Source organism: Pectinophora gossypiella, chromosome 22 (assembly GCF_024362695.1).
Source record: "Pectinophora gossypiella chromosome 22, ilPecGoss1.1, whole genome shotgun sequence".
NCBI lineage: Eukaryota > Metazoa > Arthropoda > Insecta > Lepidoptera > Gelechiidae > Pectinophora > Pectinophora gossypiella.
Genome location: NC_065425.1, coordinates 2,634,698 through 2,778,876, shown reverse-complemented (window position 1 = coordinate 2,778,876; position 144,179 = coordinate 2,634,698). Strand labels below are relative to the sequence as shown.

Genomic DNA, 144,179 nt, shown 5'->3' with positions numbered 1-144,179 from the left:
TCTCTACTAACTGTTCTCATCATGCAGTTCTCCATACTATGTCCTACTCTATTGCATTTCGTACAATTCAAAATAGGTTTGGGGCACTTGACAAACGGATGTCCCTTCTCTTTACAATTGAAACAAAATAATTGATCATTGAATTTACTCACTACTTTTCCCATTAGATTCGAATTATTAGATTTTATGGAGTTATAATCAACTGTTCTGTTTCTCGTGTAATTTAACCTATCTCCATGCGGAACCTCCTTAACGCTCATTAGAAATTGTAGCAATTGGTCCGGATGTGTACACCGTAACGCATTTGCGCTTGACCTCATAGTTTTATCACCTAGTCCATGAATTATGCAATCGACCGCACGTTTTCCGTCAATGTCACACTGGTTTAACAGGGCCAACTTCTCATAATAATATTTTTCGAGAGGTTCGTTGTACCTACTTTTCCTATTCAGCATTTCCTCCAGGGATTGACCATAATTTTGCTCATAAGGGAATGCGCTTAACAATTTATCTTGCCATTCCGGCCAAGTAAATAATATAGTATTCAAACTCTCAAACCAAGTTTTGGCCAACCCCTGTAGTTTTTGCGTCGCAAAATATACAGTTGTTTTATCGTCCCAACCGTAAACGGTGGCACACTCATTCACCTTCTTCAACCATATATCTATCTTCTGATTTCTTGTCGAGGGATCGAACTCGGGCAAAATATTCTTATTATTTATATTTTGAGCAGAGTGAACGAAAGTGCCTGACGTTGACGGCTGAGGTTTTATAGAATTGAGTGAGTTAATAAGTTTTGCCACATCGCTAGAAGTAAACATTGGACTTTCTGACCTATTGTTATCCAATGGGGTCGATGTCTTGAGATCCTTGGTTAACATTTCGTCTTTACGCCTACGAGATGTGTAGTTGCGTCCATTGCTACTGCTCCTGTCACGTTGCTGATGCACACCTTCCTCCCGTGACGACTGCTGCCGCGGAGAATACAAGTCGCTCGTCCTCAATCGGCTGCACTCCCTCCGTAGCTCGTCTTCACGAATCCGCACCCTTTCCTTCTCGCGATGAAGCTTCCATTCTTGGTCCAAAAGAGCTAATTCAGGAACACATTCACGATCAGTACTACGTAGTCGGCTCCTACTACGTATTATTCCTCTATTTTCGCGACGACTTGAACTGCGACTCTGCCGGACCTCGTCTACGGTGCGATAGCTACTGGTTCTCAGTACGCTGCGTTCTGTTCGCAAATGCCCTTCTCGAAGCCTATCCCGTACACGTTCGAGCTCCCTTCCGCGATCACGAAACAATGAACTATGACTTTGCTCACGAATAGAACCTCGCGAGCGGCTTCGACTGCGAATTTCTTTGCCTTCCCGCCTGGTAATACTACGGCTTCGCCGGTCCAGGTCATGGCTGCGTCGCTGATCACTTCTTTCTGGCGTAACCAAACGTCGTGGCCCAAACACCTCAACATCGTGTGGCATGATCTGGAACTCGAAATACAAAGGTATGTATCACGTCTTAAAACTATATATCCTATATCTTTAAAAATGTGCTCTTGTAGTGCCTTTTCCCTTATTTATAAACAAAACAATAAGTAATCGTTGTAACAGTTCATGCACTCGTTAGAATTCCACCAGTAAAATGTATATCAAGCGGTTTTAATAGCTAGTGAGCTTACCCATCCCACTTCTGAAATATAATAAAACTCACCTTCTATATATATCAACATATATTTATTCATTCCTCTTCTTTAAACATAATACTCTTAAGCCTCTTATCCAATTTTATAAACATCCATGACAAAACCCAAAAAAACAATTCCCCGTCTACAACATTTTACTTTTAAACCGTATTTCCAATTCCGGCCAGTGTTGCAATCTCACGTAAACATTTTACTCCTGAGATTTTACTCGATTAGAATTGACCTTACATATATAATTTCCTTACATGACTTGAGCTATGAATATTTCATATTATGAGAAGTTAATAGAGTCATAACTAACATATCTACAATTTCAGCATTTATATACCGTCTATTTCTCCAAACGTCATAAAAAGTTTCTTCTGCCCACAAAACAAAAGCCTGTCACAGAACACGGAATGACACATTTTGACATAACAAACAATGTCCTTAAACAGAATGTGAAACTATAAACCCTTTTGATTTCCGAACAAACATACCAGGACCGAATCCATGAGAAAATGACCAACGTCGGGAACGGTTGACGACCCCACGTAAGGCCTGACAGTGTATCTACCTCCTACAATGGGTAAGAGGAAGCGTAGAATCTTCCCAAAGAAGAAGCGGTCGGTATTCAGTAGACCGCATCCGATGAGGCGAAAGATGATGCTTCGACATCGAAGGGTTAAGGCCTTCTTTCACAAGCACAATCCGAAGATGTACATAGAGAGGGGTGTCAGGAAGATGGTCGGTGGTATCTATAACGTTTCTGACAAAGTGAGGGATAAGATTGCTGAGAGCACCCTAGCCTTGGACAACCCGTTCAGTGTTCAGTTCTACGAGGATAGATGTACCATACAATGAAGTCACGCATTAGCCAGTCACAACCAGATGTCCATAACTGCTACAGAATAAATAGTAACTATGTCATTTGGGTTTTATTTTTTGTTGTATTCTTAAGCGTGTTCAATCAATAGAATAGAATAGAATAGAATAGAATAGAAATAAGTAGACCTTTATTCTTCTTCTATCGTGTGGATTGTGAGGTGAATTACCAACCCCATCAACCTTGGTCAGAGGTATTACTGAGCCGCCATAGGCCCCTGACATGACTCATGTAACGACTACGTACTTACATCACTAAGTAATAACCGGGACCAACGGCTTAACGTGCCTTCCGAAGCACAGATCGTCTTACTTTCGAACAACATCAGCTGATCAGGAGATCAGCCTGTAATGTCCTAACCAAACTAAGGATCACAAAGTGATTTTTGTGATATGTCCCCACCGGGATTCGAACCCGGGACCTCCGGATCGTGAGCCCAACGCTCAACCACTGGACCACGGAGGCCGTTATTCGCGACTCCAATTTGGGTAAACAGCGGCACTAAGTACCCGCGTGTCACCGAGGTTTATTACACCAACGCTAAAACTAAAATTAATTATTCGATACAAACGAATCAAGCTCCCGACCCGGAAGCCCCGGGTTCGATTCCCGGGTAGGTACTCAAACATCACTTCGTGAGAACATAGCAGGCTTTACACCTGATTGTTCGAAAGTAGTAGCCTGACACAAGGGTTGATGTGGTTGGTAATTCACCTCACAACCCACACGATAGAAGAAGGAGTGGCGAGTTTTTTAAACATACATAAACTCACGTCTGTAATCCTTAATGGGGTGGGCAGAGCCACAGCTAATCAAAGATCGCAGCCACTGTTGATATATTAAGTCTTAAGGTGGATATGATGAATATTATGGTGACAAGGTATCATCACAATCCCTTTGTTGTATTTTACTACAAATTTATATATTTCAATATCAATAATATTTTGTCGGGAGTTTTATATATGTAAGTATATTTTTAGCTTTTGAGAAGCGTAAAGTTGGTATTAATATTACACACACAAAACTTACGCTTTCATCCCACCGGGATACGCAGAGACTATGGAATTCCATTTGCTTCGATCCTGACACACTTCTCTTGTTTCCTCCACATTCATCAATCGTTTTTTACACGCACGTCGGTTCAGAGTTGATCGTACAGAACCTCCTTGTCGTTCCAAGGACATCTCCTTCTAGGTCTTCCTCTGCCAGCCCTACCACCAATCTTCGCTTTATATACTGCTTTCGTTTATCATAATAATATTATCCATCAAAATTTTAATATTTTACTTGGTAAGTTCATCATCATCATCATCAGCCGTACGACGCCCACTGCTGGGCATAGGCCTCCCCCAAGGATCTCCACGACGATCGGTCCTGCGCTGCCCGCATCCAGCGGCTTCCCGCGACCTTCACCAGATCGTCGGTCCACCTTGTAGCGGGCCTACCCACTGAGCGTCGTCCGACATGTGGTCGCCATTCTAGAACCTTTCCGCCCCAGCGGCCATCGGTTCTCCTCGCTATGTGTCCTGTCCACTGCCACTTCAGTTTTGCAATTCTCCGAGCTATGTCGGTGACTTTAGTAAGTTAGTTGTTGGTAATTAGTGACTGTCACTAGATTATTATTAGTAAAGATTGTTAAATAAGAAAATAATGTGAAATATATAAAGTTGCTTATAATTTATTGGTATGTTTTCATGGCCTCAGGTGTCTGAATTCTTCCTCGCGATGCTCAGATGTCCAAGGAGATTTCTTAAAAAAATATTCTGGTAACTGTAAAGTGCAAAAATATTTGTGATATTAATACTGAGGTATTGTCAGGTAAATAAAACGAGAAGAATTGACAAACCTATTGAATCTTTAATAAATAACTTTCTAAATGCATTTGGAATCTTTGGTTACATTGCTCTGTGTAATGACTACATATAATATTGAATAATTACTTGAATAAATACTTAGTATCATAGTTAAAACATAGTACACATAATCTCATGACTATATCTCAATTAGACAGATATACACTCAGAGCAAAAGTGCAGTCAGTGAGCCCAGCGAATTATTTGTTAACAATGGTGAAATTATGAACCCTAGTTGTCATAATTATAAAATTTATGTTTTCGTGTGTGTTTTTGGTGTATTACAGAAACGACAAGTAACCAGACGGGTCCGCACGACAACCGCGCCGCGCCCGGTGCGAATTATATTGAACGCTTCGATCAATAAACGATACGAATGCTATCTACGTAGATGGACGTCAAACGGGTATTGGTCGAAGGCCTCGATATAATTCGCGGCGCGCTCAGTGCGGTTGCCGTGCAGAGCCTACTGGAGGTCTAAATTTATTAGTTTGCAAGAAACTGATTGGACTTTTGCACCTTATCGTACCAAGATTAAACAAGTACCCACACTTCAACGAGCTTTCTGTTAGACCAACGCGATAGGTGATATTAGCGGGATACACACTGACTTGCTTTTGGTAACGAACTTGCACCAATGAGTCATTAATTTATTTTAAGTGTAGTTTTCACTAACACAGTTGCCTCGACCATTATAGACGGCGATACGGCTCACCGTCACACCTCACTTAGTTCATCTTGCGATTGATGTACATCTGACTACTCGAATTGAGGTATAGACGTGAGTTTATGTTAATGTAAGTTACCTATATAGGTACAGTCAGAAGCAAATAGTTAGTGACGGTCAAGGTATACATATAGTCAGCAACATCCAGAATGTCCAATAATTAGGGACGTCCAAGGTGATTGTATAGATAGTGGCCCCGATTCCTGCAGACACCGCGTAATTTTATTTAAAGTTATATCCGTCATTTTCATATCCGTCGAAAAGGAAAGGGACGGATGATTCACAGCTCTTAATTTTAGGAAGAATGAGTGAATGAATGAATAACCCGGGCGAATCAAAAGGTACGTCGCTGGTATGCAATCCGTTTGACGTGATGTCTACTTTTTTAACTGTGTCGGATTATTGACGGATGTAAAATTTTTAGACGGTTGGTTTAGATTTGTGCTTAAAATTGACGTGTGTTCCATAAATTTTATGCTTGTCGATTACCCGTCCCTTTCCTTTTCGGCGGATAAGAAAATGACAGATATAACTTAAAATAAAATTAGATGGTATTTACAGGAATTAGCACCAGTAACACTCTAAGTGGCCAAAAACATCGGCACAACCTGCGTGTTCAAAAAGTTGGCAACAACCTAATCGTCCAGGTTTGCGAGACGCTTACAATGTTAAATAGTTCAGGAGAACTATGTCGTCGTAAATATGACAACACTCACTGCGCCAATGGTATGCAAGCAATCAAGATGTTCAAAAATATGTGGACGATTAGATTTTTGACAACTTTTTGAACATGCAGGTTGTGTCGATGTTTTGGTCACTTAGAGTGTTACTATCTATACGGCCACCTTGAACGTCCCTAATTATTGGACATTCTGGATGTTGCTAACTATATGTGAACCTAGACTGTCACTAACTATTTGCTGCTGACTGTACAAATCCGTATTTAGTGAATACTAAACATGTCTAAAAGAAAATTAGCGCGACATTTTATGCGGAATCCTATTTGCTTTCTCACCACTAAAATTCTTATTGGTAATCTCATGACGTAATTGCTTATGGTTCTCTTGCCAGTTGGACTTTTTGGACAAGATGACGTCATTTGGCGCGGGGGCATAGTCGCCTCTTCTATAATGCTCGTCGTAGTAAACATGATCTTCACTCTTTGTTGGTACTTGTATGATTTCCACTTGGGTCTTAGCGTCATCCTTTCTGTTGTGGTATTCGTGGGGATGGTTGAACATACCTTTCAGGCTTATCACTGATGCCATGACTGTTGAGAAGAACCCCATCATGAGACCTGAAAGAAAAGTTAGGTAAGCATTTGCTTATATGCTTCTTCTATCGTGTGGCTTGAGAGGTGGATTACCAACCTCATCGACTCTGGTGTCAGGGTTATTATTGAGCCGCCACACACCCCTGACATGGCTCATTATTACAACTACGTACTTATGTCAGTAAGTAGCAACCAGAACCAACGGCTTAACGTGCATTCTGAAGCATGGATCATCTTTCTTTCGGACAATCAGATCACCAGCTTGTAGTATCCTTACGAAAACTCGGCATCATAAAATGATTTATTCGATATTTCCCCACCGGGGTTCGAACTCGGGACATCCGACTGGTGAGCTTAACGCTCAAGTACTGGACTACAGAGGTCGTTGCTTTTATGTTGAACTTAGAAGTTCGTGTCAAAAGGTGCTGTAAATTGTCTTCTCTGATTAAATTAGCTCTACTCAATCCTTTAAGAATTACAGGTGTGAGTTTGCTAAAGTGAGTTTATCACGATCTTACCTTTAGCAGACATAAAAGCAAGAGCTTTCAAAGCAATTGGGATGAGTATGCTCTTCGCTGCCAACAACCCAAGTATTACAGGCATCATGTACTTCTTCTGCATCTTCTGCAGTTTACTTCCTCTTCTTCTTCTTCTCTTCTTGCCACTGTAACTCTCTTGACTCCCGCTCCCTTGCTGTTGCTGTCCTTTCTTCAAGAACTTTATTATGCATTTATTTACTTTCTTGCTTTTTCTTTTTAAACTCTTCTTTTTGTTCTTTTTACTCTTCTTTGATGTGACCTGGATTTTTACCGTCGGGATTTTTCTTGGTGTTTCTTCTGTAATTATGATGAAAGTACTTTTATATATTTTTGATATTCGTACAATTTTCGGTAAGTTATCACTTTAGTATCACGTGATATTCAATGAATGTTTACAAGCTTAAGACTTACGATGATGTACACGTTTATATAATATTTAACTTTCAATACATAAATGGAAAGTAAGAAAAAATAAACATGTCAATTTAAAAAAACAATCGTACAAGTGAAAGAAAATTCAAATTACAGGGCCTGCGAGATTCGAATTTGTGACCTCAGAACACAAATTATGTGTTTTTACCACTTAAGAACATTATTATTTTACCACTAAACCAAAAAAAGTAATCTAATACACTTACCTGCCAGAGACCTTTTTTGAAAGTTCCCATTTGTAAAAATCCATTCCAATGGTTGTGAAGTATTGAAATTTTCGTTCACATAGTTATTCTGCTGTGTCGGACCAAACCCGAAAACCGCTTCGGTTTTCATTATGCCATAATTATGGGTGTTGTCCAAAATCAAACCGCGCGAATAGGGCAACATTTTCGAGAAAAAATAAATCAATACTGGCCACTTTGATAATGAAAACGCTATTTGTTTTTTGAAATTTGGAATGTGGAAGTGTTCTATTTATAAATGGGTCAATTTTTTTAGTCACTTTATGGTGTTTAGACACTCGTGTGTACCAGTGCTGAGTGTATATGACCACATGGACCGCGTTCGTACTTTTATAAGGTAAAAATGAGTACAAACTTTTCGAGCGTTAAGCTTTAATGTGTGAGGTTAGTGCGTTAATTACCAATTGCGGGTAGTTAGAAAGCTAATGAGCAGTGACTTCGATGACATTTCTAATGTCAATGTCAAAATGGAGATATTGTGTGTCTTTGTAAGTGTCACAATGTGTAGAGATAAAATTTATTCCTGTAATCGAGGTAGAAGGATCTCCACGCGGTTTTTCAAAGTGACATCGTAATGAAAACTTTGAAGGATGATTCAGACCATGATTCTGTGTGATTTTTTTTTCTGTTGTGAATTTTTCGTCGCAAAATTAATTATTTTTTTTAGTTCTTTTTAATTATTTTCAATTCTATACTTTCGCGATCGAAAATTCCACTTAATATTAACTCAGAATAATGAGCCGAATCATGCCTCTTAGTATTCGTTACGATGTCACTTACACGCCGTACAAGTACATACAAGTAGGTATGGTTGTTAGTGACACCTTATACTTACTGAAGAGGAGATGGTTCAGTGCATGATTCTGAGTTGATATCAAGTGTAATTTCCTGTCGGAGAATTCCTGAAAACTTGTGTTTTTTTTTTCATTATTTTCAGTTCCATACGTTTGCGACGGAAAGTTTCACTTGATATCAACTGAGAATAATATGGTTTGAATATCCCTTAAGTTTTCGTTACGACGTCACTAAAACCCTGTATATTGAACTTGCTAGTTCTCTTGAAGATATTAAAACTTGATCCATAAAGCATGTGTGGATGGTGAGCTCAAGACGTCCCATCACCTTGATGTCAGGGTTACTATTGAGCCGCCGAAGGCCCCTGACATGGCTTATGTTACGACTACATTCTTAGTTAAGTAAATAGTGGCCAGGACAAACTGATGTCATGACCCCACCGGGAATCGAACCCGTAACCTTCAGATCGAGAGACCAACGCTCTTACCACTAAACCTAAGCTGTTGGTAAGATAAATGTAATCATGAAAGTAATTGATATAAGCCTAGCCACAAAGATAGATCGAAATTGACAATCGCATTTTAGTAGAGCGTAAACAATAAAACTATGGAGTAGCCAGCAATAATAGTATTCGTAAGTACCGTTTTGTTGACAAGTTTTTAACCACAGAATAGGAACCTTAGCTAAATTGCAATAAATTATGACAATCAACAGTTTTTCTTTTTAACTTACTTGGCCGGGCAAATGACAGTGACAGTGATAAAAATGTATGGAATTGACACAATAAAACTATGGAGTAGGGAGAAATATTATTATTTATAAGTACCGTTTTCGTAAGTTTTTAACCACAGAACAGGAACCTTAGCTAAATTGCAATAAATTATGACAATCAACAGTTTTTCTTTTTAACTTACTTGGCCGGGCAAATAACAGTGACAGTGATAAAAATGAATGGAATTGATACAGAAAAACTATGGAGTAGGGAGCAATATTATTCGTAAGTACCGTTTTCGTAAGTTTTTAACCACAGAACAGGAACCTTAGCCAAATTGCAAAAAAGATATGACAGACAGTCAACCGTTTTTCTTTTTAACCTACTTGGCCGAACAATTGACAGCGACAGTGATAAAAATGTATGGAATTGACATAGGTAAGATGACATGTCAATCCCATAATATATATATTTTTGACAGTGATTATATTATTTTCATCACTGTCACTGTAAAAATATATTACCTATAGGACTCACTTGTCACCTTACGTCAATCCCCACTGACATCCATAAACAAATTGACTCACATTCGCTAAGGAGTTCTTCTAAAAAAGCGTCTGAACTGTGTTGTAAATGTGTATATATTAAGTTATGTAGATAGTATAAGTTCGTTCCCTTAAATTAAGATGTTATGACGGTTCAAATAAAGTGCAATATTAGTTGTACGGCGGCCGCTTGTGACAAGATGCACGACGGACATTTTTTGAAGAGATTGGTTGTCTATATTTTATACGAAATCTATGTGATTCCGATACATTTTTAACACTGTCACTGTTGATTGTCATAATCGTTTGCAACTTAGCTTTGGCCCCAGATAAGGTTACAAGTAAGTAGTTACAACTGACTGCAAAAGCATGAGGTCCAATTAAATACTTGACGGCCTCTCTGGTCCTGTAGTTGAGCGTAGGACTCACGATCCGGAGGCCCCGGGTTCGAATCCCGGTGGGGACATATCACAAAAATCACTTTGTGATCCCTAGTTTGGCTAGGACATTACAGGCTGAAGGCACGTTAAGCCGTTGGTCCCGGTTACTATTTACTGATGTATGTGAGTAATCGTTACATGTGTTGTGCCATGTCAGGGGCCTTTGGCGGCTCAATCATAACCCTGACACCAGGGTTGATGAGGCTGGTATTCCACCTCACAACCCACACGATAAGAAAATAATTAAATATTTTTATTTTTTTGAAATGTCCGGTTATGGATTGGAGGAGAAAAAGTAGGTTAAGAGATATGATGCCATTTTGTGGTTGTAAGGATTTCGTATTCGTAAAGTTCGGCAAGATGTTATTTGATTACTTGTGGCTCTGCCTACCTCATTAGGGATTACGGGCATGAGTTTGTGTACGTTTGTTGAGTTCAAACGTGATGTAAAAGAAAAGACATAAACACTCAAAGCATTTGTGTATAATTCCATAACACCTTCAATCGTCATCGGTTTTACATGTCCTGTGTACGTTATTCAATGGTAACTACATATTTCTATTATCATAGTCGTTCATTCGATCTATTAATTAAATTGTAAAATAAATTATTCAATAAATAACTTACAATTACAATTAAACTATTTAATACAACATAACTAACATAAATTAATTATACAAGAAAATATTTACAACAGCGCGAGTAAATTATAAAATTAAGTTTGTCAGGATCACTTATTCAATCACAAGTCTAACTTATGATAACATAAGTATGAAAATTGATCAAAATGATGGTGTTGAACAAGTAGAACGTAATTCTGCCCTTGAAGAGTTCGGTGGTGAAGCATTGGCTAGAAATTTACTTGAGCAAACGAAAGATCTTCGCTAACTTAGTTCGGATGGCAACTGCGAGTTTATCGACTTTATTTAATACTTTTAATATCCTCCCTTCTGTAGTCCCATTACTGCTGCGAACAGTGCAAAGAAGAACCCTGCCAGGCCCGTCGCACCAACCAGCAGCACAAGACCTCCAATCAGTAACGGGACCAGTGCAAAATACTTCAATTTGTAGGCCAGTAGAAGTGGTAGCATGTACTTGGTTAGTTGTTTCTTCCCCTTCTTTAATCCTTTCCTCTTGTTTTTAATGCCGTGGGGTCCTTTGTGTCCCTTCACAGCTTCTTCATCGTCGTCTTCTTCTTCTTCAACTTCGGTCTGATAATCCTCGTCCTCATCGACGCCTAAGATATCTGGAAAGAGAAAATGTCATGTGAAATGTAAGTAGTCTTTTTCAAAAAAATATTTTATAGATTTCTTGATTAGTTAATTTGATTTATAATCATATGCAAATACCCCTTTACGATGATGCTGATAATCTTTCACTATGCTATAAATTTGACATTTGTGGTAGCTTGTTAAATAGCATTTAATTACTTTTAAGATTAATTACTTTGTAAATATGGCCCTATTAAAATAAAATAAAATTAATTACACACAGTAGCAGTGGCAGTATGTTTTGTTAATGTGTGTGCAATAAAGTGATTTACTATTATTATTATTAATAACAAGAAAGGGTAAAAAATGACATCATCACAAGTTAGTAGGTATATTGTTGAGATGTATTGTAGTATTATATAAACTGAAGTCTATAGTTTATTGTCACTACGTTTCAATTTGAAACGGAACACAAAATGTAATAAAGATTTTATTTGTAGAACAAAGTATAAAAAGGTGGTGTTCATATTTATAGTACACGTCCACACGATGACACGACAGACAGAGAACACGTCTGATAGGGTGAAGTGGAAGACAAATGGGAGGAAGGCAGACCCCACCATTAGATGGGAATAATAACGTAAATGCCAAGGAGAGAGAGAGAAAGCATCAAAGGTGGAAAGACTATAATAATTTGAATTCGTTATTCCTAAATCAAGTACTCAGGTTGAGTTATTTAGAAAACTATGAAAATTCTGGCATTACTTAACACAGGTTATCTAATTAATGCCCATGATTACGACAAGAATAGACAATACGACCAATTACCAACTTTTCTTACTCAGTTATCTAAAAATCACGAGTCTCAATTAAAAAGTGAAATACTAACAATTTAATAGAATGACTGCGTGGCACGTGTGATCGTTTTACCCGAGATGATCACATAATTGAATGTAGTAATTTAAAAAACAAGTTGCGTTATCTCTGTCATACTGCTTACACGCAATGCGTTGGCTGAAAGTTGGGTGCAAATATACATTATCTCATATCAGAAATTATCTTTACAAAGTTGCATTAGCAAGAACTGCTATACCGTTTAAAGATGTGAACACATTTGAGAAGACAATAAATCTAAACAACAATTTAAAAGAGGAATTATTATTAAAGAACATAGATTGTTCTATGTATAACGTTACGATGTATAAAGAGCTTGTAGTTTAAATAAAAAAAGTGATGCTAGTAAGAGTAATTAAAAAAATGAAATCTTATATTTGCAGATAAATATGACGATAAAGATATGCAAAACATAGCGAGGAGTAATACAAGAAAATTATTTAAAATAAAATGGTTGTTTAAAGATGAACTCAATGAAAAGTCATTTAAATTTTACTACATTTAAGGATATTATGAGAATAATGAAGTACATAATGCATAAACATAAATAATAAGTAGGAAAAGATTCTATAATCATATCTTTAGCGTTATCTCGTTTCTTATAGGTCCGCTTAACTAACCCGAAGAATTGACAGGTCCAGTTTTCTACAAAAGCGATTGTCTGTCTGACCTTCCACCCAGTGGAATAGATAATGATTGTATAACAGATGTAAATAATAACAATAATGATAAGAATTATTGTAATTAAAAATTCGCTTTCATTATTAGTGAAAAAGCTAAATATGTCAATGAGTCCAAAGCAACAGCTAATGAACAAATTAAAAACGAAACCAGTAGTGTCAAAACTAATAAAGATGTACTTTACAACCCGACTTTATTTCTGCGTGTTACTCGAGCATGAAGGTATGTATGAGGAAGACATGTTGACTAGTGACTCGCACGCACTTTGCAATTAAAAATAATACAGTTCGCTAATAGTGCAATCAGTGAAAAGTCTGTTGCACTGTGGCGTGACGACCAAGTTCGATCGGTTCTTGACAGGGACGTATTTAGATGCTTTATGAACATTCACTGATGGGACATAATCACAAAAACCACTGGACTGAACTGGTTAGCACATTGCAGGCTGATCACCCAATTGTCCCAAATAATATGATTCGTGCTTCAGAGTAAGTATGTAGTCGTTACATGAGCCATCTTGACACTAGGCTTAATGAGGTTGATTGATCTCATAACCTACACAAGAGAAGTCCAAAGCGAGGTTTTTATAAGTTTTCTTTCTATAAGGAGCTCTAAACTTTTTTGAGAACTAAGTATACGGCAGATAAGCTAACAGACGGAAAGCTAGCAAGTGATGAAACTCTTCCTTAATGACCCTAAATGAGAATGACCTGAGTATACCTAAATTGTAACAATTTTTGCATGCTATTGTTGATAGCTGATGAGAGGAACTTTTATGTGCATCGATCTAAGTATGTACTTTTCAAAGCGGCGTAAATCAGCGTAAATGTTATTGAAAATATGTGAGCTTTCAGTAACCTTTATTTTTTGCGTTTTTATATCATTTTTATTTGTTTTTTAAGGTGTGACGTTTTATATAAACGTTGAAATAGAGACGTTAGGTACCTACAATCTTTTGAAAGATTTGTTTAAACATACTACAGCTTCTACCACGGTACTCACGGCCAAATACGGACCAGGCAGATGTACTGTTCGTGGTACCAACTCAACCGCGCAATACTGTTATAATAGATATTTTCATTTACAGACTGCAAGCGGAAATGATTGATGGTATTGATGAAATTTAGGGGTCCGAAGCGAGTGGAGACAGGGGGGCGGGCAACGGTGGAAAATCTATGATTATTATAACGACGTTTTCAAAATTTGAGAACAACTTTCTTTTCTGGAACTGCATGCTTGGTTGGAGCAACTTATGAGGCCCCAGATTGTTATTTACAGGAGATATTGAACTCTCTTGATAGATTTCGAAAGGCTAATGGGGCGAAGTGATTTCTAGACGTACATTAATAACCTTAAAATTATAATTTTATCGACTTGAATGATCCTTATAATGAAGTGTGGTTAGAGTATGGAAGTAATAAACCTAAATTAGTAGTATTTTGTGTTCCTTTATATCATTTATTAGCATTTTTATAGCTACATTGCTCAGTTACAATGTGTGTTACTTTCATGTTAACCTATTATGTGACATATAGCATAATAAAAGTAAATTAATCGTTGGAATATCGGTAGCTATATCTATATAGCCTATCTAATCTGATATATAATCTATTGTGTCTTGTTTCTCAACAATCATTTTGATATAACACTAACAAATCAAATCTAATATTTATTATTTACTTACCCGAAATAGACCTCCTCGATGCAACGGCCTCCGAGAACCCTTCAGGTTTTTCGATTATTGGTTCCTCATCGTCGTCCAGTGACCTCTTCTCAAACATCTGCCCTCTCATCAGTGGTATGGACTTGGGGTGGAACGGACCTCCCTCCAAAGGGTTATAAGAATCCCTGGTGAGATTCTCATTGCTTTTCTCTTTGGCAATTGGGAAATAATTACCAGGGAAAAGCACTTCAGATTTGTACTTGTTCACATTGTCCTGTGAATAATAGACAGTTTTTTCTTCCTGAGGTTCGCTTCTTAATGGTATCGCTCTTGGCCGAAACGCGTACTTTTTGTACGAATACGGGAGTTTTGATTCCCTCGATGTCCTCGCTGGGATCGGTTCGTTGCTGTAGCTTGTTGGCTGGATCAGGATCGAAGCACTGGTCACATTCACAACAGCTGATCCGTCGCTCGTCGACGCACTTGACAGGGACCATAATTTTGTTAATTTGTTCTCGTAATCATCTTCGGCCGACGACAGTCCAATGAAACTTAACACCAACACGACCTGACACCGCAACCTCATTTGGATCTTCATCTTGTTTGTTACAATTAATATGTTATTTCACTGATTGCACAACTGTCATTCACTTTCCGTCTAGTACACTGCGCCCGTTCGCACCACCATTTTGTTGCAAGTGATCGCGTAAAACTGAATCACTATCGTTGGAAGACGTTATATTTATACATGTGTAAGTATAAACTTGCGTTCTGGACTATTCACGGTCGGATGGTTCACGGAACCTTCTTCGGGCATTGCGATTCCGATATGAGCGAAATAATAAAAGTAACCGAAATAAAAAAGGCTCGTGTCGTATTGTGCACGCGCCGCTTCTTCCGTTAATGCGCCCTAACAATTTCTCCTAAGGGTAATTTGTCGTATACTTATCATTTTCTCATTATTTACCATTTTCGTGTCTCCGAAACGTATGTAGTCGTCGACATGCACCAAATTGTTCTTGATAGACAAGTGAATTTGTCGTAATTTTTAAATTGTCATGACAAATTGTCAGTTTTAATTTAAGTGCTTTTCCTTTCATGTGTTTCGGTTTATAAGCTAATTTTCTAAATGAATGAGATGGATTTCGGAGATCTGTCAACAAATGATGATGAAATGGTGATGTGTTTCGGTGTCTGTCTGTGATCAATGAAGGTAGGTTTGATTCACATTAGTAGCATTGCAACTTACAGAAATACACGAAGAATAAAGAATGTAGATATATTATTTATTATTTTATTATTATTAGGTATTTAGTTATGTTGGTATCATTATATGTTATTGCACCAGTCCATGCTCCAATGCATAAACTTCTTTCACTCTAAGGTTGCCTGGCAGAAATTGCTGTTTAGCAATAAGGCCGTCTATTGTGCTTATGTTTTATTCGTATGTTTTATGTCCTTTGTACGTATATGCCGTTGTGCAATAAAGTATTATTGATTGAGGAGCTCGGTGGCGCAACGGTTAACGCGCTCGGTCTGCGATTGTTGAAGTTAAGCAACTTTCGCAAAGGCCGGTCATAGGATGGGTGACCACAAAAAAAGTTTTCATCTCGAGCTCTTTTGGTGCTTCGGAAGGCACGTGAAGCCGTTGGTCCCGGCTGCATTAGCGGTCGTTAATAACCACCAATCCGCACTGGGCCCGCGTGGTGGTTTAAGGCCCGATCTCCCTATCCATCCATAGGGAAGGCCCGTGCCCCAGCAGTGGGGACGTTAATGGGCTGGTGATGATGATGATGATTGATAGACACGATTCACGCCCATAATGCCTACTGGGCTACGTAGAGTGACTAGTCACAGTAGAAGACTTGTAGAAGTGTCGATTAAGATATTGAAACCCTAAGATGGATATCATGACCATAATATTGTGGTGACAGGTTACCAGCTAATTAGTTCATAACTGCCTCCGTGGTCCAGTGGTTGAACGTTAGGCTTATGATCCGGAGGTTTCGGTTTCGAATCCCGGTGGCGACATATTTTTTTTTTTTAAATTAAGATGGGTTTGCTCTTGACTTCATATCATATACGAAAATCAGTTTGTGATCCCCAGTTTGGTTGGCTGATCACCTTTTGTACGCAGTTACATTTGTATCATAAATCTTTAAAAATTATATATGTTTAAACTATAACATACCTTCACGCTTGTTTCCCCGAAGGGGTAGGTTGTTTAAGTCCCATTTAGTAGGGGGCCTGTTGCCATTAACCGGGCACAAATCCTCAAATCTCTTTGTTTAGAGATAAGCTTGCCTGTACTATCTGTTTTCTTTGTATGTTTCTTGTGTCTGTTTTATTGTGTACAAATAAATAAATAAATAATAATAAATAAATAAATCCTGGAAACCATGTAATATCGATTATCTATGATCGAATCAAAAATTCAAATTCAAAGTCAAATTCAGTGGTTTAGAATCCGAGCCGGGATTCAAACCCGTGACACTATGATGATTCACGCGTTTTTTCGAACAGAGCTATCACGGATATTAAAATATATAAATTATTGATTAATAAAACCGTTTAAAAATACTAAAATAACGACCTTTGTGGTTCAGTGGTTGAGCGCTAGGCTCACGATCCGGAGGTCCCAGGTTCGAATCCCAGTGGGGAAATATCACAAAAATTACTTTGTGATCCCAAGTTAGTTAAGGACATTACTGGCTGATCACCAGATTGTCTGAAAGTGAGATGATCCGTGCTTCGGAAGGCACGTTAAGACGTTGGTCCCGGTTACTACTTACTTATGTGAGTAAGTAGTCGTTACATGAGTCATGTCAGGGGCCTTTGGCGGCTCGATAGTAATCCTGACACCAGGGTTGATGCGGTTGGTAATCCACCCTCACAACCCACACGAAAGAAGAAGAATAATAACTTATTGGGGTTATAGAAAATATTTCGTGTGTGCGTTGACTTCTGATGTGATGTCATTATTTATAATGTATATATATGTAATCCGTGTTTGTGGTGTCCTAAATAATAAATGTTTCTTTCTTTCTTTCTATTGGAAACCATGGTTGCGCCACCAAGGTCATCATCATCCCCCTAGCATTATCCCATTTTTCACAGGGTCCGCTTACCTAACGTGAAGATTTGACAGGGCCAGTTTTTTAAAGAAGCCACTGCCTGTCTGACCTTCCAACCTGCGAAAGGAAAACTAGCCCAATACAGGTTAAGTCACATACCTTGGAAAATGCATTTCTTGGGGATGTGGGTTTCCTACAATATTTTTCTTTATCGCTGAGCTCGTGATAATCATTTATGATCCAAACACGAATTCGATAACAAATTCAAAATCGTTGGTTTAGGCCTGTGCTGAACTCGAACCTGCGACCTCAAAGTGAGATGCAAGCGGTTTACCACGGCTCCATAAGTTGTCTTGTATCTCTGCTCAATCCGTTAGGGATTACGGGCGTGAATCATGCATGTGTGTAGGTATGAATAGTTGATAACGACGTTGATAGATTTTACGCCTTTTAAACAGTTAAGCCGGTGTAAATTATAATCTAAATAGTTAATTATGACAGTAAAAGTCAACATTAACTGTGGCATAGAAGTGTGACAAGATTGTTATCTTATCTATGTATATCAGTATAATATACACACACACATATACGTAATCGATATAAGGGTAGGCAGACGCAAATGATACTTCCAGCGATTTTAGTAGATCCAACATCGACAGCTTATACAGGATGTTAGTGGACATCGTAACGAAAACTTTGAGGTTCTGTTGCTAAAGTATGCAACTGAAAAAGAAGCACCAAAATTTTCATAAATTTTCCGACAAGAAATTCCACTTGATATCAACTCAGAATCATGGTCTGAATCCTCCCCCTGAGTGTTTGTTACGCTGTCACTAACACCCATATGCACTTGTATGGCTACTTGTAAGTACTTGTACGGGGTATAAGTGACGTCGTAACGAATATTGAAGGGGATGATTCAGCTTATTATTCTGAGTTAATATCAAATGGAATTTTCTATCGCAAAGGTATAGAATTAAAAAAATAAATAAAAAAAAAACAAAAAAAAAAATATCGCGGCGGAAAATTCCACTTCGCGGAGCTCCGTGCGACTTAAAGCTCTTCTTCTTATCGTGTCGATGGCAAACTAAATAGTATCGGCCCAAAACTTGGCAACAAGTGCGTGCAGGTTGTAAAGCTTGGAGTGCAAGTACGGATGAGTGGATTAGCTCATACTTGTATGGCTCGCGTTTTACGCTCACTTGGCCCTTCCAAATTCTTTATTCCATCCCGTATTCGCCAATTGAACACTCATGTGTTATGTTATTTTACATTTACTTGTATCGAGCGAGACATTTACTTGTGTTGTAGTAGGCTGAGCTTTAGGCCATCTACGGGGTCCACAAGTGGCGGATAGTGGAACGGCCATCAGATATGATGGTTAGCTGCGAATATAAAGATAAGCAGTCCCCGACCAAACAGCGACAGGATTAGCAGAACGCAGTGGGTGGTAGCTCACTGGGACGGGCTAACCTATAAAATGCTACTTAGGTTCTATGACGATGTTGTTACGTAGCGAGTAGGCGCCGCTACTTCAAAAGCACACCCTTGATGCCAGGTTGCAGCGGTATCAGTACTGGTTGTAGGCCGAGGAAATGGATTCTGGTAGGGCTCTGGCTAGAACTTCACCGATTGAGAAATTGGTCGATGTACTGCGGAACGGAAGGCGATTGGGGCAACCACCGTTCTACACGCCCTATCTATGGAGTAATGGCGATTACTCCACCGACATACAAGAAGACTTGTATCGAGTTCGCTAACGTTGTGAGTTGAACCGTAGTGTTACTCTTGACCGAATCCTTGTTAAATGGAGTGTACTGACTGGTAAGCATATGAATTAACACTTGGGTATTATAATCGCAGGCAGGTTAATGTAAACACAGGGTAATTTAAGACGTAAAGAACATTTCACATTGATTTGTTTTTCGTATGATTTTTCAGGTCGTTGGCTTTTGATTTTGACGTGACTTATTGTAGATTTACTTGAGTGTCCGAAAAAGTAAGATGATTCTGTGCTGTGGAGGCAGTTGGTCCCGGCGGAGGCAGTTAGCCGTGAAACAGCTCCACCAACCGCAACCGCAGTGGAGCAGCGTGGTGGAGTATTCTCTATATCACCTCCTGTTGATTGAGACATACGCCAAACAGTGGGACGTATACAGGTTGTTTATAATGAAGATTCGTCTTGACATTTACTTGGTCAATGATACTTAAATGGTGAATGAGTTTAAGTGTAAGTATGCTGTTATTAAAAAAAAGTAAGTATGTACCTTTATTCTGAGCATTGTGCTCCGAGTTTGATTCTCGATAGAAACTGTCAAAATTACGTTGTTAGACTGTCCTTTCTTAGGCTAGGATATTAAAGGCTTCAATCACCTGATTTTCCGGAAAAGTAAGATGATTCCGTGCTTCGGAAGGCACGTATAGTTGTTGGTCCCGTTTACTAGAACACCTCCGCCATCTCGCAGGAAAGCGACGCGGTGGAGCTTGTTTCATATTTCCTCCGATTGATTGAGGGGAGACCTGTGCCCAGCTATTTTTTTGACGTGACTTAAATGCGAAGAAGTGACTTAAACGTGAAGGCTCTCACCCGGTACAACATTTAAGAAAAAAGGCCTAAGGTTGTCCAGTTGGGCGCGAACCTCGGCTCAGGGCGTCGTCTGAGAGGAAAAATATTTGAAAGAATTAATCGACCCTAGTGGGTCGATAACGATAAGCGCTGATTGAGGGAACCTGTGCCCACCAGGTGATATATATGCTGTCTAAATTAGCTGGGGTTGCATTGGTAACATCCAGCTTTGGCTGCATCCTTAATAATGTCCTTACATAACCCTCCACAGTTCATTTGCGTAAATAAATATCGTGAGGAAGCGAAAACGGAAAAGGCGGCAATTTATAATGTACGGAAGCTGCGCGCGGTGGTAGCGCACGCGAGCAACGGCGCAGGCGCGGAAACACGTCCTCACGATAATCGAACTCGCTTGCAATTAGTCGCAAGGAATTTTGGTATAATCAATTCTGCAAACTAAGTATCACACTTTAAAAATTATAAGAACTTTTTAACTAAGTACATATTTAAGATAAACTTTCTAAATAAAACACACATAAACATAAATAGCCTATATACGTCCCACTGCTGGGCACAGGCCTCCCTTCAATCAACCGGAGGGGGTATGGAGCATACTCCACTGCGGATTGCTGGTGGCTAATTAAAAAGGACTCGAAAAAGAGTTTAACTTTGTTTACAGTGTGTTAGTGATATCGTAGGTAACGAAAATTTTGAAGGGTGATTCAGACCATAATTATGAGTTGATATCAAGTGAGATTTTCCGTCGCAAAAGTCTGAATCTGAGTATAATTTAAATAAACACTAAAAATATCATTAATTTTCCGACAGGACCCGCATGGCAACCTGTACGTACGGGTGCGGGGGGGAATACTAAGGGGGATAATTCAGCTCATTATTCTGATTTAATATCAAGTAGAATTTTCCATCGCAAAAGTATTTATAATTAAATATAATTACAAAAAAAACACAGTATTAATAATTATATATTTCAAGAATAGAATAGAATAGAAATTGTTTATTATAAAAGGACGCCACAGACAAAGACAAGACAATAATATCACTTAAAATTTTTCACAAAACAATTACTTTTATTTTATCAGTGGAAACCTGTAATTAGTTTTCAACTGTTATGATTTTTGTCTACTTTCTGTATTTTATAACTGTTGGTTTTTCTTAAATAAAATAAATAAATAAATTACAAAAAGCATAGGAGGATGTTCTTCGTCCAACCTCTTTCTTCGATTCAGTGGTTAAGTATAATAATACAGCTATTACATTTATTGAAATTTTATTATAACTATTTATTACACTTTTATTGCGTCTCAGTATACAATGTGTCACGCAATTCTACGAACACGAATGCTAAACATTTCTTCACATGATAAAACCTATTAAGTTTGTCACGTGTCAAATAAGCATCACGCAAAGTTGTACTGTTGTTGCCACTATTGAGGAGCTCGGTGGCGTAGCAGTAAACGTGCTCGGTCTGCGATTGTTGAAGTTAAGCAACTTTCGCAAAGGCCGGTCATAGGATGGGTGACCACAAAAAAAAAGTTTTCATCTCGAGCTCCTCCGTGCTTCGGAAGGCACGTTAAGCCGTTGGTCCCGGCTGCATTAGCAGTCGTTAATAACCACCAATCCGCACTGAGCCCGCGTGATGGGTTAAGGCCCGATCTCCCTATCCATCCATAGGGAAGGCCCGTGCCCGAGCAGTGGGGACGTTTATATGGGCTGATGATGATAATGTGTCAAATAAGTATCACGCAAAGTTGTACTGTTGTTCACATAGAGGCAGTAGGCGGTACCGGGAAGCACACACACAGCGCACAGCGGGACGCTTTTTTGTAAAAAAATCAACTCATTGGTGCAATTTCGGTACCGGGGTTTGAACTGGCTTTTCCAGTTTGAGAAGCTAGTTGGTGAACCATAGTAACTATTAAGAAAAATATTAAATATAATAAATACTATACAATTCCCCTGCATTCCTAAGCCAACAGAGTTGGATATAGGCGTAGAATAAATAATGCTAACTACGTATAGAACGGCAACTCTCCGCTCCCCACCAGCGGCTGAGCTAAGTTTACATCACCCCGTCTTAGGTCACTATTTAATAAGGTACATTACCGTATTGTATAAATATAAATACGACTACCTTTCGTGCAATAAATCTTTATTATTATTGTTTTATTATCAGTATAAGTACTTTATTTGTCCCCGTTAACTACTCTACTTCACTAGAAATAGTAAAATAGTAAACTTCTCTTCTATCGTGTGGATTGAGAGGTGAATTACCAACCTCATCAACCCTGGTGTCAGGGTTATTATTGAGCCAAAATAAATAAAAAAAATATAGTAATAGTTGTAGTAAAATAGAAGCATTAATTAAAGACGGAACACTGTCATTTGCTTGCAAAATAATGTTGTATGATATATGATTTTTGTGGATTTTTGTGATATATCCCCACAGGGATTCGAACTCGGGGCCTCTGGATCATAGGCCAAACGCTCAACTACTGCACCACAGAGGCCGTTGATGTACTTATGCTTGTATAGGAACAGAGTACTGAAACAAACGCTTTGTGGTTCGTATCTAAGCAAGGTTCTAACATGATTATAGCTTGTACAAGTTCTGGGGAGTTCGCATAGATGGCGCTGTTACCAATATTGTTTGTTTGAAAGAACCTGAAAGTAGATCATTAGATATAGGTACGGTCACGAGCATTAATATGTATACACTTTGGTACCATGTCACATTAACTTTTTTGACAAATTGAACTGTAAGTCTCACTAAATGTCAAATATGTTAGTGCGACAGAGTCCTAAAGTGGGTACATTATATTGCTCATGACTGTACCTACCCATATAGCCACCAGCAAACTGCCCTGGCTTCGCGCTGGTTGTGTTTATTTGAGTCCACGATAGCGTCAAAAATAAAATATAATCCCTATAAACTTATATACCATATTACACACTTCTAATGTTCGTGACAACACTGGCTTTTGTTTTTTGAGAGTTCTGAGTCGTACAGCGCAGCTCATTAAAGCGATTATGTAAAAAAAATATCATCATCACCAGCCCATTACCGTGCCCACTGCTGGAGCACGGGCCTACCCTATGGATGGATAGGGGTATCGGGCCTTAAACCACCACGCGGGCCCAGTGCAGATTGGTGGTAAAAAAATATATTGATATACATATTATAATCACTGATTGTACTGAATTAGACTTTTTGTTTAATAATACATAAGTAGCGGTTAAACATTATAATTCTCCTTTCGGGGCTTTTTTGACGTGACTTATTGTAGATTTGCCGCAAATGGAATTAACAACTTGGCCGGACAAATGGGGAGCGCTGAGGGCTCTCACCCGGTACAAAATGTATTTTATAGTGAATTAGATATTTTGTTAAAAATAGTGTTTGTTTAAAGTACTTACGTACTAAGTAATATTATCACGATAGTCGTTTCAAATACAACATAGCAAATTCCTATTACGATAAAAACTTAGGTGCTTAACTTTCGTGTCTTTTATATTATTTTCGGACGACGCTCAGTGGGTAGGCCCGCTACAAGGTGGACCGACGATCTGGTGAAGGTCGCGGGAAGCCGTTGGATGCGGGCAGCGCAGGACCGATCGTTGTGAAGATCCTTGGGGGAGGCCTATGCCCAGCAGTGGCCGTCATACGGCTGTTGATGATGACGATTTTCAACATTACATATCGCAAAGACATTCTGTTAGAAGGTTCGGGTATAACTCAAGCCGTTACAATTTGCATTATCCTAACAATAGTTTTGTTAGACATTGGCCCCGATTCCCGCAAACACTTCCTAATTTTATTTTATGTTATACCTGTCATTTTCTTATCCGCCGAAAACGAAAGGGACGGATGATTGACAACTGTAAATTTTTAAATGATTGAGTGAAATAATGATTAATCCGGGCAAATAAAATAGCCATCGCGCTGGTTAGCAACCCGTTTGACGTGTGCTGTAACTTAATTCCGTCGGGTTATAGACCAATTAAAATTTTGGGAGGATTTTTAAATTTCTGTCTAAAATTTACGTGTGTTCCATTTTTATGCCTGTCGATTGTCCATCCCTTTCCTTTTCGGCGGATAACAAAATGACAGGTTTAATTAAAAATAGATGGTGTATACTGGAATTGAAAACGCCTCCACCAACCCGCATTGAAGCAGCGTGGTGGAGTATGCTCCATTCCCCCTCCGGTTGATTGAGGGCTGTGCCCAGCAGTGGGACGTATATAGGCTGTTTATGTTATGTTATGTTGTGTACTGGAATTATACCCATTGTTATTATTTTCTTATGTTATTTGTATTCGTACTTATTTACTTTACGTTCCTACAGTGCATTGAAGTGTTTCATTCATTATTATGCAAAGAAAACTTTACTTGGGGGTGGGGACATATCACAAAAATCACTTTGTGATCCCTAGTTTGGTAAGGACATTACAGGCTGATCACCTGATTGTCTAAAAGTAAGATGATCCGTGCTTCGGAAGGAACGTTAAGTCGTTGATCTCGGTTACTACTTACTGATGTAGGTACGTTATCGTATCGTACAGGCCAGACCAGGGTTGATGAGGTTGGTAATTCACCTAGTCTTAAAATTCTTAAAATAAAACATAAATATTTTATATCAAGTCTTTATTCAATCATTTCTTTACAAAGTAAATAATTATAAATCTAGAGAGCGATAATTATAAAGTAAGACTTAAAAAAATGCAATGTTCTGAGCATTGAAATCATGTACTGAAAAACTACTATGCCACAAGATTATAAAAGCTACTCTTCAAAGAAAAACAAACAATAAACGAAAAAATAAATAAAATAAAAACTAAAATAAAAATCTGAGTAACTTTTCGCTCTTATGGATATTATTTTTTCAATAATTAATAGAAATAATGAGTATTCCGGCACATAATACTAAATTATGAAATAAATTAGTATAACACTTATTTCTATAATAAATAAGACCTTTTAATAAAAAGTACTTCACATCGTCTCGCTCGAGACAATAAATTAGGTATTAAACTCCACTAATAAAAATTTAAATAAATAATTTAAATTAAATAGCACATACATTATAATAGAAACGAGACAAACGTTCCAAAAAGGTGGGAAAAAAATGAAAAATCTAAAAACATAATTATCACTGGCAGCTTTTAAACAAATATAAATTAAAATAAAATAAAACAAAAATTAAAATGGAACATGTGTCTCGGAAAAACTAGAAATGACACAACTTTGCGAGTTGCGAAGTCGGTCAAGTTTTAGAACCTTGTCTAATTAAAGCTGTTACGAAAACTGACCCTGATTAGTTCATTATCGACATAGCCACTCTGTTAAGAAAAACAAAATTCATACAAAATATCAGATCCATTCAAACACATGAACATGAATATACTTAATCAGAAAAAAAAACATAAAAACTCAGTCACACTATGACTGAGACCTATGATTTTCAAACTACCACCAAAATCTACAAACAACAAGAAAACCATTTTAAAAATCAAACATTTAACATTCTCAACAAGGCCCTAGTCGCAACGAACTCGATTGAACTCGACAGGTCATGAGTTCGTAACTCGATTGAACTCGATGACTTAAATAGACATAGTTCTTCGTTGTGATCGTTTATTGTTTTTTGTAGGCGGAGTATGCGAGGTCTGAGACGTCGTTGTAGCCTTCATAGGACCGTCTGTCCCATCCGCCGCTGCTGCCGCCAGAAGACCAACCGTGGCTCTCGTGACCACCGCCGCCACCTCCCTTCTGGGACATGATCTTCTTCAAGACCATGATTCCGGCCAGAAGAAGGGCGATCTGGAATTTAGAGAAAAAAAACGTGAGTATAATTATGTAGTCACAGTGATCATGGAATGCATGGACTTGCATCAATGAAGAAAGAAAGAAAGAAGAAAGAAGTGCAGTTTTCACTAAGACGGTTAGCTCGACCTTTATAGACGTCGATAAGGCTCACCTATCACGTTGGTCTAACAAAGCGCTCGGTGAGGTATGGGTACATAGTTCATCTTGCGATGGATGTACCTCTGACTACCCCAATTGGAAAATAGTCGTGAGCTAATGTCATGTTATTAATGTAAAATACAACAGTTTCTATGCTGAGGAGTATATAAAGACCATGGTTGTTCAGCTGTTTATCTTTTCGGGTACGTCGTCAAATAAATTAACGCGTAAACATATCATGCGTTCCACAAATTAAGTCTTGTAATAGTAAGTAACCATATGAACGATCTCCGTGGTCAGTGGTTGAGCGTTGGGCTCACGATCATGAGGTCCCGGTTTCGATTCCCGGTGGGGACATAGCACAAAAAATACTTTGTGGTCCCTAGTTTAGTTAGGACATTACAGGCTGATCACCTGATTGACCGAAAGTAAGATGATCCGTGCTTCGGAAGGCACGCTTAGCCGTTGGTCCCGGTTACTACTTACAGATGTAAGTACCTAGTCGTTACATGGGTCATGTCAGGGGCCTTTGGCGGCTCAATAGTAACCCCTGACACCAGGGTTGATGAGGTTGGTACTCCACCTCGCAATCCACACGATTGAAGATGATAGTTGTTTTTTTTTAAATACCCTCTCCGCCTGTTCAACAGCAAATTAATTACAACAAATTAACCTATGTTTGTTAAAATATTTAGTTCTCATGTGACTATGTATAGTTTTTTTTATGAGAATAAAGTACTTTAAACTGAAACTGAATAAAAATTGACAAAGTCTGTGTCCTTCCTAACATGAATGACCATGAAATGCTGCTAACCTGTCACTTTACGATTCAACATATGCATCTTAGGAGTTTGTATCGAAAGTGATATTTTGTCCATCATTGGAAACAGCCAAGGTCTGGTACTAGGCTAATAAATCAACAAATTTAAAAGGAAGACTGTCCTCTTTTTGGTCTAATGTCGAACACGGCCGAATGAATTAACATGTGTTTTTTCCTGTTACAATCTGGACTTCTCCAAGAAGTTAATAAGGAAAAAGTTTCTCTAGCCAAAGGCGTCGAGTCATAGCAATAAATATTTAACAAATTTAGCAAAAAAACAATAAAAATAATAATAAAAAAAATAATTATAAAAGCATACCACGTGTCTTCAAAACTAAATCAAATATCGAATGTGATGCTTATTTCACCATCAATAAAAGTAAATCTCGAACGACTCGATGTAAATACGAGCCGCACGAGATTTACTTAAAATGACAGCAAAATTATTTTTAGTCCCAACTAATTTGAACTAACTAAACTAAAATATAGAATTGGAACTAAACTAAATACTGAACTGACTTAGAGCACTGTACAAATAAAACTGGCAGTTACATTGATGTTGCCAGGAGTAGATTTTATTTTTGCCCAATTTTTTTTTTTTTCTTTTTTCGTCATGCGATGGTTGTGCCTCTTACCGTTATATCAGGAGAGCTTAGGTTTCTTAGGTGGTTATTTGTCATTTTATTTTTCGGTAACTTAATAAAATGTATGTTATTTTAATATTCAATTAGAAAATCGTTGAATATCTAAATAAAATTATGAATTATGAAAGTATATTGGTTAATAAATGAAAATTAGAGAATTGTATGTAATTTTGTGTTTTACTGAACTTTTCTAACAGCTGAAACGTATCTATATTAAATGACAACATAATATTGAATTTATACACAGTGACAATTAAGTATAAGGAGGAAGAAGAAGAATAAAATTTTATTAATTAGTCAGAAAGTGGGAGTCTCATATCCCCATTTAAACGCGGTAAGAACCCGTTATTATGTGTTTTAATTAGTCAGAAAGACCTGCAGTGCAGCCTCTATTCTTAAATCTCATTTTATGAATTATATAATTTACATTATATTATATTTATATATTTTTTTATTATGAAGGAAAAAGGTATGTTTCTCCAAAACTGTACTGATTTTCTTAACATGGCAACATTAAAAGTATATTACAATGCACTGTCGAAATGAGGAATGTTGCGATGAAGGCCGTATTACCAAACTTATTGGAATTTCTTATGAGGCTGCCGCATAAAACTCGCTTCTTATTCTTAAAGTATTAAGGTTGATAATGTTATCCGTTTGTTGTTTTTTTTATGACACAATACTGTTTGTTTATTTTTTAAACAAAGCAAAATATTTTTATGATGGCAATTAAAGCATTTGACTGTCAAACATCCAAGCACTAAATGAATACAAGTTTAAAACCAATCATTAAACATTTTCTTTTAATCATTATTTTCTTTTATTTTTAATTTTTCGTTCGTGATCACCTGATTGTCCGAAAGTAAGATGATCCGTGCTTCGGAAGGCATGTTAAGCCGTTGGTCCCGGTTACTACTTACTGATGTAAGTAAGTAGTCGTTACATGAGCCATGTTAGAGGCCTTTGGCGCCTCAATAGTAACCCTGACACCAGGGTTGATGACGTTGGTACTACACCTCACAACTCGCACGATAGATTTTCGTTTTTTGGCAAATTCCCGTTGATGTATAAATGTTACTGTAGTAAAAATTTCATTACATCTTTTTATTTTGATTCCACTCGCATACGTGATCAGTCACATATATAATGTATGTTTGTGTGTATGTACGGTCACGAGTACTCAAAATTCAAAAATATCTTTATTCAGTAGGTAACATAGTTACACTTTGAATCGTCAATTTTTACATAACGAACGTCTCATCCGCCTAAAACTACTGCAGCTTCTCACAACCTGTATAGCCGGGGAAAAGAAGCTGCAAGAAAAACCTCGGCACAGGGCCCTAGACGTTCTTTAAAAAAAATAAAAATAAACATAAAGTATTGATATACAATTGACTAATTTAGCTGCCTAATATCAGTTCTCAGACAGTTAATCCCATGCATTCATATCTTCTAAATAATCACTAACTTTATAATAACCTTTTTTGTAAAGTTTTTGTTTAACTACTGTCTTAAAGCAGTTGAAAGGCAAATTCTGAATGTCAATGGGAATCTTATTGTAAAAACGTATACATTGCCCCTTAAAAGATTTAGTAATCTTATGTAATCGACTGACTTGTAAAGCAAGTTTATTTTTATTCCGGGTATTAACAATGTGCCGATCGCTATTTTTTGCAAATAATCCTATATGTTTTTTTACATATATTAAGTTTTCAAAGATATATTGTGATGCCAAAGTTAAAATATTAATTTCTTTAAATTTATTTCTAAGTGACTAATATGTATACACTTTGAAACCATGTCACATTAACTTTTATGTAAGTCTCATTAAATGTCAAATATGTTAGTGCGACAGAGTCCTAAAGTGGGTACATTATATTGCTCATGACTGTACTGTGGCTTTGTACTACTAGGCCATCATAACACACAGATCACACATTCCCGAACGCGTCTCAAATTACAAATAATAGCTGCATCTTAGTAACAACCTTTAGAAAATTACCTTGAAGGTACCTGCTATGATAGCCGTATGGATTTCACTTTCCCCTATACCTCTGACCTTGCGCTTTCTAGGAATACTATCTGCGTTCTTAGTTGCAAAGGTTGAAAGGAAATTGTTTTTAATGAATTTTAAAGATATACTCTTTGAATTTTCTCGTATTAACATGTAACTATAAAGCCATTAAATCAGAAATCAAAATCAGAATCATTTATTCAACGTTATTATCATGGATAAACTTATTGAATTGTACTGTATTCATGTGTTTTGTCTGATTGTTGAAATTTTAGTTCTGTGCAATAAAGTATATTTGATTTGATTTGATTTGAAGGTCAATTTAACATTTTTGAATCTACGTCATTTCGCAAGGTGCCATGGCTGAGGAGAAGAAATGACAAGAAACTTCAACAGCAACACATCTTTTAAATCAATGTAGGTAAACATTACAAGCTATTTAATAACTAGAGTTATATCTCACTAGGACAGTAGTTTTTTTTGTCGTGACTTATTTATTATAAATTTGCCGCAGATGGTATTAACTACTTGGCCGGACAAATGGGGAGCGCTAAAGGCTCCCACCCGGTACAAAATTTCAAATAACAGGCCTGAGGATGCCCAGTTGGGGACTAAGTTGGGGTTTAAGGACGTAAATATTTGTATGTATGTTTGTTCATTTGTTTGTTTGAGCCGTGGTAGCCTAGTCGGTATCTTGCCTCTCCTTTTGAGGTCGCAGATTCGAATCCAGCATAAGCCTAAGCCAATGATTGTCGAATTTGTTTTCGAATTCATGTTTGGATCATAAATGATTATCACGTGCTCAGCGGTGAAGGAAAACGTCGTTAGGAAACCGTATGTGACCTAACCTGTATTGGGCTGGTTTTCCTTTCGCTGGTTGGAAGGTCAGACAGGCAGTCGATTCTGTAAGAAATCGGACCTGTCAAATCTTCAGGTTAGGTAAGCGGACCCTGTTCAAAAACGGGATAATGCTAGGGAGATGATGAAGGTTGTTAATTTGTATGTCAGTCAAACGAATGCTTTTAGCATTTGGTCGCTTTGGCATACCTTTCCATTTCCCGTGGGCAAAACGTGTCTTAAGAACAAGAGAAGTTATCATGACAATCACTTATATGCTATCATGTCCCTACTTATCGCAAACCTAATCAGTAGAAACTAGAAAGCAAGCGAGTAGAATGGAATGATGCTTATAACGATTCTGACCTGGTTAAAACCTGGGTACATGTTTAGGGTTTACGGGAACGTTTGAGGTCTCGAAGAGTCAATGTGACATTCATATATTCCCAGTTGTCTTACCGAGTAGTTTTACCAGTCGAACTACTGGGAATTTCCTTCCCAATAGACTTACTGAATGGTAAGACTTCGCTTTTCCCATTAGTTTAACACATCATATCTGTTGGAAGAATGAACCGAAAAAGACAAATCTTATTCCTTGTAACAGGGCACCTTCAAACCTATTGTCTTAAAATTTGTTCCAGATGTGAGCCTCAGCGTTCTCCAGAAAAGAGTGGTCCACAAATCTGTCGATGTGAAACTTTTATCTCAAATTAAATGAATAGTACAATAAAAATACCAACTTATCAAATGCAATAAGTAAGGTATTTCATTCAATTCTCTTTATCGTCATCTTTTATCATCAACCGTTGACAGCCATAAACAAAATGGTTGACGTTGATAAATTTGAACGTAACAGAAGAGAACAATACGTAATCGTGCGCAGATCAGACAATAGGGGAAATAATGAACAAAATAATATTTGGGAACAACTTTCACTTCTAATTGTAAGGTGAAAAGGTCTTCAGATATTTTTCAATTAAAGTGAGCAGATTTTCGTGAGATATCGTCTTGTGTGACATACTGTCGTAATGGTCTGTGAATATGTTATAGAATGTTCTCGAACATTCTGAAGCCGAAAGTTGATCGTTTGACAAGATTTCTTCTCAAAAAACCAAATTATTTTAGCTGTTTATTCAAAGACGCATAATACTATTCCTTTTTTTGACGCTGTAGAATAGAATGGATAACTAATCACGTGATATTTTATCAACTTAAGTATGTCAATCTTATAAATTTTTTATAAGCCTTTAAGCCACCCAAAAAATCGGCTTAGCGAAAAAATTACAACAAATGGCCTTTTGCCTTTGATGGGTTTGCACTTGCCCCCAAACTTGCCTGAAGGCATTGACAAGGCCTAAGATGGAGCGAGCTCGCCCAGAATATGCCTGTTCACTCTGGCCTTGAAAGGACCCGGGTTATATGCATTCGGAAATACAGAAGACGGAAAAGAATTCCACTACCAAGCAGCGCGTATAATTTAGGACGTGCGAAGCACTTTGTGCGAATAGTTGGGATATCCACCAAATAGGAATGAAACCCGGCCGTACGTCTGGAAGGCTTTAATGTTACTAAGTAAGTATATTGTAAATACTTAAACTATTTTCAGACAAAAAAATATAATTAGATAACTTGTGATTGACTGAATGAGTGTATCTATTGTCCAAACTTGATGATGAATCGGTCAGGTACGCAGGATATATTATGGTGCGCAGACGTTCGTTCGCGCAAATCGCAGGCGCATACACTAGTCTTACCTCTTGCTTCAATGGAACGGAGCAACTGTATGTAACCACGCAATTAATATAACAAAGTCTAAAGCATTAGGCGTTAAAACGTCCGCGTGTCACAGAATAAATATTGTTGATCCTGATGGTAATTGTTATTTGTGTTACAACTGTTCTTATATACGAACGTGTCTTTTGATGAATAGTAGAGACACAGTCACGGCTTTAATGCGAAGAGAGAAACCCATAATAATAATACGATGTTCGAGAAAGATGACATGAATTAAACATAATATACTTAGGTATCAAAGATTACACGTGAGAGAAAGATAGTAAGTACTGTCACGAGCATTAATATGTATACACTTTGGTACCATGTCACATTAACTTTTTTGACAAATTGAACTGTAAGTCTCACTAAATGTCAAATATGTTAGTGCGACAGAGTCCTAAAGTGAGTATGCTCATGACTGTACACAAACAAACACCTTTTGACACACACCCACACCACCATTTGATATAAAAGACGTTCCATTTAAACAAAGTTAAAGTGAAGTTTAGTAATTTTGGTGGCGTATTATTTTTTTATTTAAAGAGTTGGCAACAAATTCGAGTTACATAGAAAATTCGCGTTCGTTAAAAAGTTAACAAGTGTGTCTTCAATGCAATTTTACCATTCAAGAAATAATTACGCCACCTAAATTACCACCATTTCGGTTACAAAGTTCATCCTATGTATTTTCTAAGATATGACTTATTATACCGTAGAAATCGATCGAGAGATCACGACGCTTATCGAGTCTTCGGGACTTGTCATTGACCTGCACAGTTCATCAATATTCATTTGTCAATTCTGCGATTCTAGACTTAAGAGCTTATGTAGTATCCTCCCTTCATTAAGTTGTTTTAATAAAAGTCTTGATATTTTTTTAATTCTCGTGATCCAAGCAAGTATATGGTCATCATCATCATCAACATCTCCCTAGCGTTATTTCGTTTCTTCAATTTCTTCAGGGTCCGCTTACCTACTCTGAAGATTTGACAGGTCGGGTATTTTACAGAAGCGACTGCCTGTCTGACCTTCCAAACCGCGAAGGGAAATTCAGCCCAATACAGGTTAGGTGTAATGGTGATTACTCCACCGACAAGAGCGCAGCTTTTAAATAAAGAGAGAGAGATAGGTTGGTCACAAACCTCCTATCAAGCAAGTATATTGTATTGTAAGTGTAAGTACGTTCTAATAAAGTGTTTTTACTTTTGTTTATCATTTTATCTGAGCTCGGTTCGTCGGCCTCTAATTTCTAATTCCCATATATTGTTCATCTTGTGTAAACTGGCACATGACTTCGTCATTCAGCGCAAGCGCATCGTCAGTAGCTATTCCATTGGGAGCGTTTTCATCATTTACATCTTATGTGGGTTTGTATGACGATGTGTTCGCAATGTCATTAAACCTCGCTCCATTAGTGTGATGAAGATGTTGACTTTCATCTATGATCTATGCTATTCCGGTATCGATTTAGGTTGCTGTGTTTCTTGGTATTTTGATATGGAAATAATTTAACTCTTTAATAAGTAATGAGTTACAGTTTTGTTTTTATCATCATCATGAGTGAATTGAAGAGCCCGGTCGATTTTCGAACAGCAAGGTCCTAAACCAATGATTTTTGAATTTGTTTTCGAATTCATATTTGGATCATAAATTACGCGCTGAGCGGTGAACGAAAACATCGTGAGGAAACTTACATACCTAAGAAATGCGTTTCGGAAGTATGTGACCTAACTTGTATTGGGCTGGTTTTTCCTTCGCGAATTGGAAGGTTAGGCAGATGCTTCTGTAAAAAACCGGACCGGAACCGGTAAGTGAATCCTGTGAAAAACAAGCTGGAGAGATGATGATCACGACTGAACTTATTTTTCTCGTATGGGTTGATGTTTTTTGGCGTGATTTATTTTAGCTCGTCAGTTTTAAAATTTAAGACAACAATTTGGTTACGGAAAAAAATAGCATCCATGCATGACCCAACATGACAAATAAATATTCTCATTTTTTTATTGTTATTATTATTTGTAAAATTGTTGTTATTTCAGTTGTATGATTTGTTTTTTGTCATGTAAGTGAACAGTATAACACCTATATATTTATCTATGCTAGATCTATGCAATGTTCACATTTTTGTATTTTTTATTACCAGTGATAATGGATCGTAGTCACAATAAAACTAAAACAGAATAAGTTGTATACAAAACGAACTAAAGCCTTTTCCATTAAGGCAACTATCGTTGCGGTTGCAGAAGTAATTGCGGTTTAAATCATTGTGCCAACTAGGAAAAGACTTGGTATGAATAACCGTATGTGCGCATGTTAAATCCGTTAATCATTATACATTTGAAATGCTCGCTTGGCATCCCACTCGATACATAGTGAATGCGCGGGAGCGGACGCGGAATGATCAAGTCTTTAGGTTAGTTTGGAATAGTACAAAATGAACGCACACACACACACACACACACACACACACAGTTACACAATACACAAAGTACAGTCATGAGCAATATAATGTACCCACTTTAGGACTCCGTCGCACTAACATATTTGTCATTTAGTGAGACTTACAGTTCAATTTGTCAAAAAAGTTAATGTGACATGGTACCAAAGTGTATACATATTTATTAATGCTAGTGACCGTACACAGTTATAGTTAGTTGAGTTATAGTTGACATACATAAACAGCCTATATACGTCCCAATCGTCTCAATCAACCGGAGGGGATATGGAGCATACTCCACCACGTTGCTCCAATGCGGGTTAGTGGAAATGTTTTTACGGCTAATAGCCGGGACCACCGGCTTAACGTGCCCTCCGAAGCACGGAATCATCTTATTTTTTCAGACAATCAGGTGATTCACGCCTGAAAAGTCCTTACCAAACAAAGGGCAGTCTCACAAAGTGATTTCGACAATGTCACCATCGGGAATCGAACCCGGGCCTCCAGATCGTGAGCCTAACGCTCTAACCACTAGACCACGGAGGCTGTTAAAATCTTATCTTAACGGGCAATTGCAGTCGAAATCTGGAAAAATAGTGAAGTGAAATAACATAAGCTCATGGCCATATCCCAATTGAACTAAGTACCCGCGCCTCACCAAGCTTTTTGTTACACCAACGTGATAGGTGGTGAACCGTATCGCAGTCTATAATGGTCGAGCCAACTGTGTTAGTGGAGTCTGCACTTAAGATAAATTACTCATTGGTGCGGTAAACGCTCTCAGTCTGCGATTGTTGAAGTTAAGCAACTTTCGCAAAGGCCGGTCATAGGATGGGTGACCACAAAAAAGTTTCCATCTCGAGCTCCTCCGTGCTTCGGAAGGCATGTTAAGCCGTTGGTCCCGGCTGCATTAGCAGTCGTTAATAACCATCAATCCGCACTGGGCCCGCGTGATGGTTTAAGGCCCGATCTCCCTATCCATCCATAGGGAAGGCCCGTGCCCCAGCAGTGGGGACGTTAATGGGTTGATGATGATGATGTGATGACTCATTGGTGCAAGCTTGGCACCGAAAAAAATTGAAAAAATAACAGAGGAATATTAATTGAAAGAATATCGACCCGCTAGGGTCGATAGCGATAAGCGCTGATTGAGGAAAATCGTCAGCCACGCCGGGGGGTCGGTAGCGAGGTCCTGAAGTGTTTGGTGTCGCGAGCTGATTGGCCACTTATATGGACATGAATTTGAGCCACTTTGAAAAAAGTATAAATAAATGACGCTCCCGCGTGTCACTGTGACAGGGTCGTAACTCTTGATACGCACGTTAATATGTTGTGCCTTCTGCCTTTTTGTGTTAATGTCACCAATTTGACATTTGCAATTTGATATTTGTTACTTTTTATCTTTATTTTTTACTCTGAGCAGGTTAGATGACAAGTTAGTCAAATGAGATACTTTTTAACAACTTTATTTATTTTTTGTTTTGTTAAACAGACAACAGAAATGAAAAAGAATAATAACAAGTAAGAACTGTTAAAACGGTACCCATCGTTGTTTCCACCACAGGCGTCATACCTAAAACACTCCACACTAGTCTCCAAACTCTCAACATGCATCCATCCACACTCACACTTCTTCAAAAAGCAGTAATTCTAAATACATGCCGCATCGTCAGGAAGTTTTTATCTCTGAAACAATAAAAGCACTTGGCTACGGCCCGTGCGACTTGAACCTCTTAGGAGAGAATTATAAATATATAAAGATAAATAATAATAATAAATAATAATAATAATTTTTAATAAATATTTTTAATAAATATCGTTCGTCTCGTTACATGTTACGTATTTTTTTCATTATGATACTGGCAGAATTGTGATCACACAAAAGACATTAATTAAAAATTGAATTGAATTAGAAACTTTTTTCAAATTTAAATTTTATTTGGAATATTTAGTTGCCAAAATTATCATCCATAACTTAGTCCTTTTTTTTAAATTACTAAATAATTCGAAAAGCAAAATGTCATTTTTTATCATTGCATACAGTTTTTATTATCAAATTAGCATTTTACAGTTTATCTTTGATCCAATCGTTTACTTACTCAATTATACCTACTTATACGAGTAGCTGTAAGGAAAATTTTCCTTCGCTTTGAACAAGTGAAAACGAAACTCGAACCTTGGTCGTGACGTTGGCGTACTAGATATAAAATAGAACAGTGTTTCTGTGTACTTAATAATGGGATAGAGAGATGTAACGTTGGAAAGGCAAGACGCGAGATATGAGACGATTTACAACACTGAGATACGAATAGGATTTGTGTTAGACACGATTTGTTTCAAGCTGGGTAAAGGCTCGTTACTGTCTTAAAGTTTTTTATCTTAGTCCCTTCTTCTTCTATCGTGTGGGTTGTGAGGCTGATTACCAACCCAACAGCCCTGGTGTCAAGGATACTATTGAGCCGCCAAAGGCCCCTGACATGGCTCATGTGATGACTACTAACTTACATCAGTACGGCTTAACGTGCCTTCCGAAGCACGGATCATCTTTCATTCGGACTATCAGGTGATCAGCCTGTAATATCCTATAAGCAAACTAGGGATCACAAAGTGATTTTCGTGATGGGTCCCCACCGGGATTTGAACCTGGGACCTCCGGATCGTGAGTCCAACGCTCAAACCACTGGACCACGGAGGCCGTTATCTGAGTCCCTTACAGTCTCACGATTCTTTGTCAATTTTCTGTGTGATGTTATTTTATCGTTATTTCACGTCTTTTTATCTTTCGGCACGTGAAAAGCAATAAAATGTATTTAAAAATTAAAATGTAATTTGATTTGGTTTTATTTATTATTTTAATTTATTTGAATTTTATTATGTAAATTATGGATCATTTTTATTTGAAATAAAGCAATTTTTATTATTAATTTTATTTATAATTTTTTTGTTAGAAAAATGACAGTATTCGAAGATTATAAGCGAATATTTTGCAGACAGTACACAACATTGATACTAACCACAGTCTACAACTATCCCGCGGCACAGCAGAGTTATTTTCCAACTATGTCATTTTGTTTGAGAGCTGCATTTTAGCTACCATTTAACTCTTGAGAAAGATGTTAGAGGATGAGCGTCTTCATTTTAATTTAATTTAATTGTAATGTGACATATTCTGTTATGGTTTCTCTTAGTCCATACTATGCGTAGTAGGGATGGAAATAATTGCGTAGAATTTTCTAGAAAATGTACAAGTAAATACTGCGTTCTAATTATGAACAGCGACATCTAGTGATGAATCGATGGAACTAACATCTTTAAACGAAACAAGTCAAAACGCACAATCGCATTATAAATGGCGAATTCTTAAGCCGCATTCTCATTAGGCCCCTATTATATTTTTGTAAGGTACGCATGTTTCAAAACGTCACCTGTCAATGCGCAAGATAGGAAATAAAAGAAATGAAAGTTCTTTCTAGTGTTATCAAAACATTCGTTTGTTATTTTGAAAATGTAGGTTAAAGGTACTTGCGTTAAAATATTTTCAAGATGGCGTAGGTATAGCCAACAAAAGCGGCACGTTACGCGGATGTTTCAAACATACCTACTGCGATGTATCGTCGATGCCAATTTAAAATCTATTATGTGCAATCGGGTCAATTTTACAGAAAAAAAAAACTTCAAACAGATTTTTTTGTATGACTGTGTGTTAAAAATATTAAAAGATAATTGATATTTCCGTACATAAGAGTTTGTACTGAAAGTTTTAGGAACAAAATACTATTCGATCCTGACAAAAAAATTGGTGAGGGTGACACATAAGAGCTTTTAAATTGGCAACGACGATATGGAACTTGGTACTTATATCTCCGTAGCGTTATTCCGTGTTCACGGGGTCCACTTATCTAACCTGAAGTTTTGACAGGTTTTTTTATACAGAAGCGACTGCCTGTCTGACCTTCCAACCCGCGACGGGAAAACCAGCCCAATATAGGTTAGGTCATTTACCTCCAAAACGATGGAACATGCTAGTTACGAAGATAATAAAACTCGACCCTTAAAACACGTTTAAAAGATCGACCGCATCATCCCTAGTATCAGGGTTACCATTGATTCGCCAAAGACCCCTCACCAGTTATACTAGCCAGGACTGACTACTTATATGCCCTACGAAGTACGGATCATCTTACTTTCGCACAATCAGGTGATCAGTCTGCAATGTCCTAACCATACTAGTGATCACAAAATGGTTTTTGTGATATTGTCCTCAATAAATCCGAACCTTGGACGTCCTGATTGTGAACCCAACGTTCAACCACTGGATTACAGAGACCGTTATGTGTTTATTAAGATTTGATGTAAAAAGAGAAAAAAAATAAAAGGCAAATATTGACAGTTATTGAGGACAGAAGAGGCAAGATGTTTGGACATTTAATATACGACGAATTTATTAAAAACATCATAGAAGGGAAGCTACAAGGAAAGAGAGGAAGGGAAAGACCAAGAAGAGCTTACAGGAACAGATTAAAAAGAAGGCGAACGTCGTGTCTTATAAGGAAGTGAAGGAATTGGTCTTTGATAGACACGAATGGAGAATACTACACCGACCAGAGCGTGGCTCTTAAATTAGTGATGATGATGAAAAGAGATTGCTTTCTAATGGTGATTTCAAAAGTCAAGTCACCTTAAATTTGCGTCATTCCGTTTCCATCTAGACAGAGATAACAAAGAGAGCAACTTACAATTCTAGGTCCGAAGTCGTAACTAATCTAGATCTTAAAGTGTTCCTAAGGCATTTTATCTGACACTCAATGCAAGGTGGTTTAATCTTGGCACAAATCAAAAGTGAAGTGCTAATGGCGGTTCGCAGACTGAGATTTTAGAGAAAACGCGGTCTTAGCTGAAGTTCCAAATATGTGGTAGAATAGAGTAGTTTCCAACTAGTCAAATCAGATACTTTTTAACGTTAAACCACGAAATTATCATGGTATTCGTGTAAAAACGCAAACTACGACATTATAGAAAAACGTAACAAAATTTCGCAATTATTTTTACATTGTTCCTTATTAAAATTGATAAATAATTTACTTAAATAGAAACAATAATACGTTTTTTGTCACCCTGGTGTCAGGGTTATTATTGAGCCGCCAAAAGCCCCTGACATGGCTCATGTAACGACTACTTACTTAAGTACATCAGTAAGTAGTAACCGAGACCAACGGCTTAACGTGCCTTCCGAGGCACGGATCGTCTTACTTTCGGACAATCAGGTGATCAGCCTGTAATGTCCTATCCAAACTAGGGATCACAAAGTAATTTTTGTGATATTTCCCCACCGGGATTCGAGCCCGGGACCTCCGGATCGTGAGCCTAACTCTCAACCACTGGACTACAGAGCCCGTAAATTACACACTCATTCATTTTGTTAGTGGCACAACATGGTGTTACAGTGAGGCCCTAAGGAGGTTATCTCGTTTCTTAGTTCGTCATAATATGTGTCGTGGTAATGATCACGGTCCCACGTCTGTGAAATTGACTTAAACAATAAGAGAGGTGATGGGAAAGAGCTCGTATGAAATTAGAGTTAATTACATTTTTCTTTTAATAACTAGGTTTCTCTGATGATTCTGTGTCGTTTTAACTGGATTGTGGGTTGTAGTAAAGTTATTAAGAAAAGATTTATGAGCACAATAAATAATAAATATTAATTATAATTGTGTTATTTTGTTTTCATAGAGCTTTTTTAATGAATAATGGTGCTGATTCCCGTAGACACTATCAATCCATCAATAATACTTTATTGCACAACAACGTACACAAAGGACATAGACATACGATACATAAGCACAATAGTCGGCCTTATTATACCATCTAATTTTATTTTAAATTATACCTGTCATTTTCTTATCCGCCGAAAAGGAAAGGGATGGTTATTCGGCAGGCATAAAATTTATGGAACACACCTCAAGTTTAAGCAGAAATTTAAAAAACCCTCCCAAAATTTTATACTGGCCAAGAACCCGACAGAACCATCCAACCATCCATCCATCCATCCATCCATCCATCCAACCATCCATCCATCCATCCATCCATCCATCCAACCATCCATCCATCCATCCATCCATCCATCCATCCATCCATCCATCCATCCATCCATCCATCCATCCATCCATCCATCCATCCATCCATCCATCCATCCATCCATCCATCCATCCAACCATCCATCCACGTATCCATCTTCGTATCAACAGTGGCTGCAAGTTGTCTTTGATTACTTGTGGCTCTGCCCACCCCATTTGGGATTACGGGCGTGAGTTTATGTATGTATGTATGTATGTAACCCGACAGAATTAAGTTACAGTCCTGGCGAGGATTATGTCTGCGTTTCCATAATTTATACACTTCTGTCTACCCCTTTGGAAATACAGACGTGATGATGTGTTATGTTATGTTACTACTGACTAAGTCAGGCTTCGTTTTATTGATCATTCGATCAATGGTGTTCGGTGAAATAAAAATACGTCACCTATCGAATATTCTCGTGTATTATCTCGTGTATTATTTGGAATTTTCCAACAACTTTTAAACGCTCCGGTTATTCAACACATACAGTACCGTGTCTACCTATTAATCTCCTGAATCACAATGCCAATAACATAGTTTTTTACCAGTTTATCAACAAATCATCTTTACGCGATGAAAAATACGATAAAAACATGTCGACGTCTGTTTTTTTGTTCTAAAGATTATCACAGTATTTGGTCATGGGAACTCATGCTTCAAGTAATCTCGAGAAAGCCTCATAATGATAGAGTTAAGAATGGTTTTCGAGATGAATGTCAATTATGTGTCACTCTTGTTCACAGAAATCGCTGGATTGTTCAAAATAACTGACTGATAATGTTTTTGAGCGCTTCTTTGTTTTCACCGTAGGTTTATCTTTTGTTTTTATTTAGAACAAACTCGAATTCAAACTTCGAAATCAAATTATTTAACATAAAAATATTTATTTAAAAAATAAGTATACCTGATAGTGGTTATTTAGTTTGAATTTTTTATTAATTATTATATTTATATAATATCTTTAATCATAAGTTAAGACTTGTAATTAATATAATTTTGTGAGTTACGTCGCTTTAACAGGCTGAAGAAAAGTAATACAAATCTGTACAGAAGCACATCTCTCAAAAATAAAAAAAAAATGTATTATGAAACGACAAAGCAAATGTATTTGTGTCTGGTCTTACTTTTAGATTTTTATAATATGAAGATAACCATCTCGAAATATGACGAACCTGTCTATTTTAATCTACAAGATTTTTAAGCTGGGCAAAGACAACGGCAGAAATGACGAATGACGAATTGAAAAAAAAAAAATTTTTTTTTGGTTTTTTTTTGTAAGATACTGTAATAACTCATACCTTGGCTGTTATTAAAGCTTTCCCAGCTAAGACGAAGAGGCCAGCGATGGCGAGAGGGATCATTGCCGCCATCTTCATCGCCGCGCCCATCATCATCATCCCCATCATTTTCTTCATCTTGCCTCGACCTGGAAAATGCATGAAGTTACGGTTAGTCTTAAGCATAACATGACGGCTTCGTTGCCGAGCGCTGGACCGTTGAGGTCTTGGGTTCGAATCCCTGTAGGTGGATATATCACAAAAGTCACTTTGTGAGGACCTGGTCTAATTAACATTGCAGTCTCATCACCTGATCATCGGTTAGACTTCAAAAAAGAGTTGCTTCTGTGTGGCTTTTAATCCCCCTGTGCTGTGATGATCAATGTATTTTTATATTCTTACCAAATTAAACGTTTCTTTTCCACAGATAGAAATCTGTAGAAAAAAAAAACTACACTCATTCATGAATTCTTACAAACTGTTAAAATAGGAACTACTAAAACATAAAATATTTATATACATAAGTAACAATTACTTGAAATCCAGCTTTAAGTAACATTGTTATGTGCATGCAAAGTAACGCAATAGTAGGAAGACGCACTGTGTTATCAAACTGATCGAAATGTACCAATCATTAACTAGTAACAAAGTATAAATTACAACAGCAAATAACATGGAAATGACTGAAAGGAAAACCCCAATAGTAAACAGTCATTTATGAGAGAATGCTTCAGTAATTTCAGTATTTATTTCTTAAGCATGCAATTACTACATTTTTCATTAGCAAGTGCGTGTTCTGTAATTGTTAGAACAATTTTTGTGCCCAGGAAACTATGAACTTTGTTGATAGTGGAAGCATGAAGTCGGGAAATAATGACTAATTACTAGAAATTGAAATGCTTTTTTTTATCAAAACCAAAGTATAAACGAAAAATCTAGAATCATCAGAATATTACTAGCAGGCATACATTTATATGTACGTAATTTTAAAATTCATAATGATGAATTATATTTTGGTACTCAATACTCAATTATTTATTGCATTCCATGTAGTACAATGGTTTCTGTGTTCGTTTTTCATGTTCCTTTATAGAAAATATTTCATGTGTGCGTTACTTGTCTTTTGATGTGGTTACTTGTATATATATATATATATATATATATATACCGCTAATATAATGGCTATATAAGAGAGGAAGTGTGTATTAAAATTAAAACCTACTTTGGTGACTGGTTATGGCACCCAAACACTTAATACACATATAATCTGTAATGGTAGGGATGTCAAATTTCAGAGGACTTTTATGGCATTCTCGAGATAATAGGTAAAGGTGCTTCCTTTGCATCTTACGCGCTGTCGAAATTTTCAGTTTTATGTAATTATATATAACAGTAATTATAATCACTCTCACAGAACACAGAGAAGTTTTTGTTTCTTAATATGAAAAATACATTCGACGACGAAGTTAGACGGGAAATATTTAAAAATGATGATATAGAAATTGTGGGAGCGCGTTTGTTGCGGAACAATTTTGGTTTTTGTGTACGTTAAAATGAGCTTTGGTTAGAATTACCCGAATTATATTTGATCTGTAACATAATAGAAACATAGCATAATCGTCGTTCTCAAAAGAATCTCAAAACATTTCGGACTTTCCACAAATCACCGTCATATTAAAATAGTAACTCAATTTTTTAGGTTAGCTTTGTGGTTTACCAAAAAGCGATTACTAGGTATTCTTACCTTTTTAAAATAGCATGCAAGATTTGACTTTCTTAGAAACAATAAAATACAATAAAAAAATATATTGCATTAAAAAGAAAAATGTCTCAAATATTACAATGAAACAGAAGGTACAATAAGGTACGCAAGATGAATTCGTACCGCTAATATAAATCATATCCGATATAAAATAATACCTAAAATGAGAGGGAACCGTGTCATCATCTTCTTCTATCGTGTGGGTTGTGAGGTGGATCACCAACCCCATCAACCATGGTGTCAGGGTTACTATCGAGCTACCAAAGGTCACTGATATGGCTCATGTAACGACTACTTACTTATATCAGTAAGTAGTAACCGGGACCGACGGGTTAATGTGCCTTTCGCAGCACCGATCATCTTACTTTCGGACAATCAGGTGATCACACATTTATGTAGTATTTTGTTCTATTAATTTCATGGACAGAGCATGAAACATTTAAAGCTCATAAACATATTTTTAAATGCGATATTCAAAAAGGTTAAAAACGTGACAGAAGTGTTTACAATACCATACAAATATCCGACTATTTTTATTATACTATTATTATAGTAGAAAAAAAAAGTACTTTCACCACATTGCGTGGTCAGTAAACTACAATTTAGTATAATGGATTTAGGCATTAGTTCGAAAAAAAAGATCCCACGCTCTTAAGAAACAGAATAATGCAAAAAATTATGCAATTATTTTCGAGAAAAGATACGATGAGATAATAATATTGAATACCAGGTTTTAATTTGAAAAAAATCTAAGTTTTTCGGTCAAAATTGGTGACGTTTGACTACCACAACACCTAGATAATATTGAATAGGCAAGTGCTTCTGTCGCTCACGTATAATAGATTTTTTTAAATGTGTAGTTCTGATTTTTTTTGGCGGTCGTTTGACCGGATGGATTTACTCATAAGGGTCCCTTTTTCAATACACAGACCCAGACACAACAAAGACAGACAGGCAGTCACTTCTGTAAAAAACCGGACCTGTCAAATTTTCAGGTTAGGTAAAGCGGACCCTGTGGAAAACGGGATAATGCTAGGGAGATACAAAAACACACAAACAAAAAAGTGTAACAAAAACCAAAAAGTTTTGTACGTACACCTAAAAGTTCCTTTTTAACATTTTGATAGGGCACCCTGAAAACAAACTATACATACATACATAAACTCACGCCTATTTCCCACCGGGGTAAGCAAAGATTATAGAATTTCATTTGTTTCGAAAAAACAAGCCCCCAAAAACAACAAAAACAAACACAACACAAACAACAACAAACCCTAAAAACAAGCTTAGTATTTTTAGGGTTTTAAGGGAATTGCCCGTGAGAGTTTTATTATATTAATCTCTGGGCGTCATAGCTAAAGTGACTACGAGTTTTGATTACTTGAAGTTTTGTCCGTCCCTAGAGATCGCAGTCTACCTAATGCTTATACAATACAATACAATACAAATACACTTTATTGCACCAAAATAAAAAGAAATAATTACAAAAAGTCTCTTAACTAAGTACATGGCAAATGGCTTATGTATGTAGGAATTTTTACTACTTATGGCAATGTCATGTAACGAGATCATTATGACTTCAATACGTACTTGTAACTTGCAGTGTATTTAAATGGTAACTCTACACGCGAAAACGTGATGTTTTAATTATTAAGACTCTTGGTGGCAATTATTCATATTTTTCAACTTTTTTTTTGACGTGACTTATTGTAGATTTGCCGCAGATGGCATTAATTACTTGGCCGGACAAATGGGGAGCGCTGAAGGCTCTCACCCGGTACAACGTTTAAGACAACAGGCCTGAGGGTGCCCAGTTGGGCGCGAACCTCGGCTCAGGGCGTCGTCTGAGAGGAAAAATATTTGAAAGAATTAATCGACCCTAGTGGGTCGATAGCGATAAGCGCTGGTTGAGGGAAATCGTCGACCACGCCGGCGGGGTCGGTATAATATTTATCAACAAATATACATGTATGTATGTGTGTTTATAGCATTCTTCTTAAATGTACCTGAAAGACAATTCGCGAAATGAAAGCGCACACTTTCGCTGTTATTTCCTCACATAATAAACTTTAATACTAAACATTAAACAAATGAACTTCAATAAAACTAGAAGTGGCTACTTCTAAAAACCATAAATATGAAATGCTTCGTTGATTATAGAAAAAGCCTGCGAACACAAATCGATCCCATTCATGGAATGGTGGTCTTTACCGCGAGAAACCTCAGAATGATTTTGCTGTAAAACTCTTCATCTTACCCGTTAGATATGGGCAATTGGAATTTTCTATGTCCGACAATGTTCCTCTTTCATATAAAGACATTTTTTAGACGTGACTTATTGTAAATTTGCTCCAGATGGCATGAACTACTTCGCTGAATAAACAAGGAGCGTTGGAGGTGAGAACCTCTGCAGAACCTGGCAGAAAAACTTAAGAAACCCTCAGGAAGTTCGGGCGTTATCTGAGAGGATTATATTTGAAATCATTAATCGAGCTCAATGGGCAATAAGAGCTGAAAAAGGGAAATATACGCCAGCAGGGACCGGCTTCGCCAGCAGAGTCGGTATCGGAGTTTTTAAGTGTTTGTTTGTAAGCTGTTTGGTCGCCTATATGGCTAAAGTAATCGCTTGATCAGGATCGTATTATTTTTCTTTGGCGTAGGTACTTCGGGCGTTTTTCAGTACCCTAAGCGGCATGTTTCCGCAAGCTGCAAATAGACCAGTAACGCAGGATTTAGGTGATGAAATGAAGCAAAGTCAACTCTTTTCTCCAGGTCTAAGCTATGAGAGCTGTCAGCTTATACGGAAGGATCATTAATTATTTCTTCCCGCCCTTATTTCCCTCAGTTACTTCGCCTGTTGATTTGTATTTTCTAAGTACGTAATTATATATACTTTAGAGCCCAGTTCTTTTTGTTTCACTGTCTTTTGATTCCCCAACCGGCTGCAGCTGAAAATCAGCGTCATAGTCTTGCTACAGCTAGGCCGTGACATTTGCTGAGCTGAAGCCGTTTCGGCAGTAAGTATAATAATTATTAAGTAATTTAATTACCTAAGTATGTTTTGTTAAATAGTGTTAAGTATGCCGAATAAATATTTGGCCCGTTCTTCCTATCCATTCATAGGGAAGGCCCGTGCCCCAGCTGTGGGGACGTTAATGGGCTGATGATGATGCCGAATAAATATTTTTTCTTTTTCTTTCTTTCCTCACTAGTTGCTCGGATGAGCAGTCGTTACGTTTTGTTTTCCTCGACAAGTTGTTTGTTAGTTTCCTTTTTACCTAATATAGCGTTCTATCGTGCAACAATTGTGGGAAAGTGTACAGTAAGTTCCGATTTCTCAGCTAGCAACATTAGGTTCAATGATAGACACAAGCACGGATCAAGAGTTTTGCTTCTAATGTTAGAATGGGATGAGAACATAGGGGTTAAAAATGCCACATTGAAGCAATTCATCTAAAAAATCAATATTGCAATTTGACATATTATATACAAAGTAAGTGCGCATTGTGAACAAATGTCAAATAGCAATATTGATTTTTTAGATGAATTGCTTCAATGTGGCCTTTTTAACCCCTCCAGATAACTATGTGTAAAAGCACGTTAAAAAGATTATTTAAAATATCATTCTTTGAGAATTCATGGATGCGGGCAGCGCAGGACCGATCGTCGTGGAGATCCTTGGGGGAGGCCTATGCCCAGCAGTGGGCGTCGTACGGCTGATGAGAATTCATAGCTACTACTTACTTCAAATGCTTTTTATAGAGCTTAGTTCAATATTATATTTAGATGTAAGCTTAAATTAAGTATGTAACTTTTGTTTTAGTTTTTTAAAAGTGAACTTACTTTTTATCACATAATGATTACAAAAAACGAAAAATTAATCATAGTTTCTGCTTACCCCGGTGGGAAATAAAGGTGAGTTTATGTATGTATGTCATCATAGACTTAGAATCATGTTACCTTTCCACTGGTTGCCTGGATGAAATTGCTGCTTAGCAATAAGGCCGTCAGATTGTACTGTATCTATCATCGATTTGTGTTTTGTTTTGTATGTTGTGTGCAATAAAGTATATTTGATTTGATTTTGATTTGATTTGATTAATGCTACTTGGCCATAATTCCACTTGATATTAACTCAGAATAATCAGCTGAATCAGTATTCGTTACAATGTCACTATACCGACCGATGTCGTGTCCATATATCTATAGCAAAGGAAAAACAATATCTCACATTGTCAGTACCACTTTTTCCTTTCATAATTTTTTGACGCTTCTTCAAAGATGAATTTTTTGGCAGTTAATTTAATTAAATACGATGATGAAGCATTTCAAATCTTACTTTTAACGATCTGTTGTTTTTCTAGCTTTAAAAGTGAACTGTTACTTTTTATCACGTTTCATTTTGCAAAGTGAATTCTTCTTTAAAAATTAAAATTGTAATACTGACGAAAGTATTTTTGAATGCGAAATAATATTTTGATTGACGTAGAGTGGTAAATATGTAATGTAAACATAATAAGCTATTGCTATAGCTATTATACATGAAAAAGTTATAACTTATTAGCATGTCACTCATTATATGAAGTCTTTGATGAGAGTGAAAGAAGAGAAATTTGGGTATCAGGGTAGTAAGTGAAATTCCGTAGCCTCTGCCTACCCCAACGGGAAATAGGCGTGATCTTGTATATGTATGTATAATTAGCTACGGAACAGGTATAATAACAATACGATTAATAGATACAAAGCCTTCTTCATCGTGTGGGTTGTGAGGTGGATGACCAATCTCAGCAACCCTGGTGTCAGGGTTACTATTGACTCACCAAAGGCCCTTGACATAGCCCATGTAGGTTTTAGTAAACGTCAAAATACGAAATTACTATGGCATTTGTATGAAAAACCAATCTGAGACGTCATAGCGTGAAACGTGACAAAATGTCGGACTTAATATTACGTTTTTCTAGATTAAAATTCATAAGTTATATAGAAAAAAGAAAACGTTTTTTGTCACCTTTAGATCTGTCTTTATTTAGTAATAAGAATTTCATAATTTATCTTTGACCCAATTCATCCGACATCTATTTTAGAATTAACTTTTTGAATAACGCGCCAGCCAAGATGGACAAATCTTGGCTGGCGCGAAAGAGGACACATCATCACAGTATGTATTACGGTGAGGGTTGAAAATTAGTGTTGCCCTTTGGGAAAATTAACACTAAACCCTTAACACAGGAGACTTGGCTATTGAGTTGAGGGTTAGTGGACCGGAATTCTGAAGCTATGCGAAACTATAGCGCGTAAGAAATCTTATTAATTATTATTGTATACAGGGTGATAGTGACATCATAAAGAATACTGAAGGGGATGATTCAGGCCATGATTGTGAGTTAATATCATGTGGAATTTTCCGTCGCAAAATTAATGTTTTTTTTTATATAACTACGTGTGTTTCTAATCTATAGTACATATCTGTTACTATTCCTTTGGAATATCTGATTACGAGCAATAAAGACTTAAATATTCATTACTTTCAGAAGGTATTAACATATTTTTGTATGTATTATAGTCTAACTAAAGAACATGTAAACTCTATTAATGTTATCTGTAATTAAACTTTCATTAATAAGAGAAATTAATGTTCTTTTTACTGGGTTTTTATTATTTTTTGTCTTGAAATAATTGCATATAATTAAGCATACCTAATGTTACTTAAGAATTCTAATTTAATTAGTTTTATGCGCTGATTATAAGGGCCATATATTATATCCTTCTCTCTCTGTCCTATATAAATACCTACATTTATTATCTTTGTCTATGTTCACTAACCCAATTAGTGATAAAGTTGTAAACATAATCAGTCGAATGGTTTTTACAGCTATGGACCATGATATTCAGTTATTAAGTTAAGTTCTAGATCGGTTCCGGCCAAACAGTTAATAGCATATATGCAAAAATAAAGTGAAAAAGAGTCCTGGACCCACTGGTAAGCTGAATACCTTAGTAAACGGAAGCTTAGTAAGCTGAATAGGCTGTTTATATTATCTATCCTTAAACATTTAAGTGCATCATGTATAAGAATACTTTAGAACCATGTCGCGTTCATAAAATAGGACTAACTGAAATAAAGTCTCACTAAATGTCAAAACGTGAATACGACACGGTTCTGTAAATTCAGATGTACCTTCTGAAAAACTGTTTTGTTTGAGAAATATTTAAGCTAAAAAAAGTTGCTCAATTTACGATTAGAAGAATTGGTTGAGTAAGAATTGCTTGTGTTGGAAGGAAGTTTTAGGTGATAACCATTGTTAAAAACGAACTTAAGTAGCAGCTTAAAAGCTCATAACTCTTATAATAGACACATAATAAGTTTTATGGTTAATAAAATTGGTTATAAATTAACTTATTATGCTGTGTTTGCTTATCGTTAAGTACCAGTAAAGAAATTCTTGTGTGCAAAAGTTCTACTTGAGCAGGTGCTATAAAACAAATAAACTTTTGCTGACATAGTTTAAAAGTTCCTTCGCAAAGTTCTTTTAAAACCTTATAGTATTGTAATGATCTCCAAGAAATTAAATTCGGTTTTTTTTTACCGAAATCAAAATACGAATAAAAAAGCTCATACCTTCTTCCACACCCTGGTTCAGTTCCTGTCCCGTGATCTTTGGCAAGGACAGCTGGATAGTCCTGGAGTTAGCGAAGGCTGCTACCCTGTCCCACAGCATGCTGCTTAAAGCCTGATCTTTGTCGTTCAGGTTCCTGGGTAACGTCGCTTCGATATCGTTCTCACTGATCGGAGTTATCTCCGGATCCGATGTCTTCACGACCTCAATCCCATCAACCAAGGGTATGTTCTCCATCCTAGCCGCTCTATCAAAGAACAAAATCGCCTTCTTCTTCAGACACGGCATCACCCCATCCGTCCTCGAACAATCCTCATAAATCCTCATCAGGTATTTCACTCCCAAATCCTCCCGCGCAATAGCTGCCTGGGCTACCGCCAGTGCCGCCCCCAAAAGCACCACTTTAGCGAACATTTTGAACTTTGATAGAAGCGACGCGGGTGGAATAATAAAAAAGACTGATGCTTTAACTACGAACGCGGCGTATTTATAGTTTATGTTCACTACAAAAAGAATCGCGTACTCCGCTCGGGGGTACCGTCTCTTGGGTCGGTAACTCACGGGCGAAACCGCGAATAGTTCAAGACAATGCAAAGCGAGCTCTATCGTGCTCAGTACGCGAGGCGACCGCTCACTGCCTGTGTGTACTAGCAGTACCTCCAGTCTTACTTGTAGCGATTTGGAAGAGGCTAGGAGTAAAGTGGACGATCTATAGGGCTAACATGCGCATCGTGATCAAAAATACAAATAAAAATATACTTTCTTTCTCTTTATTTAAGAGCTGCGCTCTTGTCGGTGGTGTAAACACACATATACAAAAAAAATAAAAAAGTGTGCATACATGAAACACAAAAAAAAAAACGTATATTATTAACACGTTTACTGTGTAAGAACCACATAAGACAATAAATTTGAAACTCATACGTGCATGTCTCATATGTGGGGCACATTTTTTCTTGCCATAATGTGTCTAATGTACATACATTTCAATGTGTTTATTTTCAATATCCTGTCTGCAATATCGATACCAAACAAAGGACAGTCTCACAACGTGATTCCGACAATGTCCCTAACGGGAATAGAACCCGAACCTCCAGATCGTGAGCCCACCGCTCTAACCACTACTACACATTAGGGCTGTTTTTTTTAAGTATATTTTATTCACTTCTCACCTCTGAACCGGCGTGCGTGTATGAAACGATTGATGAATGTGGAGGAAGCAAGAGAAGTGTGTCAGGATCGAAACAAATGGAATTGCATAGTTTCTGCTTACCCTGGTGGGAAGTAGACGTGAGTTTATTTATGTATGTGTTGAAAATACAGATGATCCCAATAAAATTTTAATTTAAAATATATTTTTTTTGTATAAATTTCTTTTGTATGTTGTGTGCAAATTCAAGTTCAAATTCTAATTCAAATCATTTATTGTGACACACAGATACAGTGGGTAGATGTTACAAAGATAATAATAAGACCGCTGTTATCTGCCGGTAGGCGTACAATTAAATTAAATAAATAAATAAAATAAAAAAGTAAACAAGACAAAAAGAGAGAGAGAGAGAGAGAGGGGTAGAGTAGTAGTAAAGTATAAAGACAGTGCGGCGGTGCGGTGGGCGGTAGTGTAGTGTAGTTTAATAAAGTATATTTGATTTGATTTGATGATCCCAAGTTAGTCCCCCGCTATTCGCTCCACCGCTGTCACTGCCGCGTCTATTATTATGACTGTGTGTGTATCTGTGTTGCGACACAGAAAATTATTGTGTGTGTGTGTAGGTCGTGATGAAAGGGAATCCACACGTTAGGGCTGGATTCGACAAGAATTGCCACAATTTTGGGGTTTCTCTACCAAATCGGTGCTAACGAGAGTAAGATGCCCCTAATGCATTCAAACAGTGAGCACGGTGATATTAAATGATTAAATGACACGTTTTGGGCAGTTTTCTTTACGTAGCAATTTGCTTTAGTAAACATCTTTTCGAGAAGTGTGAGAGTTCATGTCAAGTCGTGGTAGCCCAGTTGGTAGAACGCGTGCCTCTCACTTTGAGGTCGCATGTTCGAAACCAGCACAGGCCTAAACCAATGATTGTCGAATTTGTTTTCGAATTCATGTTTAGATGATTATCACGTGCTCAGCGGTGAAGAAAAACATCCTGAAATGCATTTTATTGGGCTTGTTTTCCCTTCGCGGGTTGGAAGGTCAGGCAAGCAGTCGCTTCTGTAAAAAACCTGACCTGTAAATCTTCAGGTTAGGTAAGCGGACAACGCAAGTAAATAAAATAAATAAATAAATATTTTTATCATGTCCTTATTTGTCCAGTCAAAAGTCTACAATAAGCTTAAAATGGACTTAGCCAAGATTCTTATAGTTATAGGGTAGTTTCCTAGGTCAAAGATAACTTATGAAATTATGATTGCTAATATAAAGACAGAATTTTTTGAATTTTAATGAAGAAAAGTGTAAAAATAAGTGTGACATTTTATTAGGTACGTTTTTCGATGCCGTCACAGTCTTATCTTGAAGTACACGACCCAATTTTATAGACGCTGGTAACCACAAAAAAATAAAATATCCGGAACTTACGTATGTTACCAATTTTACATAATAAGTTTTATCTGAAAAGCAAAATACTTCCTAGGTAACTCTTTTGCGGTTACACGAATGACTTCCCACACAGTCCGGACTATCCATACAAAAATCGATACAAAAAGAGATTTCTACTAGAAATAATCTGAACAGTTTGTCTAACTTGTGTTAGTCTAATTGTTTTTATATTGTATTCTGTGTACAATAAACTGTCAAATTAATAAAAACCTAATTCTTACCGTGTACAGTCATGAGCAATAATTATAATATACCCACTTTAGGACTCTGTCGCACTAACATATTTGACATTTAGTGAGACTTACAGTGCAAATTTGTCAAAAAACATCATGTGATGTGGTACCAAAGTGTATGCATATTGATGTTCGTGACCGTACAGCCTAACCCCGTACGCGTTGCCTTGTCCCTAAACTGCTTAAATAGTCTAAAGAGGCCCCTAAAGGGGTAATGTAAACCAAGCTCACTCCAAGCGCGTAATTGTGCGTAGTGTTATCATAGAATAAGGAATAACACTACGTATAGAAAGGCAACTTTCCGCTCCCCACCAGCGTCTTGTCTATTTAATTTACCTTATCCCCTCGAACATCATCATCATTATGTCGTCCTGTCTAAATCTATCCCGGGTCGTTGTTGTGGTGGGCTCTGATGTGCCTGGCGAAACCGAACTTCGACTTGACTTGAGATCCGGTCACAGGGCACACAATAAAGCTGGCCTGACAAATTGAGTGTGTCTAGCGCTTGTAATCGCTTCTGACACCCCCCGAATCGTATGGCGTCAGACGTCCCACACACGCGCGCGAGTACGTTAACGTCAATGTGTGGTGTCTGTGTTAAACGAGATTGCTGGTATGACGTATCCGAGCTAGATTTACCTCGCCCCCTTTAGCTTTGACTTTAGTCTAAATGGCCGTTTTTTTTGGTTTTTTTTTTTGACGTGACTTATTGTAGATTTGCCGCAGATGGTATTAACTACTTGGCCAGACAAATGGGGAGCGCTGAAGCCACCCGGTACAACGTTTAAGACAACAGGCCTGAGGGTGCCCAGTTGGGCGCGAACCTCGGCTCAGGGCGTTGTCTGACAGGAAAAATATTTGAAATAATTAATCGACCCTAGTGGGTAGATAGCGATAAGCGCTGAATGAGGGAAATCGTTGACCACGCCGGCGGGGTCGGTATCGGGGTCCTGAAGTGTTTGGTGTCGCGAGCTGATTGGCTGCCTCTATGGCTAGAGTAATCGGGTCGTCGGGATCGTAGATTACGTCCTTCGGACGCCGATACTTTTCAGTACCGTCCCTAAGCGGAATATACTCGGAAGCCGCAACTACCAGGGGATTCGGGTGGTGCGGAGCAGAATCGAAAAAACGGAGTAAGAGGAAGCGCGCTTGGACTGCCTGTCTCGGTCACTCACGGTACGGTAAGAACAAAGTTTTTTATGAAGTGTCCAGTATGTGCTTCCGCGATAATTTTGTGTGCGTAATCAGAATCACAATACAAACCAACAGTCCCAAACAATTACAACCTATCAATTTTTACTTGTCAAAGCCGTTAATGAATTGATGCCTGGAACGGAGTAGCGAAACGAGTTTTTGAACTACGTCTTTAAAATAATTGTTTTTTTTTTGATAATTTTTGACTTTCTGTTTTTTATTGTTATTTTATGAGTATAAAGAAAGTGAAAAGTGAACATTGAACCGTGGATGTATGAACATTCGTCTTCAACTCAAAAGATTGCAGATTCAAATCTTGATTTGGAGCAAGATTAGGTCACAAATTGACACAGACATGACCTAAGTACCTACATATCACTGAGTTTTTTTACCTTTGATGGGTTTGCTCTTGGCTCCAGACTTGCTCGAAGGCATTGACGAGGCCTAAGATGGAGGGAGCTCGCCCAGAAAGTGCCTGTTCACTCTAGCCTTGAAAGCACCCGGGTTATATGCATTCCGAAATACAGAAGACGGCAGAGAATTCCACTACTTCTTTTTCTAGCTTTTTTTAGCTTTCTGTTAAATCAACAAGCGAGCGGATGAATGATAATAGAATTGCAAAAGCGGTATATAAAGCAAAAGTTGATGGTAGGGCTGGCAGAGGAAGACCGAGAAGGACTTACATTGACCAAATTGGAGATGTCCTTAGAAAAGGTTTAATACGATCTACTGTGAACCGGCGTACGTGTATGAAGCGATTGCTGAATGTGGAGGAAGCAAGAGAAGTGTGTCAGGATCGAAGCAAATGGAATTCTATAGTCTCTGCTTACCCCGGTGGGTAATAGGCGTGAGTTTATGTATGTATGTGTATGTATGTTAGATCAACGTGATAGTTGGTGAGCCGTATCGACGTCCCAATTTGGTATGGGATTTCTGTGCTGCGAATGCACATGCTATGTTTGTATAATGCCACTGTTCTGGATACCAAGACCATTCTGAGGTCAACTGTAGGTCAATGAAGTGACTTCCCGCAATCATCACTAAGTAGTTACTAATGACTACATCTGTAAATGCTAGGCATAAATGTCGTATTCTAATGCGTCTTCGCGCTACGGCTCTACAGAGGTGGTCAGGAAAGATTAAACTTTGCTTTAAAGTCGTATTATTACTTATATAATAATATTATAGTATTGTTCAACTATTACATAAACATACATAAATAGCCTAAATATGTCCCACTACTGGGCACAGGCTTCCCCTCAATCAACTGGAGGGGGTATGGAGCATACTCCACCACGCTGCTCCGCTGCGGGTTGGTGGAGGTATTTTTACGGCTAATAGCCGGGACCTACGGCTTAACGTGCCCTCCGAAGCACGGAATCCACTTATTTTTTCAGACAATTAGGTGATTCAAGCCTGTAAAGTCCTTACCAAACAATTCCAGTCTCACAAAGTGATTTCAACAATGTCTCCATCGGGAATAGCACCCGGAACTCCAGATCGTGAGCCTAACGCTCTAACCACTAGACCACGGAGGCTGTTCAATTATTGTGTTTGTAATTTTTTGCCGAAGAGGTTAAGCCGTAACAGCCTCTGTGGTTCAGTGGTAGAGCTTTGGGTTCATGACCCGGAGGTTCCAGGTTCGAATCCCAAACCTCACAAAACAAGATGCTTCAGAGTTCACGTTAAGACGTCGGTCCCTGTTACCATTTACCTCAGTAATTGTAACAATGATAAAAAAAAAGTATGTAGTCGTTACATGAGCCATGTCAGGGTCCTTTGACCCTGACAGTAGGTTTGATAGGGTCGGATAGAAGAAATTATATTCAACCTAGTAGTATATAACGAGGCAAATCTAAAATGAATTCAGCGAAATAAAAAACCAAAATGTAGCATAACTTTCGTGAACATTTCGAGTCTTAACTCCTCAACTAGAACCAGAAAGTAAAAATATACATTAATCGCGTACAGCATGCAAATAGACGCATAATGCAAGACTAAATATTTTTTTTTAGAATTCATAAATTTTTAAAATGCTCCATTTTCCTAAGTAAAAGTTTGTAAGTATCAATTTAATGTCGTTACATGCTTTCTCTGTGCTGGGCATTAAAAATACAATTTACTTCCCATTGATGTTTTTGGTAATTAGAAATATACCTTCAGCACTTTTTGTAGTATGGACATTGGGATGAGAGACAGCGGAAAGCGGAGGGTAAACATACGTACCTAAGTAAATAAAATAAACAAAAATTCTTAGAATTTGCCGCTGCCGTTAATAAAATGAAATATAATTTACTTCCCCGACATTTTTTTTACAGTAATTATTATATGTTTTATTTTTTTTTCTTTCGTCTGTCAGTTAATGTATTTTTTATAATATATGTTATGTTTCATATTGGCACTGTGGCATTTTCGCTTATTAAGTTTTTTTTTTTTACACAGCTTCTCAATAAATGATTCTTGTTTCTTGTTTATGGTTCTTTTAAATTGATGAGACGGAGCATTTGATACTCCATCACGCTTCTTCACTGCGATTTGATTGAGAAACTGTCGCATTCATAATCATGGAGTTGTTCTAAAGCTGACGTGATAAAGACACAATTGGAACAAAATATTTTAAAAATGGAACATTGAGGGATCTCATCCGATATTTCTTTTTTTTAAATATGACATACTCGGGCATGTCAAGTCAAGTGTATGCGACTTCAGTTAAAAGCGTTATCTGAGACAAGCGGCCCGAAGTAGGACAATCGATCGATTACCGCTATCGCTTCATCGTATGCACTGTGCCCTCACTCTTACACAGTTATAAAGCTCTTACTTCTTAATGCATAAAACACATGTAACGCAGTAAACCTCATAACAATTATGTTTAATTGTTTTTTGTACGTGTAATTGAGGCTTTGTGACTTACCGATACTTTCCAAAAAAACATTTATGTATAATTGACTATTTGAAATACAAACACGACATTTAAGAGTAGGTAGTTCCTACTACTTCACTCTTACTCTCCACCTCTGTGGCCTCTGTGGTTCAGTGGCTGAGTGTCGGGCTGGCGATCCGCAGGTCCCGGGTTCGAATATCTTTGCATTGACATATTACAAAAATCACTTTGAGAGCCCTGGTTTTGTAAGGACATTGCTAGTTGTCCGAAAGTAAAATGATCCGTTCGGAAGGCATCTTAAGCCGTTGGTCCCGGACACTACTTACTGATGTAAGTACGTAGTCGTTACATGATCATATCAGGGGAATTGGCGACTCAATAATAACCCTGACACCGGGGTTGATGAGGTTGGTAATCCACCTCGATAGCAGAAGACAATTTTTATACGAAGTTCTAAGATGGACAAACAGTTACGTCTTCCCACGCGAAAGCGGATTGAAGATACTCAAAAGAAACCAATCGATATTATGAAGTATTTGACTAGTAAAAGTGCTTAATGTTGATTGCATAGTTCTCACGCATAAAGAGCCATTCAGATTTTGTCAGCACGCGCAGTGAATAGTACGAAACAGTATAGATCGTAACACCAGTTTGGCAGGTCCTTTTATGACATGTGTTTTTGTGACGTACGTAGGCCGTTCTTGGATTTTTGTGGCCCGTTCACAATAAGTTAGGTGGGTAGCGATTATTCGCTTATTTATTTATTACGTACTACTACATCATATAAATAAATCAGTAACAACTAAGAAAATTACTGAAATTAAGACATATATAAATATGATGAACAGTGTAAATAGCATCTACAAATTAGTAATTAAATTAAAATAAAATTCGTTTAATTTCATTTTCTGACCTATGCTGCAATACCATATCATTTTAGCATTTGTAATTATAATATAGGTGACTATTTAGGGTATTATACGGGTACATTTTTTGTATAAATTGTTTTAGCATATGTTAAAATAGGGTTATTATAGGGTTTGGTGTTTTGGTAATGGATTTGCGGTTGACAATAATAAGTAACATGCAACAAAATCTCGCAATAGATATGCTAGTTTCAATCCAGTATACCTATTTGATGCAGCGTGGTGGAGTATGCTCCATACCCCCTCCGCCTGATTGAGGGGAGGCCTGTGCCCAACAGTGGGACGTATATAGGCTATTTATGTTTATGTATACCTATTTGAAAAGAAAAATGTGAACTCAATTTTTGGCTCGAACGAAATAACTGAAAGAAATCGAGGCTTTGTTGAAAAAATCAAAGCTGAATATGATTTTATAATGGTATTTCCGTAGTTTTTACTATAAGGCGACGATTTATTTTTATTACTTGCCTCAGTACACGTACGTTGCTATCTACTCAGCCTATATCCACCCACTGCTGGATATTATAGGCCTCCTTTGACACGCCATCCTTTCCGGTCCTGTGCAAGTCTCAGCCATTGCTTTCCGGCGTACCTCACAATGTCATTCGACACGGCTGGTGGTCTGCCTCGATATCGCATACCATCCCTTGACCACCACTCAGTAACAGCCTTAGTCCATATGTTGTCTGCCCGTCTTGCCAAGTGTCCTGCCTATATCTTCGACTTTAGTGCGTCATATTTTCAAACATATTAAGAGTTCGATAGGTCAAGTAGTCACACTGCCAGTTATATATCTGTTGCAATTCGATAAAGAACGAAAGCAAAATGGCATTACTTTTTTAAACTCTCAAAAAGCTACATAAGTAGATGTGATTTGTTTAATTTATGAGTAAAAAACTCAGATATATTCTCATAATCATAATCATATCATTTATTGCGTTCCACATGTGCCTATTGTCTTTTTAGTAAGGGAGTGATATTAACTTTGATTAATTGTGGGATGAAACGATAAACTTATAATATTTCACGCTGCTTATCATGCAAGGCATGTCGTAAATATCTAGAAAATAATCTTAAAGGAGATCAGACTTCGGCCCAGAAGTCAAAGTGCCGGCCAAAAAATAATTTTACTATATTTCGTTAGCTCTCTCCATTGCCCGCTGAGCGACACCGAGCCTCCTCACGAGACCCATAGTAAGCGGCCACGTCTCACTGCCGTAGGTCATCACTGGCAACACGCACTGGTCAAAGACTTTCGTCTTGAGACATTGAGGTATTTTGGACGTGTCGGACGACGCTCAGTGGGTAGGCCCGCTACAAGGTGGACCGACGATCTGGTGGAGGTCGCGGGAAGCCGCTGGATGCGGGCAGCGCAGGACCGATCGTCGTGGAGATCCTTGGGGGAGGCCTATGCCCAGCAGTGGGCGTCATACGGCGGATGATGATGATATTTCGTTAGATCTAATCCGTCTGAGCATTTATTACTATGGCACCAAAGCTGTGGAGTTAATATCTTTGGTTTTATTCGAATTAAAAAAAACTCTATTTTTGTTTTTATCTTGGCAATTTCCAACATTGCCGTGTGCAACAATTATTTTTATATACGCTTTAGCCTTTATTGTATTTTGGAATAATTATGTACCCGAGTAATGAGAAAATAGGTAATTATCACGTTAAAGCTGTACAACGCCATCTGTATTTTTTTTTGGTGAAAGCTTTGAAAGTTCCTTCATCATCATCAGCCCATTAACGTCCCCACTGCTGGGGCACGGGCTTTCCCTATGGATGGATAGGGAGATCGGGCCTTAAACCTCCACGCGGGCCCAGTGCGGATTGGTGGTTATTAACGACTGCTAATGCAGCCGGGACCAACGGCTTAACGTGCCTTCCGAAGCACGGAGGAGCTCGAGATGAAAACTTTTTTTTTTGTGGTCACCCATCCTATGACCGGCCCCTGCGAAAGTTGCTTTACTTCAACAATCGCAGACCGAGCGCGTTTACCGCTGCGCCACCGAGCTCCTCAAAAGTTCGTCGAAAGTTCCTTATTATGTTGAATTAAAGATTTTTATTTCTGATGTAAAATTTGCTACGTGCTCATGACGAGTCGCTGTGTGGATATCAATATAACATATTTTTTCCTATAATATTTATAGGTTTGTATTTTGATTGTCCGTGAAAGTAAGATGATTCCGTGCTTCGGAGGGCACGTTAAGCCGTTGTTCCCGGGCTATCAGCCCAGACACCTCCACCAACCCGCCGTGGAGCAGCTTGGTGGAGTATGCTCCATATCCCCTCCGGATGATTGAGGGGAGGCCTGTGCCCAGCAGTGGGACGTATATAGGCTGTTTATGTTATGTTATGTGTTATGTATTTATAGGAAACTATTGTCATAATTATATATTTCACTTCTCTACTTTTCTCATATCTATTTTATTTCTGTATTTTATGTTGGAAGTTGATGGTAAGTTCACTGCCCACTCCGTAAAAACATAGCACGTAGATGGGAAAGTAGGTAACCCACATAATATTACATTATATGTATGAGTGTGAGCGTCATGTCCGTATTGAAATCGTCATCAAATGGTAAGGGTATGTCTCACTACTAGCGATAAAGTCATGAATGGGGTAAGCAGAGACTATGGTGATTCTATTTGCTTCGATCATGTCATGACACACTAAGGCCAGGCGCGCACTACGTGTTTTTCGCCGCGCGGCAGAAAAGAACAGCGGCATAATGTCGCACTGTAATACTGCGCCGCTGCGGTGGCTCTGCCGTCAAGTGCGCGCAATACAATTTAAAACTGTTTGGTACAGTATTACAGTGATTCTATTTGCTTCCATCCTGACACACTAAGATGTAATTTAGGTTTTTTTGTGTTTTTTGATGCGTGTGACGTATGTTGTCTATGTAAGATGTAATTGTTTTTTGTACTTATATAGATTTTTGTTTTCCAAATAAATAAATAGCTCGTCAAGTAATGCGTTGGGACGTTACAAGTTTGTAATCGAAAAATGTATGATAATAAGTATAAAAATGGTGATATCTTTGGACTGAAAGAAAGAAAAGTAAGAAATAAAGAAACATTTATTACTCCCGGACACCACAGACACAGACAGACAGGTACATTACATTCAACACAGGACAGAAACCACACGGAAATCAATACACAGAAAAAAAAGAAAAAAACAAAACATAAAGAAAACCAAGATCAAAAATCATTACTGCATTGATTTAGAATTTATCGCTATTAATCCACTAGGGCCGATTAATTCTTTCAAATATTCTTCTTCTCAGACGACGCCCTGAGCCGAGGTTCGCGCCCAACTGTGCACCCTCAGGCCTGTCGTCTTAAACGTTGTACCGGGTGAGAGCCTTCAGCGCTCCCCACTTGTCCGGCCAAGTAGTTGATGCCATCTGCGGCAAATACACAATAAGTCCCGTCAAAAAAAAAAAAAAAAAAATTAGAAGCTTGATTTTTTAAATACTTCGAATCGCTACCCGCTTGTATTTAGACACTCTTCACACCGCACCGTGGTGACCTTAAACGCCCGCAATATGGCACGCGTGGTCATTTGCCGACTGCTCACCTTCTATGTGCTATGATAGCGTGATGTTGTATGTGAGGTACATAATGTAGTTGACAAAAAATACTGAGCAAAGTTAAAAGACTTAAAAAAAAATTATTTACAATGTAGGATCGTCAAAAAATACCTAATGAAGGTGATGATTCTATTATAAAAAGTCAACCGATGACGGTATTACAAATAAATATTTCTTTCAGACTATCATAGGGTATTGGTACCACGGAATAAAAGATTATGAAAGATTATAAAAGATAATGAAAATTAATAAAAGATAATAAAAGATTATAAATAAAAGAAGTTGGAAGCGCCAAGTGAGCGCGAAGCGCGCGTCTTTCAAGTATGAGCGAATAGTTCATACTCCAACTTTGCACTATACTCGATTGTCATTTTTTCCTAAAAAGTAGCATGAAGAATGCTACACCGACAAGAGCGTGGCTCTTAAATTAGTGACCTTGAAAACTGCGAAAAGTCCTATATAACATTTTACCCTTACTTTGCAGTTAGGGACTGATTTAAAAAAGAAATATAAAGTTTTTTTTATAAGTAACAAATAGTCCGCATACTAATTTATAGTTTTCTACCGTGAAAATTGCGGAATACATTGGAAGTGAAGTGGGTGGGTTAGAAAGAGACAAAATCCCTTCAACTATCTGCACTTAAAAAATCACGTAAATCCGTCGCTCCGTTTTGCCGTGAAAGAAGGACAAACAAACAGACAGAAACACATACACTTTCCTATTTATAATATTAAGTAGTATGAATTATGGTAAGTATATGCTAGTATGGATTGATAATGACATTCAACAATAGTTTGCAGATTTAAAAAGCCACTTAGTAAGTGAAATTTTCTTATTGAGACATCAAGTGTTATTCCTCATTATTTCACTTTTACATTTTATTATGTTGTATGAATTCATAATCGGCGGTGAAAACTTATATTAGGTTTAGATTTATGTATGTGTAGAACCGTGGCAGCCCAGTTTGCCTCTCACTTTGAGGTCGCAGGTTCGAATCCAGCACAGGCCTAAACCAATGACTGTCGAATTTGTTTTCGAATTGTGTGCATGTTTGGATCATAAATGATTATCACGAGCTTCACGTGAAGGAAAACATCGTGAAGAAACCCACATTCCCGAGAAATGCGACTCGGACGTATGTGACCTAACCTATATTTTTCCCTTCGCGGGTTGGAAGGTCAGACAGGCAGTCGCTTCTGTAAAACCCGGATCTGTCAAATCTTTAGGTTAGCCAAGTGGACCCTGTGACGACGGGATAACGCTATGCATAGGATAAGGTAGAGTGAGATAGTGTAAGAAAAATATCTTGGAATTATTGAAGATCAACATAATTCATAAGTCTGAATGCAAAATGACCCGTGCTTCGAGTTATGTTTCATACTAACATTTCATGTTTGTAATCGCATTTACATTAATTTCATGTTTATAATTCGAAAAGGGTCTTGGTTTTGCCTCTCCGTATTATCGAGGCCCTACAATGTAAAAAAAAGAAAATTATAAATCTAATAAAAAAAAACTAGTAACAACCTCTGTGGTCTAGTGGTTAGAGCGTTGGGCTCACGATCTGGAGGTCCGGGTTCGATTCCCGATAGGGACATTGTCGAAATCACTTTGTGAAACTGTCCTATGTTTGGTAAGGACATTGCAGGCTTGAATCACCTCATTGTCCAAAAAAGTAAGATGATTCCGTGCTTTGGAAGGCACGCTAAGCCGTTGGTCCCGGGCTCCTACAATAACCCGCCGTGGAGCAGCGTGGTGGAGTATGCTCCATACCCCCTCCGGTTGATTGAGGGGAGGCCTGTACCCAGCAGTGGGACGTATATAGACTGTTTATGTTATGTATTTTAAGTGTAATAAAGAGTTGTTGTATATAACGAACCAACTGTTTAACAAAACCATGAATCCTATGCGAATAAATGATTTGATTTGGTGCAAGGCGAAGAGTTACCATTCTATACGTATTCATTCTTTATTCAATGTAAAGGTATGAAAAGTAGTAGGTAAAACAGAAACAAAACTACCATTAGAAGGGAGATTATTCCTTTAAATTACACGCGTCAGGCACTAAGCAATCATCTTTTGTCATGGGAATACTATACAAAATTAAACACGACTTTCTCCGAACTGTGACGACCTTTATGTGAGTAATTTTGAACTTTGTCGTTGATGTTTGGATGTGAAATGTCAGTGACTACCATTACACTGACTGTCATGTGTTTATTACCATATTTTATTCGCGTGGTTTGAAAAGCGAAAACTTTAATGGTGGACTTGTTACATAAACAGCCTATATACGTCCCACTGCTGGGCACAGGCCTCCCCTGAATCAACCGGAGGGGGTATGGAGCACACTCCACCACGCTGCTCCACTGCAGGTTGGTGGAGGTGTTTTTACGGCTAATAGCCGGGACCAACGGCTTAACGTACCCTCCGAAGCACGGAATCATCTTACTTTTTCGGACAATCAGGTGATTCAAGCCTGAAAAGTCCTTACCAAACAAAGGACAGTCTCACAAAGTGATTTCCACAATGTCCCCATCGGGAATCGAACCCGATCGTGACCCTAACGCTCTAACCACTAGACCACGGAGGCTGTTGTCTAACCACTAGACCACGGAGGCTGGTGGACTTGTTAATAATTAATATTTAATTTTGGTAGAAGACCCTCTACAATGTTATTACGAAACGAAGCCTATAAACTAGGTTTAAAATAATATTAATATTATGATTTTGGACGTCCACCACCACCTAATGATGATTCTAAGGAACATCCTCTATGCTAATTAAAGCACATAAGAACGGGTTCTTACCGCGTTTAAATGGGGATATGAGACTCCCGCTGGGAGTGCTTTTGGGAGTGCGTGTGCTTTAATTATGATAATAACCGCGTAAACTTAAAACAATGTATCCTCTATGCTTTTTGTACCTAAATCTTTTGTATTTTTTTTAATTGATGCTATTGTCTTGTCATTGCGTGTGGCGTCCTTTTATAATAAACAATTTATATTCAATTTTAATGTTTGTTTTAAGTGTAATAAGGAGTTTTGTATTGTATTATCTGCGCCAAGAAAAGAAATCGACGGATTTTATTGGAACTAATTGACTAATAATAGTTCTAATCCTAATAGTTCAACTGGTTGTTAGTGCGTACACCAAATATGCAAATAAGCTTTCACACTGCAATGCACGTTTTTCTGTAAACCTCGTACGATGTGAATAAATTTGTAACAATAGCTTGATAACATCGTTAAACTATCAATCTATTGTGTTTCTGAGAATCTAGAGCAAATTATCTGTTGGAGTTGACATGACTATTAATTGATACGTCATAATTACAAGGTAAGAATCGTGTTTCTAGATTTGTATGAATGGGAACGTAAAAAGATCAAGTTCATTTACGTACAGGTTAATAACTCGGAAGTAATACAATACAATCATCATCTCCCTAGCATTGTCCCGTTTTCCACAGGGCCCTACGTAACCTGAAGATTTGACAGGTCCGGTTTTTACAGAAGCGACTGCCTGTCTGACCGTCCAATCCACAATGGAACTATGTAAATTTGTACGAAAAAGCAACCTGGGACGTCGTAGAAAAGAAAACTCACTCTGTTACGCATTGTATTTATATTGTACACAAGGAAGGGATTAGTATCTGAGATACAGGCTCGGCCTAGTTCAGGTACTAGTGAACACTAGACTAAGTTTATAATGCGTACTAAGAAATTATGTCTGAACCCTGTTTTAAGTAAATAAAGTTATTATTATAGAAATACGTTACAAAAAGTCGCACTTATTATTACATTTTTCTTTAATAAGATTAATAAATAAGTTAAACAGTAAACGTTTTTTGTCACCGAAATCAACATCTTTACAGCGCCTTCTATATTATTTTTGGGGAACGTACTCAATGCGGAACGTACTGTGGCACGCTGAGAGGTGAGGATATGGTATCCCGACGTGCCGGCAGAGTAGGGGAATGATTGGTGATGACGATGATAAAGTAGAAGCAACAGCAAGCAGAAATATATACAGTTTATTAAAAACACTTCACAAACAGGATAGGAATATACATAGTTCACAATATTACACACTTCACAAAAGAATCAAGACTTAGGAATTAGAGGGCACGGCCCTAAACAGTATAATATAATTGTTGTTTTAATGAAGGTCGGGGATGCAGTGAGTCAAAAGTGAGTAAAATGAAAGGAAATGCGAGTGGAATGGAATGAGAATTTCGTAATTTAAAATGATGATGGTCCGAACAAAAGGCCAGTATGTGCAGAGTTTGTACTCTGCTACAGTACTCAATGGTGTTCAAATGGCGGATTCAAGTCTCCTGTTCATGTTACTATCCGGAATCCAGAGATCCTTAATAATATTGACCAAAAATCCGGTTAGTTTTGTCACGGTTTGGATCACGGTAATTTTTTTAATTGTTTTTGAGTAGATACTCACTTTCGTTGCTCACTTTACTGGCGTACAGACACTGTGAATAAGAGAATGCATTTCAGATTTCATTTTAAGTAACACTTTTTTATATTTCATTTCACAAGAAGTGATTTCAAAAGTATAATCATTAATAATAACTTTTCTTTATAACTCTTCTTCTTCTTTTTGACGAAGCTTGTGTGGATTTCATTGGCTGTTTATAATTACATTATTGACGAATTGGATACCTATTTTTTTGTTTTCATTTATAACAAATTAAAGTGACTTCGTCTTTACTTATTTATTTTAATTTTTATAGTAAGGACACTGGCCGTTTTTCTTTTTAAAATTGTTCTTTCCTGTACTTAGGTCTTATCTGCCTAAAACTTAGGTAATAAAACTTTTTTTACATATGTTTTGCGCCATTTTATTGTCGGAACCATTCTCAAAGTGGGAACATTTAGACAGAACGTCTAGTTTAGTACAATTTTAGTGATTCTATTTCAATATAGATAAAGTTTTACTATAGTTTCAATGCACGGTACGTGTTAGATGTGTCAAAATACGGAAGCCAGTGTTGTGAAGTTTAATATTATAGTGATATATCAGTCGAGATGAAATTGATCGATTTGTTCTGACTTACAGCAGTCACATTTTTTATCGGTAGAACACTTGACTGTCAATTTGAGGTTGCAGGTTCGAATCCTAGCTTAAGCCTAAACCAATGATTTTCAGTTTTCGAATTCATGTTTGGATCATAAATTATTATCACGTGCTCAGCAGGAAAACATCGCGAGGATACTCATATTCCAGAGAAATGCGTTTTCGGAGGTGTGTAACCTAACCTGTATTGGGCTGGTTTTCCCTTCGCGGGTTGAAAGTCGGACAGGCAGTTGCTTCTGTAAAAAAACAAGACCTGTCAAATCTTCAGGTTAGGTAAGCGGACCCTGTAAAAAACGGGATAACGCTAGGGAGTTGTTGAGGTACGGAACACAAAAATTACAAATCTACCTGTCAGTTGTTCCAGCGTGTGTACTCACTTTCATTGTAGTGTGGTCACTACGTTATATAAGCCGTGTCGATTTAATGTTGCCATTTCATAGCAAACTGTTGTATGAAGTACACACTTAATACATAATACCCATACACAAACTTAATATACCAGCTTAGTCTGAATCTAAAATCAATAATTGGACAGATTCGATCCTTTTAGTCAAATGAGTTAAGTTTAGCAAACGTCAAAACAAGAAAAACTATGAAAGAACGTAGTTTTCTTATCGTGTGGGTTGTGAGGTGGATTACCAACCTTAGCAACCCTGGTGTCAGGATTATTATTGAGCCGACATGGCTCATGTAACGATTACTCACTTACATCAGTAAGTAGGAACCGGGACCTACGGCTTAACGTGCCTTCCGAAGCACGGATCATCTTACTTTTTGGACAATCAGGTGATCAGCCTGTAATGTTCTAACCAAACTAGGGATCACAAAGTGATTTTTGTGATTTCCGAGGCCACCGGATCGTGAGTCCAACGCTCAACCATTGGACCACAGAGGCCGTAGTAGTAGCTACGTTTAAGTCCCATATAATGCGGGGCGACCCTATTGCCATTAACCGGACACAAGTTCTGGAAACGAAATGATATCAATTATTTATGACCGAAACTTGAATACGAACTCATAAAGTCAAATTCAGTGGTTTAAAGCCTAAGCTGTGATTCGAACCTGTGACTGCTGACAGGGCTATCGCAATAATCAAAATTTCAGTTCCTTTCTTTTTCTTACTTCGGTCATTATTTATGCTACATACGCCATCTTCAGGCGCATCAGCGTCGTGCCGACTAGGAGTCGAAGTGGTCGCCATGGCCGAAATCGGTCGGAGAGATCATCATCATCATCATCATCATCATAATCATCATAAATAATGTTTGCGTGTATAATAGCGGCATAATATATAATATTCTTGTACACTATTTAAATATTAATATATTTAATTGTACCGTGTTGCATGAGCAAAATATTAATATGTACTAGAATTCCATATTCATATTGGAATTTGAATATTTCCATCTTTAAATAATTAGAAATCGGTCTCAAATTAGTTGAGCTCAGAATAGAAAAGTAATGCATAATACTCGTATCTTAACAAAGATAATAAGAAGCTAAGATAATGATAAAGTTAAGTTAATTGTACATAATCGAGAACAGTGCTTCTTAGTATACGATATTAATCAATCGATTAATTATATAACATGAATCACGCGATCGAATAATTTATTGTGTAACTGAACTGTAGGATTGTTGACTTTATATGAGATATATGTATTTTTTTTGCCGGACAAATGGGGAGCGTTGAGGGCTGTTATCCGATACAAAATGTAAGACAACAGGTCTGAGGGTGCTCAGTTCGGCGCGAGGTTCAGCTCAGGGCCTTTTCTGAGAGGATTTTACACAACATACATAAACAGCCTATATATGTCCCACTGCTGGGCACGGGCCTCCCCTCAATCAACCGGAGGGGGTATGGAGCATACTCCACCACGCTGTTCCACTGCGTGTTGGTGGAGGTGTTTTTATGGCCGGGACCAACGGCTTAAGATGCCCTCCGAAGCACGGAATCATCTTACTTTTTTGGACAATTAGGTGATTCAAGCCTGAAAAGTCCTTACATACCTCCTCCTCCTCCTTAGAGACCTCCGGATCGTGGGTCCAACGCTCAACCACTGGACCACGGAGGTCATTGTATAATGTATAATGAATGGGACGGAATGAAGTTTTTATAAATATAAAATCTTGTCTATGATGATTTGGGTCGGAGTGTAAAGGGCAGTTGTTTTTTCGTAAAAAGGAGAAAATAAAAGAAGTGAAGATAAATACACCACCACACCATCGATCACCACCGATCCCATCACCGATTGAGAAATTGGTCGGTGTACTGCGGAACGGAAGGCGATTGGGGCAACCACTTTTCTACACGCGCTATCTATGGAGTAATGGCGATTACTCCACCGACAAGAGCGCAGCTCTTAAATAAAGAGAGAGAAGATAAATAAAATCCCTTTTAATTCTACATCCCAAATGCATACGGGTCGAACTGATAACCTCCTTCTTTTTCGAAGTCGGTTAAAATATTCATAATACGGTCAAGTATTTACACCACAACTAACTAATAAATAAACATCGCACTCATTAAAAAAAGATTCATTCACTTTTTCCCAACAACGTGCATAATAGTGTTAATGAATGAAAATTAATGGGAACTTCCTCGTTTTACGCTATTATTTATCTTAAAAACTAGGTTTGTATAAGAAAGGTCATGGGTTCGTTCACACGATGACAACTCCATATAATTATCAGGTTTTTTTATTTAATATAAGTGAAATTTAAATTTTGTCATTTTTCATTGCATTTTAAAGAATGAGTTCCATGATGCGTATTATCACAAAAATTGTAAAAGTTCACTTATAGAGATCAAATATGATAATTACTTATATAGGTCATGTACTAAGGTCTTTAAGGCTGCGTTTTCTTTGACGCGGAGCTGTGCGGAAATGAGCGGAGATGTACAGGAATCAACCAATCAATGAAGGAGAGAGTGACAGAGCGTCTTCGTTTTTCGCTCTCTCGAACGCTGTGATTGGTCAAATCCGCACATCTCCGCTCCTCTCCGCCCATCTCCGCGTCAGGGTTTCCACTGACGCCTGGGCCTAAAACTTGCGCTTGATATTAAAGCCCTGTTTCACACATTACATACGTTACATTATCATTATCATCATCATCATCAGCCCATTAACGTCCCCACTGCTGGGGCACGGGCCTTCTCTATGGATAGATAGGGAGATCGGGCCTTAAACCATCACGCGGGCCCAGTGCGGATTGATGGTTATTAACGACTGCTAATGCAGCCGGGACATTATATTATATTACATTGCTTTACATTATTGTTATTACATTATTATTTGACATTATTTGATTTTTTCTAAGACATGTTTTTCATTTATAGGTTATTATTTTCTCTATAGTTAGGTTATATTCGAGTAATATGTAGGCGCTTGTATGGCTACCTGTACGTACTTGTACGGGTGTTAGTGTCATGTTAACGAATACTGAGGAGGATGATTCAGACCATGATTCCGTATATACGTATATTAATTCTGTACGTATAAACTATATATTATTTGATCTGATTTGACAGCCTCCGTGATATATTGGTTAGAGCGTTGGGCTCCGGGTTCGATTCCCGATGAAGAAATTGTGGAAATAACTATACGACTGTCCTTTATTTGGACATTTCAAGCTTGTGACTACTATGCACTAAGGCAATGGGCTCGCTCCCTATCACATGGGACATAGCTGGCGAGGAGTACGTGTACTAGATACCTCTGCCTACCCCTTCGGGGATACAGGCGTGATGCTGTTAATATCGGATAATATAAAACCGTATCATTTATAGACACCTAACACTTAACACTAGAAATGGAAAGTACCTATCAGATGTCAAGAGACAGTTCGACTCTCCAATCTCTCTGCCTTCTCCTTTTCGGAGCTAAAGCGTGAAGTTATTATATTTAAAATAGGAAATGTAGGGCAAATTATATCTTTAACTCAATTACTGATTGCAATAATAATTGAGAACATGATTACGCATCCCGTATCATGTTGCAGGTAAACTTAGAAATAGATATTTATTTTTTATTACGACCGTGTGTTCGTACATCCGTCCAAACACGACCTATGCGGGGGTAGAGTTCCTCTCAAATCCACCGTCTACAGGTAATACAAAATCGTTTCATGCGGAAAGCCACGGGAGCTCCGTGGTTCCTTCGCAATGAAAATCTGCACACTGACTTAGGTCTGCCAACCATTGCCCAATGGCTCAAATTAGCTGCAAAACGTTTTTTCGATTCTGCTCCGCACCACCCAAATCCCCTGGTAGTTGAGGCTTCCGAATACATCCCGCTTAGGGACGGTACTGAAAAGTATCGGCGTCCGAAAGACTTAATATTCGATGCCGACGACCCGATTAATCTAGCCATAGAGGCAGCCAATCAGCTCGCGACACCAAAAACTTCAGGACCCCGATACCGACCCCGCCGGCGTGGTCGAAGATTTCCCTCAATCAGCGCTTATCGCTATCGACTCACTGTCGTATAAGACTTTATAAACTACATAGTATATGACTTTATTGCACACACATTGACTAGACATTTACCTACTGGAAAACTCATAAAAATATCATCAGCGACGTCATATAAAGATAACACTGCGTATCGTATTATCCCGTACAAGGTTTAAAGAAAATCTTATAATTTTCCATACTGCTTATCAAAATCTTGGATTTTTTAAGATGCCACGTTGCACGATGCAAAATTAGCTCACGGCTATTTGGGTATAGTTAGAGGTACATTCATCGCAAGATGAATGTAGTACCCGCGCGTCACAGAGCTTTCTGTTAGACCAACGTGATAGGTGGTGAGCTGTATCGCCGTCCATAATGGACATGTTGCATTGATTTAACATATTTTGTGCAAAAATGACTCACACTTGATCACAGTTTAACATTCCGCACGTTTGTACCTTCAGACACACTAGAGGTACTATCAAAGGAAAATGTTATAAAGACATAATTATATGGGTGAATATCAAAATGTACCAAGTTCGGTGGCGAACTTGGCGAGGAACAAGTTACCTCGTAGCTAGAACTATCCTTTTTCATGTCGGAACCCAATTTTTCACGAAAACATAATATGAAAGTTCGCCACCAAACTTGGCATGTTTTGATATTCACCCATATATAAGAACTGGACGTTTCGCGAAAATCCGCAAACGTCAACAGTGAACTTGACACTGACCACAGCAACCACGAGAGCTGACCACCCGTACACCCTCACCGCACGCACACACCCCCACAGCATATACATGCACGCCTCAGTGCACGACGATACTATGCAACGATTGCACGCTCTAAAAGATTTATAGATAAGTGCAGTTCCCGGTGAAAATAGATAAATGCCAGTGCACATGTATTTTCTTCACATTGCCATAGACGCAGTCGCACTGACTGACCGTGTCCGGCAAGCAGGGTTACGCGCGGTTTGATCAAGATGGAGTGCCGCGGTACGATCGCCCTGTTGTGCTTGAGTGTCTACCTCGCCACGGCCTCGGCCGACACCTTCGGAGCTGGTCTCAAGCTTTTAGGAAGGATGTACGACAATTGCGAAAGGTCACAAGAGATCGTCAAGTGCTTCAAGGTTCAGGCGGCCAAACTCGCCGACCGGGCCGCCAGGATGGAGAGTCTCCCGATCGTCGAAGGCATCTCCTTGGTCCGGAGAGAAGACAACGGACGGGCCTTTCCCTCGTCCTTGCCAGAAGGCGACTTGAACTCGCTGCCGGCTGATCAAGTCGACAAGCTGCTCAACGTCGCCACTTCGAAGCTGATGCAGACGCATCGCGTCGTCATCTCTCCGACGAGTGTCGGCGCTGACGTCGGTAGATCTCTTAATGAAGCCAGGAGTAAATTGAAGAAAATGATCGGCCCCATCATCGCCGGCGTGCTCCTCAAAGGCGGTTTCCTAGCGATGGCTTTCCAGGCTATTGCCCTGATCGCTGGAAAAGCGCTGTTGATCGGTAAGATTGCTCTACTGTTGTCCGCTATCATCGGCTTGAAGAAACTCGTGTCTGGTGGCGAAGCTCATGAGAAGACCACGTATGAGATTGTGAAGCATCCTCAGGTGTCTCAGAGCCACACTTACTCCTCGTCGCACTATGGAGGTGACTTCGACGCAACCGGCCCCGGTGGCCACTACAGGAGAAGCGTGGAAGACGAGGCCGCAGCACAGGACAGGGCGTACAGAGCATACGCCCAGAAGCAGTAGACATAAACATAGCTTACGACTCTTATAAAAGTATACAACGACGACTTGGCAATGCGAGAGCATATCCCAAAATATATTTTTGGCCCAGCCGTAGCAAATAGTTAACAAATTATTTATTAACAATTATTTATATTAATTTATTCATTTTAACGTCACTAGTAATATATTTGAACTATTTATTCATTAGTATATTACGTAACTGCTTTATCCAAATATCCAAAGGCATTGGTAAAAATGTGTATTTAAAACAATATGTTATCTAATATGTAAATAAGTATGTGAATTTTGCATGAATGTATGTATTATGATACATTAGTTAATGACGCGTAATCAGTTGCACCAAAAATAGGTAATTTAATGAATAATTTATCATAAATGAGTATTACATTAATAGTTATGTTTAAGCTAATAAATATGAATGAATAATTTAATATATAAAATTAGGCTAGTCGACGGGTACTGTGCATTTCTAATTATGAATATTATCTGAACGCTCGAATGTCCGATTTTGTAAAAATAGGTAGGATTATTTTTAGATATATTTTTATATATGTATTTACTCCGGTGCTAAGTAGTGTTAGATAGTTGAATCATATATGTAATTCCGCATTTTCTTCGTGTAAAACTCTATCTATATATTGTCGATTCGACAAGGTGGTTGCGCGAGTACCTTTTATATATAAATATTTATAAATCATTATTATGTGTACTGACGTAATGCTAATATTTGTAGTATAAATTTAAATATAGTTAATTTAGTAATAGTGATGATGAAAGATATCCTAAAAAAGATGAATTGACGAGAATCAAAAATTATCATAAAAATTTTGGAGACTGCAAATTTGTTTTATTTTAATTTCGGCGTTTTAAAGTTACAATGGTCAGTATAGAAAATAAATTTAATTTGAAACGGTAAGTTGGTTTTATTTCAAACAAATTATACTTAATTAAATATTCTGCCTTATCAACATTAGTCGAATAAGGCCTAAATGTACTAAAATTATAAAATTTATGTACTTATTTTACTTTTTAGTAAGTACAATTATAATCTTTTATAAATTCTACATAGGATTAGATATCATGAATACTACCGTTCAACGCTATTTAAGTAAAAGCATATTAATATTCTATTGTCGTTTGCTCACGATCAATTGTAATTAATAATATTAGCCTGTATATTTTAACGACAATTTGACTTACTACGCATTTTTTTCAAATATTTTTTATGATAATTATTGCTATATAGAATTCTTATCTTAAAATTAATCTTAAAAATATTTGTTTAAAATAATAATTATACTCGTATTATATGTATATTGTATAATTGTAACAGTATATTTTATTCTAACAATTATACACAATGTGTAAAAAATATGCATGTTTTAAAATATCTTTATTATACTATCATTTAATGAAGTAAAGTAAATAACTGAAACAGTTGCCAGTTTACGTTTCTTTAATCTGTTTCTTTCTTTTTTTTTAGCTTTCTTTTGGCGGAAACCGATACTGAAGTAATCTTTCTTCCTCAACAAAAAATACACGTACTTTGTACGTACGGTCACAAGTATTAATATGTACGTATACACTTTAGTACAATGTCACATTCACTCTTTTGGCAAATTGAATTGTAAGTCTGACTAAATGTGAAATTTATTAATGAGACAGGGTTCTGAAGTAACATGATATTGTTTATGATTACTATGAACCTATAGTATTAGTAAGTCCCTGAAGTTATACAAAGGCCCCAGAATTTATTTTTATTTATAATACTTATACTTACTTACTCAGTGAAGCCGTGGTAGCCCAGCTGGTTAAACGCTTGCCTCTCACTTTGAGGTCGCAGGTTCGAATCCAGCATAGGCCTAAATCAACGATTGTCGAATTTGTTTTTGAATTCATGTTTACATCATAAAATATTATTACGTGCTCAGCGGTGAAAGGAAACATCGTGAGAAATCCCACATTCTCGAGAAATGCATTTTCGGAGGTATGTGACCTAATTGTATTGGGCTGGTTTTCCCTTCGCGGGTTGGAAGGTTAGACAGGCAGTCGCTTCTGTAAAAAATCGGACCTGTCAAATCTTCAGGTTAGGTAAGCGGACCCTGTGAAAAAAAGGGATAATGCTGGAGGGTTATCCCTCCAGCCAGTTAGGTGACTAATACTTACTTTTTAATTACTGGGATCATCCGATATAAGTCTACAGAAAGACACGTTATGTATTGTTTCTCTACTCTCTGTTTTATTTAATTTCTTTGCTGCAGCTGCTCGTGTGTGATGAGCATTTAAAACTAGAGTCATAACTCTAACATAATGGACTATGATTAGAAATTTAGTAATCCATTTTAGGACTTCAATGAATTAATTTATAATTATTAATCGATTTTTTTTTCAGGAGGCCTATGTATATAGATGCTTCTCTTTGTCTTTTATTTGCCTATCCAGATTAGGATATCGGTAGTGAAATATCACCTACCATCATCATTACTAGTTATCATCATCATTCATCATCAACATTGAATTAAATTTATCATCTGAAAAATCAGAGAGGAAGAGGGGAAGACCTGAAACTATTGGTTGACAAATGTCCAGAGGAACATGAAGATGCTAGGTCTCAAAGAAGACCATGTTTGGCAGCGAGATACTTGGCGCCGCATGATTGGCCCGACCCCGCTTAACGGGAAGTGGCGAGGACAAAGAAGAAGAAGAAATAATGTCAAGGCCTGGTATGATCACTTTACATCAACATCAAAACTCTCAATCATTTTACTTTTGACGAATTGATGTTTCTTTTACACCAATTTGAGAACAGCGGCAGTGCCCGTTATAAAAATATATTTTTAATTTGGACTAGTAAGTATACGTTTTTATGACATAACATAAACCAATAAACTATAGAAAACTAGATGTGGCCTACAAATTAAGTTCATGGTCATTAACTTTTACATCCATTATTACGATGATAGAGAGATGCAATCATAGTTGCGTGTGTACATTTGACAAAAACTGCAATACATTGATGCGAACGTTATGAACCGTTATGATTGTTATGTTAGCCAATTAGAACTGAATAGATAGAGCAAGACACTGTTAGATATCCTAAATCTTTGGTTGATTGAACAAATAATTTATTTTATTTAAATTATTTATTTATTTACACCGCATTTATGGCAAATAAAGAAATTATGTTAGAAAAATAATGATCAGGAATTAAAATAAATTAATTTATTTTGTTAAAATTATTTATTTATTTGTACTTAGCTAGGAGACTTTTTCTATTTTTTTTTTTTGGTGCAATAAAGTGTATTTGTATTTATATTGTATTTGTATTGTATTTACACTGCATTTATGGCAAATAAAGAAATTATGTTAGAAAAATAATGATCAGGAATTAAAATAATAAAATTAATGCAAAAATTATAAATAAGAATTATTCGATTCATTTCGGTGCAGTATTAATCTCACTAATAAAACAATAGTAAGTACCTTCATATTATTTCGTCCGGATTTCAATGTCTTACTGATTTCATATCAATTAAATTAATAAATTAATATTACTTAACGAAAACATTTTTATTAAATAATTTTCATAAGTCACTATCTATCTATTTAGGTAACAGACTGATGACCTGCTTTTATTAAGTTCATCGTATCTATTGATATGTTTTTGATGTCATCATCATCGTTAGCCCATTGCAGTTCATTGTTGGATATAGACCTCTCACAGGGCGCGCCACAAACCCCTTTCATCAGCCTTAAGTATACCAGGCGCTTCCAGTCACGTTCTGTAAGTCGTCCCGCCATCTTTTTTTGGATGTGTCTGTTAAAAATCACAGGAATGAGATTTTTGTTTGGATTGGTAAAAAAACAAAACACTGTTAATTACTGGCATAATTTATGGAAAATCCGAAGCCAATAAAGAAAATTGAACAGCATCCAAAAATCAACACCAACGAGAAAGCTTCGAGCTCAATAGCAAACACGCAGAACCATACTCTTTCAAAGCACGAGATTTGCGCACGCGACGACCAGATGGCATCCGAGTGGCATGCGTCACAAAAAAGAAGAAAGCATTCGAGGCCAGTTATAAAATTGCATTGGATTGCACGGATGAGGTAGAACGGGCGTGGAAGCGGTGGTGAATGGTATTTTGTTTGGGAATTATGTTCAGTTAGTATTCGGAATATATTATTCCAAACCTATTTATTTTAATAACGAGAAATGTGCAAGATTGGATACGCAGGAGTGCAGAATGATAAACAGCAAAACGGCCTGTGGTTTTATATATCAACTTCAAGTAACTGTGACTACGCAATTATTAATTTCAATCATCATCATCATCAGGCCTCATACATCTTTTGCAGATGATGTATATGTCGTGGCCAGATCGTAAAATTAATCATTTCATGATGTGGTCGACCATTTCATGAAATGGTCATATTTTATAAGTTGACCATTTCGTTGAAACGTCAACGTTTAATGATATATCAATCAACGTTTGGCCATATCGTTAATGTAGGCGGTGTCCATGCTATGTGGTGTAATAAAAATGCGAATATTCGATTAATTTCTTAGGTTCAAAATTTTGTACCTATTCGATATAGAAAATTGAACAATAACATTGATTCATCAATTATGATATCAATTAAGTTTTAAATATAATCCACACCAGTGCCACTATCGGTGGAATAGTTGTGTTAATGTTACTAATTTTACGATATGATTGCCAACGTTTGGCCATATCATGAAGTAATCATGCATTTAGTTGCTCATATCGTTAAACGTTTTGTGTTCATTGATCTGGCCAAACTACATCATGATGTGGCCAACGAATGATATTCTATTTCATGAAATATGACCATTTCATAAAGTGGATCTGGCCATAACATATACAATGTTTAGGAGGCACTTTTTTCATGACTGTTTAAGCCAAGTTACGCAAGGTCTACCACACGCACTTCAGGGTGTAGTCAGTGGCAGAAGGTCACGTGAACTTTCGTGTCGCCTGGCCCTGGTAAATACCACGATGTGATACAGGATTATTTAAACGAAGGGCAGGTTAAGAGTACTCTAAACTGGCTAGCATGTAGACTACATTGTTAACGCGGTTATTATCATAATTAAAACACATAATACCGGGTTCTTAGGGATATGAGACTCCCGATATTTTCTCTTAGAAAATTATGGATCAACCTACTCCACTCAAATTTCACCAGTCGTCCTTTGATCATGGCACTTGCAACAGTGTTGAAATTTCGGGAGTCTCATATCCCTGGTAATAACGCGGTAAGAACCCGGTATTACTTTGTTTTCACTAAAGGGGGCAGATGGGAATAAACCAGTAAATATTATTATGTATTCATTCAAGTTGTATTTGTGGGAGACACGGCTTCCGTGCCTCACTTAGCAGGGTCCACAGAATACCAGCGTCGTGGCTCGCGCCGCGGCTTATGCTGAGTGAGGCCCTTTTATAAAGGACACCACCACCATCGTTGACCAGTCCATACACTCAATTATTTGTATTTCTCGTGTATGTTGTTTTTATTATATGTTTTGTTTGATTGTAAGTTGTGTGTTACTCCGTGTTTTAAATTATATATGTGTTTTGTATTTGTCACTGTGGTGTCCCTTTATAATAAACGTTTCTTTCTTTCTTTCTTTCTATTATGTGTTTTAATTAGCATGTCTTTGTTGAGATTGGAAGTAGCGGAAATGGTGTGCCAAGATCGTGGTAAGAGGAATTTTCTGGTCTTTGCCTACCCCAATGGGAAATAAGCGTGATCTTATGTCTGTAAAACTGTAATAAAAATGTATCTCTCCTTCCGAGAAACTGTGAAAGGCATACTTACAATACAAGGAATAAAAATAAAATTGTTGTTCAAAATTCTAGATTAAGTAAATTAAATTCATCTTTTTTGGGGTTATGTATACGTTTTTACAATAAAATACCAGATAATATTTTAAAGTCAGAGAATAAATTTAAAGCTCACGTGAAGCTTACTTTATGTAAAAAAGCCTATTATAAGATTAATGATTACCTAAATGATAAAAATGTCTGGTATTAAATGTGTTCCTCTAGTTATTAAAAAACTTGTAATGTACCCTCATTGATTTAAAAGATGTGTTGCTGTTGCAGTTTCTTGTCATTTCTTCTTCTCAGCCATAACACCTTGCGAAATGACGTAAATTCAAAAATGTTACATTGACCTTCAACAAGTTTATCCATGATAATTACGTTGCATAAATGATTCTGATTCTGATTCTAATGTTACATATAAAATAGCCTGTTGCCATCTCACTGAGTTTTACAATGGCAGCGACGTAATTACCATACTCTGCATTCAGTTTTCAATCTGATAAGCAATCAGATTGTTCTGTGCAGTTTCTTTAAGTTGCACATTCAGAATAAGGAGAGAATAAAGAATTGTTGTAATAAATGGACGCCAGACATGTAAATATTGTTGTAAATCTAAATATGGATCATTATAATATCTAAAATGCATCATGGAGTTAAAAGGAAATCTGTCTTTAAATCTATCAAGATTTAAAAGACGGATTTCCGATCTTTGAACTTCATTAGATTTATGTACACGAGGGATTTTTTTCTTGCAGTTTCTTTGCCTGGCGCGTGCAGGTTGCGGGAAGCTGCAATTGTTTTAGGCGGATAACACGTTTGTTACGTGAACATTGAAGATTCAAAGTATAACTATGTTACCTACTGAATAAAAATATTTTTTTAATTTGAATAAGTTTTATTTTGTATACTGGGAAAAAGATGAAGTGAATACAAAATATATAAGAAAGAAGAGCTGTGGTGAGAGCTCCTATTTGTTCGGATAAGTAGTTAATACCACATGCGGCAAATATACGTCAAAAACTATCATACCCAGCATATCATAAAAATAATTTGTCATCAACAAAATATATCCACTTAATATGAATATATAATAATTATTATGATATAGATAGGTATGTAGATATGAATATTAAGATCGATGTGCGATGTGACCAGAATGACGGGCAGAAGATTAGGAATGAATAAATAAGAGGAGATCAAGCACAGAGAGGGAGTAGAGGGGAAGGTGGTCAAGGGGAGGGTTTTGCCCAGCAGTGGGTTCGAATAGCCTAGATAAGATAAGGTAAAATAAGAGGCAGGGGAAGACCTAAGAAAGTGTGGAAGGATATGTGTGTTAACGGTGTGACCACCGAGATAACGACTGACGGAGATGAATGGATGAGGAATACATTTAAAGTGGGGTAAGAGCGGCAGGGGAATGACAATATAGAAAGATCTAGAATGCACATAATAACATAAACTGCCTATGTACGTCCCACTGCTGGGCACAGGCCTCCCCTCAATCAACCGGAGGGGGTATGGAGCATACTCCACCATGCTGCTCCAATGCGGGTTGGTGGAGGTGTTTTTACAGCTAATAGCCGGGACCAACGGCTTAACGTGCCCTCCAAAGCACGGAATCATCTAACTTTTTCGGACAATCAGGTGATTCAAGCCTGAAAAGTCCTTACCAAACAAAGGACAGTCTCACAAAGTGAATTATTTGTTTTCTTAAGACTTAAGAAAGAAGGAAACCAAGACTGCCTCCTTGGTTAGAACGTTCAGCTCACGATCTGGATGTCCGGTTCGATTCCAGATGTGGACAGTGTCGAAATCGCTTTGTAACACTAACTTTTGTTTGATAAGGACATTGCAGGCTTGAATCAGCTGACTGTTCGACAAGGTAAGATGATGCCGTGCTTTGGAGGGCATATTAATCCGTTGGCTATTAGCCATAAAAATCACCTCTACTAATCCGCAGTGAAGCAGCGTGGTGGAGCATGCTCCATACAGTCTCAGTTGTTGTGTACAACTGTTTATGTTTGTGTCTTAAGTCATTGATAAAATTAAGTTCACAATCCAACATGCATAATAGATCACACGACATCCGCTTTCTTGTTCATCGGAAACGCATCCTCTTGCGCATATCGCTTCGCTTTAACGGCGATTTCCAAGTATTTAGAGCGTGTAAATGTAACACTGCCACTAAGCAAGGTTATTGTGGAGAACTAGAACGGTATAGAAGCGGCATGTGGATATTGTATGGGGCATGAAGAACGCATGTGAAGCAGGATACGTATATTGCGAGGCATATGCTTCGCATGATAGCGTGCATGTAATACACATTGTACGCGAGTACTAATATGTATACACTTTGAAACCACGTCACATTAACTTTTTTGACAAATTCAACCATACGTCTTATTAAATGAACTATTGAAATTCATTGCATAATCTGCTTACTTGACCAATGCGTTATTTGCTTTTACATACAAATCTTAACCTAGCTTTGTTGCTAACGCAGTTGCCCTGTTATTTTTCACAAATCCTTAATACATAATTGCACACGTACATGCGTTAGTGGAAACTGCTTATAGCACGATAGCAGTTTCTGAACCCAAGACAACATTTAAGTCGTAGGGCTATCGCAAACACTCACACAGTTACACACAAACACACACACACACTAATATATACACATACACACACACACTAATATATACACATACACACACACACACAAACCCAATTTACATACAAAATGCATGTTTATTTGTTCTTATTTAAGCACAGTTTATTGTCAAATAAATTCAGTTTAACAATGGTCTGCCTAAACTGATGTTAAAAAAGATGTAATTGCTGAACACTGCTCCCTGAGATACAGGTCTCCTAGTTCAGGTAGCAGGGTTATACTTCTGTAGCATTTGTGTGTCCTAGCTGTAGCACCCAATGTTGTGTCGATCTTTTCTATGACAATAAACAATTTTTTTTTTTTTTTTTTATTTTAAATGTCAAATATGATAGTGCGACAGGGTTCTAAAGTGGGTACATGATATTGCTCATGACTGTACTCATTGTGGTAGGTACACAAATTGCTAGACAAGCGGGTACGCACGTATTGTACTTGGAGTACTTTCCATCGATCTAAATTCAGGAAATTTGGCAAAAAGGAAGGACTTACAGCACAAGTAAAGAATAAATATAAAACTCGTAAAGTTGGTCCATTAAATAAAAAAAATATTTTGGAATTAGGTACCAATATATTTGCAGTTGGTAAAGTCATCGCGACCTATGTTGAAGTATGGGATAATAGTTTTTCAATGATAAAGCCTTTGGTAATTTACAGCAGTTTACGGCAAACACAAAGTATTGTGTTTTTTTTCGTTACATTCTTTACATTTTCAGTTACCTAGGTAAGTATAACTTTTGTTCCTCCTGTCAAACCGATATCGTCCGCATATCTCATTGTACCATTGTATTATTGTATTTGTGTGTATATTTTAAGGTTGTAAATGCATAATGTGTGTCGTAGATTTTACCTAAATAAACTTTTTTATTATTATTACCATTCTACTACATTTTTACGTCTATGGTCCCATAGTATTGTAGTGTAATAGTGCATGTGAAACAGAGAATCGGGCTAACAGAGTACTGGTATAGTGGGCTATAGAACTGAATGAAAAACGTTCTTAATAGGAAGTCGAGTAACAGTGATTAATACTAGGCATTGATAGCATTTATGAGTTTCAAGTACACATACATTTATGAGTTAACAGCCTCCGTGGTCTAGTGGTTAGAGCGTTAGGCTCACGATCTGGAGGTCCGGGTCCGATTCCCGATGGGGACATTGTCGAAATCACTTTGTGAGACTGTCCTTTGTTTGGTAAAGGACTTTTTAGGCTTGAATCACCTGATTGTCTGAAAAAGTAAGATGATTCCGTTCCGCTATTAGCCGTAAAAACACCTTCATCAACCCGCAGTGGAGCAGCGTGGTGGAGTATGCTCCATATACCCTATATATAACCTTCGGTTGATTGAGGGGAGGCCTGTGCCCAGCAGTGGGACGTATATAGGCTGTTTATGTATGTATGAGTTTCAAGTAACAACCGGTATAGTTATAATGCTATAAGTAACGGATTTTACATTGTTTTTTAATGAATCATTATTATCTTAATGAATATACAGGATGTTAGTGACACCGTAACGAAAACTTTGAGGGATGATTCAGACCACGATTCTGAGATATCAAGTGGAATTTTCCGTCGCAAAAGCATGGAACAGAAAATAATTTAAAAAAACATTTCCCTCAAAACTTTCGTTACGGTGTCACCAACACCCACCTAACACCCATGCGTACTTTATCGTATGCAGAGTATGCACCCGAAAAGAAAGATAAATAAAAGATGGATATGTCTGTTATCCATAAAATTAAAAGTTAAACGAAGGCAAATCTGTGCGCCAACTGTGTTTTTTTTTTGGGAACGTAACCTGAAAATCCCCTTATTATTATTGTATGTCTTTTTCATATCTCGGGCCTATGGAGGCCCGGACTTTTGGAAGGCGTGCGTGGGGCCGAAGCCAATATTATTATTATTTTGTTACTCGCATATAATTAGAAAAACAAACCTAAAAATGCAAATGAACCAGGAAGATGACAGATTAAATCGTAAAATTTTTAACAAAATTTTAAGTTAGATTTTTTTGAAAATGTTTTTTTAACCTGATAGGGACTAAGGTGAGGTAAAAAATAATAATAATGTCGTAGATAAATAATAACTTTATTTAAAAAATAAATTGTTACAGTCTCGAGTAAATTATGATTATATAGATTATAATTTTAGAGTAAAATATTATGCAAAGTATAATAATAATAATAATATAATATAGAAAAAATAGATAACATTTTTGATTTTAATCTTGACGAATTGACTAGAAGGATAATAATATAAAGGCAAAGTTAGGCACCTATAAACATATTTTTAAATGTTTAAAATAATATAATATACATTAACAATTTTCAAACAAAAATAAAACTTATAAACAAAATAGAATCAAGTGAAGAGCTCCACATATTTGAAACATGGAATAATATTTTTTTTCATTATAATCATAATATTTTATATATTATTTGTATATGGCTATAATACTAATTATTATGCATTTTATTAAAAAATATCTGTGTAAAATTGTCCTATCTACAAAAATACACTTTTACCCAGTAGTAATAGGTGTCCAGGCAAAATTTCTAGCATTTCTTATTTTCGTTTCTTCTCTTGGCTCATCCATATTAATATCTTTTTTAGTTATAAATAATCTTTCTAGTCTATCTCTTAGTTCGTCAGGTGTTATAGGAGTCGCTGTAGAGGTCTCAACTGATTTGTAGAAGTAATCTGCGTGGTGAGGATGCCTATGGTAGTAGCCTGGAAAAAAGGAGAAAAACATTTTAAGAAAGAACAAAAGAAACAGTGTTTTATTGGAAAAGATTGTAAAAGAGATAGGTAAGACGAATTTAACAGTTGAAGAAAATAAAGAAAAGTATTGTGAAGTTTAAAAAAAAATGTTACAAAAAATAAGTTTTGCGGATGCTATATATAAAATGCAAAGGAAGCTTGTTAAAAATGAAATGAAACACTTTAAATAAGATTAATAATAAAATAGCCATAGCAATAGCCAGGCATCAACGTTTATGGATTAAATCACACATGGAATTACTAGAGACAAAGCTTTTAGAAAGGCTTCAAGAGAAAACTTAATATGATTTGTTAATGTTGTGTGTACAATCCAATTTTAACGCCATGCAAACAGAAAAAATGTTTTTTTTTTAACAAAATATTTATATCTACCTACTTGACTTAAGTTTGTCTGCATTTTGAATATTTTTGATTCCGAAAGGATTTTTTGACGGAACTACGTTACATCGGCATGAGGTCAATGAACCTGCGACCGAAAACCTATGTTACCTTAATTTGAAGTGCAAAATAATAAATAGTAAATCTCAAAGTCACATAAGCCACTTACTTAGCAAATGTTTATCGTTAGTATTTCTGTTAGTGTTGTTTGTTGGTATAAATTGCTTTAAATCTTTAATTATTAAGAATCCAATTTTTCCAGACAAGTATATCTGAAAAATTCAAATAGACAATATACTGGTTGTTAAAATTTGTATTCTGCCCACTCTGCCCATCTCATCTCAGATGTTTAGTTTATTAATGGTCTTGGGTACATACGACATTGATAGCATAACATAATACATAACGCTAATATAAATGAAGAGCTCGGTGGCGCAGCGATAAACGCGCTCGGTCTGCGATTGTTAAACTTAAGCAACTTTCGCAAAGGTCGGTCATAGGATGGGTGACCACAACAAAAAAGTTTTCCTCTCGAGCTCCTCCGTGCTTCGGAAATCACGTTAAGCCGTTGGTCCCGACTGCATTAGCAGTCGTTAATAACCATCAATCCGCACTGGGCCCGCGTGATGGTTTAAAGCCCGATCTCCCTATCCATCCATAGGGAGATCGGGCCCTATCGGGCTCGGGATGAATAAGGCCCGTGCCCCAGCAGTGGGGACGTTAATGGGCTGATGATGACATATAGTTGAATGAAGAGGGGCTATTTAGTCTATCTTGTGATGGATGTAAATTTTACTATACCAATTGGGATATAGAACTTATATACTCAATACCTCCAATACCCTCCATACTCACCAGAACTCGCTCCATGGTGTCCATGATGATAGTGACTCGGCGCATCATAAGATGATGTATACGAAGACAGGGCTGGTCCACCAACATCACCCCAAGTACCCTGGCTCCCGTAGCCAGAACCTCCACTAAACACTGTCACAGCCAAGAGAGCAAGCTTGGCTAGAAAGAAGGCCTTCTTACTGGCCAGGAGCACTAGACCCAGGATTAAAGGAAGGAGAGTGGAAAGTTGGAACTTAAAACCTAGGAGAAAGGGGATGAGGAGGTTTCTGGCTAGGAGACGGCCTGGAAATAAAAAAAAAAACTAATAACGCATGAATCTTGTTGACTACAATCATGTGAAATTCAAATGTATAACCGACAAAACAGGCATGTTTTATCTAAAAGCTATACATCTACTCCATCAGCTCTACAGCTAGGTACATTTACTTCGTCTAGAAAACATATTAGATATAGGTATCTAAAGTTCAACTGCCAATTCTGAGTTTAATCTCTTAATAAAAAATAATTATGTATAATTCGGAGTTTAGTCTGCTAAAACTGCTGTCCGTAGAAAATTATGGATCTACCTACTCCACTCCGATCTCATCAGTCATCCCGTGATCATGGTACTTGCAACAGTGTCCCTCCCTGCTTTAAACGCTTGTAAGAACCCGTTATTATGTGTTTTAATTAGTCTACTAATTTTGAGTTTTACCACTTACTGCTCCTAAGCAGTAACCTCCTAAGTAGTAAGTAGTGTTTTAAAACTTAAAATGAACGAGGACCAAGTTAACAATAAGGGATAAAAAAACGAGGATTAAAAAAATTAGTTAAAAAAAAATGGCGATTTAATGTGATGACAAACATGCGACGATTTCGATTTAAAAAAATAAGTTAAAAAAAAAATGGCGATTTAATGTGATGACAAACATGGGACGATTTCGATCTAGAATCTATAGTAAGCTAAGTTTTAGTAAAAGTTCACGTTACTTCCATTAGATGGCATTGAAGAGTCAAGATCAATGGTACTTTCAAGCTAGCATTGTAGGTTGCGCAAGAGAAAGTCGGAAACTCTGTTAGTTTCAGCAAGTTGATATAGATGGCGCTGTATCAAGAAAGTAGCACAGTGGGTGTGGGTGTACTATAACTGAGACTTTGTTTTACTAAAGTAGGTACTATCTACTTGAGACGGATGTGCGATAATGTCAACCTAGTAACACCTTCGTAGACAAAAGTTCTGATTTTTTTGACGTTTCTTATTGTAGATTTGCCGCAGATGGCATTGACTACTTGGAGCTCCCGTGGCTTTCCGCATAAAACGATTTTTTATTACCTGTAGACGATGGATTTGAGAGGGACTCGCGTGAGCAAAAACTACCCCTGCATAGGTCATGATCGGACGTCGGGAGGCTTGAATATTCTAGAAATCTTTTTTATAAACTCGCCTTTTAAAATCTAAAACCCATTTTTCAACTATTGAGTCTATAAATTTGGGCCTTATGAGGTAATGCGTCATCATCATCAATTTAAGAGCCACGCTCTTGTCGGTGTAGCATGCCCACCCAAAATTGTTCCGAACTGCGGATCTCGTAATTATTTATTTCAAGTACCTAAACATTTGAATAGGTTCTTACCAGTAGAAACCTCTCCATGAGGTTGTTGATGATAAGTCCGATCCTTCATTCTCGGGTCCATAACGAACTCCAAGACTCCATTCGCCAAGGTTGGACCAATCCTCATCACAAGACCAGGGTAGAGACCACTCAGGTCCCAATGAAGGGACCTCTTGGAAATCAAGCTGCTGGCGTCTTCCATGATGGCACTGAAGAATTTGAAGAGTTGAGGAAGATTGAATGAATAGAATGGAGCTCGGTGGCGCAGCGGTAAACGCGCTCGGTCTGCGATTGTTGAAGTTAAGCAACTTTCGCAAAGGCCGGTCATAGGATGAGTGACCACAAAAAAAAAAGAAGTTTTCATCTCGAGCTCCTCCGTGCTTCGGAAGGCACGTTAAGCGGTTGGTCCCGGCTGCATTAGCAGTCGTTAATAACCATCAATCCGCACTGGGCCCGCGTGATGGTTTAAGGCCCGATCTCCCTATCCATCCATAGGGAAGGCCCGTGCCCCAGCAGTGGGGACGGTAATGGGCTGATAATGATGAATGAATACAAGAAATGATTCTATACAAGTTGGTTAAGGTATATGCAGTATAAGTTGAAGATTCATTAGGCAATTTCTTTGCTTAGCGAAGAAGAATATTTTTGTCAATACCGAGGTAATTATTTAATATTATTGATAAAAGTTATTATAAACATTCAAAAATTTAAAATGCCTAATAAGTCATTAGACAAAAAAACAAGGTGTTGAATTTTATTTTATTTAAACAATCTATTCTTCTTCTATCGTGTTGGTTGTGAGGTGGATAACCAATCTCATCAACCCTGGTGTCAGGGTTACTATTGAGCCGCTAAAGCTCCCTGACATGACTCATGTAACAACTACGTACTTTTATCAGTAAGTAGTTACCGGGACCAATAGCCTTCCGAAGCACGGATCGTCTTACTTCTAACATTTATCCATAATTTCTGCCTTTGATCGATTACTCTTCGTGTTTTCAGTAAATAACTAATCAAAATTAACTAATGATTAATTAATTACAACGATGAAACTTAACTAACTGATGTAACTTTTATTTTATTTAATGTTTTTTTATACAAGCTGTTGGTGTACCTTTTTTATAAATAAATAAAAATTAATGAGTGGAATCTTAACCATAATAGAAATACAATATTTGGTGAATTTAACAAAAAATGTCTCGTTTACAGACTTGTAACGCCATCTATCTTACGTCTAATGCTTCTATTGATTACAACTAAAGGTTTTATGTCACAACACTAGATGACGCTTGAAGCTTCAAAATTGACATGAAATGCATTAAGCATGTGAGATATTAATAACTTTTTGTTACAATTATAAATTGAATAGAAAAAATTATCAATTTCGTTTGAAAATATTGTAATTATTTATTTCTACAGCTGAGAACCAAATTAGCTTTTTACTTGCAACACTGCAGAATTATAAAATAAATGGGTACTTATATAAGTACTTATTGACGAACTTAATGTCTAAAGACGATAAATCAAAAGCGACGAAATGCAGATGTCACGAAATAATTATAGTATTCTGCAAATAAAGAATCTGAATCTGAATCTTCTATCGAGTGGGTTGTAAGGTGGATTACTAACTAACCTCATCAACCCTGGTGTCATCATCTCCCTAGCATTTTCCCGTTTTTCACAGGGTCCGCTTACCTAACCTGAAGATTTGACAGGTCCAGTTATTTGCACAAGCGACTGCCTGTCTGACCTTCCAACCCGCGAGGGGAAATCCAGCCCAGGTCATATACCTCCGTAAATGCATTTCTCGGGAATGTGGGTTTCCTCACGACGTTTTCTTCACCGCTGAGCTGATAATCATTTATGATCCAAACATTAATTCGAACCTGCGACCTCAAAGTGAGAGGCAAGCGTTCTACCAATTGGGCTATCACGGGTTTCATAAACCCTGATGTGAGGGTTATTATTGAGCCGCCTAAGGACCCTTACATGAAACATGTGACAACTACGGTGGTAATCCACCTCACAACCCACACGATAGAAGAAAATTAATATACTTTCAACTACTTGTAAATTAAAGAGATGAATATTATGACTTTTTTTCTATAGTGGGTTATGAGGTGAATTTTCAACCCCATCAACTCTGTTGTCAGGGTTACCAAAGCCGCCAAAGGTCCCTGACATGACTGATGTAACGACTACTTACTTACGTCAGTAAGTAGTAACCGGGACCAACGGCTTAATGCATGTTCCGAAGCACGGATCTTATTTAAGACAATCTGATGATCAGCCTGTAATGTCCTAACCAAACTCAGGACCACAAATAGATTTTTGTGATAAGTCCTCACCGGGATTCGAATCTGGAACCTCCGGATCGTGAGCCCAACGCTCAACCATTGGACAACGGAGGCCATTAATCTAGTATTGATAGATATCGATCTAATTAAAACTATAAAATGTGACTATAGGTAAGTAGTAGTGTGATCGAAGTTAGTAAGTCAGTAAGTGACCGCATTATTTAGATTTCCATAACAAGATCAATTTGACTTTTTAAATTATCACGCGATTTTAAAGGCATAAAATAAGCATAGTTCAGAGAGAAGTGTAATTATTATCATACCAAAGAAGTTACTGTTCGTCCCGCTTATAATAATTTTGATAATGATAATAAAATTGACATTTGAATTAAATTGTATTAATATTCCTAGATGTGTTTTTTGCATAACTTTTAAATTATGGATATTATTGTAGAAAATTTTTGCAAAATTATTGCGGCAAAATGTAAGGTTCTAAACTAATTGTGAGATCTTATCTTACCATGTTTTTAAATGTAAATAAATAATTTATGTTTTATAAAATGTACTGATTTAGAAATATGGTAACAATCTCTGTAGTCTAGTTACCGCCTCTATAGTTTACGACTCACGATCTGGAGGTCCGTGTTCGATTTCCGAAGGGGACCTAACCTAACCAAAACTCTTTTGTTTGATAAGGGCTTGAATCACTTGATTGTCCGAAAAAGTTAAATGATTTATTGCTTCGGAGGGCACGTTAAGCCGTTGGTCTCGGCTATTAGCTGTAAAAACACCTCCACCAGTTGCTGTGCATCATCAGACGTATTGTAATGCATAAAATGACCAGTTTTGGAACTTATTATTATGGGCCATAGGCTGATTCCTTGTCACCATAAGGTTATCATATTATATAAAACTATGATTTTACAGTTAAACGCTGCGCAAAGGGTTATAGACTAGTATATAAATATAATCAAAACAATATATATGTATGTTTAGTGTTTACTTAAAAAGTATAATTGTCAAAATGTAAGAACACTCAATGATGGGAAAAACAGGCAGTTTTTATCCTCATTAGTCCAGTATAATTTTTACAATATCAAGATATGTGTTTGGTTTTAACAGAAAATTCGGTGAGGTATGGGTTCTTAGTTCATTTTGCAACGGATGTATCTCTGACTATCCCATTATCATCATCATCATCATCACCAGCCCATTGACGACCCCATTGCAGGGGCACGGGCCTTCCCTATGGATGGATAGGGAGATCGGGCCTTTAACCACCACGCGGGCTCAGTGCGGATTGGTGGTTATTAACGAATGCTAATGCAACTATCCAAATTAGGATAAATTTGTGAGCTCATGTTATGTTATGTGAATCAGATAAAAACCCTTACCGGAAATCCATAGGGTCCTTATCCAGAAAATTGCCGAAGTCGCGAGGAGTCTTTTCATCTCTAACAAACGACACTCCAGTCGCTAAACTGAAGGTGTCTGCTTCATCATATTGGTTAAGTTTGTTCAATAGCTCCTTCCCAAAGCACACTCCAACTTCTGCACTCCTTTGCACGTTGATACATTGGTTAAGTTGAGAATCTTCAACATTATTCTCTTTTAATTCCTCTCCTTCTTGCAACTGTATCGGTATTACTTCTATGGCCAACGACAGAGTGATCAAGAAAGCAAGTTTAGTAGAAATTGACGAAGACATTCTGAAGGTACGAAACACTGAAGCAATTGATGCAAATGATGAAGTAGTCTACATAGTACGCAAAAAAGAACACCAAAACACCACTGTTTTCAAAGAATCCAAAGTTACGTATAACAAAATTGTAACAGGTCGCCGCCTGTTTTATAGACTTTCCTTGTTATGTCTCGGTGAACTTTGCCATTGTTCAGGAGGAACTCGTCACGGGGTCTTCCCACGTCTGGTCGACAATAGAGTGAAAATTCGATGTAGATAATTTGCAAAGTATCTCTGTGAGTGATCTGCAATGCACGTTGCGTCATGTTGAGTAACATCAGTAATTTTTAAGTCGGACGTGGTAAAATAATGGCCGTTGAATGCATCAATTTCGGCAGACAATGTGTTGTTGTTTTCGTCGGTGTTTGATAGCATCGAATTACACTGATTATTAGGGTTAACGACCATGAGTTACTCTATTTTTTGGGTGATTGTGTACCTATCGAAATGAGAAGGGTTTTATTTTTGACTAATAGGTTAGTTTATTCCTGAGGATCTCGGTGGCGTAGCGGTAAACGCGCTCGGTCTGCGATTGTTGAAGTTAAGCATAGGATGGGTGACCATAAAAAAAAGTTTTCATCTCGAGCTCCTCCGTGCTTCGGAAGGCACGTTAAGCCGTTGGTTCCGACTGCATTAGCAGTTCTTAATAACCATCAATCCGCACTGGGTCCGCGTGATGGTTTAAGACCCGATCTCCCTATCCATCCATAGGGAAGGCCCGTGCCCCAGCAGTGGGGACATTAATGGGCTGATGATGATGATGAAGCTAGTTTCCCACTAGTCAAATCAGTTACTTTTTACTAAACGTCAAAACACGAAATTTATATGAACAAGCTCAAAATGTCAGATTTATAATATTTTGTTTTTGTTGTCTACATTTGTCTTTGTTTCATGTTGTAAGTTTGATGTGTCTGCTATAATTGTATTGTGGATCCAAAACTCTTTGCTTATCCCTGTCATCATATTGTGTTCATCCATCATTATATCTATTTTGGAACTACTTCGATCTTGTTGTATACTTGTGTATATTCTCATCTTATATCAAAAGTTTTGATTAAGTAATTTATGAAACGCTTTACTATCCAAACTAACTAATCTACTGCTAAAGTTATGTTAGTTTGCTTTAGAATGTTAAATACGACATAAATTTTACCACCAGTATTCCTGTTGCAAATTATATTCAAAGTTTGGTATACATTCCTACTTGCAGGTCTAGAAAGTGGTCGAATGCTTTTCACATTCATATAAAAATCTTAAGGTCCAGTGTTATAAGGTCACATATTCAATTTTTTATGGGTCATTGCACCCACGCGTGAACCCAAAATAACAATCATAGATCATTATCTATCCGTTAAGCCGTTGGTACTTACTGATGTAAGAAAGTGGTCGTTTCGTGAGTCATATCAGGGGCCTTTGGCGGCTCAATAATAACCCCGACATCAGGGTTGTTGAAGTTGGTAATTCACCTCACAACCCGAACGATAGAAGAAGATCATCTATCGGATTGGATATTAAGTACGTCCTTTTAAGGTGAAGAAATAACATAAAGCATTTTCTTTATCGGTGCAAGAAGAAAAATAATCTAATTTATTAAAGTAATATTATATTTATTAAATTAGCAATATTATATGTGAGGTGGATTACCAACCCCATCAACCCTGGTGGCAACGGTTACTATTGAGCCGCCAAAGGCCTGACATGGCTCATGTAACGACTACTAACTTACATCAGCAAGTAGTAAACGGGACCAACGGCTTAACGTATAGTATATCAATTTTAGATTAATAAGGTTATGTTATTTGTTCTTCTTTAATTGTCCTTAAATAGTTTATAATAAGTACTCCTTATAATAAACATCTTCAGTTCAAGTATACATACTAGTAAAGGCATCAGTTTCTCTCCAACATTAATTCAAAACCAGTTTCATGGCATCGACCTTTGAACTTCTACTCGCGGCTAATACGTCATCGTCTTCAGGATCATAGGTAAAGTGAAAGATGTTTACTTATCACAAATATTTCTAAAACAATCCGTCGTCATAGCCATAAGTGCGTCTTCTAAGAGTTTGACCCCTGCATTGTCTTTCAACCTGCCTTTGTCATTGCTTTCTATAACGTCTTAAGTCTAATTGTTGTTCAAAGCAACATCACGTGTAAAGTCATCAGTGAAAGGTTCTATTTTGTGTGTATCGTCATTGTTAGTAAAGACGTTTTCGTGTAGTGCAAAGTCCAAGAGTGAAAGTATATTTTTTTCTTACACGTCCGGTTGGAGTAAAAGTTTTGTTTGAATGACGTAACAGCTTCACAGTTTTACAATGACACTGTTGTTTTCTCGCTTTGTTTTATTACGCTGTATAAATTATAGCGGAAATAATATGTTTACGTTTGTCTCCCAATAGTGGTTTATGTGACATTTGACATTTCCTATTTCGGTAATTTGTGTTCTGTTTTAGATAAAATTTGAAAAGTATTCATGATTATAAACTTCTTTTTCTGTCGTGTGGGTTGTGAGGTGAATTACCAACCTCATCAACCCTATGTGTCAGGGTTATTATTGAGCCGCCAAAGGTCCCTGACATGGCTCTTGTAACAACTACATCAGTAAGTAGTAACCGGGACCAACGGCTTAACGTGCCTTCCGAAGCACGGATCATCTTGCTTTTTGAACAATCAGGTGATCAGCCTTTAATGTCTTAACCAAACTAGGGATCACAAAGTGATTTTTGTGATATGTCCCCACCGGGATTCGACCCGGGACCTCCGGATCGCGAGCCCAACGCTCAACCACTGGACCACGGAGGTAGCCGTCGTAGTAGAAGATTATAGACTGAGATTGTATTATCATTCGTGTTTCTTTTCAGCTTTCGTGTCATAGGATTTGATTAATTATCTAGATTCAAATGTAATCATTATCGTGTGATGTAACTGAAATTAATTTGCATAAGTAATTACACTTATTTGTTTTGTAAATTATGCTAATTTCATTAATAGCGACAAATTATAATTCTGAACCGATAATTCATTTATTATTTTAAAAGGTATTATAAAATATTTTAAAACACAGAACTACTTACTACTACTTACTTCCAGTTTTGATTCTTTTTGTTTTTAATTTTTGTAGTTTAGTTTTAATTATTTGTAATGTTAAGTTTAAGAAATAAAAAATAAAAAAATAAATATTTAACTATTCATTTTTTGTAAAAAATACAGAAAAGGTATCATTAATAATTAATTCAGAGAATTCCATCATTGTTTTCGCAACAATGACCTAATTTCGACTAAATAATAAAATTTGGAGGACAAAGGGGAGCGTATATTACAGAACGTACCTATGTTTTCATATTTAGTTAAAGTCCATTATATTTCGTGTAGTTGTACATAAATATCGGGTCGGCAGGCAAAGTCAGGTTGGTGACCTGATATTTGATCGACCATGACTACCAGAAGTGACAGCAATGTCTTTTGACGAATTGACTCACCCCAATAGCGAATACCGCAGTGAAGTTTAGTATGTATAAAACCATCATTATCTCCCTAGCATCCCGTTTTTCACAGGATTCGCTTACCTAACCTGAAGATTTGACAGATTCCGGTTTCAGACCCGCGAAGGGAAACCAGCCAAAAACAAGTTAAGTCACACACTTCCGAAAATGCATTTCTCGGGAATGAGGGTTTCCTCACAATGTTTACCTTCACCGCTGAGCACGTGATAAGCATTTATGATCCAAACATGAATTCGAAAACAAATTCGACAATTATTGGTTTAGGCCTGTACTGCATTTGAACCTGCGACCTCAAAGTGAGAGGCAAGCTGTCTACCAACTGGGCTAAGTATGTATAAAACGCCAATCATAAATTTAAAAACACGATTTAAGGGTCATTTATAACTTCAATTACTTGTGCATCGCAAAAAACTTATTACAATAATTTGCAGCATGGTAAAGAAGATGATTTAATGTCATACCGGCATTTTTTTTCATCATGAACTGCCCAAGTAGGTCCCTGACATTAGTAATCGAATGCTTTCGCTCGCCCGAAGCAATACGCTTTCTGTATCTCACGTATTTTATGTAACCCCCCCTATACTCTTACGCACATAACTAATGTTTATTTTCTTTCCATCCCTTCTACAAATATAACACCTTATTTCAGTACCATTAAAACTCATTTTACCTTCTTCAAAATCACTTTTACCAGTACGCGTAAGTTTGTCGAGAATTATCAACTTGTCGGACCGTTGCCAAAAGTATGATTGAAACTGTATTTTTAAATCAAAGCTTTAAGTTTCAAAATCCTTTGACAATCGATTCTTACGAAACTTATGCCCTTGGCAATGATGGTTTTGCTGTTGGATAAATTACATTATCGTTTTTGAGATCTTTGTTACGTTGTGCTAAGGTTCGGATTCGGTAAGCTATTGAGTTATTGGATGCAAATCTATCACAGGGATGTACTTTAAAGGAAAATCGTCTGATGTGAACCGGACATCGGTATGCGTGTGAAGAGAAATTTCTTTTTTTTTCTCTTCTCTAGAAAAAGGAAGCCGCGTGGGTGCCTTCGAGCCTTTGACACAAATTCCTTCAAAATGTCGTAAGATTACCAACATGCTGAGAAAATGACGCAATTACATCCTGTCTATGACTAATACTTTCTTGTTTCATATGTGGCTGGGTTTGGAGCCGTTGGTCCCGGCTATTAGCCGTAATAACATCTCCACCAACTCGCATTTAATGTTTTGAAGGAATACCTTTGAGAGAGTTCGAGTCTGTACTGGGCTTGAAACCCGTATTACAGTCCAGGCTCCCCCCCCCCTCTGAACTATGTACAGTGCTATACTAATTATTAACCATTTTTTTACGGTTTCCCAAGATACAGGCTCCGCCTAGTTTGGGAACCTCTGTTCATTTGGATATATTTTAATATAAGTACTCATCCTATTTTATGTGCCTCATTTGTATTGTTTTCTGGCAAAAAAAACATTTTTCATTTTCATTTCAATTAATTAAGTGCATTATAGTACACATGTATTGTTACATAACAACTAAGGTAATTTTATCTTGTTTATATATTCATAATAAAAAAAATAACTGCCTTAGCTATCACGGTTCTTAAGATACAACCTGGTGGGAGACGGATGGATGGACGGACGGATAGTGGAGTCTTAGTAATAGGGTCTGGTATTTTGCCCTTTGGGTCATCACATCACTAATTTAAGAGCCACTCTCTTGTCGGTGTAACATTCTCCATTCTACTTTTTTAGGGAAAATAAGGCAGTGGTTTCCCTCTTGCCTTCCGCCCCGCAGTTCTCTGACGCGAGTGGGTTGGCGCCCAAACTCATCTCATCTATTTCACAGCCGTTCTAGGACTCCTGTCCTCCGCTTCTGAATAGTACTGACAGTTACTGCTGCACTCTGTCAGGTTCCAGGTTAAAGTCACTGTGACTTTCCCCTTCCGTCTTGCATTGCCGTACCGATGGCTTTTATCTCCGCCTCTGCATCCCTGGACAAGGGTTCTACGTTATACCTCGCAAGTCTGGGTCCCTATCTGAACTCAGCTACAGCTCTAGAAGTAAGAGGCGCCCACCCCCGTGAAAGGACGCGCAATACCCCAATGGAGGCCATAGAAGACTAGCTCACGCAGCTGTTTCTTTTTATCTATATAATGTTATTAGACTATGTGACCTAACCTGTATTGGGCTGGTTTTCCCTTCGGGTTGGAAGGTCAGGCAGGCCTTCGCGTCTTTAAAAAACTGGACCTGTCAAATCTTCAGGCTAGGTAAGCTGATCCCGTGAACACAGGATAGCGTTAGAAAGTTGATGTGTAATTACACTAAGTTTTTACTGAAAAAAAAAAAAAAAAATTCGTATTTTATGTAACTGTGGTTCTATACACCAGCATGCTTTCCAATCGGGGAGCGCCGGTTCTAACCCCGGTACCGGTCTTACACCGATGAGTTATTAATTTATCTTAAGTGATGTTTTTACTAACACAGTTGGCTCGACCATTATAGACTGCGATAAGGCTCACCACCTATTATACTTAGTTTATCTTTGCGATGGATGTACCTCTGACCATCCCACATGGTCGTTACTCTTGTACCAAGTCCTTTATTAAATAAAAGATATAAAAAAAAAGACTATCCCAAGTGGCATAAAGTCGTGAGTTTTTGTTATATGTCTGGTTTCCTATCGGCCTTGACATTGCAACGAAACAGCAATGATACGATAGGTAACCTAAAAACGCCTGTGTGTAAAGATATTAATAGCCAGGTACGTCTGTGCGTTGTGTGAGCCTAATAAGCGTGGAAGCAGCGTCGCGACTCGGCGCGTACGCTGTTCCTGTCCGGGTGGTAACCGGATCTAACTAGTTTGTTACAGCATACGTACTTACAACATAAATAGTCTATACACGTCCCACTGCTGGGCACAAGCCTTCCTCCAATCACCCGGAGGGGGTATGGAGCATACTCCACCACGCTGCTCCACTGCGGGTAGGTGGACGTGTTTGGGCTAGTAGCCCGGGACCAACGGCTTAGCGTGCCGAAGCACGGAATAATCTTACTTTTTCGGACAATCAGATGATTCAAGCCTGCAATGTCCTTGATGATTTTTGTAGTTATCAAAATCTATAAATTCGACGATGAGGTTGCTACCTTGACGCACACCATTTTAGACCTCTAGAATAGTACTGTAGAGAAAGATGAAAAATTGATTTATCGTAAAATTGCCCGGGATAATAAGCAAATGAAAGCACTCCAAACGTTCCGGGAGGTATATTTATGATAATAATAACGACTTTATAAGCATAGCACTTACTACGCACCCCGTAAGCAAGTGAGTTGTGACGTTGTAGCGTGTAAGTGAAAGAAACGCCCGTATGTATAGCCCTTGTTACGTTTTATGAAGGTATTGTTTTATTTTATAGTCCACAAAATTCGAAAAATAAAAAATATTTAATGTTAAGTACTATCAAAATCAAATCAAATCAAATATACTTTATTGCATAGAACTAAAATTTCAACAATCAGACATAACACATGAAAACAGTACAATGCTATGTTTTTTTCATACAAAATAATTGTGACCACCATCATCAACCCTGGTGTCAGGGTTACTATTGAGCCGGCAAAGGCCCCTGACATGGCTCATGTATCGACAACATACTTACATCAGCAAGGTTGGTACTCCGCCTAACAACCCACACGATAGAAGAAGAAGTGTGACAAAATAAAAGTTTCCGGATGTCTTCATTAGTGCACTTACATACATACATACATAAACTCACGCCTATTTCCCACCGGGGTAAGCAGAGAATATGAAATTCGATTTGCTTCGATCTTGGCATACTTCTCTTGCTTCCTCCACATTCATCAATCGTTTCATACACGCACGTCGGTTCAGAGTAGATTCAAAATTCAAAAAATTCAAAAATTATTTATTTACCAAAAATCAATACAATACTCGTGTTTGGGACAACTTTTAAGCAAATATTTACTTGTGTTAGTAGCCCCGCTCTTCTATGTGATACATTGGTATTGGTAATGAAGTAAACATAAAGAAGTACAAAATAAATGAACAATAAAGAAAAATAAGAAAATAATAAAATAATAAAAATAAAAACAATAATAATAAAAAAAAGAGGAACATTAAAAACAAGTGGGTATGTGTGTAAACTTATAAGATCTATATTAGTGGTGTTAGTGTGTGTATGTGTATGTGTGTGTGTGTGTGTGTGTGTGTGTGTGTGTGTGTGTGTGTGTGTGAGAGAGAGAGAGAATTTGTAATTAGAAAATTGTACTGAACCTTTTCTAAGGACATCTCCAATTTAGTCAATGTACTTCCTTCTAGGTCTTCCTCTGCCAGTCTTACCACCAACCATAATATTAGTGCACTTGATTGTTAAATTAGTTAAATATTTGTATAAACTCATGTTTTGTAATTACTGCTGTACTTATTCAAAACTAAATCACCGTATTGCATTATTATTAATGAATGAGTGCATATCGCTATTAGCCCATTACGGCCGATTTATTCCTTCAAATAAAATCCTTTCAGACGACGCCCTGAGCCGAAATTCTGAGGAGCTCGGTGGCGCAGCGGTAAACGCCCTCGGTCTGCGATTGTTGAAGTTAAGCAACTTTGGCAAAGGCCAGTTATAGGATGGGTGACCACAAAAATAAAAAAGTTTTCATCTCGAGCTCCTCCGTGTTTCGGAAGGCACGTTAAGCCGTTGGTCCCGACTGCATTAGCAGTCGTTAATATCCATCAAACCGCACTGGGCCCGCGTGATGGTTTAAGGCCCGATCTCCCTATCCATCCACAGGGAAGGCCCGTGCCCCAGCAGTAGGGACGTTAATGGGCTGATCATGATGATGACGATCACGTCAAAAAATAACTAAACTAAGAACTTAGCATCCATAAAAACAATACATATCTGATCAACAAGAGTTTTACTTTTCTCTGATCTACAAAAAAAAGCGTGTAGTAAAATTAAGATAAAATATCACTTTTATAACAATGAAATAACTAAAACTTTAATCTTTTTGTTTAAGAAAATAAAGATCCGCGGATTTTTACACTAAATATCCGTATTCAGATCCGTATCCGCGGATATACATTTTTAACGATCCGGCACATTATTAGATAAAATCTTGGATGACAATTTAATAATTACAAACAAAGTCCTCTACTACTCATACAACACCGGCCCGCCGCAATTTTTTCGACTCATCTAACTTGTTAATACAATCTGCGAGCTAGTTAGCGTGATCGCCCCACATTCATACAACGGCACTCGATACTTTAGATGATATTATGTACTCCAATACAGCTAGGTCATAATTTTTTTTTACATGTTTTTTATGCTTTACCTCGTATGCCATTCGAGGTTCGAATCCAGCACAGGCCTAAACCAATGATTGTCGAATTTATTTTCAAATTCATGTTTGGATCATGAATTATTATCACGTGCTAAGCGGTGAAGGAAAACACATTCCCGAGAAGTGCATTTTCGGAGGTATAAGACCTAACCTGTATTACTGTTGGGTTGGTTTTCCCTTCGCGAGTTAGAAGGTCAGACAGTGGCTACTTGAAAAAACCGGACCTGTAAAATCTTCAGGTTAAGTAAGCTTCTCACCCTGTGAGGGACACCAGGGTTCACAACCACACGATAGAAGAAGTAGTGTACAAATAGACTTATTTAAATAACTGTAGTTAATTAATTATATTTCCCTCGATCATATATCGATCCCGATCTCGATTATTTTCCCTATCCATCCATAGGGAAGACCCGTGCCCCAGCAGTGGGGACGTTAATGGGCTGGTGATGATGATGATGATTTCCCTCGATTGTCTCAATTTTCAAGTAGACTAGCGGCAGTGACGTACACTTCATACATCACAGTATAACACCGCACGCGCGTGTATTTAGTGCAAGTAAGCGCAATTTTTTCGTGCGCACAGACCGAAGATCACAATGAGCCTAGCGGCGGCAATTAGCATGTTTATTCTTGTAAGTATAGTTAAATGATGTTGCTGATTCCAGTACGGTAACGAGCATTAATATGTATACGCTTTGGTACCATGTCACATTAACTTTTTTGACAAATTGAACTGTAAGTCTCACTAAATGTCAAATATCTTAGTGTGACAGAGTCCTAAAGTGGGTACATTATATTGCTCATGACTGTACACACCATCTAATTATATTTTGATATTATAACATAACATAACATAAACAGCCTATATATGTCCCACTGCTGGGCACAGGCCTCCCCTCAATCAATCGGAGGGGGTACGGAGCATACTCCACCACGCTGCTTCACTTATAGAATAGAATAGAATAGAAATTGTTTATTATAAAAGGACGCCACACACAAAGACCAGACACATACGAAACAATTACAAAAAAGCATAGGAGGATGTTCATTACAATGATCATAAGGTGGACGTCCTGAGCTGAGATAAAAGGGCATCACTCAGCACAAGTCGCGGCGTGAACCACGACGCTGGTATTATGTGGACCGACGCTGTGGACACTTCGGGTTAGTGGACGTGTTTGGGCTAGTAGCCCGACACCAACGGCTTAACGTGCCCTCCGAAGCACGGAATCATCCTACTTTGTCGGACAATCAGGTGATTCAAGCCTGAAAAGTCCTTACCAAACAAAGGACAGTTTCACAAAGTGATTTCGATAGTGTCTCCATTGGGAATTGCACCTGGACCTCCAGATTATGAGCCTACGGAGGCTGTTCGTCGTTTGGCTACATTATCAATAGACGTATCACTCTGTGAGATTTTTTGCTTCCTTAGACTTTCTTACAGGGAGGCGAAGTAGGTACCAGCATAGATAGATAGATGACGCCCTGAGCCGAGGTTCGCGCCCAACTGGGCACCCTCAGGCCTGTTGTCTTAAACGTTGTATCGGATGAGAGCCTTCAGCGCTCCCCATTTGTCCGGCCAAGTAGTTAAAGCCATTAACTAAAAGATAGATAGATCATTTATTTGCATGAACATAGTACGGTCACGAGTACTAATTATGTATACACTTTGAAACCATGTCACATTAACTTTTTTGACAAATTAAACCGTAAATCTCATTAAATGTCAAATTATGATAGAGGGACAGGGTTCTAAAGTGGGTACATGATATTACTCATGACTGTACACCGGTCTTAATAGGTATTAATAATAATGTTCTAAGTGTATTCAGCCTGCTTGCAGGCGTGCAAATATTAATTTACTTTCAATAAAAATATAATAATCTCACAACAATTGGCATGCATTTAAACCATAAAATATTTTAAAATCTACAGCATTAAAAATTAAATCTACAAAAACATCGTGTCAGGTTAACACGTCAAAATTAATATTTAAAAATAAGCAGTTAATAATAATAATAATATAATTATTTATCTTTATTGTTTTAATACTCTTTTACACTATAGAATTCTTAATTACTTTATCATTTTGTTAGAAAGGTTTTGAATTTTTTGCCATTTAATAATTTAAGCGAGTTAGGGAACTTGTTACACAACTCAATGCTCATACGTATATAGACAAAATTATATCTTACAATGGTGCTAATTCCTGCAGACGCCATCTAATTTTATTTTAAGTTATATCTGTCATTTTCTTACCCGTTGAAAAAGAAAGGGACGGGTAATCGACAGGCATAAAATTTATGGAATACACGTCTATTTACGCAGAAATCTAAAACAACCATCTAAAAATTTTACATCGGCCAATAACCCGAGAGAGTTAAGTAGACAGCACGTCAAACGGATTACATACCAGCGAGATGCCTATTTTATTCTCCCGGGTTATTCATTCGTTTTAAAATTAGCTTGTTGACAATCATCCGTCTCTTTCCTTTTCGACGGATAAGAAAATGACGGATATAACTTAAAATAAATTTAAGTGGTGGCTGCAGACAAAGTAAATCGGGGCCAGTGTTATGTACTTATAATAAACTTTCCAACATTCAATAAGTGCTGTATTATTATTTCCTTCCTCAGTTATATTTCCTTTTCCGTAACAAAGCCGTAAGGTGCAACACGAATGTCCAATGAAAGTATAATAATCGATTAAAAACAACAATATCTTCATGTGTTGCTATACGATCGAGTCAAGACCAATATTTTCCGCTTAAAACAACAATTTAGATAAACCGTCCAGATTAATCTAATATTTATTTAAAAGTACTCGTAAAAAATAATTAAAACATTTATGACAGTGCATGAGGTGCATCTTTTAAGACTGACTCGAGCGACTTACGTAACATAAAACGTTAACAGCCTTTTACGTCCCACTGCAGGGCACAGGCCTCCCCTCAATCAATCAATCATCATCATTTAATTTTATTTGCGGAAAATATTGGTATCATTGGTTCTTAAAATTATAAAATAGTACATAAATGTTAAACCACAACAGGCATGCAAATAATTATTCATAATTATAACAATAATAAAAAAAAATCAATCAAAATTATAATAATATATTATTTTATGCAACAGTTGTATAAGGGTCAAAAAATGCGAGTGGCGTGAGTTGCGATGTGAGCCTTGGCGAACATCGCAATAAGAGACGCCACGAGCATTTTTTGACCTAGTTATACAACGTTGCATACAATACTTTTTCTACGACGACGTCATTTTTCCTTTTTATTTTATACTTTTTAGTGTTTTGAAACGAAACACAAAAATTTTCCAATTTATTTTCCAACGCGCGGGAAAATGGCGGCAAATGTATACTTTTTTTTTATAGTATATCTATGGCACCAAACAAAGTAAAGGTGCCAGTTTCCAGGTCAAAAAAAAAAAAACAACAACAATGCTTTTTTGGCGACATTATAGTACAGTTACACTTTGTAAACAATGCTTTTATAGGCCATAGAGCGTACACTTTTTCAAAGAGTTTAATTATGTATGTACTTATATTAGACTTTTTGGTTATTTAAATGCCAGATTAAAGTAGAGGAGTAGAAAATAGTATTTTATGCAACAGTTGTATAAGAAGGGTCAAAAAATGCGAGTGGCGTGAGTTGCGATGTGAGCCTTGGCGAACATCGCAATAAGAGACGCCACGAGCATTTTTTGACCTAGTTATACAACGTTGCATACAATACTTTTTCTACGACGACGTCATTTTTCCTTTTTATTTTATACTTTTTAGTGTTTTGAAACGAAACACAAAAATTTTCCAATTTATTTTCCAACGCGCGGGAAAATGGCGGCAAATGTATACTTTTTTTTTATAGTATATCTATGGCACCAAACAAAGTAAAGGTGCCAGTTTCCAGGTCAAAAAAAAAAAAACAACAACAATGCTTTTTTGGCGACATTATAGTACAGTTACACTTTGTAAACAATGCTTTTATAGGCCATAGAGCGTACACTTTTTCAAAGAGTTTAATTATGTATGTACTTATATTAGACTTTTTGGTTATTTAAATGCCAGATTAAAGTAGAGGAGTAAAAAAAGTATATAATAATAACCAAAATGTATTCTATTAATTAATTATCTGTAGAAATGTGTATAACTAAAATAATAATAATTTTAAAAAGTAAACAATTCAAAATATTGAGTCCACGTAATAATAATCAAAACGTGTAATAATTGTCAGTAAATTGTGTATAAATTTATTTATTGTAAAATGTGTATTTAAATAGTCTAGTTATAACGATATGTATATTGCAAATTAGCATAATTAAATAGCAAATTTGCTGTGTGGCATTTGTTGTCATTGGACATTTACTTTATGTTGTATGCGCAAATGATAAATTACCATAACCACACAATAACTATTGGTTTCTAGATGAATTGCTTCAATGTGGCCTTCAATGTATGCCGTAACATAACAAGTTCACGCCAATAAGTTGGATTATATTATAATCGACGATAACTTGATCACCTGCCACTACAAGAATCATCACATTCTTCTTAACACTTAGTATCAAAAATGGCTGCAAGTTGTCTGTTTACCTGGACCTCTGCCCACTCCATTAGGGATTATAAGCGTAAGTTTACGTATTATTAAACTGAAAGACCAGTTTAGTACAATTAGTGATTGTATTTCAATAAGATAACATTTCACAGTGGTTTTAATGCGCGGTAAGAATTAGATCTGTCAAAGTACGTAAGATAATGTTGTGACGTTCATTAGCATAGTGATGTATCAGTCGAGATTAGATCGATCGATTCTTTTCTATCTTACAGCATGTATGTGATTCTTGCTGATTTATCTCAATCTGGATACGCAATTACGTAACGCTCATTTCAGGATGTACAATCAATAGTGAATTCAAAAATGTTACGCTGACCTTCAACAAGTTTATCCATGATAATTACGTTGAATAAATGATTCTGATTTCTGATAGCATTATTATTACACTAGCACTTCACGGTATAAAATATTAATAGTATTATTATTTGTACCGTGAAGTGCCAGTGTTGTAACTGCCTTCTGTAGGTCAAGAGTACGCCCTTGGCAATGCACCAAAACAGTTTCATAAGAGACCGTTGCATCGCAATAGAAGGTGAAAGTCAATGATGTGCACAGTTTCCCCTTCATTGCCCATCCGACTCAAATTTCAAATTCTAGTCATTCTCTCATTACAGTTCCGGCATAGCATCTCAGGCTATCGCTCCAAATATCAACTCCAGAACTTTAACTTGCATCGGAGTGCATAACCGGTGCATCCCTCTCGGCCGCGTCCACTCTACCGTGAAACTAAGCGCATATAAACGCTAACCGTGTTCTAGTTAAAACACAGTGCCTATATCGCCGACGCGTAAACGACGCCAAAATGGTACCACCATACTACCTCCTGGTCTTGACTCTTGCTGTCACCGTCAGCGCGAGAACGGCGGCGACCAACCAGAACACAGTAGACGAACCCAGGAGTTCGGACGATACCATTCTTGGAGACCTCAAAGTCGCATACGACACATACAAGGACTGCAGCGGAGGCGAGATCACCAACTGTCTTAAAGTCAAATTGGCGAAAGCTTTGAACAGGATATCTCAAAGCGAGGAGGTGTCGTTGCTAAGTGGAGTCACAATCGTGAAGGACAAGGATGCGAAGATCGAAAACGAAATTGAGGAGGCTATTCCGAGAGGTCTTGACGAGAGCTCATTGGACAACCTTATCATGGACAAAATCTTTGGATTCCTGCAGACTCATACCGTCCAGGTAAGACTGATTAAGTAAAAGTATATATTCATAGTTTTCGAAAAAAGTTTAATGTTTTGTTTGAAAATAATTTGGTATTTGTTTTTGAGAATGATTTGAATCAAATAATAACCAAGTAAAACTAATTATTTGCTGTGAAACTATTAATTAATAGTGCAACATGATACTTTATCTGCATTAAGTAAGTTTTAAGTACTTAGTATATTTAGGCATCTTGATTTGAAAGTCAGTAATGATTACAATTTATAATGACGTCAGGATTTTAGAATAAGATTTAACTAATCTAGTTATCCAGCTTCTAGTGTTACCTCATTCTCCCATTGTGAAGTTTTCTGCATACAGCTGGAATGAAACAGGAGCCAATGTAGAGCTCAAGAAAACAACTTGTAGACGCACATGGTATTGAAGTTATAAGATGGATACGAGTATGATGAATTCGCTATGGAGTAGCTGGTCGGAGAATGCTCCATATTCCAGATTATTTCGGAGAAAGCCTGATTTACATCATATTGTTATGGGCGCGAGTCCCAGTTAAGGCGCTAAACCATTGAATTCGACTATTTAAGTCTAAATTCATGTTTGGATAATTCATATCACGTGGTTTCCCGTATTTGTTTGGCGCCCAGTTAATGACAATAGGCATAATAGTATATAGGACTTAAACATAGCCTGGGAGAAGTGGATGTATATACTATAAACCTCTGCCTATTCAAGGTTACAGAGGTGATGCTATGATAATTATGTCATGTTCATATTAGAAGTTTAAACGAAGGGAAATCTATACAACGTTCAGATGCTTTTTTGGAGAACGTAGCCTAGAAAGTCCGTCATTGGGAATATCAGAGTTTAAAAGCTGTTTTATGATGTGAATTCCGATAGAATAATAAATAAAAATAATTACATATTATCATAACATAACATGAACAGCCTATAATTATACATCCCGCTACTAGCCACAGGTCTCCCTTAAATCAACCGAAACCGTATGGAGCATACTCCATGTCGCTGCTCCATTGCGAGTCGGTGGAGGCATTTTAGCTACTAACCCGGGACCAACGGATTACAGGCTGATCACCAAAAGTAAGATGACTCGTGTGTCGGCACGTTAAGCCGTTTGTCCTAGTTACTACTTACTGATGTAAGTAGTTGTCACATGAGCCATGTCAGGGGCCTATGGTGGTATAATAGTAACTCTGACACCAAGGTTGATGATAACATGTCTTCCGAAAAACGAAGTCATTTTTCTTTTTTGGACAACCAGGTGATTCGGCATGCAATATCCTAGCCGAATAGAGGACAGTCTCACAAATTTCTATATCAACAAAGCCGATAATATCGATGGGTATCTCTAATGCTATAGTTATCCCGCCAGTGTCACAAACCCAGCTATTACTTTGAATCCTAACTAAAACTCTATAATTTCAACGCAGTTACAATTTACGGCGGCTATAAATTATACTGACGGCATTGTTACAAACTTTCCTTTTAGATACTGGTTATTTTTACTCAAGACAATAGTTGAACAACAGCAATAATATCCGAATATCCTGTCCTCGTACCAAGGATCCGGTATCAAATCCTCGCGGTCTAAACCAATAAATTTGACTGTATTCGTTTGAATTCATGTTTGGAACAAAGATGATTGACATCACGTCATCATCATCAGCTGTACGACGCCCACTGCTGGGCATAGGCTTCCCCCAAGGATCTCCACGACGATCGGTCCTGCGCTGGCCGCGTCCAGCGGCTTCCCGCGACCTTCACCAGATCGTCGGTCCACCTTGTAGCGGGCCTACCCACTGAGCGTCGTCCAACACGTGGTCGCCATTCGAGAACCTTGCCGCCCCAGCGGCCATCGGTTCTCCTCGCTGTCGATGGCAATAACTTCGCCCACCATCAGTGTGTATACCATACACCTCTGCCTATCTCTTAGGGGATACAGGCGTGATGCTGTGTTATGTGCATAATATCCTCAAGGGGTAAATAAAGCCACAAGGTATTAGGAAATATCACTAGTACAGTCATGAGCAATATCATGTACCCACTTTAGAACCCTGTCGCACTATCATATTTGACATTTAATGAGACTTACGGTATAATTAGTAAAAAAAGTTAATGTGACAGGGTTTCAAAGTGTATACTTATTAGTTCTCGTGACCGTACACCGTGGTGGGCAATTACGGGATTCGAACCGGTAACACTTCAATGCAAGTCACGCGTTCCCCAAACAGGGCTATCAGGGATTCAGATAAAGATGCAGCGATATTGATCTCAAAATATGAGTAAAAAATACTTCAGAATATACAAAATCAACAGCGAGATTCAATCGGATGACTTTATAAATTAAAGCATGCTGAAGTAAGAAAGAGGATATGCTATTTGACCATAGCACCAATTTGTAACAACCACCCCATGACGGAACTGACTCACTGACATACAAAAAGACTTGTCTACCATAATAAATAGCATCGTTCAAATCTATAGGAAAATACAATAGGATTATGATGATGATGATGGAAGCAGTCATCTGCGCAGGAATAGGATTATAATATAATAATGAAAACGATTTTGTTAACGATTGTTCCAAACTTATCGTTGAAAGATCAGCTAAATTCAGAAATAAATTTAAAAAAGGTGGCGTCTTAATTCATCATTATCACCATCATGATCATCAATTTAAGAGCCACGCTCTTGTCGGTGTAACATTCTGCATTCTTGTCTTTCAAGGGTCACAAGGGGTTCTTTTACTTCCTTATAAGACACGACGTTCGCCTTTTCTTTAATCTGTTCCATGTAAGCTCTTCTTAGTCTTTGCCTTCCTCTCTTCCCTTCTATGATGTTTTCAATAAATTTGCTGTCTTATTAACTGTCTAATTATCTTGCCTCTTCTGTCCTCAATAACTCTCACTATTTGTCTTCATTCCCTTACTCTTACAAGCACTTCTATTCTTTCCAGTCATTTTCTAACACCCTGTCTATCTTTCTTTATCAGTGTCCAAGTTTCAATGTGACTTTTAATTATCTGCCTGAAAAAATAATATTATAGTCATTCAATGACAAATTGACATTACACGGGGGTCACCCACAGATCACGAAAAGAAAAATTTCATACAAACTTGGCATTAAATGTTTTATGGTTAGGGGAACCATTCGTGCAATAAAGATTCTGTCCGAAGACGATCTAGAGGAACATGGGCCCCTGGCGGACCGACGAAACGAGGACAAAACAATTTGATATAATCTGTTTCGTCAATCCTTCAAAAGACCAACGACATAATAAACCTAATTTCAATGTCAATATGACAAATTATGACAGTGATGACGTATTATGTCATATTACACGACAATGACATAAGTATGAAGAGGGTACGTCAGATTAGGACACAATAGACGATTGTAATGCACAACGGAAAGACGTTCCTAATAAAGATTTTGTAATGGGCAATTATATTGTGCGGTAGTAATTTGATTTAGGTTGGTGACACATGAGCGAGTTTAGTTGCAAACACGTGTATCTCGTACGTGAATAGTTTGCCTCAAAATAGAAGACAAATCACTTAATTTATTCTACCTTAATCACATTACTTTTGTCTAGACGGCCTAAAGTGAATCACATATGAGTTTATCATAAGCATATTGCGTCACTCCGGCCAAGAAGTTTATGCCATTTGTGGCAAACTTACCGTAAGTCACGTCAAAAACTACGCCACATACTGCATGAATTAAAAAATAAACCTTTTGTTTAATCACTGCAGTGAGATTCTTTTTTGAAATCACTCTATAATCTATACTTAGTTATTTATTTGGTTCTAAATTCATGTTTGGATCAAAAATAATTATCACGTGTTCAGCGGTGACGGAAATCATGCAGAGGAAACCCACACTCCTGAGAAATGCATTTCAGAGGTATGTGACCTAACCTACGTACTGGGCTGGTTTTACCTTCTTATTTGGGTTTTAAGATCAATGACCGACCTCAAAAAAGCTGGTGTTGATGTTATTGTTGAGCCGCTACTTATCCGAGAAATGACTCACGACTATGAATAGAGCTTTTAGATCTACAATAATACACGTGTAATCAAAATTAAAAAGAAATAAATTCTGCAGGAAGTGTTGAACAGATATTATCGGCTTTGCACTATCAAATAGAACTTACAGAGGTTACTACCTCAACCAATTTCTCAAATCAAAATACAAAGTGATATTAAACACCATTGCATGAGAATAGTCTAGCGTGCTCATCATAGCGTGTTCAAATGAATGAGTGACTGTGTTGATAATTGCTCCGTTCAAAGAAGCTCCGTATGTAAATGTTAGTAATGTGCACACGATTCGTTAGTTTATTGCTATCATATGCAATAATGTTCTGCGAATATCGATTTTTTGTATTTTTATCGTGTTGCAAGAAATTTTGATTGAATATTTTAATTGTGATAATGGGGTATGGTTCATTGATGTGCGCTATTCATTTATGTTTTATTAATTTCATTCGAATTGAGTTTATTAAGTGTATGAACATTCTTGTTTTTTATCGTGCACAGAATTGAATAACAGCGTGTCAATATTTTACCAAATTTTGACACCAGGTTGATGAGGTTCGTCGCTGATCTCATATTCCACATGAGCGACAAATAATAGTTTGCTATCCGAATTAGAATGTAGATGTTATAATTTGCGTTATAAGCTAAAATACCTCTTCATCAGACGCATTGTATTAGGTATTGGTATTATTTCCATAATTTATTTTTGTACCTGTATTGGGCTGGTTTTCCCTTCGCGGTGTGGAATGTTAACAGGCAGCCAGTTCTTTAAAAAAAATGGACCTAAGCGGACTTGTGAGAAACTGAAATGATTCCCATAAGATTTTTCTTAATTAGTGTGCACATACATAGCAGCGACAATGGTTAGTTGACTTCTGTAATAGTTCTTCAACAAGACTATTTGCACTACAATTAGAAAGCTTAATTGAGTTGTTGTCGGATGTTCAACAAGGATTTAGCTTAACTGTGGTACAGATATGTACTTCCGCAAGCAGACACAACCCGGTACTGTTTGCCCTAGAGGCCAGGGGATAAAAAAAGACCACATTGAAACAATTCATTTAATAAGCAATATTGCAATTTGATATTTTTGCGCTTATAGAGCACAAAGATAAGCGTAATGTCAGGAATTAACAAATAGCAATATTGTTTTATAGATTAATTTCTTGAATGTAGCCTTATTAACGAACCAGAGCTGTTGATTTTCAGCGAGTTGTAAAATGTATGTTTATGATGAACAATCTCATCATCATCATCAGATTTTGCATAAGGTAAATATTTATGTCCACTTTAGAGTCACTAATGTTCTCTTCTCTCGTGTGGGTTGTGAGGTGGATTACCAACCTCATCAACCCTGGTGTCAGGGTTACTATTGAGCCGCCAAATGCCTCTGACATGACTCATGTAACGACTATGTACACGTAACTAATGTTAATATTGATTCTTATATCAAAGAACTGAGATACGATAATGCACATCAGTGCGGTCTTTGCTGTGATAAACTAAGTACATAATTAATTATAAATAAAAACATAAGAAAACTTAATACATTCTCACAAATTATTGTTCTATTTCAATAATTAGTGTAATATTAGTATTCCTCGCCCCGTCTTTATTAATCTGTCACTCTTTACGCACGAAAACATTTTCATCACAATTATCATCAATTAGTTCGACTCCATTAATACCATTAACAGTTTCAAATCCTGCATCGTCCGATTCAGTATCGACACGAGATGCATACCGTTCAGTTCATACATAACGTTATATTTTTTTCACTACTTTTTCAAAAGTGCATTGAAAAACTGCAACATACCGCAATGTTAGTACACCGTGACGCTTTCTCGTTGCATCTCTGTAATTGCATGCAATTAATGTATATCTTCACTTTTTTCGCTTGCCACACTCTATTAAACCGTTTTCTTATGCCGACCCACTTTTAACGGTTTCTTCTGTTAATTGGTCGGCTAATGCGTGATACAGAGTTAATAAGTATTCGGTTCTTGTAAAGACACCTTTTAAAGACGCGTTCGGCGAAAGTGTGGTTCTAAGTTTGTTATTCGGTTTGCGGTTGCGTGATTTGAAGGATTTTGCTGTGATCAGGTGGAAGCGAGTATTTACATTTTGGATCTGTTCAAAATTGAAGGGCACTTAGAGACTAAAAAGTAATGTTTTAGGCTACTTTATCATCTTGGGAATATCCTGAGCTATTAAGTTTAAGCTTAACCTGTGGTAATTTATCATAAGCAATAAATTAGCCACCCGTCTTTGATTATCAGAATCAGAATTATTTATTATATTTATTGAAATAGGCACAAACATAAAATTGTTATGGAAGAGCGGAGCCACCTATACAAGCATAATGTCTGTTTAAAAGAAGTCTCCAAACCTTATTTAATGCTAAGGACCAAATGTTACTGTATTAAATATATTTTTTATTCAACGTAATTATCATGGATAAACTTAAACCTTGTTGAAGGTCAATTTAATAATTTATTTATTTGTTACATATCGTCACTGGAAAGGCAAAATTACGTAAGCGCCAAAATAGGTATTTTGGGTTTTTTATATATTCGGAATCAGCGTTTCATTCTGCGTCGATCTGTCTGGGTAGCATTGCGATACGAGCACTTTTTTGGCGCTTACGTAAATTTGAAAATAGTTGACTTTTTTCAATTCCAGTTTCTTAAACGACAAGATTTTGGTGTTTTTTTCGTGACTGGTGTATAAGTAATATTGTGGTCCTATATAATAACTACATATTAACTTTAAGTAAATTTGGCATTCTATAGTTTGAATAGTATCATTTTATTAGTAATTTTGGACTACTGAAAATAAAAAATAGACTGTGTATAAGTCATTTTTATTTACAGCTTTTAAAATAAGTAAGGCGTATAAGAAAAAAATGTCTTAGCATGTTTATGCAGTGAATGGCGAATAAGTAATTTTGACTTACAGTATTTAGAATAAGTAAGGCGTGTACGTAAATTTGCCTTCGCATTTTTATGCTGTTATTAAGCAAGTTTGTGGGCTAGCAGTAAGTTTCCCAGGAAGTTATATTTTGAACAATAGATCTAAAAGTAAAACTATTTTAGAATTGATTTTATAATTTATTAGCGACCCGGCTTCGCTCGGATGCAATGCTGAGGAAAAATGAAATTATTTACGACATCACATTAAAATCCTCAAAAATAACAGTATTTCTACACTATTTATTGGATGTTATTATACATACCTATAAACTTTCCTCTTGAATCACTCTATCTACTAAAGAAAATTGCATCAAAATCCGTTGCGCAATTTTAAAGATTTAAGCGTACATAGGGATATAGGGACAGAAACAGCGACTTTGTTATACTTTTTAAGTTCTGTCGTTTGCATATTTAGCGCCAAGTTTGAATTAAGAACTCAAAATTCAAATTTGTTGGAATTTCGAATATCAAAACAATTGAAAGCATTAGGATTAATGCAATTGTTTAGTCACAGCGTTGGTTTGAATCTGTCAGATCATGTCCGAAAATGAATCTTACAAAGAAAAATTTTCTATAACTTTCGAAGAGGCCTACTGCGACTTCAGTGTTTCAAACATTTAAAATCTCTATTCCACGATGAAGTGCCATGTCTGCGAGCCATCGAACGCTGGTATTTAGAATTCGAGCGTGGACATCCGCCTTCACTGAAGATAATATCGTTGCTGTGAGACAACTAATCCTCAAAAATCGTCATGTGACATACCGAGAATAGAGGCGTTATTAGGTATTTCAGGGACAACAATTTAAACGATATTGCATGAGGCACTTGGTGTGAGAAAACTAGTTTGCCGTTGCATCCCGCATTTTCTGACGATCATAAGGTAGCCCGCGTCAGATGGTGTAAGAAAACTCTTCAGAGGTTCAACCGAGGAGAGTCAAATCACGTGTACGACATCATCAGTGGTGACGAATCTTGGATTTATGCTATTATCCTGATTCCAAACAACAATCCACAGTTTGGGTCTTCCAAAACGAGTCAAAGCCGACTAAAGTTGTTCGCTCTCGAAGCACTTCAAAGAAGATGGTGGCTACCTTCGTGGAGAAAATCGGTCATGTTGCGACAATTATTATTGCACTTGAAGATCGTAGGACGGTTAATGCAGATTGGTATACTACAATTTGGTATACTGTTTACCACAAGTCATCGCCGAACTTCGAAAATCTAACCCAAAGCGACGCATGATGATGCGCAGGAGTGCAGGATGCTGCACCATGACAACGCAAGCTCACACACCGCTCGTCAAACGATTATTTGAAGCAGGAAAACGTAGAAATTCTTGACCATCCTCCATACAGTCCTGACCTAAGCTCCAATGATTTCTTTACATTTCCTAAAATTAAAAAAGAAACTCTTCGCGGTCAAAGGTTCCAGTGCGGTGAAGAAGCGGCCAACGCTTTCAAGTCAGCCATTTTGAACACTTCTACTTTGGAGTGGAATAAATGTTAAATAATACCTGGTTCGAGCGAATGGAAAAGTGTATTAAACTTCGTGGTAAATACTCTTAAAAACAATAAGGGGAATTATTGAGGAATGAAAAAGACTTGACCCTTCCAGAGACTTGACTCGACTTAGAGCCACGTATGCTTGTCCAATTCAAACAATTTTGAGCCCAAATATACTACTGCATGGTCGGCTGTGCTGCCCTGCATATGTTATGTTATGTTAGTGGGCTCTGTTTTCCGCATTTAGACTCTAAGGTGGCTCATTATGCGTGTAATTGTTGACTACGTAAGCCAACCTATCTCCTTCCAGAAGCTCAGAAGCCTCCTGGGGATTTCACAGGCTTCGCGGAGCGACCCCACCCAGCGATCCACTGTGCTGCCCTGCATATTATGGACGGTGGATGACAATGACAAAATTAAGGGCAACATCCTTCTTTCAGTCATTTTGTAATATCGTCCATCTTGGATTTGAAATTTTGACATAATGACAGTATTCTACTAGTGTAGTCCTATCTTTGATACCCATATTGAGGGGGTTGTAGAAAAATATGTACCTAGTCCGCTATTTTGGAACGGCGGCAATCTTGGATTTTAAATTTTGACATAATCACAGTATTCTACTTGTGTAGCTATTTCATTTGATACCCATATTGAGGGGGTTTGGAAAAATATGTAATCCCCCATTATGTACCTGCTGCCATCTTAGATTTATAATGTTATTGATTTTATTATATTGTATTGACATCGGAATTAAACGTGCGTACCAAATTTCAGATCAATCTGACAACAGGAAGGTACTTAAATTGCAATATCTAGTTTTGATACAAATATACCGTACGTGTTTAGCTAAATAAAACCGTTTAACCCTTTCACGGACAGAGACCATGGGTCATTGGTGGTTCATAATAGGTAGTATGGCACCTTGGAATCGGAACGTCCGTATACGTTCTGTCTTTGAAAGTGTTAAAAAGAAACTTTTACAAACAGATAACGGGTTGTACGCTATTATTTATATTTTATGAAACTTTATTTCTGGCACTTCAGTATTTTAATAGCCATTTTTATAAATCAATTGAAGTAATAAGTAGTTTAAGGAGGTATTAAGAATAATTATTTGTCTCTTACGTCTTTTTACCCATGTAAGATATTACAAAAACTTACTTTAAAGAATTTTTGGTGAACTGACATAATCAATCGATCACTTTTTAGGCAATTTTTACATAATGAGAGCAGATGTGTAAAAGTCGTTACAGTAACTTTTACTCCGCTAACATTACAGTATTATTATATTTAAAGAAATATTGTCGTTCTCGTATGCATTGTCGTAAGAGCTGTAAGTAATTTTGCTTCCAATTAATATTTTAACCAGATGGCGGTTAAGTAAATTTGCTTTACTGTAAACTGAAGTCATTTTTACGTAAGCGCCACTATATCCTAAAATAGCAATCCAACAGTTATAATATGTATTGCTGGACATAGAAAATTAAAAAACAATGTAACCTTACTTTGACATCATCTAAATTGGATAATTAGGTAAAAAGTTATGATAAAAAAACGAAAAAATGAAACTTTAAACGGCTTTTTCTCGAAATGGCCTTTTGGCGCTTACGTAATTTTGCCTTTCCAGTGACGATATAATTAACATACAAGATTACAGGGTGACCTAATCCGCTGCATACATAGAACCCACATTATGTCCATTATCATCAATATTTTCACCGAAAATTCAACTATACCAAGTTAATAAACTTGAATTTTGTAAATTTTTCCGAAACTGAAAAATCTTCGAGTTGGTAACCGAGCGCCGGAATAAACACTACCCGATTATGAGTTGACATTTGAACTTTTACATAATCATTGACATTAGTCGCAAATTCAATTGCCACGACGTCCCGTCAAGGAAAAAGTAAATTAAGTTTCCGGGCAAAAATAACTTTCGTGTTACACACATTGTAAGAAACGATCAAGTTACGGAATCACACGGAACCCTGAAGTCCAATGATTCGGAACACGTTCATGTTTCAAGAAAAACTTTCAGGTTTCATGTTCAGGGTTATACGCTATTCAGTTTACGGGTTTTACCAACTGTAAACATGTAGTAGGTTTTTATATATTTTAGACTACTGTATTGTCTGTTTTTAGATTTAAGAACGTTTATAAATTTAGTTTTCTTTGATTTTGACTAAGTGTAAACACACTTATAACAAATAGCCTTCACAAAAGTATTGACTAATATAATTATGTGGAGTTTAGCAGATGAAATTTGATTAAGCGAGGCGTGGTAGCACAGCTGGAAGAATGCTTGACTCTCACTGTGAGGTCGCAGGTTCGAATCCCGACACGGGTAAATTAATGATTTTTGAATTTATTTTCGAATTCATGTTTGGATCTTACGTGCTCAGCGGTGAAGGAAAACATCGTGAGGAGACCCACATACCTACTTACCTGACAAAATGTGTATTCGGAAATATGTGACCTAACATGTAATTGGGCTGGTTTTCCCTTCGGGTTTGAAGATTACACAGACAGTAGCTTCTGTAAAAAACCGGACCTGTAGCGGACCCAGTGAAAAACGAGATAGTTAGTGACATCGTAACGAAAACCTTGAGGGATGATACAGAACATGATTCTGAGTTAATTTCAAGTGGAATTTTCCATCGCAAAAGTATGGAACTGAAAATAATTTCAAAACTAAAATAAAAACATGAATTTTGCGACGGAAAATTCCACTTGATATTAACTCAGAATCATGGTCTGAATCATCCCCCTCAGTATGCGTTACGATGTATACAACACACCCTGTATATTATTGATTTAAGTACTTTTTACTAAATCTGTAATTAATTCTAACTTAGCTGTGTAGCAAAGACAATCAACACCAAACGCCTTATTAAATACCCTTACTTATTAAATTATAGTGCGCGCCTAGAATAAAGTCAACGTACAGTCTAAAAATGTAATTATAAGTGCGACACTTTGTCACGTTTTTCTATGACGTCAGTTTTCTTTTTTGACGTTTAGTAAAAAGTAACTGATTTGTCTAGTTGGAAACTAACCTATTGGTGAATCTTCCAAATAAACTTGTGCTTGTCATTTACAATATATGACATAAATTACCACACATTAAATACCACCCTTTCCTAATTTCCAGGTCAAATTCCCAGCCGCTTCGGAGCTCCGTTCCGAGGAGGGCCGCAGCAGGAGGAAGAAGCTTGCACCTCTGTTGGCCATACCCCTTCTTATCGGAGGCATGATGGTCCCTCTGGCCTTCGGAGCGCTGGCCCTCCTCGCTGGCAAGGCTCTGATCGTGTCTAAACTGGCGCTGGTGCTGGCTGGCATCATCGGCTTGAAGAAGCTGCTGTCTCCCTCTGGTGGACATCAGGAGCAACATGAAGTTGTTGTCTCGGCTGGACACGGCGGATCTGGATGGAGCAGGTACAGTTTGATAACTTAAATAAAGTCTCATCTATAACCATTGATCCGGAGGCATCGGGTTCGAATCCTGGTCGGGACATATCACTTAAAAAATACTTTATGATCATCAGTTGGTAAATAAGTCGATCCGTGCTTTAGAAGGCACGTTAAGCCGTTGGTTCTGGTTACTGGTTACGGATGTAAGCCTTAAGCGGCTTAATAGCCATCAGGGTTCATGTAGTTGGTACTGCACCTCACTACCAACTACATATCAATAAATTGCAGTCACTCCTGGTTGAAAAAATAAAGATGAACCTCGTGGGATAAAAGGGCTATTATTACCCCTTGTTAGGTAATTAGACGATCATTTTCTTTCTGCATTTCAAGTTCACGATGACACGTTGGTTATGTAAAAAATACCATTCAAAGTGCAACTAGTTACCTACAGAATATAGATATAAATTTTTGAATTTAAATTTTAAAAAAATAGGTTAGTTCACTGAGTTCCAAAACGTATAAACCTGAGTGTAACTATGTTATCTACCACATAAAGATATTTTTAAAGTTGAATTTTAACTCACTAGTACTTAGAACCGTGGTAGCCCAGTTGGTAGAACGATTGACTCTCACTTTGAGGCCGAGGTTCGAATACACCACAGGCCTAAAACAATGATTTTCGAATTTGTTATCGAATTTATGTTTAGATTATAAATTATTATCACGTGCTCAGCGGTGAAGGAAAACATCGTGAGGAAACCCACATTACCGAAAAATGCATTTTCGGAGGTATATGACCTAACCTGTATTGGGCTGGTTTTCTTTGCGGGTTGGAAGGTCAGACAGGCAGCCGTTTCTGTAAAAACCTGTCAACTGTTCAGGTTAGGTAAGCGGACCCTGTGAAAAACGGGATAAAGCTAGGGAGATGATGATGATGAATTTGAATTTTAACTTGTTACGCTTATGATTTGTTGTAATTTCATTTTTTCAATTTTATTTTAGATTCATTATAAAAAGACAGACAAGCAAAACTAGTCTATACAGGGTGTTAGTGACATCGTAACGAAAAAAAAAAATGGAACGCCTATTTTATTGTACTAAAAATGATGGTGGGTGTTTTTCTTGTCGCAAATGTTTAATTAAGATTTTAAATTTTTACTGTGCCGCAATGTAAGTCAAACAACGCGCCACACAGACGCTAAACTTACGCGCGGCTACGTTACGCGTGCGTGATACGATGTTGATATCTAGGTAGGAGTTTTCATTCTCTTGTATTTAGATGCTTAGTGGTTCAACGTTTAAAAATGTTGTTTGTTGAAGTAGAACACCTACTGCCACGATTTTTCACGCACGGTACCTACCTACCAGTTATTAAAACGTTCCTAACTTATTAACAATAAAAACCCTACTCTTGCCTTACCTTAATTGTTATTCCTTCGGATGAAGTACCTAGGTAGGTACCCTAGAACATGTCACGTCACGTAGGTATGCAACATCGCGTTTCCTCCGCGGTAGGTAGGTATCACACGCACTCACAAACACAACACCTTGCTCTTTAATAAACATCAACAATCTTCCATACTTTTGTGCAGTAAATTTTAATGGTCTATGATCTATCATCATAGTCGACACTACTCATTTACAGAATAAAACAAACACAAAACACTCACAAACACGAAAAAAATATCCTCGAAAAACATCACGCGATTCGGGTCAAGCTTAGTATTCGACTGAGCGGAAGCGCGCGGCGGCGTTAGCGCAAAGCATCAAAGGCGCCGACTAAGGGCGCCGACGACGCGCCGGCCGCGGCCGAGTCGAGCCGACGACTAGACAGAGAGAGAGAAGTATGTTTATGGTGCAAGTGACAGAGAAAGAAATAGTATCTGTTCGTATGCCTACTTTATTGGCGAGCGTTGCCCTTGACCCGTGCGCCGGCTATTCACCTGCGCATAGCTGAAGTTGTAGATACGTTATTATTATTATTGATGACATTGATAAAATTTAATAATTAGTAATTTTTATTTGTTTATTTTAAATGTGCGTTCTATGCAGCTTAAAACACAATATGGGACTGAAAAAAATCTAATTTTTTTATGAATTTGGCGACAGGAAACTTCACTTGATACCTATCAACTCAAAGAAATACCTAGTATCTGTTCGTAATGCCTACTTTATTGGCGCGCGTTGCCCTTGATCCGTGAGGCTATTCACGTCCGAGTATCCATCAAGACAGATCAAACAAGCCCTAACTCGGAGGTCTTGCGTCCCAGGATCCTTTAATTATGTCTTAGAACCTTCTTGGCCTATGTGGTCCAGTGGTTGAGCGATGGGATGCGGAGGGTCCGGGTTCGTATTCCGGTGGGGACATATCACAAAAATCTGTTTATAAGGCCTTTGGTTGGGACGTTACAGGCTGATCACCTGATTGTCCGAAAGTAAAATGATCCGTGCTTCGGAAGGTACGTTAAGTCGTTGCTCCCGTCTACTAGGTACTTATGTAAGCACGTAGCCGTTACATGAATATTGTACACAGAACAGGATAGGTTTAATTAGTTCTTTACTGATGATTTAACAATGAGATTTAAAACCACGAATAACTTAGTACTTAGTACCTCGGTACCAACATGTAACAAGAAAAATAAGATCACTCCTCTCGGACAATTTTTTTCTTTGAACATGCCGACATTGCCTACGCGGCGGAGTTGCCGAACTATCGATAGGTAGATTATCAATTGTTGAACTTGAAAATTGTCTTAATTATCGAAAGTAGTGATAGTACATTTAGATCGATACTAGCGATAGTACCGATAGGTCTTGCTTTGTAATAATAATGGGTATTGATCTAAAAGATCTATCGATAGGTACCTACTATTGGTTTTTTTTAACTAGGTATCGATAGAATATCGATAGGCAACACTCTGGCGGAGTGTCCGCCCAATTCTAGACGCGATCTCGCTCGATTTTTGTGTAGCGAGGTTTTGCGTAGGTACTTACATACTAAGTTGGTGGATGGTTGACATAGTAGGTAACTAATTACCTAATCTGTGGTGGTTGTGTTAGTTGGTTGTTAGTTATTCTAATGACAACAAAGAATACAATTATTTACTGTTTCAACTGTTTTAGGTAGATAATGGCCCCGATTCCTATGAGTAAATGAATGAATAACCCGGTCGAATCAAAAAGGTATCTCGCTGGTATGCAAACCGTTTGACGTGTGCTGTCAACTTAATTCTGTCGGTTGTTTTAGATTTCTGCTTAAAATTGACGTGTATTCCATAAATTTTATGCCTGTTGATTATCCGTCCATTTAAGAATAAGAATAAAATAAATTTATAAATTTACGATAGACAGAGAAAGAAATAGGATCGGTTCGTAGTGCCTACTTTGTAGGCCGCGCCGCCGCCGCGCCGCCGCCGGCGTGCGGCGCGGGGCGCGCGGAGCGGGGCGCGCGGCTCGGTGCGTGTGGCCGTTGACCCGTTCGAGCAGCTGTTGTCTCCATTACATCGAAAATTTTCGATAATTTGTCATTATTGTTTTTTTTATTGAAATTTGGGTTCTATGCAGCTAAAAACACAATATGGAATTGAAAATAATTAAAAACAAAACTCAAAATTTCATGAATTTTGCGACGGAAAATTCCACTAGATATTAACTCAGAATCATGGTCTGAATCATCCCTCTCAGTATTCGTTACGATGTCACTAACACCCGGTATATGGGGGTGGGTGGTAGGGTCACAATTCATCATCAAGCGAAGTCAGAAAACACCATGAAATGGGCTTTGTATTTTTTGTCCTTCCTGATAATTAATGATATTTTTAGATTTTTTTTAAATTAATTTTACTTATTTTATTTTATTTCAGGTCAATGGAAAAAGCTCAAGACTTAGCATACAACGCGTACACCCAATAGCCAATCCCACACATAATTTATTATGCAAATGATAAGGAACAATCATAGCGTCTTACCTACTGTGTATCAACTAGATTAAACTATATAAATATGTATAGTATACATAACATAGAGTGCATGCCTCGATAATTTTCGGCTGTTGAAAAAAAATCTAAATTTCAAACAAAGAACTGATGAAAAGAAAATGGAAGTGTAAACTTGAGTGCAACAAAAGTGGTCAGTATTTAAATCAGAAAGGAAAATAAAATCTCCGTGGATTATAAATGACCGTTGAGATTTTGAATATAGAACGGCTTGAATGGACAACAGATAAGACTGAAACACCATAGAACGAGTGATTCCTCCAAATATATCAAACAGTACCCCAATACTCTGAATTTCCTAAAATAATATTATAGTAAGACCCAACGATAATTTATAAGTGTATGTATGTATGTGTTATGCGTGTATTTATTACGTGAGTCTTTAGATTTTGCTTTAATTTATTTATTTATTTAATTGTCAGCGAGTGCCGATGTGACATAATTTTGGTTCCATATCTTATGTATTTGTGTATTTATGAAAGTAACAATTATCATTTTGAATATTTAGTTGACAGGTTATGAAAATATTTATATGTATTTACATATTTTATGAGAAATATTTATTTTAGAAATATTTATATAATTAAAATATATTGAAAAAGCAGCATAAAACAAAATAAAAAAATTAAATATAATATTACATGTATGTAAAAGAATGTATAGAATTTTAAATATAATATTATAAATATGTTATAAAATATCTACGTGTACATATGTAAATACGTAAAATATGCATTTATTTAGTATTTTTATCATATATGTATAAATATCAGAAGTATTAAATAAACCAAATATAATTAAATATATTTCATAATATGTCTAGGTTATTGATCTCGTATGTATATTTATGTTTATTTCTTAATAATGGTGCTCTTTTAAATACAATGTAAATATTGAATAGAAAACATAATTGTATTGTTATATTTCTTTTTGTTATTTAAAGTTGCGTTCCAGTCAGTTCATTAATTTATTTAACTTATTCATTATCAATAAACTGTTGGTTACTTGGAGGCTTTTATTTTATTTTTAATAATCTTTTTACAGGATGACAAAAACGAAACAAACAAAAAATTGACAGCTGAAGGGAAATATTTTTTTCGTTAAATTTAATCGATAATTTACCTATTCATTTTCTTTATTTTTTTTATTGCTTTTGCTTTTGACAGCATTCTGTCTCTTAAATATGTTATTAAAGTATCTACCGACGGTGTTACGTGCTTACCCAGTAGGTACCTACGCTTTTAAATCATGTAACGTGGTGAATTAGTGTAACAATCACATACATATACATACATAAACTTATACCTATTTTCCACCAGGGTAAGCAGAGACTATAGAATTCCATTTGTTTCGATCTTGATATACTTATCAAACTTCTTCTATTCTTCTTAAAAATTAGTGTAATTATTATTAGACGTAATATATTTGGTACCAGTAATAAATGTGTTATTATATCTGGCTTAGCAACAAAAATGACGTAAGCATCTAGACGCTCCAATAAAATAATACTTTCGCCGATACCATTCACAGATGTCACATACATAAAGTTACTCAATTCTTGTTCCGGCACAGATACGGTAGACAATGAACGGTAACACTCATGCATAATGCAGGAAAATATATTTGCACTGGTGCCAAAAATGATGTAAAATATTCAAACAAAAGTGTGCCGTCGAAATTGTTCTTTTGACCTAAAAAAAGTATGAACCCTTTTTATTGCACTGGTGTGTATTTTAAAGGGAATAATTTTGCTACTGTTAATAAGATTGCATTTATAGATGGATTAATACTTATATCGGACCATACATTGACCCAAACAGGCCTTAAGGTCCATCAAGTTACCCTGCGAAGTATCTGAAATTAAATAAATAAAAATAAATAAAGCTAAATTTATTTTCTCACGAAACATAATTAAAATATAGATAAATAAAGTTCCTAAGACTAAACAAATAAATAATAAAAAATATATCTTAAAAATGAAATAATATAATATATTTATTTGTGAATATATATATATAGGTTCAGAGGATCCAACCTGCGCTGTTGCCTGTCCGGCGATCTCTCAGGTGGATACGGGTATGCGCTCCCGGACCCTCGAGCTACTATTAGTACATCCCATGCTCCTTCCGTATTAATAGTATCCTAGAAATCCCTAATTTCCTTCCCTTACTCCCAAACTTTCCCGTCACACCCTATTTTTCCTAATTTCCTTCTTCCGCTAAGCCAAGGTATGCCGCGCCGAGGGCTGCATGGCTAGGAGCGAGCCTAGTCTCTAGCGTGCCGCGCCGGCCTGGAACTGGGCGACTCCAGGATGTAAATAATGCCTTACTCCAGCACGCGGGGCTCTGCTGGAGTGGACAAGATATTTCCCTAGCTGCTCGTGGGAACAAAATGGGACCTAAAATTGACGTACCCGGTGGCGGCGACACAGTTCGCAACTTGTCACGCCTATTCCCCAGCAGACGCGAACAGCGGGCTGTGGAGAGCCGTTTTGCGACGCTGAATGTTTGTGGAGGTATGTCAGATAAAATGGAAGAAATATGTGATATGATGGATAGAAGAAAGTTGGACTTATTGTGTGTGAGTGAGACTAAAAGAAGAGACACCGGCATGACTAGCCATGGCGACAAGACGGCTTTATGGTCAGGAGTGCCGACTGGTGGTGTTGAGCGGGCCAGTCAAGGAATAGGCATTATTATGTCAGCTCAGATAAGCCGCTGTATGAAAGGATATGAATGTGTGAGTCCCAGACTTCTTTGGGTGCGACTGAAAGTGGGGCTATTACGATTATTTGTTTTGTGTGTTTATGCCCCGGATACTTCAAGACCCCAAAGTGAAAAAGAGAATTTCTGGCAGAGTGTGAAAGATACATTGGGTGATTGTGAGATGAATGAAAAGCTAATTCTACTAGGAGATTTTAATGGTTGGGTAGGTGTGAGTCGTGATGGATTTGAGAAAGTTTTGGGACAGTATGGTGATGTCAGAGTGAATGAAAATGGATTATGTTTGTTAGATGTATGTTTAGAGAGAAATCTTCTTGTGACTAACACTATGTTCAGACACAAGAAGATTCACTTGTATACAAGACAGAGGAATGAACAGAAAAGTATAATAGATTTTGTGATAGTAGACGAAAGATTGCGTAGTAAGGTTGTGGACACGAGAGCATACCGTGGATCTGGTGTGAGCACAGATCACTACTTAGTGGTAACCCGGTTTAGGGGTCTGTTCCAGCGTTGGCGACATCGCCCGCGAGTGTCCAGAACTGAACTTGAACGTATAAAAGTTGAGAATTTGCAAGATGATTATGTAATAAGTAATTATAATGAAAGGCTGGATAATAAATGGGCTAAAGCGATAGATGATGATGCGAAAGATATGACTTTAGAAGATCTGTGGAGAATGTTTAAGGAAGATATGAATGAGGTGGCTGTGGAAGTATGTGGAACTAGTAAAAGAAAGAAGGGTGGAAGGCCGGATAATTGGTGGGACGATGAGGTGAAAGCGCTAGTGGATAAGAAAAGGAAAGTGTGGTTGGATTGCATAGCCCTCAAATCAAGGCAAAACCTAAGTAGGGCGAGTATGAAAAACGAGAGAGAGCGTATGAAAAAGGAGTATGACAGTGCTAAACGAAAAGTAAAGGAATGTGTAGAACGGAAGAAGAAGGAAATGAAAGAGAAGTACAACAGGAGTTTCACGAGGAACTTTCACAATAATGTGAAGTTGTTCTGGAAACAAGTAAGAAAGGCCCGTGGGGCGTCGGATAGTATGAAATTTGAGACGATTAGGGATGAAAGTGGAAGTTTGTTACAGGACGAAAATCAGGTATTGGAATGTTGGAAGCGTTACTTTCAGAGTTTACTCGAAGGTGAGATGAGCAATAGAGGAGAGAACGATAGGGTACCGACGTGTGTAAATGGCAGAAATGCGAATGAAAGTGTCATTAGTGTGGAAGAAATCATGAAAGGTTTAAAAAGTATGAAGGTTGGAAAGGCTGCAGGATATGATAGGATTTCACCGGAGATGCTGAAATACGGCGGGGGCACGGTGGTGAGCATGCTGTACTTGCTCTTCAATAAATGCTGGGCGTCCGGTCTTGTGCCAAGTGATTGGTGTAGGGCGGTTATTGTGCCGTTGTTTAAGGGCAAGGGTTCACAGCAAGAGTGCAAGAACTACCGTGGCATAAGCCTTCTCAGTGTCGTTGGTAAACTGTATGCGAAAGTACTGATTGAACGTGTGATGAAAGAAACAGAGGAGAAAATTTGGAACGTACAAGCGGGATTTAGAAGAGGTATGGGATGCATGGATCAGGTCTTCTCTCTTCGATGCATCGCCGAAAAACAACTGGCAGTTCATCAGAAGGTATTCTGTGCCTTTATAGATTTAGAGAAGGCCTATGATAGAGTGATGAGAGATGAACTGTGGTGTGTACTATCCGAGTATGGGTTGGACGGCAACCTGATACGCGCACTGAAGTCTTTGTATAAGGGTTCTAGTGCGTGTGTCAGAGTTAATGGCGCTCTGTCTTCCTGGTTCGACATCTCTGTTGGTGTCAGGCAGGGATGCGTGGCGTCACCATGGCTGTTTAATTTATTCATGGATAGTTGTCTGAATGAATTGAAAGAATCTGTGAGTGGGGTAAGAATGGGGGAGTTGCTTCTGAAGTGCCTCCTGTATGCTGATGATCAAGTTCTTGTAGCATCATCGGCGGAGGATCTTCAGTACATGGTATCTCTAATGGTAGATGAATTACAAAAGAAGGGTATGAGAGTGAATGTTAATAAGACGAAAGTTTTGGTGATGGAAAGAGAAGAAAATGTGTCTGAGTGTAGAATTATGATTGGGAATGAAATGGTAGAACAAGTGAATGAATTTGTGTATTTGGGTACTATGTTTACAAGGGATGGTAAATGTGATGAAGATATAGAAAGGAGAGTGAGATTGGGTAATTCAGTGAATGGGGCAATGCACGCAGTTGTTAGTAGCCAATGTATCTCGCAAGATGCGAGGATGGCTGTTCACAATGCAGTGCTTGTCCCTACGCTGAAGTACGGTAGTGAATGTTGGGTATGGCAGAAGAAGCATGAAAGTAGGATCAATGCCGTAGAAATGAGGTCTTTGCGTAGCATCTGCGGTGTGAAGTTGAGTGATAGAGTGAGAAACAGTGTGATAAGACAGAGATGTGGTGTAAAAGACGATATAGTGACTAGGATTGAGAAGGGAATGTTAGGTTGGTTTGGACACGTAGAGCGGATGAAGGATAATAGGATTGCAAAAGCGGTATATAAAGCGAAAGTTGATGGTAGGGCTGGCAGAGGAAGACCGAGAAGGACTTATGATGACCAAATTGGAGATGTCCTTAGAAAAGGTTCAATACGATCTACTCTGAACCGGCGTGCGTGTATGAAGCGATTGATGAATGTGGAGGAAGCAAGAGAAGTGTGTCAGGATCGAAGCAAATGGAATTCTATAGTCTCTGCTTACCCCGGTGGGAAATAGGCGTGAGTTTATGTATGTATGTATGTATTTATTTGTGAATATGGGTCATGCATTGTGTTAAGGTGTAATTTGGATAATTAATAACACTATATTCCGTCCATAGACATTCCTACAAAAATAAAGCACACACACAGACACTTTATAGTTTTTTTTTTATGAGAAGTGTACTTTTAGTGTAAGTAACTCAGTTTTCGCTTACATTCCTTCAACACTATTTCAATGCCAACTGCGTATTTCGCGCATAACAACCATGATTCAACGTTAGAAATTGAGCTCAAATTCCTCTTTCGATGGCCGTAGATAGCCGAGCTGGATGCGCAGGAATTCACTAAGAAACTGGACACGCCACTTTCTATTTACCGGTCAAGGACTTCTCTTTCAAGATTTTATTGCTTATCACAACAATGGGCATGGGAGAAACTAAATGTTGTCGAAATGCTAGTGTGGTATAAGTGTGACGTATAAACAAAAAAATGATAATTTGACCAAAAATTAGAAGTTACAGAATTTCTTACATACTAGACATTTTGACATTACAAAAGATACACTCTGCCTCCTAAACTAGGTTTATCCAACTATTCTCAGTAGTTCCTTTAGCAGTTCCTCTGAAGGAACTACTGAGCATTTTTTGTCCTTGTAGTTCCTTCAAAGGAGCTAAAGGAACTACTGAGACTACCAAACCATAAAGTAGGTAACGTTTTTTTTTAACCGACGAAAAAAAGGAAAAGGAACTACTGAGCATTTTTTGTCCTTGTAGTTCCTTGTTCTCAAGTCGACTATCTGCTCTTAGTAGTAAGTCGACCCGTATTGCCTCTGTTTTTCAGTAGTCAGTTTAGCAGTTCCTGCCAACTGCAACTGCATATTATACTGAATAAAATCATCTTTATGTTAAAACATACACCTTTAATTGTCAAAATTAAAAAGAAAGTTATCAGATTACCACTATTAAATTATCAGATACACCACAATAATTTGTATCTTAGGAAGCAGTAATCGGCCATGGTACTCATGTTGTAGGTAAGGTGCAAAATGTAACCAGAAATACCAGGGTGTGCGTGCGTGCGTGCGTGCGTACGTGCGTGCGTGCGTGTGTGTGTGTGTGCGTGCGAGTGTGTGTGTGTGTGTGTGTGTGAATGTGTGAGCAAGCGATCATGCGTGCGTTTGGATTTGTGTCTGGTCAACGAGGATAAAAAGTTGGAGCAGATGCGAGGTGGGTATAGAGTAAACGTGGTCAGGCAGGCATAATAACAGCGTGATTAACCAAGAAATTCATCATATCTTCAGTTCTATCGTAATATAGGGATGTATGTATGTATATTTATTATTTGCCTTCATGATAATTAGAGCGCTGAGTGCTCTCACCGGTATAAAATTTAAGACAACAGGCCTGAGGGTGCCCAGTTGGTTGCGTAGCTGAAGGTGGCGCTGTCGAAGAGGATATTGAAAAATTTAAGCGACCCTAGGCGGCTGATAGCGATAAGCGCTGGAAGAGGGAAATCGGTGACCACGCCAACGGCGTCGGTATCGAGGTCCTGAAGTGTTTGTTGTCGCGAGCTGATTGGCCGTCTCTAAAGTTAAAGTTATCGGGTCGTCAGGATCGAACCAGTGACAGTGGTAAAAATAAAACAGGTATATTTTTATCACTCACGATCCGGAGGTCCCGGGTTCAACTCCCAGTGGGAACATATCACATATCAATTTAAGAGCCACGCTCTTGGTCTCACTCTCAATTCTTTCACTTCCCTATAAGACACAATGTTCGTCTTCTTTGTAATCTGCTCCATGTAAACTCTTCTTGTTCTTCGCCTTCCTCTCTTTCCTTGTAGCTTCCGTTCTATGATGTTTTTAATAAATTCGTCGAAGTGTTCATCCATCTTGCCTCTGCTGTCCTCAGTAACTCTCAATATTTGCTTCTTTTCTCTTAGTCTTTCTAGCACTTCCTCATTAGTAACACTTTTTGTCCAACTTATTCTTTCCATGCTCCTCCAACACCACATTTCAAATGCCTCGAGTCTCTCTCTGTTTTTTCTTAAGACCTTTTTTAATCTTACTTTTTATAGATTTGCCTCAAATCACATTCTCTACGTGGCCGGTTTTTTTTTATACCCACTTGAAATACTGTGGCATTAACTGTGTGTTAGTCTTGTAGAATATCGTAAAATCTACCTCAAGGTACTATTTACTATCAAATATAAATCATTGATACAACCAGGAACCGAACCGGGAACTTTCACTTAGGGTCATTGAGCTTTAATAGGAAAAGCTCAGTAGGGACAATGCCCGACCTGGCGGAGGTACTGACATCGAATCTAGGTTTGTACAAATTAATAATTCTCTTATAATGTATTGTATTGTTGTGTATCTAACCAATGTGGTCGAAAATAAATATCGATCTTCTTTGTTCATTGATAGTGCTTATAATTGTGACAGCATATACGATGCGAAATAATTCTGACGAATGTGTTTTATGTATTATTTAGGTAACAATATAATATGGTGTAAAATCTGAAATAGATATTATAAATAAAAATAACTAACTAAAATTGAGAAGGTAATGTTCAGTTGTATAAAGCGAAAGTTGATGGTAGGACTGGCAGAGGAAGACCGAGAAGGACTTACGATGACCAAATTAGAGATGTCCTTAGAAAAGGTTTAATACGATCTATTCTGAACCGGCGTGCGTGTATGAAGCGATTGATGAATGTGGAGGAAGCAAGAGAAGTGTGCCAGGATCAAAGCAAATGGAATTCTATAGTCTCTGCTTACCCCGATGGGAAATAGGCGTGAGTTTATGTATGTGTATGTATACTTAGTATGATGAGTTGAACATTCGATGTTTTCCTTTTCCTTCAGACTGAGTATAAAGATAATTGTTGAGCGCTTTACTATTGTTTAAAAGTTAAGTGCCTATTGGAAGTAGAAACTATACGATTTAGTAGAGTTGCCAATAGTATCGACAGTTTGACTTTAATAGTTACATACATACATACACTCACGCCTAATTCCCACCAGGGTAAGCAGAGACTATGTAATTCCATTTGCTTCTCTTGCTTCCTCCACATTCTTCAATCGTCACATACAGTCATGAGCAATATAATGTACCCACTTTAGGACTTTGTCGCACTAACATATTTGACATTTAGTGAGACTTAAAGTTCAATTTGTCAAAAAAGTTAATGGGACATGGTACCAAAGAGTATAAGTACATATTAATGCTCGTGACCGTTCATGTCACTTGATTGCAGTCTCAAAGCTGAGATTAGTTTATTAACATCACCGTTAATGAAGACACATCTAAAGGTGACAAAAGACTTTTTTTTTTCCTATGTAACTTGTTTTTGAATTTTAATAAAGAAAAATGTAATAATGATTGTGATATTTCTATTATATATTAATAATGATTGTGATTTTTCTATTATTATTTTTTTTTATTTGTGTTGTCTCGGTGTGCTTTTTCATACAAATTCCATAGTAATTTCATGCCTTGACGTTTAGTATAAAATTAAACGATTTGACTAAGTAGTTAAAACTTCCCTACGGTCGATACGATACTATTGGTTTTTATAAACTATTATTATCAGTAACTTTCACTTGATACCGACTCAGAATCATGGTCTGAAAAATATCCCTCAAGGGTTTCGTAACATAACATAACAAATATATTATTGCACAAATAGGAAAAAACAAAAGAGAAATAGAATGAGTACAATAGGCGGCCTTATTGCTAAGTAGCAATCTCTTCCTTCTTCGGTTTTCGTTATGGTTCCTATCACTAACACCCTGATATTATATTTTAATCTTGGATTTTATAGTCTATCGACAGACTATCGATAGGCAACTCTACCTCAGTAATACATGTAATCTTTGTAAATGATGACTTGCTATAGTTATGAGAGTATTGAAAGTACATTGTTGAAAGTGAAAATGGAACGAATTATGTTTTATGATTTTATTACTATACTTTTATTCTACTAAGAAGAACTAATTTATGCCTAAGGGCCCTATCCCACTAAGACACCAAAGTGATGCAACATCAGAGTCAGAATTGCCGGTCACTACTCCGGCAATCGTGACCGGCCATCTTGACCTCAGGACGGTCACGATTTGAATGTTATTTAATTCCTAAAATACATTGGAAGCTAATGTTTAGTGATGGGCACTACACGACACTAATAGGGAAGCAATGTTTAAGGACCATTTGAACTTTAAATATGCGGAGTGACCGGCCATTTTGACTTACTCAATTGTAAATAGTTTATTATATTCTATGTACTCTAAAGGGTGTCATACAGGCATAACAACTAAAAATAATGTTAGAAAGATCCCATTGTTTTAACTCTTACCTTTTCAGCATTTAAAACTTGTCCAGGATGAAATCATCCAATCACCTAGCTCAAATACAGGGACCTAAATAAAGAACCAAACGGAACAAAATTTTGCATGATATAAGTATGACTCATTCATAAAATTGCTACTATCAATCCACTAACCTACAAACCTTACGCAATAGCAAAATAGATATAAAAGAAATAAAAATCTACACTGGCACAACAACCGCTGTATAAAAGAAAGAAATAAAGAAAACGATCTATTTAAATGACGTAACAAATGCGGTCAGATTTTTTTTCTTAGAAAAAGAAAGCGAGCTCAGTAACAAGATTTAAATTGTTCAACATGACGTGGCAAATATTTGATGTCACTTGTTTTTAGGGTTCCGAACCTTAATAGGAGAAATGGGACCCTTGTAGGATCACTTTGTTGTTCGTCCGTCTGTCTGTCTGTCAATACTCTTTTTCTCGGTAACGCGCAGAGTTATGAAGTTAAAATTATCATCTAATATGTATTTCTGCGGTAGCTTGAAACTATAAATAACTCAATCTTCTACATCACTTAAATGCAAAGATATTTGTTAAGTATTTGTTATCTATACTTATAATAAATCTGTAGAGATGTCAATTCTGTACATTAAATATTTTTTCAAAATAACTATCAGGGGGTGATAAGTGATCGATACTGATGCCAAAAATGCAATCAGTAAAATTTTTGTCTGTCTGTCTGTCTGTCTGTCTGTATGTTCCTTATAGAAACAAAAACTACTGGACGGATTTTAATGAAACTTGGTACAATTATTCTTCACACTCCTGGGCAGGTAATAGTATACTTTTCATCACGCTACAATCAATAGGAGCAGAGTAGTGAAGGGAAATCCTTTTGTATGAAAAATCTAAACCACTCAAGTTAGACGTTTGAAATTTGGCATGCAGGTACCTTAGATACCGTAGAGGTGCACTAAGAAAGGAATTCCCGAAATTCCTACGGGAACGGGAATTAGCGAGAAAATCCTTTTGTATGAAAAATCTAAACCACTCAAGTTAGACGTTTGAAATTTGGCATTCAGGTACCTTAGATAACGTAGAGGTGCACTAAGAAAGGAATTCCCGAAATTCCCACGGAAACGGGAATTAGCGGAAAAATCCTTTTGTATGAAAAATCTAAACCATTCAAGTTAGATGTTTGAAATTTGTCATGCAGGTACCTTAGATACCATAGAGGTGTACTAAGAAAGGAATTCCCGAAATTCCCACGGGAACGGGAATTAGCGGGAAAATCCTTTTGTATGAAAAATCTAAACCACTCAAGTTAGACGTTTGAAATTTAGCATGCAGATACCTTAGGTACCGTGGAGGTGCACTAAGAAAGGAATTTCCGAAATTCTCACGAGAACGGGAATTAACGGGAAAATCCTTTTGTATGAAAAATCTAAACCACTCAAGTTAGATGTTTGAAATTTGGCATGCAGGTACCATAGGTACCGTAGAGGTGCACTAAGAAAGGAATTCCCGAAATTCCCACGAGAACGGGAATTAGCGGGAAAATCCTTTTGTATGAAAAATCTAAACCATTCAAGTTAGATGTTTAAAATTTGGCACGCAGGTACCTTAGACACCGTAGAGGTGTACTAAGAAAGGAATTTCCGAAATTCCCACGGGAACGGGAATTAGCGGGAAAATCCTTTTGTATGAAAAATCTAAACCACTCAAGTTAGACGTTTGAAATTTGGCATGCAGGTACTTTAGTAAACTTAAAGCTTAGTTGCAACAGGATATTACAAAATTCCCACGGGAACGGTAGTTAGCGGGAAAAAACATTTGTATGAAAAAATCAAATCTAAATAAAAGGAGAAACTGACTGACTCAGTGACTGACATATCAACGCATAGCCTGAACGGCTAAATGTAGGCATTTGAAATTTGGAAGGGACATAGCTTAGGTACCGTAGAGGTGCACTAAGAAAGGAATTCCCGGAATTCCCACGGGAACGGAAATTAGCGGGAAAATCCTTTTGTATGAAAAATCTAAACCGCTTAAGTTAGACGCTTGAAATTTGGCATGCAGGTACCTTAGTTAACTTAAACCTTAGTTGCAACAGGATATTGCAAAATTCCCACGGAAACGGGAGTTAGCGGGAAAAAAACATTTGTATGAAAAAATCGAAACCGCGTAAGATAGATGTTTTCAATTCAATTCAATTAAATTATTTATTGCATTCCATGTAGTACAATGGGGTGTTACATAGGCATAGGAACTAAAACATGGACCCTGTAGGGCACAGCAACGTTGAAGGGAAGAGAGGAAGTGTGAATTAAAATTAAAACTCAATGAACAATCAATTTAAAAAAATCAATTCAATCAATTGATTCAATCTAGCATGCATGCATACCTTAGTAAATATAAAGTTTATTTTTGGCTGTATTTTGAAAAATGGGAGTTATTGGGAAAAAAATTGTATGAAAAAATCTAAACTGCATAAGTTAGATGCTTGAAATTTGATATGCACTCCCACACACACACAAAGATCTCTCTCTTATATAACACGCCACGCGGACGAAGTCGCGGGCAAAAGCTAGTTATTCATATAGTAACACAGTCCACATCATATTCATCAGCTACCATCATAGCTCACAATGTCTTTCATGGCTAACCAATCATTGATAGTAGTTTTCTAGTATTTTGAGACTTATTTTCAGGTTAAATGATTTAACAGGTATTTCCCATAGACCTAGAATCATAAAAAACAAGAAGGTCTCAAGCATAAATATCGAAAAAAATCATTAATTTGTTGTTCAAACTTATTTGCAGTTGGTAAACTAATTGCGACCTATTTTGATGTATGAAGCCAATAGCTATAGCAATAGGTACGTGAATAATAAACACGCCGCACGTTTGATAACGCTCCGTTAATTTTATTTCGTTTCTTAGTAAAATCGTTTCGTTTCTATTATTATTTTACATACTTTTATTCCTGGTGAAAAGTGCTTTGTAGTGGTGAAAACAGAATTTCAATATTCAAAAAGAAGACAGAGTTATAAGTGAAACTATTTATTTAATAAGTGTTCAACTCACATCAGCGCGAGCGCGCACCATTCAGCGCTACATCGCTGCGGACTGGCACACGTCTAGCGTTAACTGCCTACGCTGCAGCGCGTTCTTCGCGTGCATGACCAATCGCACCATCGCCGCGCAAAGGGTATAGCGAGGTAAGGAAGACGAAATGGCCCCCATGGCCCATGACGGAATTATCATTTGTACTGGTATTGGCACTCTAAAAGAATACGAAATGTAAGGTCGTCGACCCCTGACCTTGACCTGTCTTTGAGATATTCGAGAAAGTTCGTACGCGCGCCGAGTTTTTTCAAATTTTTTTTTCCGAAAAACTATAAAAGCTAGAAGGATGGGACCAATTGCGTATAATTAGGGATACTTTGAAAAATATTCTGTATTTTTTTCAGAGTTCTGGTGAAATGACAACTGTGCAAAATAATTAAACAAAATATAAATATATTCTTTTAGTACTGTTCTATTATGTTTACCGCGCCAAAAAATATATATAATACTCTTTGATTTATATACTTACACCACACAAAAACTGATCAAAATCAAAGAGGCGCTTCTTGAGTAATTATGAATTTACTTAGTGTGCGTACGGCTGGTAGGAACTAATTAAAGAGGTCGTTTTTAGATTAATTATTATAATTACATGTTAAACATAATTTTAATCATCATCATTACTATTTTCATTTATTACAACATTGATTGCATCATTTGAAAATATTTTCGACAGAATTTCAGAAGGACGTAAAATGCGAGATAGATATCTCGCATGAGCTAAGTAATATAATTATTACACTTGCGACATATGAAAATCGACTTGCGAAAATCGTATTCTGGGCAAAAGAAAACCCATTTATGCAAACCTTTTACAATCTGTACTACGAACGGGTTTATAGTTGATTTTGCTGGGCCACGATTTCGACGTAATAGAGTTTTAAGTTTAACATCCTGTAACACTTTCTTCATAATAGTGGCATCATTTTCCGTACCATAAATTGGCCCAGCAAAATCAACTATAAACCCGTTCGTAGTACAGATTGTAAACGGTTTGCATAAATGGGTTTTCTTTTGCCCAGAATACGATTTTCGCTAGTCGATTTTCATATGTCGCAAGTGTAATAATTATATTACTTAGCTCATGCGAGATATCTATCTCGCATTTTACGCCCTTCTGAAATTCTGTCGAAAATATTTTCAAATGATGCAGTCAATGTTGTAATAAATGAAAATAGTAATGATGATGATTAAAATTATGTTTAACATGTAATTATAATAATTAATCTAAAAACGACCTCTTTAATTAGTTCCTACCAGCCGTACGCACACTAAGTAAATTCATAATTACTCAAGAAGCGCCTCTTTGATTTTGATCAGTTTTTGTGTGGTGTAAGTATATAAATCAAAGAGTATTATATATATTTTTTGGCGCGGTAAACATAATAGAACAGTACTAAAAAAATATATTTATATTTTGTTTAATTATTTTGCACAGTTGTCATTTCACCAGAACTCTGAAAAAAATACAAAATATTTTTCAAAGTATCCCTAATTATACGCAATTGGTCCCATCCTTCTAGCTTTTATAGTTTTTCGGAAAAAAAAAATTTGAAAAAACTCGGCGCGCGTACGAACTTTCTCGAATATCTCAAAGACAGGTCAAGGTCAGGGGTCAACGACCTTACATTTCGTATTCTTTTAGAGTGCCAATACCAGTACAAATGATAATTCCGTCATGGGCCATGGGGGCCATTTCGTCTTCCTTACCTCGCTATACCCTTTCAGCGCTTTACCGCTGCGCAGCGACACACATTATTACCACGTCTAACGTTGAATGCCCATTACAGCGCTATTTGCTTTATTGTGTTACCACGCAGAGGAGTATAATTTAACCTTTTTTACTGGAATGCTTGTTTGTGTTTTATGCTTGGATTAAAGATTGGGAACTAACAACGTAATAATAATATTATATAATTATTATTATAAACATCGAATAATGGCTACTACTAACATTGAGTGTTCGAGATGCCTTAAAACAATTTTTACCCGACAATATCTAACCTGCACTGACTGTAAAAAATACTTTGACATTAATTGCGCTAACGTATCTGAAAAGCTTTTTAATTTGATGGAAAGAAAAGACAAATGGAAGTGTCAAGGATGTGTTACCAAGAAAAAACCTAATACGAGAAATTCCAAAGCAGTTTCTACAACTAATGTTATTCCCCCATCGAATCCAATCGATGGATCCACTCAAAATAAGAAAGATCAAAACGTATCACCGCACAGAAACAACCCGACTGGTGAAATACAATTGACATGCGACACTGAATCCTTGAATTCTTCATTGAGCCCATCTTTAATATCCATGATTAAGAACGAAATACACTTAGCCGTGTCCGATGCTGTACAAAAGACGGTGGATTCCTATTTCTCAAAAGAATTTGAAAACATCAGAAAAGAACTTGGTACACTGAATGATCTCAAGGCTTCTGTCGAATTTTTAGGTGCAGAATATGACCGAGTGAAGACGGATATAAAATCTTACGAGGATAAGGTTACATCCTTAACTAAAGACAACATCAGACTTAATGATACAATAAAAGAACTTTCGTCGAGAGTGTCACTTTTGGAACAACATGCGCGTGATAATAATTTAGAGATTAATGGTATACCTGAAAGTAAAACCGAGAACTTGGTCACAGTGGTGAAGCAGTTAGGCACAACCTTATCTGTCCCGTTGAATGATAATGACATTATTACTTGCGTAAGGGTGAGAAAAATGGACGATGCTAGTCAGCGACCCCGTCCTCTTATAGTGAAACTCCCATGCACCAGAAAACGAGACGAGATAATTGCAGCTGTATCTAAATTTAATAAAGCTAACCGCACCGAAAAATTGCACACTGGCCATCTAGGATATGGCGGAAAAAAATCTCCAGTGTACGTGTCAGAACATCTATCTCCTTATTTCAAACACCTTCATGCTCAGACCAGACAATTTGCCCGCGACAAGGATTACAAATATGTTTGGATTCGTAACGGACGCATATTTCTTCGCAAGGACGACACCTCTCCTGCAAAGCAGATAAGAAATGAAGATTCATTTCAGAAAATTTAGTTTCATCAACATTAGTCCATCATAAATAGTCCCCATATTTTTATTTTTAACATTCACTATTTACTATCAGAATTTTCGAGGAATGAAGACAAAAATAAATGATATTAGACTTGCTTCTTTAAGAATTCACTATGACATTATAGTAGCTACTGAAACCTGGCTTGATAGTAACAATTATGATAACGAATTATTCAACAGCAACTATACGATCTATAGAAGAGATCGATGTACAACCTCCTCGGAAAAATCTGGCGGTGGTGGAGCTCTAATAGCGGTATCAAATAATATACAATCAAAACGGATTACACATTTCGAAAGTGTTTTGGAAGATCTCTGGGTGTCAGTGAAAATTAGGGAAAATGGTATGATGAAAGACTTGTTAATCTGTGCAGTGTACTTACCCCCTCCAATTTTGCCTTCAACCTTAGAACTCTTTCTAAACAACACTAGTACTGTAATGGAATCTAATCCGATAGACACTATTATTATAGGAGACTTTAACTTAAGATTCATAGAATGGATTGTTCAGCCAAATAGCAAACGTCTTATACCTCGTAATTGTTCCAACACATTGGGTCATCTTCTGTTAGACTTCATGTCATCAAATAATCTATCTCAGTTCAATCACTTTAAAAACAGCCAAGATAGAGTTCTTGACTTAGTCCTTAGCAATTCAAATAATATCAATGTGTCACCTAGTTCTGATATCTTAAGCAAACTTGATACTTTACACCCAGTGTTAGAGATTGAGATAAGTCTCGAGACTATCCCTGTTTTAAAATGTAGGGCATTTTCTACACACAATTTTAAAAAAGCTGATTATGATGCTGTTAACGCCAGGCTGAGTCGTGTGGACTGGGCAACAGAATTAAGTCTGGGTGAGGAAGATGTCAACGTTATGCTATCCAAATTCTATGAAATTATAAATTCTGTTATTACATCATATATACCAAAAACCCGATCCAAAAATAGCAAATATCCTACGTGGTTTTCTCGAGCTTTAATAAAGATTATTACGGAAAAAGAAAGAATTAGGAAAAGATTTAATAAATACGGAAATCCCAGAGATTCTATTGAATTAAAAATACTAAATGATAGAGCTGATAGAGTCATGAAATCATGCTATGCCGATTATATGACGGGGATAGAAGATGAAGTTCAAACGAATCCAAAAAAATTTTGGTCGTTTGTGAAGAGTACTCGAGGTTCATCAACAACGATTCCTAGTGAAATGTCAGATGATGCCGGTAATGTTGCTAGCAATGGTGATGAAATATGTAACCTTTTTGCAAACAAATTCGCATCCGTTTATATTACAGGAAACCATTCTAATTTTTTGCCTGACATAGTTGATTTATTTCCACAACATTCACTGGGCGTCATTAACGTGACTGAACGTGCTATATGTAAAATTATTAAGAAAATAGATGCAACTAAGGGAGCTGGACCTGATGGTATACCGGCATTTTTTATTAAAAAAACCTACAAGTTTCTTACTTTGCCCTTGAAAATTATATTTGAAAAATCATTATTAACAGCAACATTTCCGTCACTCTGGAAGGAAGCAAACGTAATTCCAATCCACAAAAAAGGAGCTAAAAATATAGTTGATAACTACAGACCAGTTTCAATCCTAAGTCACTTTTCTAAGATCTTTGAATGCATCATATGCAATGAGTTAACAAATTACTGCCAAAATATTATAACAGATAAACAACATGGTTTTTGCAAGAATAAGTCTACAGTTACCAACTTAGTTGACTATACAACTGATCTTTGTAAAAGTGTTGATGCTGGCATTCAGGTGGACTGTATTTATACTGACTTCAGCAAGGCGTTTGATAAAGTTGACCATTTGATCTTACTTGCTAAATTAAAACTTTACGGCATTCACGGTACATTATTACTTTGGTTCGAATCATATCTTAAACAACGCAAACAAAACGTCATTGTAAAAGGTTTTCGATCTAATACTTATGTGGCGTACTCTGGAGTACCACAGGGTTCTCACCTGGGTCCTATTCTTTTCTTACTATTTATTAACGACATAGTCAACCGCATTCAATATAGTAATTGTTCCATATTCGCTGATGATTTAAAATTATATCGGAAAATACATACTGCACACGATGTACGTCTTCTTCAATGCGATTTAGATAAAATTCAGTTATGGTGTAGGGAAAACAATATGCTTATAAATGCCAGTAAATGCGTACATATTAAATTTACAAGAAAAAAGAACACAATTAACTCTATATACAAGATAGATGATGTTATATTAAAAGAAGTAACAGAAATAAGAGACTTAGGTGTTACCGTCGATAGTAAGTTATCTTTTACAAATCATCTTGACAACACAATGAAAAGAGCCTGGCAAATGTTAGGATTTCTTAAACGCACTTGCAAATCTTTTAGAAACGTGAACGCAATAATAGCAGTTTTCAATTCATTAATCCGTAGTACTCTGGAATACGCTACCACCGTTTGGAATCCTATATACGAGATACACAGAACAAGACTGGAGCGTATTCAGCGCAGTTTCACAAAATTCCTCGCATACAAGGACAGGCATTGCCCATACCGCGCCGATTATGATGCTCGCTTGGCTCATTTCTATATTGAAAATCTACATTCACGACGAAAAAAACATGACCTGGTATTCCTTTTCAAAGTTTTGAATGGATTAATTAACGCGCCTAATATTTTGTCTCGGATTGGCTTAGCGGTGCCTAGAAAGCCTCCACGGTTCCCTATTCGCAACAGTTTGCACATCCCCCGATATCGTACTAATGTTGGCAAATACTCTCCATTAAACCGTTGTATGCTAACGTATAACGAAGCATGTAAAAATAACGTCGACATCTTCCACGAAACCCTCACCAACTTTAAATATAAAATTACAAATATTGTTTAAATTCACTCAATTTCCTATAATTTTACTTTATATACTTTTTATCCAATTTTTTTTTCTCTATCTTCTAGCTTTAAGTTAACTCAAACACGTGTGCGTGTTGTTTTATTATTTGTTTAAAACTAACTTGAATGTTGTATACGCCTGTAATGGTATAACATACGGTCATTGTCCGTTGAATTTTATTCATGTAATTTTTATGTATATACCGATGGTGTATCTTAAATAAATAAATAAATAAATAAATAAGCTTTTCAACGGCAAATTCAAATCTTCCGAACCTACGGTGAACGAATCGGACTCACACTTGACCGTATTTTTGTAATGTTGTGAGATGGACTTTATTGTAACACTTGCTAGCTTTTACTAGACTTGGGTTGAACATTTTGATAGTAACTTGTCCTAATATTAAATGTAAAATGATTTATTATTAGAAAATAAAGTATTTTTTTAATCTTACTTTACTTATTTTTCTTCTATCGTGTGATTTCGTGATCCGCCAAAGGCCCCAGTAACGACTTAACGTGCCTTTAAAAGCACTTATCAGTTGACATTAGTACAATCAAGTGAACAAGTTGTAATATCCTAACAAGTGGCGACTCTAGTAAAATATTTAAATGGTGAGAGACCTCACGGTGGCGCTCCTCATAATACAGTTTTTTTCGATTAGTTTACGGCCACAGAAATATACCTAATTGTTCAAAATGTCATTTAACATTTTATGTGGCCGCAATCTAACCCGATGAAATTCACAGGGCAGGCGTGCCTAATCCAGTCACTCCTTAGTAGATCCGGGGCTACCAGCCAGGGTGGTCCCGTCTTGGTTAATGTTCCCCCCTAAAACCCGCGAACTTTTGACGCCCGGTGCAATCGTACCGTTCGCACCGCCCTAGACCCACCACTGATCCTAACCAAATTAAGGACTACAAATTGATATTTTTGGTACTTCCACACCGGGATTCGAACCCAGTACATGATCGTGAGCTCAACGATCAACCACTGATCCACGGAGGTCTGATTCGTGTTATAACGCAACATAACATAAGCTCATCTTAGGTACCTTATCCAAGTTATTATTTATCATTTAAATGTCCGAAATTATAAATATTAATTGCGGTTCATTATGTAAGATGCGATAACATAATCTCGCGTAATTAAAGCTAATCTTATGCCAGGGAAATTAGTTTGTTAATTTATTGTATTAATTAATGTTTATTATCTATTTGGTGTCTCGAACGGACACGGCTTAACACCACATCACATTGGTCAAACAGATACTTACAATTTAACAATAAAAAAAAATATGAAAGCTCGGTGAAGCGTGACTATTGAGTTAATATTAATAAGTACTACTGATGGTACTTCTGACTCTCCCAATTCAGGACCTCGATACTGATCCTGCCGGCGTGGTCGACGATTTCCATCATTCAGCGATTATCGCTATCGACCTAAAAGAGTTGATCAATTCTTTCAAATATAACCCTCTCAGACGACTCCCTGAGCCGAGGTTCGCACCAACCCAGGCACCTACAGGCCTGTTGTCTTAAATCTTGTACCGGATACCCTGAATAGGCATCTTCTAGGTAAGCTCATTCCACCGTCAACACTTTTTTAACCTCTTTCAGCGGCAGAATGGTGTCAAAATAAAACCCATTTGATTAAAAAAATTAACGGAGACCTTTGTCCAACAGTGGGACGCCTCAGGCTAGACAAGACAAGATATTAAAGTATCCCATACTTAAACTACTGTAAAAAAACTTGGTTTCGTTTTCTACTGCGTCGGCGCAGACGCATATCGCGAGTTATGATGTCGTCCGGTCATCAAGACTATTATGAATGCCATTGAATGTATCTTGATATTTGATGGTGGTTTTTATGTGTTATTAAAATTGTTTATATATTTTTTTATTTATTAATAAAAAATATCACTATGTGTAAGAACGGGACTAATGTTTTTTTTTTTATTTATATGTATTATTATTTTTGTATTTATCTATTACATACGTAACACGGAATATACTCCCCCCCCCCCCCCCCTCAGCGACTCACGTTTTACTTGTGTGAAATGCGGCAAAAGGTTCCGTGCTGCTATTGGCTTGATAAGTCACAAGAGATCCTGCAGCAAAACGTGACAGCAACACAGCCACTGTTACCATCATCTGCCAAGTTGCAGCGGGCAATGACGATGGAATAGCATATAAGCAGAATAGGCTCCCTAGGTCTGCATCTTACCTGGTCCAACGCCTGTCAGTGGCTGTGCAACGGGGCAATGCCGCTAGTGTAATGGGTTCGTTTGGACCAGGTCAGATTCAGAACACTTAAACGCCTAGTTGGACGTAACCAAGTTACGTATGTTTCTGATTATGCGACAAATTGTATTATTATAATAAAATTCTGACCTGTTTATTTTTTATAGTTTTAAAATATTTGATTGTTACTTTTAATTTTAAATTGACAAGCAGAATAGTATATTTGATTTGATTTGATTTGAATAGCCCGTTCACGTCCCACTGCTTGGCACGTCTTTCAAACAACCAGGGGGTATAGAGCATGTTCTACTACGCTGCTTCACTGCAGTTTTGTGGACTAATATTGACTAACACTCAAAAAAAATATATAAATAAATAAATAAAAATAAATAAATATTAAAAGTAATATATATATTATATAAAATAATTAATAAATATTTATATTTCTTTATATTATAAATAAATATTCAGACTTAATTTTTGAATATATTCAAATATAAATCGCCATTTCAACACCTACCACGTTGATCTCAAAAAGCTCGTTGAGATGTGGGTATTAATCTTGCGATGGATGCTACCACTGACTACCCCAATTGGTATGTTATGTTTTGTTTGGATCGCCATTTATTTTCTAACTGTTGAATTCTGTCTCCACCTTGATAATATAATGTGTTACACGTGAGAGTGCATGATATGTGTTATGACTAAAACACATAATAACGGGTTCTTACCGCGTTTAAAATGGGGATATGAGACTCCCGATATTTCCCGATTTTTAAACGCGGTAAGAACCCGTTATTATGTGTTTTAATTATAATAATAACCACGTAAACTTAAAATAATGTGTAATGACTGATTATTAATGTGTGGATATTAATTTATAAAACAGCGGATTATAACCCGAATTAAAAATGAAAACAAATCGTATTTTTAAAATAAATTCAGCTACAAATTTTCTCTCAACATTATCCGTAATATTTATTTATT

The 144,179-nt window shown here is 37.2% G+C and overlaps 5 protein-coding genes across 6 annotated transcripts; 2 read left to right on the top strand and 3 right to left on the bottom strand.

The window, feature by feature from the left end:
* Positions 1-11,063: 11,063 nt before the first annotated feature.
* On the bottom strand, positions 11,064-15,175 carry LOC126376940 (uncharacterized). Its single transcript, XM_050024489.1, has 2 exons — positions 14,599-15,175; positions 11,064-11,374 (listed from the first exon to the last, which is right to left on the bottom strand). The coding sequence occupies exons 1-2, from the start codon at positions 15,173-15,175 to the stop codon at positions 11,064-11,066; spliced, it is 888 nt and encodes a 295-aa protein (XP_049880446.1).
* A 10,139-nt stretch (positions 15,176-25,314) lies between these two features.
* On the bottom strand, positions 25,315-50,932 carry LOC126377200 (uncharacterized). Of its 2 annotated transcripts, XM_050024896.1 has the most exons (3): positions 50,504-50,932; positions 42,144-42,271; positions 25,315-26,056 (listed from the first exon to the last, which is right to left on the bottom strand). In XM_050024896.1, exons 1-3 carry the CDS (start codon positions 50,913-50,915, stop codon positions 25,871-25,873), a joined length of 726 nt encoding a protein of 241 aa, XP_049880853.1. In that variant the 5' UTR covers positions 50,916-50,932; the 3' UTR covers positions 25,315-25,870. The 2 variants fall into 2 exon arrangements, 1 of the variants encoding a protein (XP_049880853.1); XR_007567797.1 differs by lacking the exons at positions 42,144-42,271; positions 50,504-50,932 and adding an exon at positions 27,340-27,531 and having other exon boundaries at positions 25,923-26,056.
* Positions 50,933-72,474: 21,542 nt separating this feature from the next.
* Positions 72,475-73,245, top strand: LOC126377194 (uncharacterized). The gene has a single exon (XM_050024889.1). The coding sequence runs from the start codon at positions 72,475-72,477 to the stop codon at positions 73,243-73,245; it is 771 nt and encodes a 256-aa protein (XP_049880846.1).
* An 11,044-nt stretch (positions 73,246-84,289) lies between these two features.
* On the bottom strand, positions 84,290-91,379 carry LOC126376939 (uncharacterized). Its single transcript, XM_050024487.1, has 4 exons — positions 91,066-91,379; positions 87,396-87,583; positions 85,783-86,064; positions 84,290-84,498 (listed from the first exon to the last, which is right to left on the bottom strand). Exons 1-4 carry the CDS (start codon positions 91,377-91,379, stop codon positions 84,290-84,292), a joined length of 993 nt encoding a protein of 330 aa, XP_049880444.1.
* A 14,337-nt stretch (positions 91,380-105,716) lies between these two features.
* LOC126376938 (uncharacterized) lies at positions 105,717-122,532 on the top strand. Its single transcript, XM_050024486.1, has 3 exons — positions 105,717-106,103; positions 117,770-118,053; positions 121,893-122,532. Exons 1-3 carry the CDS (start codon positions 105,717-105,719, stop codon positions 121,939-121,941), a joined length of 720 nt encoding a protein of 239 aa, XP_049880443.1. The 3' UTR covers positions 121,942-122,532.
* Positions 122,533-144,179: the final 21,647 nt, after the last annotated feature.

Coding starts and splice junctions, on each gene's coding strand:
- LOC126377200 (XM_050024896.1), bottom strand. CDS start 50,915: ATGTTCGCTAAAGTGGTGCTTTTGGGGGCGGCACTGGCGGTAGCCCAG. Junction 42,272..50,503: donor GAACCAGGGTGTGGAAGAAG/GTATGAGCTTTT, acceptor TGCATTTTCCAG/GTCGAGGCAAGATGAAGAAA. Junction 26,057..42,143: donor AAGCTTTAATAACAGCCAAG/GTATGAGTTATT, acceptor TCTAAATTCCAG/ATCGCCCTTCTTCTGGCCGG.
- LOC126377194 (XM_050024889.1), top strand. CDS start 72,475: ATGGAGTGCCGCGGTACGATCGCCCTGTTGTGCTTGAGTGTCTACCTC.
- LOC126376939 (XM_050024487.1), bottom strand. CDS start 91,379: ATGTCTTCGTCAATTTCTACTAAACTTGCTTTCTTGATCACTCTGTCG. Junction 87,584..91,065: donor AAGGACCCTATGGATTTCCG/GTAAGGGTTTTT, acceptor CAAATTCTTCAG/TGCCATCATGGAAGACGCCA. Junction 86,065..87,395: donor TCATGGAGAGGTTTCTACTG/GTAAGAACCTAT, acceptor TTTTATTTCCAG/GCCGTCTCCTAGCCAGAAAC.
- LOC126376938 (XM_050024486.1), top strand. CDS start 105,717: ATGGTACCACCATACTACCTCCTGGTCTTGACTCTTGCTGTCACCGTC. Junction 106,104..117,769: donor TGCAGACTCATACCGTCCAG/GTAAGACTGATT, acceptor CCTAATTTCCAG/GTCAAATTCCCAGCCGCTTC. Junction 118,054..121,892: donor GGCGGATCTGGATGGAGCAG/GTACAGTTTGAT, acceptor ATTTTATTTCAG/GTCAATGGAAAAAGCTCAAG.
- LOC126376940 (XM_050024489.1), bottom strand. CDS start 15,175: ATGAAGATCCAAATGAGGTTGCGGTGTCAGGTCGTGTTGGTGTTAAGT. Junction 11,375..14,598: donor ATCGAGGAGGTCTATTTCGG/GTAAGTAAATAA, acceptor TTCTCTTTCCAG/ATATCTTAGGCGTCGATGAG.